The following is a 114,269-nucleotide window of genomic DNA, read 5'->3' on the forward strand; positions in this document are numbered from 1 at the left end:
TCGAAGCATCTAAAGGATGCAAAGCTGTAGAACACATCTGCCTTGCACAGATTCTGTCTGTCACATCTTCCTAAACGCCTGCACGTGCATCTCTTTATGCAAGTCTCAATCAAAAAGATATTCACCTTTAACTTGGTGATGATGTTTTTATACACGATAAATAAAAATGAAACATACCATCTGCACAAAAGAGCTGTAGCTAAAGAAGACAACGACTGGAGATCCAAATGGTAGGATGGTGACCTCGCACTGATCTTTGAACATTTTGTTCTGATACTGTGTGGCCTCAAAGACAGAAATCTGCAATAAAATAACAGAACTTCCCATTGAGAAGCTGAACAGCAGATGGTCTCCAGCCCTGAGTCGGCCTCTGCTGGAGGCTACTTCCAGTTAACAGAATATTCTCTTTCCATTGTTATCTGCGCCAAATGTAATCTTTTCCAGATATTCACAATTATCATGATCAGTAATCCTGGTCATACTACCATAATATTAATACGGTAATGGCTTGTAAAAAATATCTATCCCCATTAATAACGATACAGTAGTTCCAAATGTATGGGTTGCCCCATTTAAAAAAAAAAAAATCTAGAATACAGATCCGATCTGGATGAAACTCAGTGGGGTAATTGAAGAAGCAACCCGACAGTTTCAAATTTACAAATACAAATTTTATAAAAATCAGTCAATTATAAACCAAGATATACATTTTTGAAATTTTGCCAATGACGAGAGAGTGATTTTTTGATTTTTAAAAACTGATCTACAATCACTATATTGATCCGGATCTCCTCCAAAAGAGTCTTCCATGCCGTAAGTTTTGTCTTCGGTTACATTTTTGTCTAAATCTGTAAATACTTTTCATGCAATCCCGTTAACAGAAAATCAAAGGATAAATCAAACGTTAGTGAAAATATTACCTCCGTGGCGGAGATAATAATAATAATAATAATAATAGTAATAATAATAATAATAATAATAATAATAATAATAGTAATAATAATAATAATAATAATAATAATAATAATAATAATAATAATCTCCCCTTACAACTTTTTACAAGTGTTTTCTTATCTATCAAAGGCTCACCACTACTATTTATTAGTAGTGAAGAAAACTCAGACTTTATTGAATTAAAATGATCGAGATTTATATTGTATATCATCATTTTAAGAAAAAATATCGAGATATGAGTTACGGTCGATATCGCCCAGCCCTACATGTTTATGATCAGGGGCGGACTGACCATCTGGCATACCGGGCATTGTCCCGGTGGGCCGTCGGTCCAGTCCGCTGCGTTTTTTTTTTTTTTAACGAGCGAGTGGAGGCAGACATGGTAACATGTTTTTTCTTCCCCACTGTCACTAAATGCTTGTTCATGTCGATGTTGTTGGGATTTCTTTCTTTCTTTCTCACTCTGGACTTCAGCGCTTTGACATGACTTTGTTGTATTTTGCACAAAATTAATAAAATTGAATTGAATTAACAGTTGGCCAAAAATGGTCCAAAAGTGGCAAGAAAAGTGTGTACTAAAACAGGCCAAAAGCAGTGAAAAGTGGCCCAAAAAATAACAAATTAGGAGGAACCAGGTGGTAGGTAATGGCAATGGGTAGCTTTAATTAGGGGTGTCCCAATCCAATATTGATATCGGATATCGGTCCGATATTAGCTTATTTATTTTTTATTTTTTCAATTGTAGAATACTGTAGATATTATGTTGAAGGTTAAAATGTATGTAACCAATTGGTTAATAATAAATAGGTCAGTTCTTCTCATACCTACTGTTGCTGGCTATTGTTGTCTGTTTGAGTAACATCACTTGATCAAGCCTTTTTAACATTCCACACTACAAAATAAGTAATTATTATTTTTTTATTAAAGAAAAAATTATAAAAAATTATAAAAGTATGTATGATTCATGCTGATATCGGATCAATATCGGTATCGGCCGATACGCAAGGCTGCAATGTCAGTATCATATCAGAAATGAAAAAGTTGTATCGGGACATCCCTAGTTTTAATGAGCAAAATGTGGCAAATAATAATGCAAAAGGATAAAAATGTGGAACAAATACAGGCAAAATGTAGGGTAAAAAGGAAACACGTGGTATACATAGGGCAAAAAATAGCTTATTTGAATGAAAAGTGGCCAAAAAATTAAAGATAGGACAAAATAATTAAGGGTAAAAAAAGGGCAAAAAATAGGAAAAAAAAATAGGGTGTTTATAGGCAAGAGGAAGCTAAAGTCTGAAAAAAATGTCAGAACTTTTTGAAAAGGGGTCTGGACAGAAAATGCCATGACAGAATTATTGTTCCAGTCCACACCTGTATATGATTGTTTATTTTATTATTTTAGTTTATTTATCATTAGTGTTAGTTTATTTATTGTTTTCATGAGTAAAGCGCATGCATAGCTTTGGGTGAACATTAGAAATAAACTGGGTTTCACCTGTACAGGACAAATACCAGGGCTTTAGGCCTGTGTGTTTGGGCTCCATGTGGTTGCGTGGGTGACTTTCAATCAGCAGCAGGGAGGGTTAGGAAAGAGAGGAAAGGAGAGGAGAGTGAAAGGAGAGACAACAGAGAGCAGGGCTCAGGACTCTCCTTCAGGCATCCCAACAAGTCTGGACTGTTCCTCTGTAGCTTGGCTTCAGCCCACTCAGCACACAGTGCGTCGGTCTACAGGGATGCAGCGGTAGAAGTGGAGCTTGCCTGTTATTCTGCACTCAATCAGCCTGAGACACTCAGAACCAGGACTTTTGGACTGTACACTGAGCTGGCACGGAGGGGTTGGGCTGGATATGCAACTGGTGGGAAGGCGGGAGAGAGTCCCAGGTAAAGCAACCCTTTGGGGTGGATAGAGGAGCGTGGATAAGTGCCTTGATTCTATCAAATATTATTACACACATTAGGAGTGAATGAAAAGAGACTGTGCTGCTTTTTTATTTTTATTTTTATTTTTTAAAGTTAAGATTTAATGACATGCCATGCCTAAACTCACCTAGAACTGAACATGATAATTACTTGCAACACAAAAATGTTCACACCTCTGTGCATAATAACTCAACAAAGTGACAAAATGTTTTGTACAAAGTTAATAAAATAACTTGTTTCTGCGATGGGAGCAATTGCAATAGCAATCCTTTAATAGCCTATTCTAAAATGAGTAGCAACATCAATAGAGGGTCTTGCGATATTGCAGCAGCAAAAAGCACGAACACAAGCAAATCTCGAATTTCGAGAGCAAATTGTGAATTATTGCTGTGTTTTTTGGCTGTACCAATCGGTCAGGCCATGAAAAATATTTGGAGTTTAATAGACTGCCAAAAGTTATAACAAATCAGGGAGAACAATGTCAAAAATGATCAGAGGAAAGGAGGCAGTTATTTTGTTTCAAAACCAGATAAAAAAAATAGAAAAAACAGATTGTTTTTTGTTTTTTTTTGTTTTATTAATTTAAAACCAGAAACAGGAAAATGGAAAAACCAAGATGGACTTTTATTCTGCTGCGTTTGATAAAAATGATCTTTTATCATGTTGTTCACCTCACACTGATGGCAGAGGTGTAATTTGTGTTGATGACTTTTTGTTAAAGAGTTATTGATGCTGGAAGACTTAATCTGTGAATATCTGCCAACTTTACCGAACAGTGTTACGGTCCAAATAGTGTCCAGATAATCTGGTGACTGGGCGGACTTTTGCTCCCAGTCCGGACATAAAAATAATCAACGCACATAATAATCAAGTCACATTACTGGTGAATTGAAACGTTATTAATACATAAATAAATCAAAACTAAAAAAGGGATGATACGTAAAACATGCTCATGATATGTGGAACCAGAGGTGGTGTAACAAATCTACTGGTGATACTCGTTTCTTATGATCAACTTCCATGTGTGTTGACGGCTGCCGTTAGCGATATTTATAATGTGCAAAATAATTTTTTTTTACTGCCCTCAAAAAAGCTGTAATTTGTTTTGCGAAAGTGTCAAATGGTAGAAGTTCTAACATCTATTGTTCCTCACACCAGCCCCACAGTCGATAGTCAGTCACCAGTTCATTTGGATACTATTTGGATCGTAACATAGCGAAACAAAACATAAACGTGAGCAACTTTTTACAAGCTAAAATATTCACAGACTGCATGAAAACATGAGCAGGACCAGAAAACCTCCAAACTTTTATAAGATTTAAGGTCTTCCGCTGCGTGTAGACTTGCCGAAAACCAGGTAGTTGACGATATCAGGATACATAATAGACGGAAGACTCTCCGGGTCGTCAATGATCCAAGACTAGGGAGCCGACTACATCACCAATATAGCGTAACTTTTCAAAATATCGTGCCCTTTCCTGTGGACCAAGTTCTTCCCTCTATGCCTTTGCATCTATTATGCATTTTGAGGAGCTTTTCTGTGATTTATCCATCGAAATAGTTCACCGTTTGCTCTCAAAATTCTGGATTTGCTTGTGTGCGTGTGGTTTTTTGCGCTGCTGCTTATCGCCAAAATGGCAACTTCTGGGTTGATGACACTATTGATGACGCACGTGAAAATCCTCTATACAACAAGCTTTAAATCCTAAGAAACAAAAGAATGATTAACAATATCTGTTAAGCTTATTGATCTTTAAAGCTTAATGTTATTGGGCTTGAAAGTTATTGAAATGCCTTGTTTAGAGACAGTTAGGCACTGTTGTTTGCTAATGATGGGCAATAATTATCTTAGTAATATAAAACAGGCCGACTTTTACTTATTTACAGATACGTACGGCACTCTTAAACCTTTACCTTTGCCCACAGCCAAAACTTTTGCTTTGAACAAGATGAGGCACATCATCCTTTCCCTTCCTCTGGCTCCTTTTGAAAATCGTTTTCAAGTGTTCTGCTGGAGGAAATTGTAACGGAACAGAAACAAATGCCAGAACATTTACAAAACACCCAAAACAGAGAACTTTATGTATGTTTGCTTCACTGCACCCTTGGCACTGTGCTACTACAGTCACACAGGTGAACTTGGCTTTCCCTGTTGCTTCTCTCCTCCTATAGTCTTTAAGGTCCTTTGGCTTGTACACCACCATAATCATGCCCTGATGTGACTGGTTTTAGAAGGACCTTTTCACCTGATTTTTTTCCCCCATCATTTGTTTTGTGCATAGCCATGTTCGGGCATGGCATGGTGTTATAGACTGGGATTGATCCATTAAAATGTCGTGATGTGATAATACTGCTTGTTGCTGCCCGTGCACTTGTTTTCTTTATCAGAGAGGTCAAATGTGACTTCACCTTGTTTCCTTGTTCCTGCAGCTTTGGGTCACTGTGTACCAGGAACTGTGGTGTGTGAACTTTATTTGCAGCAGACTTGAGTAATTCACAGTGACATCTCACCCTCCCCATCCCCCTTGGCCTTGTGTCACTCTTTGTCACTCCCTGATGTTTTGCAGAGGGAGTCTGGCTCCTGCTCTCTGTCACACTGCAGTGGCTTGTGGTCGTCCGACCCCCCTTGGGAGAATGGCATCTCTGCTAAACCACAGAACTGTGATCTTGCCTGAACTGAGTTTTTAGAAAAGGGTTTTACATTCTCTGCACTGTGCCCACCATAACATGAGAGATTAGTACTATTTTTTTTTCTTTTTGTCCATATAATGCTTGTTGTTCTTTTCTTTTCTTTTTTTGTCTCCGTAACCCCTTTCTCAAATGCTTTTCAAGTGGTTCACACTTGCTACTCTGTGTTTGACTTTTCCACCACACTTGATCAGTTGCAGATGTAGACAAGGCCAAAAGCTAGTGGTACCCCATTAGCCTTAAACCCCATTTGTAAAAAACAAACACACATTTTCTTTTATTTTTGGATCTGCCACTATTCTCAAATAAGGTCAACAGATGCACTTTCAGTCTAGTATAAAAAAAAAAAAAAAACAAAAAAAACTCTTCCTGTGCGTGTCTGCGTCCATCACTAAGCCTTCCTGCCCAAAAGAACAGACTAATCTAAAATCATGAATACAGATTGTAACATCACACTATTGTGAGAGGGAAGGAAACATTAGGTACCAAATGATTGTACATTGGGAAGACATATATTACCATAGGTGTGGTGCAGTTTGTAATCTGTGTCCTCAGACGACAGTGAAATATGCCTTCTTTGTAAAAGCTACAGTGAACCTCAAAGCATCACATTTAAAAAGAAACAGATCGCTCTAGCAGTCAACACAGGGAACTGAGAACAATTACTTCAAAATGAAAGCCAACAGCGTTGCAGGCGCACGCAAACTGTGGTGAAGTCTGAAAATAGAATTGGTTTTGTGGGTTTGTAGTGACAGCAACAGGAAGAAGATTAAAGCTTGTAAAACTTACAAGTCCAAGGGTCATTCTTTTTTTTTTAATAAGATTTAGTGCATGGTTTTAACACTTACGTGAGCTCAAAGAAAATGTTGATTAAAAACCACAATTACAATTAAGGGATGCAGGTTTTTGTGGTTAGTAATTTGTATAATATAGTCATTGTTTGATTATTATTACAAAAACAGTGAGGACAGAAAAGCTAGTGGTTTACATTTGGAAGGCTGCATGCTTACTACAGCAAAATATCAACCAAAGGTAATTTGTTGTTATTTTGCTTCTTTATGAGGGCGCAGTGTTCAGGAATGGTTAAGTGCAGTATTTATCACATAAATTCATGCTCCTGAGGTCATTAACTCTCACTTCAGTAAAACACAGTAACTGACAGCTTCGCTGAGATATGTGGCGACCATATTCTTAGCTTCAGGTATAAACTAGCAAGATATGACATGTTCATTAGATGATTTTTAGAGGTGCAGCAAAGCTTCTTATTTTAAAAAATGTTTTCTTCTTTTTTTGTATACAATCATTTTTCCACACTAAGCTACAGGACAGAGATGATACTAACCTCCCAATGCACTAATTGTATTTATAAGTATTTTGTTTCTTTGTAATTGGTGTGATGGCTAGGACTGGTAAATCTGATTCATTTAATGGACCAGGGTTAATCTGAGGCACACATTAAATTAATCTGGTTCTTTTCTGTCTGCCTTTTCAGTAATTAATTCCAGTGTCCTTAACCCAGTCAGCACTGTTTCCAGTGGATTCTCTCAGTGAATCAGTTAGGAATCCTTTTGGTCCACCATGTTTATAGTGAGTTCTGCTGACTTTACATCCTTGACTTTTAGCATTCGGGTTAGTCTAAACACAAGATCCGGGAGTTCTAATGTGGAACAAAGATTTGGCTCTTCAAGCTGAATTTTTCATTAACCAACCACCTGTAATGATGTAAACGTTTTGGACCCAGTGGTCATGATGTTTCTGTGTTGTGTTTACATCCATGCTAAGTGTCTAGGTTTGATAGCCGTGTTTTGGGGCTCCAGCAATCCCAAAATTGTCAAACAGATTACAAGCAGAGTAAGGAGGATGGGTTGATAATAGTTGAGTACTGGTCCAACAGAATTTGGCCTGAACGCGTTCCAACCAGTATGAAGACGGTGTCTTTCAAAGCAAAACCCAGAAAAAGCCAACATGTCAGACAAATATAGCAAAAACCAACAACAAATTAGCGGCAATAAGCATAAGCCTCACCCACAACTCCAAGCCGAGCCAACAATAGTGTTCTCAAAGTATCAGCACTGGCATGTCTGGAAACGTTCCAAAGTCGTGACTCACGGCTGTACTTGATCTGCGTTATAGAGATCCGAAAATTACTTCATTGTGCAAACAAAGCAGTGCACATAAGAATTAATACACACCGCAATGGATGTGGAAACGTGGAGATGCAGACCCGAGTTTTGAAAAAACACTCAAATATCGCTAACAAGTTTTTACACTTTCACGAGAAGGTATTTCAGATATTTTGATATCAAAATGTGTCATGAAAACGCTAAAGAAACACTTTTTCAGCAACACGTCACAGAACGTGGCATACATCATCACATGACCACTTCTCTCCGAGAAAACATGGCTCGCTACGTGTAAACAGAAGAGGAAAGTTATTAAATAGATATTCTAGTTATTACTGAGACATTAGACAGCAAAGAACAAAGAAATGCAGAGTGTTTAAGTTGCTATAAAATCCACGTTAACAAAATTGCGGACGGAATCACGGAATCGACCAATGAAATGGACTAAATCAGCATGAAACGCCGTCACCACCCTCCCCCACCCGTCCTGGCTGCTTCAAACGCCACCTAAACCACCCGAAACACTGTCTAAAGTACCAAAAGACTATGCAAATCATCACTGACTCCTAAATACGGAGCCACCGTTTAACTTTAATGTGTCTGTGAAGCTCCGTCCGTTTCTCATCAAGCACAGCAGGGCTCCTTGAAAACTTGAGCAGCTTCACCTGCTCAATGTTTAAACATCTCATCAGTGCTACAGAAGATCCGTGGGAAAAGTTGCGTTTTGTTGTGGACGAGACCATCGATGCCAGGGATTGTAGAGTCTGAAACATTGTAGGTTAATTTAAATTAAGTTGATCAAAACTTAATCAATAAACCTGCTCAGATTCAGTCAACCATTTATCCCTGAAGGGAAATTGGGTGACATTAATGCTGCTCTCATACATCTTTATGGCATCTAAATAACTGAAAAGGAGCAGTCAGAATAATCCATTTCAGTAGAACTTATATCTCCCTTTTAATTGTGTCGTACTTGATTTTTGACGTACATTTTTGTTTAATTATGGGTTTTTTATTTATCAGCATTTATTTTGTTTCCTCACAGGTTTCTAAATCTGACCCATTAACATTATTATTATCTTCAGCTCTAATTTGCCCAAGCCAGAGAAATTACACTACTGTCAAAACTTTTAGAATTTAGAACACCACACTTTTTCCATTTTTTTTACTGAAAATTATTCAGTTTATTGTGTCATTTTACTCTGAAATGAAAGCATAGAACAAATAAGCAATTTGAGTTAAAAAAATAAATCATGGAATCCATGAACATTACTGTTCAGCTGATGCTCATGAGGGTCTGGTACCACAGAGTGTTCTGTAGGAATGAGGAGCACCACAGCTTTAAATTGTGGTCTCTTATGGCATCACAGCAATTTGACAGACCAGTTGGTGGAGATTTATGTCTCTTTTCATCTGAACGTTAAACCTATCACAAACTACAGCTGTTTCATATGGTTTCAAGCCCTGCAACAAAAGGTTCTGTTCCCCGTCATTCTCACCACAAAATGTCCAGATGATAGGAATGTTGTTTGTATTCCGACACAAGCTTCTGGTAGTGTAAAACTCTGTCTGTCTTCTTTTTTCTCACAGCTCTCATAATTCACGTCTTTCCCTTAAATGTCCTCTCATTGTTTTGATTTTGTCGTTGAACGTGTGTTTTTGGCCTCACAGTTTTACAAACTGGATTAGTGTTTCTTGCCTTTCATTCAACATCTGGCAGCTATTTTCACAACTGTAATGTGAAGATGGGTCGTAATCAAAAACAAGGTTTTGTATTTCTGATTTACACAAATGATTGTGATGAGTGTTAAATTGATGGGTTGAAAATGTGTTTAATGTGTTACTTTTTTACTGTGATGATTGTACGTAAGGGTTGAGCATCTGTGGTCCAGACACAAAATATCCAAAAACAAATATGGAAAAAAACATACCTAATCAATGTCATGTTGGGAGGGGGAATATTTAAATGTTTAAAACGGGTGGGGTGGGGGCATGTATTTCAAAGTAAGTTTTGTGTTAACTGTGTCACGGTCTGTTCCAGTGCATTTCTTTTTGACAAAGACAATAATAGCATCAGGTGGAGATGACTCAGGTAGAAAAGAAAGGACTAAATGCCTGAAGTCAATTTAATTGAATAGCAAAACCTTCCACAAAAGTACAGAATAAAGGTCCGAAGACAACTGAACTGACCAAATTACTGACATACAACAAATCAGGCTGGAAAAAGCAATGATCTATCCACCGCTCTGTCCAAACACTCCTTTAATTAGTAAGGGAAGGTAATTAGGAGATGAGACGCACCTAAATGAAGACAGAACGGGGTCTAATTATTCTCTCTCTCAAACACACACACACACACACACACACACACACACACACACACACACACACACACACACACACACACACACACAACAAACTAGATCTATATAATCAAAGTTGAATACAACTGAAAGAAAACCTCACCGAGGTTTAAACTCATACTTTAAAGCTGCAGTTTGCAGAATCCTCTCTCCTCTCCATTTTGAGAATGGTCTTAGCGACTTTTTTCGCAATATAGACTAGTGACAAGTGTATGGACTTTATCTTGTGTTATTGGAAATTTTTCTGGTGTTTTAGAAACTCTAATATGAATACACGTATCACTCTATAGTTACTGTTCTGCTGCCGTCGGCTCATCCCCGCCAGAGATCTCACAGACGCAGCTGTGATCCCGGCTGCCTGCCGCTCTGAGCAGATTGACAACCATCACTCCGCATCCAGACTCTAGAATTAATTCACCTTGAATAAGCTTCTCTTGGTTTACATGCGATTCATCCCGTCTGTTCTCACTCTCGCTCTGACACCAATGTGTGTGTGATGCGGACGACCACACACACACTGGGGTCAGGAGAAAGCGGAAGTTGTCCGTTCTTCCTCAGTTTTTGTGGCTTTGAACTGTTGCTTCTCCACCTCGGTCTGCCTTTTCCTGCGTGACTTGCTGTGTAAGTGTTGTGTCTAACACTGTTATGGAGACTTCTGCTTGGACGTCATTTCACTTTTACTACCGAGGGTACCTGAACGCGTCTGACTTCAGATGAGCAGCCAATAGTAACGCCAAAAACAGCTCATGGAGCACACATGTTTGTAGAAAGATCTCTGATTGGCTGACATTCTAGGAGCGTCATGCTCCTGGATTTCTAAATGTCCTTTTACAGAGCCAGAAGAGAAGAAGATGAGATTCACTGTCCACTCAGAACACTATGATTACAATATGCTCAAAGATGATTATTAATTTTTGACCAAATGATGCCAAAAAAAAGTTACATATAGCAGTTTTAACAACACATTACCTATGGACAGGCAACGTTTAGCATCATAACAGCCATTTAAGCCCCGCCCACCCAACAAATGAGAAGCTGAGAGCCATATACATATAAGCAGGTTCACCACATTTTTACTAAGACAGCTACGCACAACTGTTAACCCTGTTTTGTTTCGGGTGTGACTGAGAAGTCTTCAGATTCAGCATTCATTGCTACTCTGTGAACTAGGGATGTAACGATTCACTCAACATACGATTCGATTCACGATACTGGGTTCACGATACGATTCTCTTACGATTTATTTTACAAAATGGGACTGTACTTAAATGACTGAAAAATATTCCTTTATTTTTTTGGGGGAAAAAAATAGAAAATACGGTACTATTTTCCTTTTATTTTTCATTGTAAAAAAAATTCCTTGATGAACTATTCAAAACAATGCAATTTAACTAAAAATAAATCTTGAATGAAATAAATAAAGGAATAATACAAATGAAGAAGCTTATTCATTTAAATTCTGGTTCCATAGTAAACAATACAAAACTGCATAATAGTTATTTTTGTTTTTAAAAGTGCAACTGAAAATGTATTTTGTGCCTTAACAATTGGACCTTAAAAAAAAACAGTCTGCACTGTATTTGCGTCAGATATTTGTTTGAACCAGCAGAGGCCGATGGTAACCCAGTGGTCGGTTGGCATGCAGCTAAGTGCAGTGAAGAAGAGATGCTACGCTAGCAGACAGGGTTAATAGAAAAACGTGACTTTTACAGATATTCACGTAATATTACAGATATTTTTTCAGTGCTGAAGGAATAAGGAATCATTTATGAATATGTTTAAGAGTAGAAGGCGGCCAGAAAGAAAGTATTAGCAGATTTCGCCCGCCACAATGACTTCTGGATAGCGCCATCTGCTGGTTAAAATAAGTACTGCGATTCAGTTTTCACAGCATCGATGTGAACCTTGATACCTATGAATCGATTTTTAACTGCCTTACGATTAATCGTTACATCCCTACTGTGAACTGTTTTATGGAGGCTCTAGCAGCTTTAGTCAGCAGAGTGACTGACGTGCAGCTTCGGTAACCGAGGGGGTGGGGCTTTTACATATTTCACCGGGAGCAGAGATTTCTCCTTTTTTGGTGCTGAGATTTCACAGTTATTGTGCGTCGTTTATGTTGAAACAAATGAGCCTGATGACGTACTTGATGGTCAGAGGGGCACTGTGATTGGTTGCTGAGTCATAGGTTGTCGACCCCTGACCTAGACCACCACAGACCACAATGAATAGATGCAGGAAGGATGTTTGATTACAAGTATTTTGTATTTTAAAACTGACATATTTCATCATTTTACCACATACAATATTGTTTTAGGATTAGCTTAGCAACAATTATTGATGATCTTATAATATATTTATTGCAAAAACTTGTTATTCTGTATCACATCATTTCATTCTTTCATATTTCATATACCTCTTCATAGGGCTGCTCGATTATAGAAAAAAACAATAATCACGATTATTTTAGTGATAATTGATTTTTCAAATGATTATTTGTCAACCAAAAAGTTATGTATTTTTTGTACAAAGAAACAAAATATATTCTTTAAATAAAATAAAATCCTTCAACCACTAAAATCAAGTATATTCACTTTTACACAAAACAAAACACTTCTTGCACGTGATGTGTCTTTGCTCTAGATCTTCATCATCAAACCCAAAATGTTCCCATATAAGAGGATTTGACTTGCCACTTGTTTACCAAGCTTTTTTGCTGCGGTTCTCCTGCCATGTTTCAAGACCACTAGACCACAACTTTCCTCGTGTTGGCCTGCAGACTAGCTTTGGCTTTGAGAGGGGCGGGGCGGAGGGGAGGAGCTTGCAAGTGTGTGAATTAAACAACTCAAAGTTAGTATTAATAACATGTGTTTGCAAAGCTGTCCGAAATAGTGGGTCTGTTTTATTTAGCGAATAAAACATATGTTACAAAAAAGATGGTTTGTTAGGCGAGGTCCCTGTCCTCTCTCACTTCATGATGTGTGTCTTTCCCGATGCTCCACACTCGGTGGAGGATGGACGACCGCTGATCGGTATACAGTCTGTGCTAGAACCTCCAAGCAAGTGGCTGTGTACTCCCAGGACAGGCCACCAGTCCTTTAAATGTCAAACACACTGGGACATGCACATTTACTCAAATAGGAGAGTTGGCTGGACTGTAGGAGAAAACCCATACACAAAAGGAAAGCTTTGCTACAAATGTGTTTTTGTTTGTTTCCTTGTTTGGTGCTGTGCAGTGCTTAGTAATTATCCAGTTCAGAAAGGCTTTCATAAGATTTATCTGGGACGACTAAAATTTAAAATAAATTCTACAGAAAATGACTTTAAACTTTTAGTTTCCCATTCAGGTGTGCTTCTTGTAACATGTGTGTATCACATGAATGTCATGTATATATTCAATGATACAATCTAAAAGTTATTGTTTAATAAAATAGATAAATAAGTGAATAAACAAATATAAAGGAAATTGTCAGAAATAATAATATGGATATTATAATATGTGGATGATATGGTATAATGATAAAAAAACATACATCAGTTCTAAATATTGTGATCATAAATTAGTATTTGTGATTGTGTAAAATTGTATTCCGTGATTATTTTTAGGTTTTCTTTACTATTCAAAAACAAAATGTGATAAAATTAGATTAGAATGTGGTGTATATGTAATGATAGATAAACAGATCTAAAAATATGAGAAAGAACAGGATTACTGGTTATATAATATACCAATTTTGTGTTCAGCTTTTGGAGCAGCATTAAAGTATTTGTGCTGCTCATATTAATATGTAAAGCTTGTATTTGATGAGCAGAGATGGTGATTGAAATGAGAAATGATTGAATGACAGTCAGATTAATTTTGTTGTAATAACATGCAAACAAACTTGGTGATGCAGGGTGTCTATAGTCGATTAAAGTCCACTGACAACTGAAAGAATATGTTGAAAGTAAGGCGGGTGGGACGGGTAGCAAAACGCTAAGTGGGTCAGAACAAGTACAGACATGTAGGGCCTGTAAGTACAGTAACCATCAGCCGAGACATCTGAAAAATCATTTGAGGGTTACAGAAGTTGATGAGCACTGAAATGTTCTGAAAACTTCTATGTCCGCAAAAGCAAAGCAACATATTGTGCACTTGCAAACTGTTACACAGCATAACTGTATATGATCAGAATGAGGGGTGTCTCGATCCGATATTGATATCAGAAATTGGTCTGATATCAGCAAAAATGACAGTGAAAAATAATTGAAATGAAGCTGAATTGTTCATTTCCACTTAAAGAAATAGAATTAGTTTTTATTGAAATTATTAAGGGGATTTTTCAGGGTCTTCTAATTTTTTATTTTATTCAATTGTAAAATATTCCTTTGTTTAAGGTTAACATTTATGTATCCCATAGGGCTGGGACAATACCCCTTTGTCTCCATTAGATTTTAATCCCAATTCTTGGATGCTGATTTCATTTAAATTGTGATTGTATTGCGGTTCTACAATGATGATTATCACAATTTTTTCCTTATCCAAACACATAAGTTGAATCCTAAACTTCTAGAAATGTTACAGTCTCAAAAAAACAATGCACATCACATTTAGTCATTCATTAATTTATCACTATTTATTCAGTGATTTATTATTATTTAGATGAAATAAATCAAATATAACCTCCATCAGAAAGGAGGTAAAAAACATGTACAAAAAAATTAATTTGTACAGAACGTTTTGAAGCGAGTCACCTGAAACTTTTAATGTTCATTAAGCTAGTGCTTTGGGGTGTCTAGTTTTTAGTGTAGGAACAGGATCTGGTCAACATGCTGGTAGTTGGGCTGCTCCATAAGAGAAGTCACAATGTATTACAATGTGAAGATCATTTTTCTGTCTGAGCCACAGTTAAAATATCTCTTTGTCCCCTCATACTAACGACAGAATAATGTTTGTTTGTGTGGAAAGCCTAATTTTATTAACTTCTTACATTCAGAAATGATCAGCGCACATTAGTCGCCATCATCATCATTATCAGAATTTGTCATCAATGTTACACTTGTTATTCACTCTGTAGTGTGATCAAACTGTGGCTTTACGTTGTTAAAATAGTTGACCAGCGTGGACATCGTTTTGACGTCTGTCAGAATTTCATTTCACAAGCTGCAGCTGACATGCACACCGCGGCACACAGCCGATTTTGGATTTGGATTTTGGTCTGGTAATGAAGCCTGACTGGCTTCATTATTCACTGGATAAGTTTATTCAATATCTAGAGCTGAACAATTAATTGCATTTGCGATATTATCGCAATATCATAAAATGCGATTTTCTAATGGCAAAGGCTGCAATTATTATTATTATTATTTTTTTTTTTTCTTGTCCTGTCTTGTACTGTCCTGTTAAGTTCAGAGAGTGTTTAACAAGTGCAGTCCACATGTTTACATGTTTAATGAAACATGAAGTACGTTACATATGTTGAAGAGGTAAAGATACAGATTTGTTTGCTCTATTGTTGTAACCTCTGCTTTAAAATTTATATTTGTTTAAAGTTTAAATAAATCCGAAATTGTTTATTATGAAACAGATTCATTTATTGCTTGTGTTCATTGAAAAATACATGACAAGAGGCCCTTGAAAAAAGAATCGCATATTAAATTGCAATATTGAGGAAAAACAATCACAATTAGATTTTTTTCCAAAATTGTTCAGCCCTATCAATATCCCATTCAGGGTCCGTTGTTCTGCTGCCGGGTGTCTTGTCTTGCATGCTTTAGCTTTATGTCTGGATGGTGACGGACAAGATGAGCATGTTACAGAATGAATGCGCTACTCGTTTAATACAGCTTTGGTCATGTCTAAATCAATTCGCCATGGAATCAATCAAAAGTATGTCCATACTTTTGATCAGATACAGATGCAGGTTCAATCACAGTTGTTGGTTTGTTTGCTCAAGGGAAATCACAGCTGCTGCAATTCTTCTTCGTGCTGCAAGTCTTCCTCGTGTTTGCACTCACTTGTTGGTGCATTACCGCCACCCAGTGGTCGCTTGCGAAAATATGAAAAATACAATTAAAAAAAAAAAAATATCGATAAATCGTACAATCTATTTTATTCCCACCACCCTTAGTATCTCAACGGTTAATAATAATTGGATCAGTTTTTCTTTTGCCTACCGATGCTGACGATTGTTCTCTGTTTGAGTAATATCACTTGATCAAGCCTGGCTAACATTCCACACTACAAAATACGTAATAAAAGTATGTATGCTCCATGCTGGTATTGCATTAATAGCGGTACCCAAAGCTGCAAAACTGGTTTGATTGAGACACCCCTAATCAGAACACACATGGGAGGGAGATGCCTGAACAAAAATGAACATTTTTCCTCCATTTTGCAAATAATGGACTAAGATAAACTTCACCTGAATAAGGAATAAGTCTGTGCTTTCATTAAAACCATTGGATGCCTTTAAACTCATGAAACCAGTTGGAGTTATAGTATATGAATGGAGCCTTTCCTAGAGGAATCACTACTTCACAGTTTGTCAAACATGTCGACCTCCAGCGTGCGTTTAAAGTGTGGAGGAATTCGTCTTAAAGGACATCGCTCTGACTGCATTTCAACAAGAGTAATCAAACATGCCCACAAGGCGTGTGAATATGGATTTGTATTAAGTAACAAGCATAACTTGGCCTTAAGTCATATTTATTGAACTTCAATGTTTTAGGTTAATAGCAACAAACAGTGGATATTACAACACAGATATGCTATTAAGTTACTAAAACAGCATCATTAAGTTGGTTACCTAAGGCTTAATGGATGGTTTAATTTCTGTTGTAATAGAACCAGGTTATTGGTTCTTTGCTTGGTCAGGTTGTGAAGATGTGGTGCTGGGTTTTACCTGTGATCGTCCTGCTCTCCTCCATGAAACAGACTGAAGCTCAAGGTACAACACGTTTTTTTTTTTGTTTTTTTTATCAGCTTTTATGAACCTTCTTGAGTCCGTCAGTGATGCATCCATAGAAACTGTATCCCTGGAAGTTTTTTTCCTTTGTTTGCCCACATGTGTTGGTTCACACTTTGCAGGCAGGTGTAACAATGTGCAAGCAGCAGATATTGTTTTCTTGGTGGATGGATCTTCCAGTATTGGAAAAGAAAACTTCATGCAGGTGAAGCGCTTCATTGCTGGGATTGTGAAGCCATTTGTCAGCTCCGTCAGTGAATCGGGGATTCGGTTCGGGGCAGTTCAGTACAGCGACACCTCAAGGTGAGAGGCATTGAGATTTACTGTTTGAGTTTAATATTGCTAAGGATTTTTTTCTCCCTAGAGTTGAGTTTACCTTCACTACTTACCTGAATGGCACTGAGCTTGTGAACGCAGTGCAGAATCTGGATTACAAAAGTGGAAACACGCGCACGGGGGCTGGCCTCAAGTTTGTCGCAGATAACTTATTCAACCCTGCGTCAAGTCGGGATGTGCCGAAGGTCTAATTTCTGACCGGAAAGTAAATACAGCGGCCGTGTTTAACAGAACCTATGTGGCTAAGTGTTTGTTTGCATTTCCTTATGCGTTTAGATCACCATCCTGATCACAGATGGAAAGTCACAGGACAGTGTGCAGCAAGCAGCACAGAAGCTGCGCAGTCAGGGAGTGCTCGTTTTTGCAGTTGGTAAGGTTTTTCCATTGCCTCTGCACAGATTAAAATGGTACCTGGTGTAATTTTGTGCTAAATTCTTTCATTTCTTGATACATTTTCTGTTTATTAGGTATAAGAAATGCAGACCGCAATGAATTGGCTCAGATCTCATCTGAGCCCACCAGTGATTTCAGCTCCTTTGTTGGAGACTTCAAACTGCTGAGCACGCTACTGCCTATCGTGAGCCCTCATCTGTGCTCAAGGTCTGGAGGAGTCTTTGCTAGTGATGGTAAGAAGTTTGTGGTATAAAGAGACTAGTATTTTTTGAAGACAATGATCTTAAAATGAAGTAATTTTTTCTCCTCTGCTCCTGACACCCAGAACTCGCAAAGACGTTTTCTGGTCCATCCAACATTCAGTTCACAAGCCAGACATCAGACTCTCTCAGGTTTCGCTGGAGTGCAGCAGGGGGACCCGTGAGTGGCTATGCGGTTCAGTATGTTCCTCTCTCTGGCCTTGGTCAGACAGTTACATCAGAACTGCGCCAGGTGAGCCTAGAGACATGTGAAACTGCTTTCATATATTCTACTCAAGTAGAAGTACTGTTACTTGATTGAAATTGTAATCAAGGACAAGTACGCAGTACATCAAATACTCAGGTACAAGTTGCTCAATTAAATTGTACTCACTGTAGACTTTTCTAATTACTTCCACATTTATTGTTGGTAATAAATCTTGCCACAGTTCCCTTGCATACAGTAAGCATCTCATGTATAGACTTAAAAAGGCAGAGACCAAATTAATTTATTTTCCACAAAAACATCTGTATCAAATAAAAGGTTTGTCAAAATGTACAATTCTTTAATAAAATAACACTAATGAATTCAATTTAAAATAAATAAATCCTCAGGCTCTAAGTATTAGACTAAGAAAGTAACCTCCATTCAATACTGTTTTGGTGCCGTGCAATTGATTGTTGTCTGGTCATTTCATTTTTTGTAATTTCACAATGTCCGTTGATCATTTTACAACAAAAAATAATAATTTATTCAGTAACGGTTGGGTGTAGAAATGCAACACATTACTTTACTTATTTTAAAACATACTTAAGTCCAAGTAAAATGACTGATTTAGAAATAAACTAAAAAAGTACAAGCGCCCATAAAAGCAACTCAATTACAGTAATGTAAGTACTTGCAATCCATTACTTTCACCCCTAGTTTCTACTGCTTTGCTAGAGAAACATGTGAACCCAGGCTGAGTAGAAACATGTTTAATCAGTGGATCATTTACGATGTAGACATGGAGGAAATTAGACTGTGGCAGGCACAGTGTGAAATTCCCTTGCCTACCATGGCAGCTATGATGAACAGAAAGATGCCATCGGCAAAGGAAACCTTTCAGTCGCAGATGTTGCAACAACATGTTTTAGATTTAATTTGTTAAACCTTATGAACAACTTTTGCTTCAACCTGCAGGAGACTGTTGCTGCAAATCAGAGGAGCTTTACGGCCCGAGAGCTGAAGTCAGGAACAGACTATCTCGTGACTATCATTGCCCAGTACCCCAACAGTGTTGGAGAGTCCACTTCTGCAAAACATAGGACTAGTGAGTAGAATGTGAAGTCCTTAAGTAATGTTAGCTCAAACACTAATGCTGTCACTTAGATCACCATTCTCTTCTTCTTTCTCCATATTCAGGGTCTTTGCCTGGTGTCTCCAGTCTGCGCTTAAACCAGGCAAGCTTCTTTACTCTGTCTTTGGGGTGGGACCAGCCATCATTGCCTGTCCAGGGCTACAAACTCACGTATGGACCACGAGGTCAGACACACGCATATCTTATCTATTTAGTGTATTGTTTTTGTTATCATACATCATGTAAGTAATCATAAATGGTTCCTACACTGGCAATAAAGACCTACTTTTTTCTATTCAGAAGCAGAGGCACTGAATTGCACATATTTCTACGTGCTGACAGAATAAAATGTTTCTTAAATGAAGTAAGGTGTGTGATTTTGGGAAATTTGGTGAAACCCAAGAAGCCCAACTATTCTTATTTGTAACAAACTATTTTGAATTGCTGCTTTGTTCGATCTCAGATTGCGGCCATAAAAACGCAGCACAAACGAAAAACAGTGCGAAAAAACACATGTAGAATCAATAATATTCTGTAATTTTGTTCGCCTGCTGACAGGTTGGCAGTCAGTATCTGCATAACGGCTTTCCTTCTGTTTTAATTCTTCCATTTACATCTTTGGGCACATTATGTCGACTGTATATGAGCGTTGAAGGCAACGCACTACAGTAACTGGTTTTGTGTTTCATTCTTGATGTGGCGTCGCCTTCCAGTGGAAGTCACACAAGTTTTTTATTTTTTTATTTGAATGAGACAAATTTTACAGGATTGCAGTGAAAAGTCTGTGTTTTGTATTTACGACCTCAAAGGAAATCTGTGGTAGAGTGGGTCGTCCAATAACCGAAGGGTTGGGGGTCCGAGTCCCACTCTAGCCAAGTCACTGTAGTTGTGTCCTTTGGCAAGGCACTTTACTCACATTGCTTAGTATGAAAGTGGTGTGTGAGTGTTGGTGGTGGTCGGAGCAACAGTTGGTGCACTATAGCAGCCTTTCTTCTGTCAGTCTATCCCAGGGCTGCTGTGGCCACAATAGTAGCTTACCACCACCGAGTGTGGAGTAAAATAATGTACATCAATGTAAAGCGCTTTGAGTGTCTATGAATCCAATGCATTATTATTATTATTATTATTATTATTATTATTATTATTATTATTATTATTATTATTATTATTATTAATAACTCTGAAGCAGCTAACACTAGTAGCTTGATTTTCCTGATAGTCATTCTAATCCTAATATGAATTTGATTGGAGATTAATTACTTGTAAATTTGAAATCTGAAAACTACCAATAGGATGCTATATATATATATATATATATATATATATATATATATATATATATATATATAAATTATTCTTTTTCCTAAACTGCTAATTATCAGTATTAGCTGATGTAGTCATGTCATTATGTCTCAATCTTTGAGCTTGCAGTTATGACTGAGGGAAATCAAGAGATCCCTCACGAGTCACAAGTAAATAATATTTAACTTGGTTAAAGCAAGTTCGAACCACACCAAGAATGTGCAGCAGTCTGGGTCGAGTGTGATGAACACAAGCTTCTCCTACAGCCCCCTCAGGCTCTCACTGCCGGGAAGAATGTTTATTGCCATTCATTACTTAAAATATCAAGTACGTCTGATCATCACTGTACGTCAAGCAACACAGACTGGGAAAACCTTTACTTATGTCCTGGATTCTCAGTAATTTTGTCCCCCGTACTTTAAGAGGCAGGGTGTGTCAGGTAGTCTGTGTGTTTATATTATGATTCAGAGGGGAAAAGTGGCCCCTGAGGGTCTATTGTGGAAGCTTTCTCTCTTATTAAATGTATCACAACGGCTTTTCCGAGCTCTTTGATTGTGCATTCTCACATTCACTCCTCCTCTGAAAGGTTTGGCTCTAACATGCTTTAGAGAATTTGAATGAGGACCATGCCTGTCCTGCAGTGAAAGGTGATATGTTTCTACCTGTTGGTTTGCCTTACATCTGGATCCACCTGTAACACCCATGACAGCGATAAATCAAACAGGATATAGACACCCATAGGACTCACAAAAAGTGCACGGCTGTACTTAGAAAGTCTCAGGAGTGATTGAATTTAAAATCATTATGCTTCGCACTGCTGGCACCTGGCCAGATTCAAACACAGTACTTCTTCAAGTGCAGTTGAGGGGAGCCTAATGAGGTCAAGATGGATCCTTTTCTTTTTACACCTTGTCAATATTTCATTTTTTTTTTTTTTTTAACAGGCCGCACAGCGTGACGTGTGTCAGCGTCTGATGCAAAAACCATTTTTCTTTGTGTCTTCTGCTTCTGAAAGAGTAGGCCAACCTGCAACGGCGCTGCAGGAGCAGCAGCTGTCTGCAGACACCACAGCCATCACCTTAGAGTCACTTCAGCCTGACACAGAGTACGTCATCAGCCTCTACCCCTTGTTCCCAAGAAATTCTGGGTCCCCGTCCGTTCTCAACGCACGCACATGTGAGTTTTCTAACACCGGCATATTAATCAATCGCTAAAAATACGAGGTTATATATTGAAGGCACACACCAGGGTTGGGGTTATATTATAATTGTAATCGTGTAATCAATAATGAATTACACTTATGGTCGAATTAAAGTTGTACTTTAAAAAATCTGTTGCTGTTGTAATCGTAATTAGTTTGTAATTGAGTTTAGATCATTAACTTTGTAATTATAATTGCCATGAAATTGCAATTCTATAAAAATTGAACGCAAACCTGTGAGACCATGTTACAGTTCTATGTATAGTTTTACACATATGTAGTGAACAAATATCAAAATATGTTTCATATCAAGCTTTCCCACATTTTGCCAATAAAAAAAATTAAAAAAATTGAGGGGTGTACTGACACAAAAAAAGACTCAGACACCCACACAGTATTTATAAAAAACATATATTTTCATTGATAAGGAAGTCTAACAAGGTAACCAATAAATAGGAAATAAATTAAATGATAGATATTAGTGTTTAGTGTATTTTACAGCTGATTTAGGACACGTTATCATCAAATATGCTAACAGAAAGCTAGCACAAGAAGAAGGTTAACTTTTATTTGGTTATTTATTTCAGGCTCCGTAATTGTGATAAATTTAATTGTAATTGGAAAAAAATGCTGCTCACTGTAATTGTAATTGAACATGGATAATAAAAGATGTAGATGTAACTGAAAAATGTAATTGACCCCAGCCCTGGCACACATTCAGTTAATATAAATTGAATGTATGAAATATATGAATTAATGGTGCTTCCATTGTCTTTGTTCCTGGTCTCTTCTGTGTCAGTGCGTCTCGAGGCAGTGCAGCAGTTGTCGGTGGAGAAAGAATCAGAGGGCAGCGTGCGTCTACGATGGAGGGGCACCAGCGGGGCGCAGGCCTATCGTCTGGTTTGGGGACCGTTTACAGGTCAGGGGTGTTGATGAGTGTTGAGTGTAGATGCTCTTTCATTTAGCTTTACATAGTTTACATAATGTTTTTATTGTTTTTCTCTTTCTTAGGTCGTGATGTGGAAACCATTGAGCTTGCTGGTGACAGTCATTTCCACACTTTGTCTGGGCTGCAGCCAGATACAGAGTACATTGTCACAATCATACCCCTCTATGAGGGCAGCACAGAGGGCCCTCCAGCTACTGCCAGTTTCAAGATAGGTAGGGGTGCTTTCACTCGTTACTGTTTTCTGTCATTATTCTCCCACGTTCAGAGGAGTTTGTGAAACTTTGAAATGTTTTTTCCTCAATTACAAAGGTTATTATGACTATCGAGGTAACATGTATTGCTGTGCTCTGTGTTGTTCCCCCTCTGTAGTGAAAGAAAAAGAGTGTGTTTGTTGTCATTTGTTGTTTCATTCTTTTGCAAATTTTCAAAAGATTTTTACAGGGTTGAAAAACAAACAGATACAGGCAATGTCTGGCTAGTGTTTGGACATTGTACTGAAACACCAAAACAGTTGTACATGATCATACATGGACAACTGTTGGTCCACACACAGGACTCCTATATCATACAAAACAGTAATACACAAAATGAGTTCACAAACACATTAAATGTCAACAAAATACAGAAAATGACAAAAACAAATGTACAAAACTAGAACAAAAATACAAAAAGAAAAGAAAAACTTACAAAATTACAGAAAAAAAATACCCCTAAAGACTAAAACTTTTGGTTATTTACATAACCGGTTCCCTGAGTAATATGAGTGAGATGTCTCACTATGGGATACACGGCCCTGCGTTGTTCCTCAACTCGACGGGAGTTGCCAGGGGCGAGCACGCAGCAGCCGGTATATCTAAGCCAGCCAGTGCATCGCAGGCCAAAACGGAGCCACCAGGATCAAGGTGTGGCCACACTCCCGCATCCTGGAGAAAGTGGGGGGCAGCAGGTCCAATGGGGTAAAGGCGTAGAGCAGCATGCGCTAGTGCATCTAAGCCGAGGGGAGTACCCGAACCATCTTCCTCGGGCAGAGGAACGGTGGCGAGATCCCAGCTCTGACTGGGCCTCACTGCGGCCTTTGCGAAGGTCCCCATCTCTGCTGGAAATTTTATTTTTGCACCGGCAAAGTCTTGCCTCCGAGCCCCCTGGTGTGTGGGGCCTTGGTCTCCATCCCTCTGTGTGCAGGCAGAGAGAGGTGGTTAGCTAGTGCTAACACGTAGCAGCTAGCTGGTATGCTAGCCAGACCGACAACAGCTGGCGCCTGGCAATTGTGGTGTGGCGGCGAGTCCAGTGTTGTAACCGAGCCGTCAACGGGTGCGTTAACCACCGGACTCGACAGCGGTGGTGGGGCATCGAGTGAGTGATGAACCAAGTCGTAAACTGCCATGTTAGTGGTCGGTGCTCGAGGGCAGTGCTAAACCGAGCATGGAGGACAAGGAAGCACAGCACTGGTTGACTTGGTGTGGTTGAGAGCAATAAAAGCATCCACTAGCAATGTCTGGTGACGGAATCTAAAAGAAGGGTCCACCTGCAGACAGTTGAGCAGCCAGTGAACGAGAGATAGCTTCGAGTGAGAAGAGGGGTTTGAATGGCGTAGTATCCTCCGCCCACGCTACTTATAATAAGTGGGACAACCTGCAGCGGACGGATACGTTTCACCAGCCAATCAGGATTGGCGTAATGAGATTAGGCTTCTGAGGAACGATGCAGGGGCGTGTATCCCATAGTGAGACATCGAAACAAGTGCTATGAAAGAGAACCTATGTTCTTTGGTCTATTAATGTTCAGGTTGATATTCTATAATATGACCCTCAGCTCAATTTCTGCTGTACACACTGCAGATATACAGTATATAAACTTAATTCTGGCTGTGCACGTTTCACTTGTAAGATAACACTTAATGTCACACAATAGGGAAATCTCGTTTGTATCTGTGTTATTTGAGTGATTTTGGAATAATGTCTTAGACATGTCACGTTTTGGTATTGCAGTAATCATTAAATTAAGTAATGTCTAATGTTAGATTGCATTAGTTCAGGTAGAGGAGACATTTATGCCTGGCACTTACCACTTGACGTACAATGATGAAGAGTGAGGCTAATGTAACGTTAATTTTAAACATGTGTGTGATCGCATGTTAAACTACACCCAAACACCATCCATGTTTTCATGAGTAAACCATCAGATTGACATGTTTTTTAGATTTATTAATATGAAAGTAATGTAGCAATAAAAGAACTGAGGAGAGCACTGGGAGTCATAAACTCATTCCTCCTTTTTTTCTTCCAAAAACTTATATCCTATTATTAATATTTATTTATACATTGAAGTTCGGCGGGTACATCTCTATTGTGGCTTTGATATCTGCCTACTTTTGTCTTATCAATTACAACAATCACCAAAGGTTACAGTGCACACAGTGCTTTGTTGATTGAGTTGAAATAAGATTCACTGTATCCTTCTAGATTTTGGTTGATTATTTGAATAAAATCAAGGTTTCTTTATGAAATGTTTCCCACTGTGTGTTTCTGTCAGAGCGCCAGGAGCAGCAGGTCCTCAAAGCAACCACCACCAGCCCCACCACCATCCGTCTCATCTGGAGGCTGATTCAGTCTTCTCAAGGGTATCGTCTGGAATGGACGGAGGGCACAGGTCTGATAAACTGTTGTTTTTTTGTCTTCTCAAATATGTAATTGCAGTAAATGATTCCCTTATGGTTTGTAAAATGATGTATGTGTGGAGCTGTAAAAACATCCATAAGCATCACAGTAGTGTTACAGTATATTCTTGGATATTAACTGATACTAGGGTTTGCAAAATTCTACACATGGAGGATAAGATTACATTGAGTTGTTAACAATACTGTGAAGTTAGGGTTATGGTTTCCTGCAGTGTGTATCAACTCTTAAATATAAGACTTATAGAAATCCAACTGACTCTACCGCACATCGGCACATGCCCACCCTTTGTCCCTGATATTCTTTATCCAGGATCATAAACTTGGTATTTTATGTTTAACACATAAAGTTCTTGAAACTCTATGACCCTAATTTACTATTATGAAATGGCTCAATCTTCCAGTATTTTATGGTTGGTTGCATGACATGTCAATCAAAATAATGCTGAGCAGGAAAACTTGTGGAGTCTTTAGCTCCGTTTAAATTAGACTGTATATACTCAGATAGTATGATCAGAGTGGTCATTGACCTGATTGATTAACTGCAAAAAGCAAAAATCTACCACAAGACTGACTTAAGGCTTAAATAAAATTGGATTTCAGGATATTATTCATATAGGAATCAAACATATCTTTGAATCAAGGTAAAAATAGGTATTTTAAGCTTTCAGAGAAGAAGGAACATTTGCCGAAATACAAATATGAAAGCCATAACTTGTATGAATTGTAAGATAATATTTCCTTCTCTTAGGAGGTCCTCTTCAGAGCCGGTCCTTCCCTCAAACCACCACCAGCTACGAACTGACAGGCCTCCGACCAAACACTGAATACATCATCAAGTTGTACACCCTGTTTGAGGGCCGTGAGGAGGCCACGCCCGTCTCCACCATCTCCAGAGGTACAACGTGGCTATGAATATAATCCCAAACCTGATAGCGTTCAATTGTCTCCTCAGTTGTAGGATTAGTTTCTGTGTGGGTTGATATTAGAGTTTTCTTTGGTGTTACAGAAAAACAGCCAGTAGGACAGGTGTCCAACCTGCGGGTGGTGGAGTCCCTGGGCAGCACTGTCAGACTTGGCTGGACAGGAGTAGCGGGGGCCACACAGTACAAATTCACCATCCTGAACACAGAGGGTGAACTGAATGTTTTCATCATCACATTCCTCTTAAAGGATGCTGGGCTCTTATTGTGAATGTTTTGTGTTATGTCAGCGGGAACAGAGGAAATCCGGGTGATTCCTGGAAACCAGACGACCCTTGACCTTCGAGACCTGACAGTGGGGGTATCTTATGGTGTAAGCGTCACTGCGCTGGTGGGTGAAAATGAAGGAGACCCAGTTACTGTCTACATCAAACCAGGTGAGTTGCTGACATTCTTCCGCATGACTTGAAGCAATGACCAATGATGCTACCAAATTGATTTTAGTCTTTGCCCTTTTGGATGCAGCGTTCCTGAATTTCTTTGTATCTTACATGGAAGATTTGATGTTTAATTGTTTTTTTCTCATTGTCATTTCAGAACTAGTCGCTGGAAGAGTGACTAATCTCAGAGTAACAAATGCAAACAGTCGGAGAGTCCGAATTGCCTGGGCAAGACTTTCAGGGATAACAGGGTACAGGGTTACATGGAGACAAGGCAACAGTAAGTCTGTGGCTATATATATATATATATCAGGGTTGGGGTCAATTAATTGATAATTAATTGCAATTATGGTGTAATTATAATTGTAATTTTAAAAATGTGTTGCTTTCGTAATCGTAATTAAATTCTAATTGAGTTCAGATAATTGACTTTGTAATTGTAATTGCCATGAAAATTCTATAAAAATTGTCAGTTATAATTTAATGTAAAACTGGGGAACCATGTTACAGTTCTACATATATGTAGTTATTGATTGTTATTAAAATGTGTTCCATATCAAGCTTTCCCACATTTTACCATTTAAAAATAAATACATTGAAGGGCATAGTGACACAAAACAGGCTCAGACGCCCACACCAAAAATATTAAAATCTATATTTTCATTGATTAGGAAGGCTAACAAGGTAACCAAGAGATAGGAAGAAATTAGATGATAGATGTTTGTTTTTAGTGTATTTTACAGCTGTTTTAGGACCAGTTATTATAAGAGATGCTAACAGGAATCTAACACAAAGAGAAGGTTGTTTGACTATTTATTTCAGGCTCAGTAATTGAACTTTAGTAATTGAGAATTTAATTTTAATCGACTTTCTGAGGATAAAAACTAATTGTAATTTAACTGTAATTGGTAGCTGTAATCATAACTGAATTGTAATTGAACATGGGTAATTGAAAACATATTTGTAACTGAAACATTTATATATATATAGGATGTAGGATGATTTTGAACTCCTTCCTCCCCTGATCCTTTGCTCTGCCTACAGATGCAGAGCAGTCTCGTGTTCTCGGAGCAGAGGCCACGTCTTACACCATTGAAGGCCTGCAGCCAGATGAGGCGCTGGTCATTGGTGTCGCAGCTGTTTTTGATCAACGCACTGGAGAGGTAGTCACACTGTCTGCACGAACCAACCCTCACAGCGGATCACTGTCGGGATTACGAACCACAGACGTCACGGCAGAGAGGATAATCCTGAGCTGGTCCGCTACCCAGAAAGCAACTGGGTATAAGATCACATGGCGTGGGGATGATGGTAAAAGAACATTGTTTAAATAAATCTTACTTTCAACTTATAGACAAACTTATAGAAGCTTTACTCAAAAGTGTTTGCACGTTGACCTCACAGAAAGAAGTATATAAATAGAAATTGAAATAATACCATGAACATGATGCAAACAGCATAAAATAGCATGAATGTGTATTCCTAATTTAATATGTTTGACTTTTGTTTTGCTCGTATTTCTTCTAGCATCTGGTTTATTTCCTCAAATGTTACTTGAATTGATCAGTTGTCTTCAAAAAGATTTTAAATAAATAATAAAGTTTTTTTTTTAATATCAAATCATAGCGTATGCCTCATCAATTAATCAAACATCATTTACTCCAAAAACAAATCACAGCTTTAAAGTTTGCTTTTATCTCCTTCGTAAACACTCAGTTTGTTGATGTCTTATCCCTTTGCATTGTGGGACATGGAGTCCCCTAAACCGGCAATTCTCAACTGGTGGGTCGGGACCCAAAAGTAGGTCGCGGACCCGTACTAAATGGATCGCGGACAGCTAGTCAAAAATAAATAAATTCTTAATGTCTCTCAAGTTGGTCTTATTTTGAAAGAAACTTTTATTTTGACAGGCATGCTGTGAAATGCATGTAGCACAGGAAAATATGTAGATTTATTTTTTAAAAAAAGATTATATATGTGTGTTTTCAACAGCTGTTTTTGAAAAACTAAGTTTGGGTGACTGAATTCTAAAAAAAAGGTGGGTCACGATTTAATGACCTTGGCAAAATGTGGGTTCCAGGGTGAGACCAGTTGAGAACCCCTGCCCTAAATCGATGTACAGAAACGTTTTTACTTTATTCTTAATGTTATTTCTGTTTTTCTCGCCAAAGGAGAACGGTGATTCACTTGACACCATTTTTATTGTAATTTGATCCCGATATTCCCCGTGATATCACAATGAAGTGAAAACACTTCTATGCACCCATCTCCATGACTCCACATCCCACAATGCAATGCGCAAAAAATGTCAACCAGCAGAATTTTTTTACGATGGAGAAGAAGCGGCTATTTCTCTATTTATTTTTAGACTAAATGATGTTGATTCATTGACCTATGAGGCATACATTATGATTTTATCTGCTTAAAAATCACCGTTTGTAGCAGCTTTAATGTTAATGTTAATCACTGCTACTGCTACTGCTTTTTTTTACAGGAGTCGAAAAAGCAGCGAACGTGGGTCCTGATGTCACTTCCTACACCATCGATGGACTGAAACCAAACAGGGTGTACACTGTTCGTGTTTCTGCACTGATCGGCTCACGAGAAGGAAGTCCTTCCACCCTGAATGTCAGAACTGGTATCTCATCAATTCTTTTATGTCGACATGATTCCTCGGAAGGAAAAAATTCTCTCACTCTGTAGAAATCTTTGACATATTCTTTCCATGTTTTTCTGCCCTGATTGGCAGAATCAGATCAGTTTGTTGGGACTGTGACATCTCTGCAAGTCCAGGAGTCTCGTGGAGAGGTGGTCCGAGTCACATGGGTCGGTGTTCAAGGAGCAACAGCTTACCGTGTGTCTTGGTGGAGAACGGATGGTAGGTTTTTTGTTGTCTTACCAGTTGTTTACATTGCATATCACACACACACACACACACACACACACACACACACACACACACACACACACACACACACACACACACACACACACACATGCACACACTAACCAACGTGAGTCTAATTAATGGGCTTCATGGATTTATACTAAGATGTTGTTTACTTAGAGTTGTCTCACTCCTATGTTTTGCTGTAGGTGGAGAAGAGAAGACTCGACTGGTGGATGGAGATATAAATTTTGTGGATCTATACCAGTTAGATGCTGGAGTTCAGTATGAGGTCCAAGTCAAGGCTTTAGTGCAGAATAGAGAGGGAACGCCTGTGTCCGTCAGAGTCACCACACGTGAGTCCCTATTTACTGACTATTTATCTTTTTTTTTTTTTACCAAATAATCACATGAATTTCTTTGGTTAGCTCTTTGGTATCTTGGTGGTGTACAGTATAGCCATGCATGCTGATGAATAGTTGACTTAACTGCCGTACCGTAATTTTGTATGAAGTAAAGATTGACAATGACTCGAGATATATTTGCTAAATGTTTTAATGTTTTAGTGTCATATTAAGTTTTTCTGCAACAAGCAGTGGCTGAAATAATAGGTCATGTCTTTTATACAATTTTAAAAGAAGACGTAACAAAAATGTTTTAAATGACAGCAAATCATAACAACAGGTTACATGTATTCTGTTTTTTTTATTTTGCAGAAATGCTGTACTTGAATTAAGTTAACAGTAGCATAACTTAGCGTCAGCATTGCTTCCCCCCATGGAATTCAATTCAGAGGGTCCAGCTCTTACAGTGGGGTCGCCTAACCCTCTTCCCCTGGTCAGGGGTCTGCAAACTTTACTCTACAAGGAACCATTTTACCTCATCTCACCTGGATTAAAGTCCTCCTGGAGCCGAAAAAAATACCTTCTCAATGAAGACAATACAGTGTATTAAATTCTATACAGATAAAATTATATAGAATAATGTTTGATTTAATTTGATTTATAATGGCAACTTAAAAACAGTTTAAAATAAAATAAAATAAATTGACATCAAGAAATAAAACAGTATCTTGCATCTTCAAATTCTTATGCATCTCAGTTTACATGAACTCAATGTTGTTGTTTTTTTAGTTAATATATTTGAAAGGCTACAAAAAATAACTTGAATTTGATAACACATGATCATGTGGTCAACACATGCTAATTGCTCATTTCTTGCCACTTATAAAGCATGCATATTTAACTGGCATATTAAATGAATCTGTCCCTGCACAATCAAAATCTCAATTTTCTTCCAGAATAGTGTTTTTGTTGGTTTCATTATCTTACCAGGGATTTAAAACTTAAGGTTAGCCACAGGTGCAGGAAAGTTGATGGTCTGTAGATGTTGCAGGAGGTGAAGTAGGAAGGTGATGAGTCATTGCACAATGTGATTTATTTTAGGTTAACAAATTGTTATATCATGATTTTATTTGTCATTAATCATTAATAACCTCTGTAATAAAATAACTCTTTATTTCAATAGTTTTTTTTAAGCTATAGGGAGCCATTGTATAAGAGTCAAAGAGCCACATTAGGCCCCAGAGCCGCAGATTGCAGACCCCTGCCCTGCGAGAACCACATCTGAACATCTGGCCTGACATCATAGTCCAGGGGTGGCCAATCCTGGTCGTCAAGAGCATGTTTTAGATGTTTCCCTCTTCCAACACACCGGATTGAAATGACCAGGATCGTTATCAGGCTTTTGCAGAGCTTGATGATGAGTTAATCATTTGAATCAGGTGTGTTGGAAGAGGGAAACATCGAAAAACATGGATAGTGGCTCTTGAGGACCAGGATTGGCCACCCCTGTCACAGTCCATCAGTTCTGGTCCCTCCATGCTGATTCTGATGAGCGTGTTTGCGCTATCACTGCGCTCGGCACGTTCTTCCTTTTTACTGCTGCCCTCAATGTGAGCGAGCACTCAGTGAAGGGCTTGTTGTGCCTGGCTCCGTTTGTGGACCGCGCGCACTCCAAAGGAGCACATTGGTGTTTATACTCGCATTTATACACGCGCATTTACCGTTGCATTACCCGCAGCCAAGTTGCAGCGTGGAGCGAGAAAGAGAGAGAGATGCACTCTTTGGGACGTGACGAAGCATTCAGCCGCTCCATCCAAAATAAGGTCACCCATATGCACTCGCCCGGATGTGACCAGATAAAATTTTCACTCGCACACACTGAAAAAATAGTCGCATATGCGACCAATTTGCTACAGGTAATATTGTCTTTATGGAGGTGATGATGATGGGAAGGGGGAGGAGTCAGTGGGGGGACCAGGGCTGTGTTTACATACACAGCGGTCAAATCTAAATGACAGTACATTATGTTTATTTGCACCATTGCCATCAAATAGTTGATCGAACAATGAGCAGTGACAATAGTAATTATCTGTTTTAATCAATCAAGTATAAATACTACTGTTCTTTGTGAGTGTTATACTAAACACTATCCAGCAGATGGTGCTGTATTAATTTGAATGTACCCCAATACAACAAACCTAGCTTCATGTTGATCCAGTGACTCAGCAAACATTGATTTATACATCCTTAGACAAACTACACATTGACAACATGATTGTATAATCTGTCGTCTACTCTTGAAACTTCTCTTGTTTTGTTTTTCAGATGCAGGCTGTCGTCCATATAGCTAATAGCTTAGCTACAGGCACATCTTAATAGATAGGCATCCTTTCAAGAGTTCTTGGTCAAATACGACATAGTCAGTGATACGAATATTGATTACATGAATAAAGTAATGAGTTAGCGAGGTAATATAACCGATAAAAAACAAAGGGTGAAATGCCTAAAACTGACTAAAAGTCCTCTTGATTTATTGTTATTGTTATTTTCTGTACTTTGATATTTCATGTTGGAAATGTATTGTTTTGCATTCTAAACTGTATTTAACATTTAAGATCCTTTAATCACAGACATTGGACATTTTTAAAGTTCTTAAAATTGGGCCATTTTCAGCGACAAACACCTCTGAAAGCAGGAGTTAATTTGTACAAACTGATGATAAAAGTTAGATTGAATATATTATTTGATTAATTTATTTAGAATTGTTCCTTATTTTACGTGTCCTTGCTGTGATATTCTGTATTATTTAGCTTCTAAACTGCTCCATTTTTTATTCATTGGTATTTAAATTGATTATTTTCCTCAGCTTGTGTGTGTAACTCATTTTTTTATGGCAATATTGGGTGAGAATCACCATATTGTTATAAAATATATTTGTATTAATGTTGACTATGTCGAGGTAGGCATCACAAAAAACACTATTTTTTACTCACCTCCCCTTCAACCCGAGTCTTGCCCCTCCCCCACCCCTTCCAAAAGATGTTCTTTATTTATATTTCAGAGAGTTGGCTGCCCTTATCTGCTGTAATACATAGCGATGCATCATTTTGATAAATGTATCTGTTTTGTGTCTTTAGCTGGTGATTATGGCCCTGGTCCCCCGACAACAACCACGACTCTACGAGTGGCAGAAGCTTCCCAGAATTCCGTGCGGCTCAATTGGACTCCTCTACCTGGTGCTACAGGATATCTGCTAAGCTGGAGAGACGTGAGAGGTGCTAAAAACACTTAATTCATGTCCATGTTTTGTCTCCCCCCCTTGTTCTTGTTTTATAAATAGAGAAATAAATATTATTGTAACTTATTTTATCTTGTCAATACATTTTGTAAATCGAATGCGGACACTTGGGTCTTTTCTGTTTGGAGTTTGCATGTTGTTTCCGTGCTTGCTCTCCAGAGTGTGCGGAGAAAACTCACTTATTAACTTATTGACTTTGCCATTATAACTTTGTATTTTATTAAATGTATTCAATCATTTTATCCATCAAATCATACATATTTATTTGTTTTCCATCACTAATAAATATATATATATATTTTTTTTTTTTTGCTTAAGCAGTTTATTATTTATTTGTTCTTATTCCTCAGATACTGGGCGTGGCTTGTCTGTCACGCTGGGTCCTTCGCCCAGCTTCTACCAGGTGACTGGGCTGCGCTTAGGCCGTCGATATAGATTTACAATACAACCCATGTTTGATGGTAGACTGGGGACAGAGAGCTCAGCAGAGGAACATACTGGTAACGACAAATTAAAAAGATTTTTCATGCATCTGGTCTATGTTGTTTTGTTGGCATCTAATGTAATTTGTATGAAAACTGCTGTTTTATAGTGTGTGTGGAAGGACGTCTGGATGTGGTTTTTGTGGTACCGGCTTCAACTGACAGGATTATCCTTGCACAGCTTTTGCGTGACCTCCTTATAAGTTCAGCATCATCGTTCAGAAGTATTGGACCCCGAGACTCCCAGGTACAGGAAAAAGGCTGGATAGAACTTTCCTTTTTACACTGACCCTTTTGTAGTTACGTGTGCTGACATTTTTTACTTCCTGTTTCAGGTCGGAGTGGTTTTGTATGGTTATAGACCCAAAATATGGTTCCTTCTCAACCGCCATGCCAGATCTGACACACTTCTTCAAGAGATTGAGGCTACACCTTTTGATGAAAGCCAAGGAAATAACATCGGTCTGTGATCGTTCTCTGCCGCGTGTGACTCTTTGAGTTCTTGATGATAGCTGTGATGATACTGGTCTGCTTTCACAGGTGAGGCAGTGACATTCACCAGGCAGTACCTCCTGACTCCGACAGCCGGACGAAGACCAAGAGTCCCTGGTGCTGTTGTCATCATAGCTGACAGGAAATCTGCCGACAACTTAACTTTGGCAGCCGGCAACCTCAAAGCTACAGGTTTGCTGAAGCAGTCATTTTTGCATTTGTCAAGTAGATGATTGCAAACATTATGCCACAGATAACCTGCTACAAGTTTCAGGTCTTTTTTGTGCAATTTGGCCTGAGTGGGTCATCTTGGGTGTTCAATTCTTGGTGGAGTCCACTCTTGATGGACTTAATGGAAATGCGTTTTCCACTTGTTTTTAAGTAGTTTTTAAACCAGGGGTCACCAACATGGTGCCCGTGGGCACCAGGTAGCCCATATAGACTATGTGAGGTGCCCTCAGGAGCTCTAGTTACCAATGATAAATACACAAAGATAAATACAGATGGCAGATGTAGTTAGTACTTAGTAAAGTTAAATACTGCTGAACCTGATAAAGTTTTAGTATTAAATTAACCATCTTAAAATGTTTATTTTCACTGAAACATTATGACAAATGCTTTTAAATGTTGCGGATTTGGTGTATGGGTTGTGTTATGTTATATATAATAATAATATATAAATAAAATGTATCTTTAAAAAATGCATGGTGGATTTTACAAATTTTAACATGTTTTACGATTGGTTGTTGTTGCTAGTAAAATAGCAACATGAAACAGGAGAATTAAAGTGATGCATGTTGAAACATTTCCAAAGTTTTTAACCGCCTGCTGGCCTTCCTTATTATCTTAGCCTCTGTTTAAAGTGAAACTGTGAAAATGTAGTATTTATAAACCGAACTGGTAGCCCTTTGGACTAAACAGTACCTATGAGGTTCTTCATAGTTTCAGAAAGGTTGGTGACCCCTGTTTTAACCCATTCTCTTGCCTTACTTACTGACTGTAACTTGTGAGTCTAAATTGAATTAATCCCCACACAAACAGACAAAGGACACCCTGCATTGTTAGGTGAAAGATCTGTGTTTCTTTGTTAGGAGTGACAGTGTTAGCCGTGGGTATAAACCAGGCAGATATGGAAGAGCTTCGCTACGCTGTAACAGATGGCAGCACCCAGAACATCCTGTACAGCCGTGATTCCGCACAGTTAGATGTACTGCATACTGATCTCGCTGACTTACTCTGTGGCATCGCCAGAATACCAGAGGTGAGCAGAAACCTTTGCAATAGTAGTTTTGTTCGTATTGTGTGTTAGTGAGAAATGTTTTCAAAAAGAGAGAAGAATGTGTTTTTAATGAAGTGCTCTTCGATGTCCTTTCAGGGATCTGGAGGCACAGAACAGTGTGTTCAGTGTCCTCAGGTGAGAGATTCTACTTTTTACTTGCTCTGCTGTTATTGAGTAATGCAGCTTATTCAAAGCCCTGCTGTATAAAGCATTAACTAGATTACTTCATTTACCAATAACTTATGTATGAGTGACTTATTAAATAGCTACCTTTTATAATATATATTTCAGGGGCCGCGGGGAGAGCGTGGAGAACAGGTATAAATCCATCCACAGTATTCTCCTTTTTTACCCTTCTTTGCTGTTTTAATGTTCCTTTGACCCGACAGGGCGAGAGAGGCAGGGATGGTGCAGATGGACGCAAAGGAGAGCCTGTGAGTCCTCTACCATCAATAACTGCTGCATTCAACGCTTACATACATTCACAGAGTACCGTAATAGGTTGGAAAATGTGTTGTAGGGACGTGATGGGATACCAGGTAGAGAAGGTCCCAGAGGTCCTGAAGGACGCCCGGGTCCTCCAGGCGAAAGAGTCCCTCCGGACCACTCGCAAGCCGTCCAAGGAGAAAAAGGGGAGAGGGTAGGTCCTGCTATTTCAATAATCAAATGATAATAAATGGCAAACAACAATACAACTGTCCACAATGGAAGAGAAACAATACATCATTGGTTTCCGATTTCAGGGTTTTCCTGGTATTGATGGTAATCCAGGGTTGCCAGGACGACCAGGTGCCCCCGGGAATGCAGGGGTGCCCGTGAGTAGAGAAATCAGGGCTTACAGATGAGCTAAAAGTGTTGTTGTTGGTGTTTTAGTAAATAGTTGTTGTTTTGTGCTGCACAGGGCTCACAGGGCTTACCTGGAGTGAGAGGGAACCCAGTGAGTAAATTTTGATGTTCTGTCTGCATCAACGCTCTATGAATCACCTAATACAGGTTATTATCTCGGTTTCTAGGGTGAACCAGGTAGATCGGGGCCACAAGGACCAAAGGGCGACAGAGGTGAAAGGGTGAGACTAATTTTTCACTTTTCAAACATGTACTGTAATTCAGAGGTATGAGATTCACTGTGGTAGTTTAAATGAACCTTTGTTCAAAAATGATGCACAATATCATGATTTATATGACAGGGTGAACCTGGTGAAGTTGTAAGCGGAGGTGGCCTTCCAGGGAGGAAAGGAGAGCCTGGGATACCAGGAATACCAGTAAGAGACAAACTAGTGGCAACCCAACCCAGTCTGCTTCTACAGTTCCACACATCAGACATGACACATAGCACAGTCAACTTGCTGTCTTCCAGCTGCAAACTGCTGTTGTGCTAATGTTGTATATTAGGGTACTCCAGGCCGTCCAGGCATCGATGGGATCAAAGGAGCCCACGGTATTCCCGGGACACCAGGTCAGGATGGTCGACCAGGGATACCAGGAACACCGGGACTTTCCATCAAAGTTTGTTTCCTCCCTTCTTATTTTTACAGTTAGATATAGATTAAATAGACTCAGTGTGAAGGTTATTGCTATTTCCTCAGAATAAAAAGGTGTTGGTTTAGACCCAGTTGGAAACATTCTCTCTGTGCATGGTTGGCTTTGAATGCTCACGCTTCCTTCCCAACATGTATGTTATCTTAGATGTTAACTTTAGATTGCAATATTTATGCTGGGATTACAAAGATATTATTGGCCCAAACAGTGCTTTTTTTCAAGTTTTAACCACTGCTCTCAGAGGAAACTTGTTGTGTTCTGAATTACACACATGGTGGTAGCATTGAGCTACAGTCAGAGGAAGGACTTGCTGTTCACACAAATCTCACGAAAATGAAAATCACATTTTCTGGTGAAAACCAAAAGTGTCCAAAATATTTATTTTAATAATCATTTATCTCTTCTTCCCTGTATCAATGGACCCTGATCAGCATCACAGGGGGTTGGGCCTTACTGGGCTATACCCTGAACAAGTGATTAGTCTCGTTAGGGAGTTAGTTAGACTTTACGCAACATACATGTTTGTCAACTGTTTCAATGTGAACAGTCAGCTTTAGACAACGACAACCTGACTGTCCTTTAAAGGTTTCTCTCAGCCCCTCAGCTAATTAGTAGCAGATGTAATCATCGCAGACGTGTGTGGAAGCAGGGAATCCTTTAAAATGTGCAGGATTGTGGATTTCCCATCGCTGGCTAATCTATTAAATGTTTCTCTGAACATTGGCTTAAGGACCACATGATAAATAATAGGTTTTACATAGTTTTTTTCTGTGCTGTGATATTTGTTTCTGTTGTTGGTTCATTGGGGTGACAAAGGGCTCAGTAGATGTTGGCAGTGGGGTATCTTGGTCAGGTAATTTCAAACTCTTAACTCAGAGTGTCTTCCTGCCTTTTCCCTCTGTGTCTCTACAGGGAGACAAAGGCAGCACAGGAGAACGGGTGAGTCACCCCCCCCCCCCCCCCCCTCCTCTCTTAACTGCACAAACAACCTTAGGAGAGCACAAGGCACAAGCATAATGACTCTCTGCTCTTATCTCTTCCCTCTGACAGGGACCACCAGGAGTAGGCAGCGGGGTGGCCGTGAAGGGTGAAAAGGGTTCCCCTGTAAGCGCTGTCATTCATTGCTGATGCGCTGACGCATTCTAACATGCGGGTGAACTGTATGTGCTCTTGGGGTGTATTTTTCATTTACTAATTAACTTTTTTTTTGAATTAGGGCAATTCGGGACCTCCAGGGCCTCAGGGTCCTCAGGGGCCTGCTGGATCAGATGGCCGCAAAGGAGACAAGGTAACCATTCCTTCTGCGTCACTTTATCAGATAATGAAAAGTGCCACATCCTCATTTGCTTATAACAAAGCAGTAATTGAAGGTTTGGTTTTAGGGAGATGGTGCAGATGGGGCACCTGGACCCCCAGGAAAACAAGGTGACCCTGGGGACAGAGTAAGTGTGATCATTGTAAAAGAGTCCTGAGGGGTATTCCAGAAAGTGGGTTATGTTCAAACTTTTTTGTATGTTCGAGTTCAAATGAGAGAAACTCTGAGTATCCCATTCCTGAAGGCGTGCTACAGTATGTTATTCTCTGAGTATGTCACCATGGTTACATTCTCCATGAACTGAACCTGCTCGCTGCCAGGTTTTGTCTAAGAAACCCTGGGTTTCTGTCAGGTTCCGCCCACCTGAATACCGCTTCTCAAGAAACACTTTAATGTACTTTGACACTCTTCTCTGACACACATTAGTAACATCACACACCACAGACGTGGTCATATCATTACAAATGTTGTGCCGCTTTACGTTTTTTTTTTTGCAAATGGTTTTTTTCTTTATAACATTGTGTATGCAGAGCATTTAGGAAAAGACACCGAGAGGTTGATCTGTATTAAAACGCCTACTGACGTCTGTAGTAAAGTTCCCTGTGTACAAAACATGTGGCAAATGTAAAGGGATGTTGATTTAAAGGAATATACATTCAAGGCTCAACATTAACTTTACATTTTTTTGGACTGTAATACAGGTGGATGTATAGTACTGCTTGTCTGGAAGTTGCGGTGGCGCAGCAGCTAAGGAAGTACGCTTGGGAGTGTGGGGTTGGGAGTTTGAATCCAAGCTCAGTCATATTTTTTATGATGTCTTTTTTGGACGTCCAGACGACTCTTGTGACTACATTACATTAAAGATCAATATAAATGATGCAACGTCAAGGCTGTAAACTGTGGAACACTAAGTTGAGCATTTAAACTGTAAGTACAAGTGGAGCTGTCTATGATAAGTGCTGTAAACCTACGACTGTAGAAGAAGAGATATACCCTTTCTATGCAACAGACCTCTTACCGATCCTGCCCCGACTCCACAGACACATTTTATTCATATTATTCCCAGGTCGTCATGTCGCTGGGGCGATGAAATGATGAAGCGACCAAAAAGCGCGACTCATCATGGGCGATTTAGGCGGCTATCGTTGCTGAAGTGGCGTGTTGTGTGAATGCACCTTTATAACATGCTCATTTTCCACAAACGCCGGCCTATTTCACCCATCGGGGTGGTTGCCATGGTAGTTTGTGTGATCTTTGCTCAATTGATTATGGCTTTTTATCACGCTCGCGTATGTAAGTAACCCAAGGTTTACATACTCAGGATTGATTGACCCACTTCATCAATGGAATGAGTTACCCAGGGTTTTCCATCGCGGGGTATGTTGACCCAGAGTTAATGGATAGACTTGGAGTTTGTTGAAACTCCTTTCTGGAATACACCACTGGTCTAAGTCTAATCTGATCTCAATCAGCATCAGGACCAAACGTATCTACAATGTGCATATAGGCTGTTTAAGAATTTAAACTCATTTTATGGCTGTTATCACATTTGTTACTATCACACTTGAATGTGTGAGCTATTTCAAAGTTACATACTCACAGACAGACTCTTTCATTTGTACATAAATGTTTGAGTTTTCAAGGTCATACTGTATGCCTGTGTGTTATTTTTTACATTGGCTAAAGCTACACAGTGTGACACGAGAAAGCCTTCATTAATAAAGAAAGTTACACAAAGCTAAAAATCTGTAACCTACCTACATTTTTTGAAACATGTTTCTGTTTCACAGGGTCCCCGTGGGCCTCCAGGAGAAAATGGCAACAAGGTAAGATAAAGGTAAGAAAAATGTTTTTTAGGGTGAGCCGTCAACAGGAGAAAGACCTGTTTTACTCTCTGCATCCTGACAGGGCGACAGAGGTCAGCCAGGCGAGCAGGGCTCGCAGGGAGACAGGGTGAGTCACATGATGCTACAGTGCATGTGTTCATGTTTGCATTATGCATCAATTATTTTAAATCATGCATTTATTCCCATGTATGGACATGACTGCACCCCACAAACAGGCAGTCTGTGGCTGTGTTCGAAATGGCATACTCTGTACTATACACTACAAACTCAATGAGTATATGCTGTCTACTATATACTATGAGTATATTGTAAGTATGATATAAGTATGATTAGGATGATAACTGGTCCCACTGAATTTTCCCAAGATGCATTTTGAACCTACAATGTTTTTTTGACAAGAAAGTGACCAAGGAGAATATCAACATGTGGTCATTTGATCCATAAAACTTCCTGGAACACATTTCATACTGACATTTTGGAGATTTCTGGAGACCCGCCATTGTGCTACTAAAAATACTTCCGGTTGTCTTCAAAACAAGAGCCCTATTTACAAACACCTTCAAAAATTAATGGAAGATAAAAATAGATGTTTTGAAAAAGGGATGTTTGATTTGTAGTTTGAAGCCGGTCCCAGGACGATTTTACATCGCAATGCATCATGCGGCGGTTAAGTATAACTAGTCTACCATTAATACTTAAAAAATGTCTCGATATAGTATACATCCAGGTATTTACATACTCAATCTTTTCCTTCTCTCTAATGTGAACGCACTACTTACTAATGTTGACGTCAGACTGAGTATGAGTAGCACATTAGTATGCCATTTCAAAGGGTCACAGGTTGCATTACAGGTCACAGTACAGGTGCAAACAAAGCTAGCCTTCTTTTTATCTTTTATTTATGAAGATACCCTGATGTGAGAGTAGTAGGATTTTCATAATCTTAGCTTGACCCACTTCTTACTGGGTCAGGCCGGGGTGTCTCCTGTGCGGTGGGCCTTGGTGTCCAGTGGGTGGATGATTCATCTTGGCTTCCCTGGTATGGTGGGGAGGGGACTGGTGATGGTGGACTTTTTTTTTTCTGGTCACAATATTGACCTTCAACTGGGGGGATAAAATACAGTATGACAGCCTCTGTATTACCAAACAAAAGACGGACTGGAGCAGGGATGGGCAACACTTATTAAAGTGGTTGGCCACAAAAAATCGCTTGCCTGATCCGTGGGTCACATTTTTTGGAATTTATGTCAGCATTTAGAATAATGACCAATCTGAGCATTAACAAAGGAGGAACAATGGTTTTTGTTTTCTATATTTTTCCATGCTTTGTGTATATTTTGGTTGTTTTGTGTGTGTTTTTGGAGTCTTTCCATTTATTTGGAGTAATTTAGTTTTTTGTGTTTCTGAAGCCAATTTGTGTAGTTTTGTTGTCATTTTGTGCATTTTTGCTGCTGTTTTGGACATTTTTTGAGTGATTTTGTGTATTTTTGTTACAGTTTTGTTGGTTTTTGTAATTTTGTCCATTTTGTGCAGTTGCTTTGGAGTAGTGCTTAATTTGTAAACGGCAGGTGTTGTTCCGGCACTAAGAGAGAGACAAAATTGTCACGGAATATTTTTTAAAGCCCTTTTTGATAACTAAATGGGCCAATAATATCACGTAAACACAAACAACCAATCAGCATTAAAGAAGCACGGACAATCGCCCGTTACAGAGCATCCGTCTCTTACTCTCTGAGTGACAACTGTCAATATCTGCCTTGTTTCAGCAACAAGAACAGCGCAAGATCACCGCTAAAGGTCACTAAACTTTCACAAAAATACAAAACTTTTACACTCACAACAAAATGAAAATTAAAAAAATGCGTGATTTTTTTATTTGCCAAAATAGCCAAAAAAAAAACAGCCATGGAGAACTTTGTAGAGAGAACTTTTCAACATATTAAACGTCTTCAGCGCTGACAGAGATACCATTTTTGCGCGAAATTACCCTTGTAGTGTGCAAACGACACAGCTGTCCAAATATAATACTTTTAATAAATTTTATAAAACACCTAAAAGTGAAAAAGGGGTTGGAATTTAATTTAATTTATTTATTTATTTATTTTAATGAGGTGCTGGATCCAATCCAAAATAAGTGCCGGTTAAAATCTGGGAGGTGCCCGATCCTGCTCCGGCAAGATCTGGCCCAAATTAAGCTCTGCTTTGGGGGCACTACCATACATAGCTGGATTAGACTCTTTAACAGAATGCATTTTTAAGATTATATTCATAATTATTAGTCTTATGATGTCTGTAAAATAAAATGAAAGAAAATGCATTGATTATTTTAAGAATATGAAGTTTGCGCATACATTGATAAAAATACCTGCTGGGTAACGAGTGATTCTTTGTAGGGGGAGAGAGGACCTCCTGGAGAAACTGGGGAGCGAGTGAGTACATAAAGGCTGGACATTTAGTTTTCAGTGGGATACAGCGTTTTCTGAACCTTGCTGTCTTCTCAGGGGGACCCAGGAAAGCTGGGCTCACCAGGACCAGCAGGGCTGAGGGTGAGACACACACACACACACACACACACACACACACACACACACACACACACACACACACACTTTTCAAATACAATTACAGTTATAATTACGTCATAATTGTAATTAATTATCAGTCGCACAATTACAATTATAATTTACCCCAAACCTGGTAATGGCTTCTGGTTTTGCACTGGTCATCCTGTGAATGAGCATTTTTGTTCACGTCAGGGTTTACCTGGAGTCCCTGGACCAGCAGGAGAAAAGGTGAGCTGGGTTATCTTTGAGTAATGATAAGCAGGAGGTCACTTGGAATGTGATTTTTGAGTTCAGCAGTGCATCACTAAATGTACAGTAGTGAGTATATGTTTGTGTTCGCAGGGAAGGGAAGGCACTCAAGGAGAACCTGGCAGAAGTGTGAGCAATCCTCAAATATTTTTGTTCTACCTTTTTGTAGTCGTCATGTGCTCATCAATCACTAGTGATTTTATGTGTGTTAACAAATATAATGTTCAAATCTTACAGATTTCAGGTACACCTGGAAAGAAAGGAGATCAGGTACAGCTAGAAATATATATGCAAATGAATGTTTAATTATAGGCTTTTGTTCAGCGTGTTTTGTTTGACCACAGGGAGAGCGTGGCCCTCCTGGTGTTGATGGTGCAAAGGGAGATCGGGGCGTGCAAGGACTGAAAGGAGAGAGAGTGAGCAACTAATTGGTCATTATTTGGAGAATGTGTTGATATAAATCAGTGCCTCTCAAGGGCAGTGCTCAAGTGCTGGAGGTCAGTTCAAACACAAGGTTTTTCAACATAAAGTGTCATTCCACTAGGGCGATTCAGTTTCAGGAGGGTTGGATGGTGCTGGAGCTAAAGGAGAGCCTGGAGAACGGGTGAGTCACAGTGATCACGGGTCACTTGTATAAAAGCTATGAATGGCTCTCTCACACTGATTACAGCTTGAGTGATAAATTATTAATGAGCTTTTCTCAGAAATACTTGAACTGTAAATGTATGGGGCTTGTGCTCCTCCCTCAGGGACTTCCTGGTGTGAGTGGAAGACCAGGTGCCAAGGTGAGAGGCTTTCCGTGCCCTCTTAATCCTCTCCATTTGTTTGGTTGTTCAGTTGATCTCGTTGAATCATTTGTCAGGGAGATCCAGGGGAACCGGGAGAGAGTGGAGAGAACGGACGCCCAGGAATTCCAGGAAAACCTGGTCTTCCTGGTAAAGAGGTCAGAGCAGCGTAAAGTATTTCAGTTTAGAGCTGCACAGCTTTTCAGATGTTTTTACTCACAATAAAAAAAACACTGTAAACAAGCTGACGAGATTGTGGATGTACAATTGTTATTAAGTGATAAAACAGCATCTCCTATTTCCTTCGACATGCAATTCTTTAAAATGATGACCTTTTAGAGGTAAAGAAAATAACACAACCGCTTTGTTTCAGTAGATGTTTTTGTTTGATGACCCAAACTGTTACCAGTTACATTGAGGATATTTTAAAATTGTTCTTTTAGGGAGAAAGAGGAGAGAAAGGGGACGAAGGAACACCTGTAAGTATAAATCTCATAGTAAAATGTACCGTCTCTATTCTGCATGTTTGTGATGCTACTCTGATACATCGCACATGGAATCTTTGGTAGAGAACGGTAGAGCAAACTGATGATGAAAAAATAACATAAAAAATTAAAGATAACTTGCAAAAAATGAAAAAAAATTTACTCTGAAGATAGACGAAGAAGATTACACAATTACATTATTTCATCAAAAGATGTGTGACTAAAAGGCACTTACACTTTTTATCAGAGATGCCCCGATACAACTTTTTCATTATCGGCATTATTGATATCAGCATGAATCATATATACTTTTATTACTTTTTTTTCTTTAATAAAAAAATAAATAATTACTTATTTTGTAGTGTGGAATGTTAAAAAAGGCTTGATCAAGTGATGTTACTCAAACAGAGAACAATAGCCTGCAACAGTAAATAGGAGAAAAACTGACCCATTTATTAGTAACCAATTGGTTACATGAATTTTAATCTTCAAATTATAATCTACAGTTTTCTACAATTGAATAAAATAAAAAAATAATTGGGAAAAAAATAAATATATCCGATATTCGTTTTCAGGCTGATATCGAACCGATATCGATATCGGATCGGGACACCCCTACTTTTTATTTATCCCCAATTTCCCTTTTTTTTGTTTTGGTCTGTTTTGTTTTCTAATTTTAAAAAAAATGCAGTGTACTTTTGATGACAGTTGTCTGTGGAAATTACACTTTGTTTTGTTAATTAATGCAGTAAGGTATTAAAAAAAATATATTTAGAGGAAGGGGATTTGTGGGAGATGGGGGGCACAGATCTAAAACATGTAGGATAGGAGCTCTCGAGGACCATACTGGAGCACTGCTGATTAAAGTGTGTTTTTATTGTTTAAGTTTGTGATAGAAGACGTCAATACATTTGATGTCTTTCTGTGCTTTTCTAGGGCGAGTCTGGTCTTCCAGGGAAGCCAGGAGAAAGAGGACTGAGGGTACAGGATGCTTTATATTTGTATGGACAACCTTAGCTGTTACAATTTGTTACCCAAATTCATTTTGCTTTGCTTTTAGGGACTTGTGGGTCCTTCAGGGCGTCCAGGAGAAAAAGGAGACATGGGAGATCCTGGAGAGCATGGGAGAAATGTAAGACACACATTCATGGCTCATCAGTTTCTCAATGTTCCTCTGCTATTCCACTGAAGCAGAAAACATGGAAAATGTGAGAAAGGGCAGCATTTGAGCATCTTTATTGATCTGTGTTCAATTGCAGGGCAGCCCTGGACCTGTGGGACCAAGAGGAGAGACAGGAGAAGCGGTGTGTTGTCGGCTTAGTTCCCCCCCCCTCTGGTGATGTGTATGTGTTTGTGAAGATGCACTGTGTTTTTTATTCTAAAAGGGAGCTCAAGGGCCTCCAGGGCCACCAGGAAAAGTGGTAGGTCTACAAACAACTTTGTTGCAAAATATCTATATGTAAAAAGACTTAATTTGTGTAATTTTTCCCATTTGTTTGTTTACAGGCCGACATTCAAGGACAGCTGAAAGGAGAGAGGGTGTGTTCCTCTCATTTTCACAAAAATATATTATTTAGCTGTTGTGTAAGCAGAAAAAATTAAGCAAGATTTAGCATAGAGCTAAAATGACTTCCGTGACTTTTATTCCCAGGGTGAAGCTGGAGACCCAGGAGAGCATGGTGGAAAAGGTCAGAAAGGCGAAGCAGGGATTCCAGGAGCTCCAGGCGTACGAGTAAGAGTGCCTCATCTCTCATTCTGTAAAAGCTCCTGAGAGCATCCGATACACAGCCGTGCATACATCTGTATGCGCGCTGACCCCATGCTCTGTGGATTTGGTATGTATGACCAATGACAGTCAATGATTGCTTCGTATCTGCTTGCCATCTAAAATCAGGGTCCAGAAGGACAGCGAGGGCCAGCCGGCACGAGGGTGAGTTTGTATCATTGCCAGCTCAATGTCTACTCAAGATCTTAAAACGAGGGTCCATATCAGTGAGCCTTGGGATTTGTGTGAATGGGATTGGTAAACATCACCTTCAATGTTTTCAGGGTGACACTGGAGAACGAGGAGCTCCTGGAGAGAAGGTTTGTATCACAACATTGCACGGTCTCAAGACATCTCAAAGATATAAAGACCTTTAACAGCCTCACTCTGCTGTTTAGCCAATAGTTTACAAACTGCAACTTTAAAAACGAAACCATTATTGACTCCTTGGTAAACAGTTAAAGAGGTTTGTTCCATTAAACATTAAAAAGTTTTAATCATTACACGTGTAAATAGACCCAAAGTGTATGTCGGTTAACTCTACAAACTCAAGTCATTTTAAAGAACATTTAAAAAGAATGGATATCCTAATGACGTGGTTCCCAAACTTTTCACAGTCAGACATTTAACCTGAAGCCATGTATCCCCTACAGCTGCACACTTGAAAAACATAATAATGTAATGAATGGTTTTTCAACCGTGGGTTCACCTGGAATTCAAATGAGGTTCCCTGAAATGTCTAATAATTTATAATTTAAAAGAAAGATACTGATTAAAAGTGTAATTTTTAAAATGTTTAAAATATTGTTCTTTTTAAACATCACACAAAACAATCTTAAATAGCTGTATTCTATTCTCTTACTGTTTTAAATATAAATCTACAGTAGTTCAAATAAAATGCAGTATAAAAATATCTGAGCTGGTGCATCTTGTCGCTTTGTGCACTAATCCTGGCATCAACAAACATTATCAAAAGCTAATTCTAGAAAGTTTCTGGAGACGCCAAACATTTGTGATATTAAATGGGGTCACGATCCAAAAAAGTGATGTAATGTCACATACTGTATAATGTAGACCTACAATAAAATATGACTCTCAATTTTACCTATCCTGTTGAGGAATAATGCATAATAATAAAAAGAATAATAATTTGTAAGGAATGTAAATCGGTAAAGCAATGTCGCTCTCGTCATATTTATCACTTTTTTGATTAGATTGTTTCTCTGTCACAGTTTTACATCAACTAATGTATAATTTGTGGCAATACATGGAGGCTCCTGACTGCTGGTCGATTTATATTCTAGTTTCCAATTTTTATTCTTTAATCATGTCCCCCCATGACAATTTGCATACCCCATTTTGAGAACCTAGGTAATTCAGTTATCTATTTACAATGATGTTGAACATGTGATACAAACACATCCCCTAACTCAGAAATTTTGTGCGATCAGGGAGAAAGGGGAGCATCTGGATTAGATGGGCGTCCGGGTCTGGATGGCAAACTGGGTGCTCCTGGGCCACCTGGACAGAGGGTACCATCATTTGTGCCTTTAATTGTTGGACGTGTGTGTGTGAGGCCGGTCAGGATTAAACTAATGCCGGGTTTGTGTGTGTTCCGTTTGTTTCAGGGCGATCCTGGAAAGCTAGGAGACCCTGGGAGAGATGTAAGCTTTCTGTTCATCATCAGGTTATGATCCTGTGTAAGAGCAGTGGCTCTCATTAGTAATAATGACTCGCTAGCAGTCACATGTCTCGTGCACATGAGGTTCAGATACAGCAGAGGGTGCTGTGAAGATGATAAAGTCCCATTTTGTGGCCAGTTGCATAAGTGAACTGTGGGGGAATAATGATGTCCTGAGGCTAGTGCAGCCTGATCAGAGACTGTTATGAAATACTCACACACACACGCACACACACAATAAAGCCCTGAATACCCTTAACCATTTCCGAAAATAAAACACACTTAATCACTCATATGTTTAAGTTGGACACAGCAATCATCCTTTCATACATGATTTTAGACTTTTGGAGAAAATTCAAGTCGGCTAAAAAAAGGAAACCAATCCAAACTCAGGAAGATCAAACAAATCCCACACGGAAGGACCAGGATGTGACCACTTGAAGACCCTCGGAGTGTGAAGCAGAATTTTTTCAATTTATTTTTTTTAATCTATTTCATGCAAGTACATATATGCAATCACAACACCACCTCTACAGTACACTATCCTAGACATGCTCAATGGGAGGGGAAGAAGTACAACCTTATTTAATCCCATCCATTCTCACTCAGAACTCTTCAAATAAATAAAAAAAGACTTCCCTTTTGACAATGTTACATCTTTGTAAAATACAGCAGAACAATCAAATCCTCTGCACAGGAAATCCAACATCCAACAAATCATTATACACTACATTATCATATTTCTTACTAAAGTTCTTCCATGTTGTACCTTGAGAGCACGTTTTTTGTTTTAAATTTCTAAGTGTCTAGACCAGGGGAAATCAACACAGTGTCTGCGGGCACCATGTAACCCCCATGGACCATGTGGGGGGCCCTCAGGAGACCCAGTCACCAATGAGTTTCATCTATAATCTGACTTACTTTCGAGGATTCAAACTCAAAAAGATAAATACAGATGATAGATGTATTTAGTACTTCGTAAAGGTAAATACTGCTGCATGTGATTAAGTTTTAGTTTTAAATTACATGTTTAGAAGTGTTACAGATCTCGTGTATAGTTAGTGGTATGTTATATATAATATAATATAATATATATATATAAGATGTATTTAAATGTAAGGTGGATTTTCATAAATAATGACATAATTGTTAAATTTACAAATGTTACATGTTTTACGATTAGTTAAAAGTTGTTTGTTAGTTGCTAGTAAAATAGGAACATGATGATTTTCTATGAAATTTGCATAAATTAGGAGAAATAAAGTGTTTCATGTTGAAACTTAAACATTTTCTACTTTTTTACGTTACTGCTAGCCTTCTTTATTATCTTAGCCTCTAATTAAAGTGAAACTGTGAACATTTGGTATTTAGGTCGCGCTTTTCTAACTGGTAGCCCGGTAGACTGTATAGTACCTACGAAGTTGCTCACAGTCTCAAAAGGTTGGTGACCCCTGGTCTAGACCTGTGGTTCCCAACCAGGGGTACGTGTACCCTTAGGGGTACTTCAACACACCTCTGGGGGTACACAGAAACAATTGTCAATTTATTTTTCTAAAATTTTTAGACAAATTTCTGATCGCTAACACACATTTTCCTTTTCTATCTATAATCCATTGTGGCACAACTCTTTAAAATACATGAAAAAAGGTGAGAATCAGCACCTAAAATGGTCAAGACATCAGCAAAATATGAGTGAAGCTTTCAGACCAGCCTTCTGACACAAATTAACAAAATAAAAGGGTACTCGCCTTAAGACAGAAAAGTTAAGGGGTACATTGGACAAAAAAGGTTGGGAAACACTGGTCTAGACACTGCCTCAGTTCCTCCTTTACGTAAATCGTTCCATAATCAAACATCACACACATAAGCTGAAACTTTTTATTGTTGTTCTTTTTATTAGGTTTTTTAAAGTTCATCTGCGCTCTGAGATTATAACCGTCATGTTGATAAGTGAAACATTTTTTTTTTAATTTTAACTACCAATAGTTAGCCTGGAACAATTCCAGACTCGACCCCTGTACCAGCGACTAAGATTTAACTGTAACACAGATGGATTTCCACCTGGATATCCATGCTATTAACGAGAAGTACGTTATTGTATGCTTTAAACATAACTTTAATAATCTGAAAATCAACAATATCTTAGAATTTAAGTAGTCTTACTCTTGACTGTTTAAATAACATTTGTATGTACTATATATCCTGCTTTATGAACTAATCTTGTTGCTTTTTTGTAACATGCATATGGGATGTAGTACAGTTTTATAATTGTTTCTCCATATTTTGACAGTATGTTAAATAAGGAAAAAAAATTACGTGAAATACAAAATAAGTAGTGCTGCCTGGTCAAATACCAGTAGATAAGTAGAGCTACTGTATGTGATTTCCAGCTCATCATGATTAAGGGATTCATACAATCAGAATTACAGATTGGATACATTCCAAATATGAAACTTAGTTATAATTGGGTTTCGTCCCATGTGAACATTATCGTTTTGTTTTCATTAGTTGACAAAAATGTCAATACATTTTGAAATAGTTTTTATTCACATTAATTTTTCATTTAGGCAATGAAGTTATTGTCATTATTAAAAAAAAGTAGTTGATAAAATATATGATGAACATTTTTAATCTGCATATAATCACAAACATGCTAATGAGGCTTAAAACTATGATATATTCTACCCCCACTCACCTCTTTAAATGAATCTACCTATGGAGTTTTCTCTTAATACCTGGTGTGTGTTGGATTTGTTTACCAGGGGTTAGCAGGACTAAGAGGAGAGCCGGGTCCAGTGGGACCTGCTGGGCCTACGGGCATTCCTGGAACAGCTGTGAGTACAAAACCTTCACACAAACCTTTGTCACTAAATTGTTTCTTCACTATCCCTCTGAGTGGGTTTATCACCAACGGCTAAAGCGTTGCTGTTGTGTGTTCAGGGTAAAGCTGGAGAGGATGGAAAACCTGGTGCTCCTGGCAAAGCGGTAACTATTCAAGCATTGCACAGAACTGACATATTATTTCATTGTTTTTCACTGATAAATTTAACGCCTCTAACAATAATATTTTCCTTTCCCTGACACACACCGACTCATGTGAATGACATTTTTTTCCAAGTCTGCACCGACTTGCTGTTTTGAGTGTTTCTTAAATGTAATGTTCTCACAGCAGGCCAGCCATTAATCAGTTTTTTCCTGCGGAGTATGTAATGCATTTTGTTTCCCAGGGTGAGGACGGAGAGCCTGGCGAAGACGGGAGAAAGGTCAGTGTTCATTTCATTATATGATCATTAGGCCCTGGCAGAGTAGGAAGCTTCAGATCATTGGAGTGCACCCCAAGCAAGAATATATTTTACGATTAAGATGGACTAATATAATAATAGTATAGTTTACCCATTTTAAAGACAAATTGCCATTTTATCTTGTTGCAATTATAATATTCCGCTGTCCTGTCCTGCCACTGTTTGTGTTAGATGTGCATTCTACTTCTACTTACTGTATATGATAGAGTTGTTTGGTGAATTTACAACAGTGTAAAACCTGACACTGCTGTCTCTTGTCTACAGGGAGACAAAGGAGAAGCTGGAGGCTCAGGAAGAGATGTCAGTCTTTCCACTTTAAATCTTTACAAATCTGTATTTCCTCTTTCTTAGTTCCCAACACTGTTTTTTAATCAGTGCATTTACATGCACACAGCTTTTCTATTTATGCTCACAACTAGGGCTGCCAACTTTGGTCATTTAGTCGACTAATTGGTCGATGCCGTCGTGGTCAAATAAGATTTTCATTGGTCGACCAGCAATGGTATCAGTTTCAATACTGTTTAAAAAAATGCAATGGGCTTGAATAGATGATAAGGATTTAATATCAAATATAATTTATTTAAAGGTAGGGTAGGTGATTTTCAAAAGCTAGCATGATTTTGAATGTAGCCTCCCTGATGGCTCCGCCTTTACCCCCCTCGCCTCACCCCTCTGTGCTCCGTCTCACTCACATGCACGTGCACAGCTGCTGCAGAAGCAGATCTCAGCTCATTGATGTATTGTGTTGAAACTTTGTCTTCTCATGTCTCATTCAGCAGGAAGAGAACACTAAACTTTACCATGATATATGTTAAAAAAAAACCTGACTAAAAACTCTGTTTTAAGCGGTGATGCGCTTTCAATGTGAGCTTGTGCATGTGAGGAATCGAGAACGAGCATGGAGACATGATTGGTTAAAAAAAAAGGTTTTTTTTTTTTCCATTGGTCAAAGTTATTACAGAGTTGCAGCTGCTACAGTTGACAGATTTTCATTGTTCCTTTTTCAGAGCACATAAGATCTTAATTTCTGTCAGGACATAAAGACAATTTCAACCAAAAACTTTAAAAGTGTATCTGGAGGCAGTCGCCTACCCTAGCTTTAATGCCTAAACCTGATTCTATGTCCAGCAACAGCTGTGTGAGTGCGTGCTGTGCAGCAAAACCAAAAAGTGTTGTGCTTCAGCTGTCACTGCACAGTGCGCTGTCATCAGAGCAGATCAGAGCAGAGAGGGAACAAATTAAGAGGGGCTTGAAGCGCAATCATCCACTATTGAATCAATCCTTTTCGGCACAAGAACATGGATTATACTTATATTTGATACGTGGATTATGTAAATAGATCCACTGCTGTCTCTGGCGCCGCGGGGCTCACTACGCACCTGTGTTTGACGTGTGTTTGTTTCCCCGTGCGCTGATCTGATGTTGACATTAACAGTTTATTAATAAAAGCAGGCTTACCACTAAATGAAACGTAAATATATCCTTTGTATGACGGAAAAATAGGTTTTAATTTTCGGTTTTGGGTCCGGCACGTATATAAATACCTAATATCTGCTTGAATAAGATTCATGTCTTAAATGGTCTGTGTTGAAAAGCAAATTGGCATCACAAAATGCCAAAACCAAATATTTGTCTCTCTTTTTCTTTCTCGTCGTCCTCCTCTGCACCTGCTAATTCATTCTTCGTTTTTTCATTTTTCTTTTTTGTTTTGTTTTGTTCGACTAATCGCTGCTTGTGCCATAGTCTTGGTCGACCAAACATTTCCTTGGTTGACTACAGCCCTAGTCACAACAAGTGTTTTTCTTCGTCATCTTCTTTGTGTACATGCAGCCACAGGACAGAAAATCTAACTGACAAAACTCATCTCAATAGGTGGCGCTGTACGAAAAAACATGTCATTTGTGTTTTCAAATCAAGTCCATTTTTATCACGGAGGTTACTAGAATACACCCTGGCAAAGTTCCCTCATCAATATCTAAGCTGTAGGGTGATGTAGTAACCAACTGGTGCCCTGAAGGTGGCAGCACTGCACCTTTGGATGAGAGATCACCCGTGATGGGCAGAGCTCAGAGGGAGAGGAAAGGAGTTTACAAGACAGAAAATGGCGCTACCAGAGTTGATGCTGAAGTTCCCACCAGCTCACAGCAGCATACACTCGACCAGAGCATGTGTGGAACTAAGGGTCATCTCTGCGTGTTGGGAGGAAGTTACGTTTGTGTGATCGACGAGGGGAGCAGATACAAAACATTCCACTGTGAGCAAGATAGCAAAATAATAATAATTTTGCATCTTGTCTGCCATGCTAGAAAACATAAACCCTGTTTTTCCCGGGTTTATACACTCTCCTCTTTCTTTCAAGGAATGATCATAGGGAAAAAGTAGTACATGCGCAGAACGCCGTGTCTGATTCCTAATGAGCCGACCCACTCTCATGAAGTTTGTGACAATGACACGAAATGGACTTTGATTAATTTTGCGTGCCAGTGAACATGATTTGCTATGCAACCATCACGTGTCACACAGTATTCAAACAGGAGAAATCTTTTAGTCAAAACACATTGGCCCTCATTTATCAACCATTCGTACGTTCAGATCTAAGCGTATGACGCAAGCTTCGGTATTTATCAATTGTGATGTGAGCGTAGGCTACGATCAGATCTCACGTCAGGTCTAACCTTGTGTATGTAAATCTGAGTGTGTGGATTTGTGGTTCAGCACAGCCTAATCTTCAGCTGTCATTTAGGCATAAGCAGACACACATTTGGAAGAGATCTGAACAGAGTATTAAACCTAATTAAACAAAGTAAAGCAAATTTTAAAAAGCTCACGTTATTACTTTTTTGATTTTTTTTTCACGGAATACCGTATAACACCGCTGCTAAACTCTGCTACCGAGCAGGAGCGCATTGGTTCACCCAGTGCATACACGTGTCACGCTGCTATGCACTGTGTTGGAGAATGAGGTCCGATTTCCTCCGTGCAGCACATCACTAGGGGCTGTATGGAGGAAATAGGACCTCTTCATGCTTTTAAATAGAAATTGCTTCTTTAGCCTTTACAAATGCAGTACAGTAATCAGTAATGTGATTAAGGATAGGTGAAATTGGCTGAAGGCATAATAAACACAGACAAGGGACAACATATAGTAATTTTAAGGCTTTTTAAAAGTGTTTTGATTGTTAATTTCTTGTAATGTGATATTTATTGTCTAAAGCGTGCAGACTGAGATGAATAAAAATCATATTTCCTTGCATCTCTCCAGGATCTCTGTTTTGAAGTTGCTCTCAGCGCACACAGGGGGGCAGACGTCACCTGCAGGAGCTGATTCTCTTCCACAGAATGTTTAAATGCGTTTCTTAAATTCCAGTTTTTACAAGTTCAAAAAGCTTTGTTTTGCTCCATGCCAATTTTCATCTTGGAAAAGCTTCTTTTCGTGTTTGACCTTTGTGGGCAGGGCCTCCGAAACAGGTTGCCGTGTCATGTTAATGACAATCAAATTCAGCCACCTCATTTATCAACGCCGGATCATTTGTACGTTATTACTGGTCAAATACGAATGTTTCAGGAATCTCACGTTGGTCCTGTTGTACGACCAAATGTGCACTCAAATGTGCACCCGTTTTCATGCAAAGTTGATAAATGAGGGCCTTTGAGTTTTAAAGTTGCGTTCGCAGCAGGAAACAAATGCGGGAGTTGTAGTGGCAAGCACAAAAAGTGAAACTATTATTTTTGTGACAGGATCACGTTTCCCCGTGAGATCGTGTTGATCACGCTGATGTGCCTCCATGCCTGTTTGCATGCATTTGAAAATCCAGTTACTATCCGACTAAGGGAATAAATGGCTCCGTCGGATAAATGGCTTCATTTAAACGCATTGAGTGTTGGTGCAGCAGAGCAGTCACATATCTGCCCTGCTTCACCTTCTTCTCGCGACCCAATTGCACTTTTTCTTCCCACGTTTTTCTCTTGCTTCAGCACGTTCTGCCTCAAATTTTTAGTTATCAGCAGTAGTTTGCTCTGACGTTCACATCACACTCACTCTGTGCTGAATCGATAGGGTTCTGTGAAGCAGCTTTATAAAATCTCTTAATGATCGACCTTAGTCTTGAAAGGAAGAGCCACTTCTGAGCGGTATCCAGAGGAGCACCAAATGTCAGCTCGCTGTTTTCATGTGCAAATTCACATTAATTATCTCAAGAACATCAGTGGAGGCCTGGCGACACCACCTGCTTTCATTCTATAGCTCAGCTTTTGCTGCAGTGCAGGAGGAAGCAACCCTGCGTGAAGTCAACCTCAGCCTTGTATTCACATTGTTTTTCAGGGCCGTGATGGGCCAAAGGGGGACCGTGGTACTGCTGGGTCTGAAGGCCCCTCTGGACCCCCAGGACCCCCTGGACTACCTGGTAGCATTGGCCCTCCCGGACAGGTGTGAATAATGCAGATATTTAAGTCGTCAAATGCCATGTTTGCTATTTTAATCATAAGCTGTTATTCACTGCCCATAGGTTGTTTATATGAAAGGAGTTCCATCTGCACCAATTCCAGGTCCGCCGGGTCCTCCAGGAACACCTGTGAGTGTGAAAGCATGATTGACAGATCAATGTGTCGGCTTCAGTTTTTATTAAACAGACTTTGTTTCTTTAAGAAACATAGTCTCCATGGGTTTTCATCAGAGATGTAGAGTACTAATATACAGTATTCTATTCAAGTAGAAGTACTGTTGCTTGATTGAAATTGTTCTCAAGTACAAGTCAGTGATACATAAAATACTCAAGAAGAGGTAAAAAGTAGCTCAATTAAATAGTACTCAAGGTAATAGTTACTACTAGTTGCTTTATTACACAGTAGTAAATCTTGCCACGGTTCCCTTGCATACAGTAAACATCTCATGTATAAACTATAAAAGAAGATACCAAATCTTAATTTATTTTCCACAAAGGCACCTGTATGAAATAAAAGGTTTGTCAAAATGTACAATTCTTTTTAAGAATAAAATAACAACAATGAATTCAATTCAAAATAAATACATTCTCAGGCTCTAAGTATAGCTAAGTTTATTAACTTTAAAACTGAGAAAATAACCTCCATTCAATGCTGTTTTGTCGCCGTGCATTATGTTTAATCTGGTTGGTTGGCTACGATGTGATGCATTTAATTGTTGTCTGGTCATTTCATTTTTTGTAGTTTCACAATGTCCGTTGATCATTTTAAAACAAAATGTAATAATTTACTCAGTAATGGTTGGGTGTAGAAATGTAACCAATTACTTTATTTCTTTAAACACGTACTTAAAGAGTAACTAAACCCCTGCTTTCTGATGACTTGCCACTCAGGGTGAATTAAAAAAAAATGCCATAGTTATGGGCGGGGCTCCTGACGCAGCAAGACACGCCCACACTCAGGCAGCTGGTCAGTGCTGGCAGTGACAGACGGCTGCATAAGCAGACACACACAGTCACACAGACGCGATATTACTCACAAACAGTCCCTAATCTACTCCCGCCATGAGCCTCAGAACACCACCTCACACACACACACACACAGCAGCGAGAAATACTACATGCACGTTCACGCACACGCAGAGACAGACAGGGATACACACACTATGTGTATGTATATACGTACACACAGAGCTTGATGAACCCTCCAATTAGACTTATGTAGAAGCACAGAGTCAAAAACACTGCAGGGATGCACGTAGCATGGAGTTCCTCATTGAGGCTGTCAATCAATGCTCACTGAGGGCTGTGATTGGAGGAAACCCTCCTCTCAGCTTTTATTAGAGGGGCGGGGCCAACAGTGAAAGTTTACGAAGCATGATAATCCATTTTATAACTATTATTAAAATATTAAAAGTTGGACTAGGATCAATCAACAGCACTACTTAATACCCAAATACATACATATGTATTCAGCAGAAACAAGCGGGTTTGGGGTTTAGTTACTCTTTAAGTACAAGTAAAATGACTGATGTAGAAATATACTCGAAAAAGTACCCATACAAACAACTCCATTACAGTAACGTGAGTACTCCCATTGAGTTAATGTAACCTGGTTTTCTTAAACTTTGTTCTGTTTGTCAGGGTGTCCCGGGAATACCAGGAGCTGTTGGAGTCAGAGTAAGTACAGTAGTATGTTTTTTATTGCCTGTCCATCAGTCAAAATGTAATCTGTTTTTAATTATTCAGGGGGAAAGAGGACCAACTGGCCCAAAAGGTGATGCTGTAAGTCAAACCGTCATCCTGGTTATTTTAAAAATGCAACAATGGCATTTCATTTGTTTTGAAATGATCTCAAGGTTTCCTTTTTTTAATGTTAGGGAGATCCAGGAGAGGACGGGGCACCGGGTAAACCTGGGACAGCAGTGGTATGACATCATCATGATTTTGGATCTTCTCATGTTGGTTTTTTATAGTGTAGTGTTAGACTTTACTTGTTTTCCCTTTTCAGGATGTCCAAAAAGCTCTGGCAGGCTTCGGTATTCAGGTTGGTGCTTTAGTATTTATTCATTGCTTTAGTATTAAAAAATGAGTTTGTCTAGATTATTGATCATGGAGATTCAATTCATATTTGTGTTGAGTTTTTGTTCAGCAGCACATCTAATTTGGAGATAATTATGCGTATTTGCTTGTATTTTATTTCCTGTACAGAATCTTTTTTTTTTTACTCAAAGCTTTTTAGGTCAGACTTCTATAGTAGTGGGTTTACCTTGGGAATGATGATTGATTAAAGTGAGATAACTTGGAGAACAAATCTTTGGAATTAAGGGACTGTTCTTATAACTGCCTGCTGTCTTGCTGCTCATAGTGTTTTTTGGTTTTGTTTAGTTTTTTACCTAACACAATCTCGCGTTAGTTAGCAATTTTACCAATATTTTGCCTCTACCGCATCTGGTTAAATTTTAACTCATGGCTCCTAAACCATTTTTTTCCGTATAATCCAATCCACTTTATTTATAGAGGACAAATTATGAAAAACATCAATAAAACAATGAAATACAACTTACAAGGTAGGACAATATTGTCCAAGTAGGACAATAGATTCACAGAGCAGGCCATTCATAACCAAGTAATAATGAGAGTTAAAACGTTCCAGTGTGGGGGCCATTTTGACGTGGGAGGGGAGCTCGTTCCGTAATTTGGGACGCCCCGGAGCTCATCACTAGATCTCAACACACTTGAATGGGTGTAAAAATGTAAGAGTTCTGTGATGCATTAAAAGCCTTAGGAAAAAATCTTAAAATGAACTGTAGAATGCAGAGTGAGGCACGGACTGGGGTTCTTATGATGATGATTGCGAGTGCTGCTTTGTTAGGGACATATTGTACGTGTGTGAAGGAGGCTTTGTCTCAATGACAACATATAGTGATTTACAGCCATCCACACACATTGAGATAAAATCATTGCAATAACCTTACTTAGTTTTCTCATTTTGTTTGGGATTTGGTGTACATGTATTTTTAGTATTAGTTTCTATTACATACCCTGGAAATTTTTTTGTGGGGGATTAGCCTGAAATATGTAAGTCATATTTCTGCTCTCAGCAGTTGAAAGTAACATTGTTATTATTTATTTATTTATTTATTTATTTATTTATTTATTTATTTATTTGTCATTACTTTTTGCTAGACATGACTTTTTCTTCTTTATTAAGGTGTCTGATCTGAAGGCGGTTGTGGACAGCAAGACCCAAACTCAAATACCAGCTGTGCAAAAGCCAGAGAAAGGTGACAAAGGAGACAGAGGTGAAACTGGGCCACGAGGACCAAGTGGGTTAGATGTAAGTAAGCCCAGTGAACGCCTTCATTAAGACGTTTGCTTTGAAATACTTGCTGAACAAGCAAAACTCTTTTCAGGGAGCCCGTGGGGTTACCGGTGAACGAGGAGCCAAAGGAGATCAAGGAGACCGGGGGCCTTCTGGAACACCTGGGCCCCCAGGACGAGCCATTGGAGAAAGGGGACCTGAAGGACCCCAAGGTCCAGCTGGAGAGCCAGGAAAGCTTGGAAGACCAGGTGTTCCTGGTCGAGCAGGGGAACTGGGCGAGGCTGGGAGACCTGGCGAAAAGGTGAGTAAAAAGTTGGTAAAAGACTTGATGAGACGATGATTGTGTTACTCTTTCCATCATTTCAGGGCGACAGGGGAGAGAAAGGTGACCGAGGAGAATCTGTAAGTCATTTTTTACAATAATGGAATTTCCAAATTGAGAAAATACTTTTTAATCTCTAAGATTGTCTTTGTCTGCTAGGGTCGAGTTGGATTAACGGGACCAGCGGGTCTACCTGGTCTAAAGGTGACCCTGATCTTGTTGTTTATCAACTGTATTTACTCTCAATAAAAAATGAATTGAAGTATATTTGACATTTCTGCTTTTTCTGTTCCTTTTAGGGAGCATCTGCTGATTCAGTTCTTGTTGGTCCCCCGGGCATGAGAGGCCCTCCTGGACTCGCGGGTCCTAAAGGAGACCCTGGGACTCCAGGACCAGCAGGTGCCAAAGGAGACCGAGTATGACCTATGCGCATATTTCACTATTTGATCAACAAAAAGAAGATGAGAATGCAGGATGACAAGAAAAACCTGATCGCTTTTGGGAATGACTTACAGGGTTCAGTGGGAGCACAAGGTTTTAAAGGCGACAGAGGAGAGCCTGGAGACAAAGGACGGGATGGCTCACAGGTGAGTCTCAAAGTCTGATATACCTTAGAAAAGTCAGGCTGGAGGTTTGCATTGAAAACAAGAGCAGTCAGAGAGTCCAGATATTCACAGTTATCTGGATCAATAATCCCAATCAGGTCACATCATCATTCACACTTAAAGGCTTGTAAGAATTAATAACGAACATTTTTTTAGGATGCCCATTTTCTTGAAAAATCTCAATGAAATGCACAATCCTGAACAGATCCTGAAGAAACTCAATAGGGTAGCCGAAGAAAATAACCCAACATAACTGAGTCCAATTTTATGGACAAATTACGAACTCAGATACATTTTTGAACATTTGCCAATGATGAGAGATAGTTTAAAATCATATATTTAATAAGTGTATTGATCCAGTTCCCCTCTGAAATTCAATGGAATCTTCCGTGAGGTCTATCTTTGGTGGAAATTTTGTCAAAATGTGTGTTGGTATTTTTTATAATCCTGCTAACAGATAAACAAACAAATACAAGTGTTATGACCTGACTTGGTGAAGGTTATAACACTTACACATTATAGATGCTTTGTATTTCTTAACGTTAACTTAAAATCTTTCCCATGTACCCCAACACTTATTAACAGCCTTAAAAACGCAAGTGTGATCTCCAGTTTAAAAACAAAAAAATAAAATAGATTTTATAGATGCAAAAATAAAACTATTATCTATTATTAAACTGGGCTTAAGATGAATGGGTTTAAGGATGAACAAACAATTTTACATATGGATGAGGGAAGCAAGATACCACTCAGGTTTGAGTTGATACGAGTATGCAAATAAAGATGCAATGATTATCTAAATGAAACACAGTTTTGATCATAGTGTTCTTTTATTTGACTTTTATTGTCACTCTCATAAACCATTAAGTGTTTCCACACAGTCAAAATTGTTTTTTCACAACCAAACCTCCTCATTGACAACTCAAATGTAATGGGTTTAGTTACAGTTACATCAGTGGTATCATTACCAGTATCAGCCCATTCCTTATACAGTCTACTGGTAAATTATCTGTAATATGCTCTGATAAAGGCTGTGTTTATATTTGTTGACAGGGAATACCTGGAGAACAGGGAAAACCTGGACAAGACGGTAAACCGGTAGGTAGTGTAAGAATATGGATTGATGTAAGAATTACATAGGTTTTGATGAGAACATATTGTTTAAATAATGTGTGTGCATGAATGTAGATTTTTTTTCTTTTAGCAACTTGTGGCAAGTAAGTTTTTATTTTTAATTAAATTTCACACAGGAATCATTGACATTATGTGTATGTAAAAAGCCTGAATTGTCCCTTTCTTCTAATGTTGTTTATTTTTTTTATTTATTTATTAATTTATCCTCACACTTTAAATGTATAAAAGTAAAATGTGCAAACAGAAGAAAGAGAATTGAAGATCTTGTTCACATCCTTTATTTTCCTTCCCTGCACATTGGAGCAGGGCGCAACAGGGCCCGCTGGTCTTCGAGGCCAACCAGTGAGTAACCAGTGGCCCAGCGAGCTTTTAAGCATGACCTGCCGAGACGAAACCCTGGGTGGGCTGCGAACAAAAACCCAGTGGCGCTTTAACTTCCCCTGGGCCGAAGCTTCTGAAATACTTAAACTGCTCACTCTCTAACTTCCGCTCTTTTTTTCCTCTGCTTTTTCCTTTTCTGTTTTGTTGGTTTTCTTCGTTTCAACACTGTTCCCTCACCCAACTGCGAACCCCACCCCCACCCCCACCCTTCTGCCTCCTTCTTTCTTTTGCTGCCTCCCATCCTTTCCAGGGCACGTCTGGGTTCCCTGGAGTGCTGGGAAGACCGGTAGGTTTGCTGCTGCTGTCTGGTACGCTTGAGCTCTGTAGGAGGGAGGGTTGGGAGGAAATGTCCCCATGGTTTCAAAAACCCGTGGGAGTGTATCAAGACTGATGAGTCACCAGCTTAGACATGATTTAGCTCCAAGGATAAGAGAGGAGCAGGATAAGACATCATCACGCACAGAACGAACATTGTGTTTCTGAACAAATGAAAACAAGTTTCCTAAACTCCTGACCTATAGCACTCAACTGCACACAAAGAGTAGGGAACCAGGGGTGGACTGGGACAAAAATTCAACCCTGGCATTTTTTGTCCATACCAGCCCACTACATTATCAGCGACACCATGTAGAAAAGAGGGATACTTTTTAACCCTTTTCTTTTAATCTATTTCCTTTGGCCATTTTGCAACTTCCTTTGTCCCATTTTTTCCACTTTTCAAAAAAGTTCTGACATTTTTTTTAGACTCTAGCTACCTTTGGCCAATAAGTATTCCTTTTTTCTATTTTGTGTCCATTTCTTTTTGACACTTTTATCATATTTTTGTCCTTTCTATAATTCTTTTGGCCACTTTTCATCCAAATAAACTAACTTTCGCCCAATAAATACCACTTGTTTTCTTTTTCCCTACATTTTGCCTCTTTTTGTTCCACTTTTTCACTATTGTTTGCCATATTTTGCCCATTGAAGCTACCCTTTACCATTACATACCACCTGGTTCCTCTTTTTTTTTTGTAAATTTTTTGTCCCCATTTTTCTTGCCACGTTTATGACACTTTTGGACCATTTTTGGCCACTTGTTACCATGTCTGCCTCCACTCTATAAACAAAACCCCCCCAAAAACAAAGTGGACCGGGCCGGCCCACTTTTGGTTGACGGCCCACCGAGACGATGCCAGATGGCCAGTCCACCCCTGATAGGAACATAAAAAGCTGCTGTTGTTGTGAGTCTGCTGGTTGTGCATGCAGCCCTCACCTGCTGTCTACTGCGCTCTCACCCCACGCAAGTGCCTGTTGACAATAATGTCATTGTTATTTTGTACTTATTTCGTCCATTTTTAAAAAGATATCCACACCTGTTATGGCTCTCAGAGGTGAAATATTAGCAGTCTGTCAGTGTAAAAAAGAATGTAGTTTTCTACTCATAATTAATCTATTATTTATGTGAAGACACTAGAACACTTATGTCTTCACAACATTTAAAGAACATTTGAAATTATTTTAAACCGTAAAAAATTTTTTTTTTTAAAATTCATGTATAGGTAAGATTGGGAATATTTTTAACACCTCTGCTTTTAAAATACCTTATGTAGCACAGCATCGTTCAGCTCTGTCCACGCTGCTCTCGCTGAATCTCTCGGTTCAGCAAGTATTTGACAGGCCATCATGGTTTGAGGCCAAGTTTCTATCAAATCTACACATTATCTTCAAGCCGTACCATTCAAATAGCTTTTTCATCTCCGTTAGATTACAATCAGTCAAAGCTCCAAGCAGAAAAGCGCAGGCATTATTGCTGTTCCTGTGTAACACCCTGCAGAGTTATGGATATTAAAACCACTCTGGTGTTATATTAACATACTGTTCATGTGAAGTGTGCAGTGCCTCACGTTATATTGGTTTTGTTTTAGGGGAATCCAGGAGAGCCTGGCGTCAGAGGACCAACAGTGAGTATGATATACTGTACATACACTGACTGGACAAAAAAAATGGCTACCACCTTGATTTAACTAAGCAAAGGAAACAGCCTCTCCACTGGCAACAAGTTATTTAACGCCAACTGATGCAGTTAGTAAGTTCTCATTAATCAACCATAGGGAAAGACACTTCCTGTGGTTGTGGATGAGATGTTAAACTGAAAGGTCAAATTATTGGCACGCGTCAAGCAGAGAAAACATCTGAGGTAATTAGGAGGATTAAGAACTGTCCAATGTAATATTAAAAACTGTAAGGACAGTATGGAAAACATCATCTTAAGAGAGGAATGTGGTCAGAAAAAAATGTTGATTTATTGTGACCGAATAAAGATGACATCAAATGATAGAAAAAAACGCAATAGGAATCAGACTATGCTTTATAGTGACATTAAGAGATATTCCACACCCACATTGTGCAGAGAACTGTGCTGTGTAGTGTGCTCATTAGTAAAAGAACTGACCTTTGGGATGATGTGCTGGAGAAGACTTGCGCAGTGACAACTTTGGACAGGAATAGATGTTGTGACATTGAAGAAGCTTGTGGAAACAATGCAATAGCAAATGAGTGTCGTAACCCAAGCTAAAGGCAATCAAACATTAGTGTGTGACCTTTTTTTTTTGGATGAGCAGTGTGTGTACACATAAATACACATTACTTAAAGCAAATGATGTCTCAGGTAAAATGCTGACATTGTGTACTTTTTTAATAGGGACCCATGGGACCTAATGGGCTGCCAGGTCCGTCCGGTGTAAAGGTGTGGTTGTCAATATACTGTATTAGAAAAATAAAGTACTGAATTAATTAAAAAAAACATGGATTATTCTTAAATTTTGTATTTCTCAGGGTAATCAAGGAGAGGCTGGTGTTGGTGTCCAGGTGAGTTTAGATGACATTTCACATTAATCTTTATGATGGAATAGTGGAGCAATGTGTGAGGTTGGGCTTGTGTCTCTTCAGGGTCCTCCCGGAGCCCAGGGAAGCACAGGTCTGCCAGGACCCCCAGGTCCCCCTGGAGCTGTGGTACATTTTCCCATATATTTGAAAACAACTTTCATGTTTCCCTGTGAAATTCATTTTCTCACTATGTGTTTGTTCTCCTTGCAGGGTCCACAGGGTCCTCCGGGTCTGTCGGGGCAGGTGGTGAGTCAGTGTGGAGTTTGTATTCACCAGCTGCTGGTGCTGCATGGTTGATGTTTAATTCAATAAAAGTAGATATACAGTAGGCTGTAGTTATCTTTAATGGATTCTGTCATAGATGTCCTGTTTTTGCTTAGAAAATTGTTGCAACATGTAAAAAACAAAATATTTGCAGTTGTAAATGTTGTCTTATTACTCATATGCAATGTCATATGAACTTTGGGGAACCAATTTTAAAACCATAATAAATGATATTGTTTTATTGCGAAACACGCCATACGATTGATATACAAAGCAGGATATTATGGCCACACACATCCATTATTTGTTAAATCAAAACTTATGAAGTTTAAAGATATTATAAAATAACACAGATAATGTCCAAAGCAAAACTAAATAGTCTTCCAGAAGGCGTTCAAAAATACTTCTCACTACAGACCTGCAAATACAGCCCAAGAGATCTATTTATATTTATTTTATTTGTTGGAATAATGTTGATAAAGAAATAAAATGAGTGATACACTATTTAATTTCTAAAAGAAAATGTCAATATATTTTAGAAAGTTAGTGCTTTGTAAAATTTTGTATATATATATATATATATAATTTTATTTTTTTATTTTTCTTAGCATTATATTAAAAAAGGAAACTCAAATGTACTTGCTGAATGTGAATGCTTGCATTTCTTATGTGTTTATTATTGGAAAAGGTAACTTGAATGAATAATTTATTCTGGGCATATAAATCATTTTTGCTTCTGCCTGTTTCAGTCTTGTTTTATATTTTTAAATTGTGATTTTTGTTTGAATATTTTTTTTGTAAGATTAACACATACAAATAAACTAAACTAAAACCAAACTAAACGTATCCTCGCAAAAATGCATTTTAACAGAATAAGGTTACTATGTTGTTCCTGTTACCTTTTCTTAAACTAAAGTGAAAACTACCTTCACATCAAACCATCTTCACTGATTAAAAGCAGCAGATAAACTGATGACAGCACTGAGAATAGGTCTGAGGGTTCACACTGTTGTGTTGTTTTTAATAGGGATGTCCCGATACAACTGTTTCATTTCCGATATGATCCAGCCTTGCGTATCGGCCGATACCGATATTGATCCGATATCAGCGTGAATCATACATACTTTTATTATTTCTTCTTTTTTTTTTCCTTTAATAAAAAAATTATAATTACTTATTTTGTAGTGTGGAATATTAGAAAAGGCTTGATCAAGTGATGTTATTCAAACAGAGAACAATAGTCAGTAACAAAAACTGACCCATTTATTATTAACCAATTGGTTACATGAATTTTAACCTTCAACATAATATCTACAATTGAATAAAATAAATAAAAAATGAATTGGAAAAAAAAAATTGGTGATTTTTTAATCCGATATTTGTTTTCAGGCTGATATCGAGATCGGGACACCCCTAGTTTTGAATCACATTTACTAAAACAACACGCTCCTTCTCAGGGTGAGTCAGGTAAACCAGGAGTCCCTGGTAGAGATGGAGTGCCCGGCAAAGATGGAATACCTGGATTAAGTGGGAAGCAGGTCTGTATGTGTGTTTTCAGATGCTCTGGTGTTACGTGTGAGCCTTGTTTAGCTGTGGTTGATTGCTTTTACTGAGTTCACACCAGGGTTAACTGTGTTATTTGCTGGTCAGGGCATCGCTGGACCTCCCGGCCAACTTGGTCTAAAGGGAGAGCAGGGAGACAGCGGTCCTCCAGGGAAGGTAAGGACATCCTGTGGCTTGAGTCTGAAAAGGACAGCAATGCAGTTGATTGGGATGTGATTATATTGGATGCCATTACAGCCACAGGTTGAACTCCCACGGGGAAAATGAAATAGGATGCCATTTCTAGCAAACAGTTCCCTCTGAGCCAAAGCTCTGGGGGTTCCTGTCCCAAATCGTCTTTCAGTGTCAGACCGCTGTTGCTGCAGCAGATAGTTTCTTCAGCAATTTCTGCTCTTTTCAAAGTTTGCTACAAGTCTGCTCATGATTTATTGGGTGCAAGTGGCTGTCACGACAAATTCAGATGCTTCGGCTCTGATAACGTTTACCTGCCTTCAACCGCGGGGCAGGGAACTAACAAAATAGCAAGAAATGCCAACATAAGGAACTCCACTTATCTACATGTGCAGTATGAATATTGGACCTTGCAGTGCAGCTATTTGGGTGATGTAATGTGGAAATGGGATTAGTACATTTGGAAGAATAACAAAACGGATCAGTTTTGTTCCATCCTGTAACTGTAACAATAATAAGGTTGTCTTTTTTAGCAATCTATTATTGAATATCTTCTAAATTTCTAAATAAGCCACACATAATGTGAATTACATAGAAATCTAAAGGAATCAATATCCTGCATGAACTTTGGGGTTAATATTTAGTTGAGGATTTTCTGGTGCCTCTCAACTTCCTGCATCTGTTGTGGTTCTTTAACAGATACGTATCTCTGAGTCAGACGAGGAATATTGATTGTGATTGAAGTGCAGATTTCCTGTCTGTCAAAGAAACCGTCTTGTGCAGTATTTGTTTGCTGCTATAGAAAAAGAACAACCTCCTAGAATGAAAAAAAAAAAAAATCAAACCAGGAATGTGAAATATTGTGAAATCCTTGCACATGAAGCACACAAAGCTTTCGATTTCATTTTTGCGGATGACAGTTTTACCTAAATTGTATCTTCATTTTCACGTATTTTCATTTTGTTTTACGTATTTACTCACGTATATATGTGTATTTTTTTTTATAAATCTTGTTACAGCTGGCTCAACACCAAACATAACAATGGACACAGAACCAGGAAAGAGTTGAAAGTCAGATTACCAGATCAAGAGCAGGATCACCACCGCACTGACAAACACAAAAGCAAAAATACACACAGAGGATGTAGCAATCATTACCTGTGCATGTTGTATCCGTGTCAGCTCTCATGATCAGCACCATGTGAAACTAGTCACATTGGATTGTCGTCATGCACATGTCGGGTGGCATTTTCCCCCTGGGAATCACTAGAATGTGATGATCTCTGTCCTCAAAAGCATTGCCCCTGTCCGGCTCCAACAAATAACCATTCACACCCTTTCCATCAGAGTCACAGCCTTATTTTTAACTTGTAAAGCACTGTCCACCTCCAGACACGTCCACATCACAACCAGCCTTTTGTTTACTGGTAAAAAAAATGGTTGATGTTTTAAACATGACAGCTACACTTTAATGAGGAGCCCTTTAACAGAAACATAGCTGGGCAAAAATGCTAAATCAATGACTGCAGTCCTTAAAAAAAAAAAGCTATTGACTTCTGACTTGTTTCTGGCTGGTGCAGACCAAATATCCCTTTCAGATGGCCCACTTCTCTTGTAGTAGCGATAAATTGTCTGTAATTATAGGAGCTGATATTTAGCATCTTCAGGTTTACATCTTATTTCGATCTGCTCAGCTGCAAAGGGGATAGGTAGCAAAAGTACCTTTTTATTTATAATGATAAATATATAAATTAAATGTACTTATGTGTTTTTTTTTACCTGATTTCTTCTTTTTCATGTGTAAAGTTGCACAGTGTGACAGTTAGTTGTACAATTGTGCAAAAACGTGAGCAAATGTCACTGCATGCACTAATATGAGTTACGGTTAATCATGCAATCAGGATTGGGTCTGTCAAACCTGCAAAATAAGCAAACATTAACAAGTTATTTAACATGTTTGTCTCTAATGAATATGCAATCCTGGTGGATAAGCATTGGCGCACTAAATAAAGGAAATGCAAAAGATTGATTTAAAGGCAACAGAGAGGAAAGATCTTTTCTGCTTCAGTCAACATTTTTAAATGAATGAATTAAAAACAAATTAACAAAACATTTCTTATCAACCACTTTTTCCTTGTTCTTCTTTCTACTGTCTCTTGTTGTTTTCCCTTCATGACTTTATCACAGACAGCCTCTAATATTGTCTCTTCTTATTTTTACATGTTGCCCTTTTGAAATATCCAGGCTTCACTTTCTGTTAGGAAAATGTTATTCTTCCGAGTTCTACCCTGCACCGGCCGAATACACAGAGCGCTGACATCATTACCAACCTCCATCTCAATCAGCATGGACATTTTTTTTTTTGCAAAATCAAAACATAATGGAAGGCATGTTTTCCCTATACCTCCCGTTTAAGGGTGTGCATCTACGATACAATACACATTGCGTTATATCAATAATTACAGTACAAAATGCTATGAAATACAATTGATTTAATTTTTTTTTAACTCGCAAGAACAACTTAATGGTAACTAACTGTAGCTAAAGTGGTTTACTGTTTAATTACATTTTTCAATAAAGTTAAATTTTTGCTTCTACAACAGATTCTGATTCTGTTAAGTTCTTAAATGCTTAAGAAGTCACTGACACCAAGTGACTGTGTGTTTACGTGCTATGTATATGTTAGTGCAATTAAAAAACATTTTGTTAAAAAACATAATTAAAAAAAATACGATAATCGCGGGGAAATATTGTGATATATCGGCGAATTCATTTTTTCTTACACCCTTACCTGCCGTATCTATTTCATGTGACGTTGTAACATTCAATATGTATATTTAAACTCTTCCACTAATACCGCAAATATTTTGTATTGCATGTGTGGTCAATCTCTTCCTACTCCAGTTTACCAGCACAAATCCCTAATATAAACAGGGCGGTTTGCACCACTTTTTAACCTTTTATCAACAATGGCAATCTTATAAGTGCAACATGCAAACAGAGAGCACGTGCATTTTATTAGCATACGCACCCAATTTAGTGCTTTTTATTTGGTCTTTTAGTAAATCATGGCCAAAGTCTGCAAACAAAAAAACCTGCAAAAACCTGCATTTCAAATAGGCCCTAAAGTATAAAGTTGCATTTGAAATTTGCAACAATAACGTATTGCTTCAATGTCAGTGTAAACAAAATTGTCAGTGTGAGCAATATGAATTTAAAATAGTAGTAAATGATGCCATTCAGTCATAGACACATTCTTTGACCATTGTCAGGGGCGTATTTGTGGTTCCCACCTCCGGTAAAATGTCCCTGGAGAAAAGACAGATTTTCCTTCTGGATTACTCAGTATTCCAAAACCACTCCCCCTGTCTGCCATGTTGACGAGTAGTGACAAATGTTGTGACCAGAAAGCTCTCAGCCATTGCTGACAGCTTCAGGTTCAGCACCTCGGACAGAGCTGCAGTGGCTCTGTCACCGTTATCAGCAGTTTGATAAATAACCACACCACGTTTGTCCATCTGCTCAGGCTTTTCCTCACTGCACCGTGTGTTGGTGCAAGCACACACACACACACACACACACAGACAGACATGCTAGTGAATGCTTGATGCATGCAAATACACACACACACACACACACACACACACATGCTAGTGAATGCTTGATGCATGCAAATACACACACGCGCACACACACACGCACGCACGCACGCACGCACGCACACACACACACACACACACACACACACACACACACACACACACACACACACACACACACACACACACACACACACACACACACACACACACACACACACACACACACACACTCCTGCCCAGTTGGTATCATGCTTCTTTAACCCTGTGCAGGTTTTAGGGAGATTTGGGTCCAGATGTTAAAAGTATTTTTCTTGAAAATGTGGAAAAGACTGAAATTCTACATGTTGTGCAAAAAAATTTGGAACAAACATTTAAGTGATCATGTAGACATGAATATGACATTAGTCAAGAACATCATGGATGTAGTTATTGAACCATTTACATATAATTGTAATCCGTCAGGAATAAGAGGGTTACTTCCAGATAACATGAAAACAGCTAAAAAAAAAAAATTACTTTAGTTTAGACCACTTCAAACCTCAGCCAAGGACAAATATCCTATTTTCCAGTTATTGCCAGTTATCCGAACCAGTGATCCTGATCATGATACAATGATCATTCACACAAGCACATAGCTGTTCTGTCTTTTGCTCAAAACAGAAAGTGAAATGGAATTTGTAACTAGTAATGTAATGCCAAAGTCACCAGCAGGAGTTGTAGAACCAGCTCAAAGAGCTGAACATTGGAATTTATTGATTATTCAAACCAAGACCAGAATCAGTAAATTGATCCGGATCCATACATTTTAGAAAAGTTGTTTGTGACCAGGTTGAATAATTTCCTCAGTAGATATAACATTTTAAGCAACAACCAGGATGGAAGAACTCAACTACAACAGGTGCAATAGACAAAAAATAATTCTGAGTCAGAATATTTGTGGACTAACAAAAAGCATTTGATACATTGTAACATGCAATATTACTGGATAATCTGTATAAGTACAGCATCAAAGATTGGCATATCAATGAGTTAACAGTTATTTGAAGGAGAGGAGGAGGTGATTTCATGTAGTAAAGGAAACTTATCAGTTGAAACACGGACATTTCCATGAAACCTAACTTGAGTACGGCAGCCCGCCTACCTGCCCGTTCTGATTGGCAGAGTTGTCTGAAGGGCATCCTCATCAGCCTATGTTAGGCTGCGACATTTGTCTGGATTTTTCTTAGAAAATTGCTAAAATATTGTAAAGCGGCCAATAATTCTGGTAAAACATCTTGTGTTGATGGGAAAATGTTAGACTCCAGTGTAAACAGCTTGGTTTGGCTCAAGTTTTAGGTTTATTTGTTGACGGTTTTTCAACAAAGTATGAACACTAATGCAAGTATAAAGTAATTCAGATTTAAAGGTTTTTAAATTGATGTTACCTTTAGTACAAAATGTTCTTTTTCAAAGTATTTTCCTATTCATATCAATGCTTCTGTCTTTGCTACATGTGGTTATAACTTCTATAACTTCTTTGTCCGATCCCTCCTCTGCAGAGCGTTTGTTTTAGTTGGACCAAAATAGAAAATTATCCACTGTTAGTTCACTTGCCTCAGGCAAGAAATTCTAGGACTGTGAAAAATGCTTGTAATTCCAACTCTGTGAATCAGGGCAATCATTAAGTAGTGAATGCTAAAGACACGAAAGCTCTCGATATTTCAGAGCTGGGAAAGATAATGATTGCAACGTTGTGCCACTCAATGCTGGAGCTTTTAAGTACCCATTTACTGTGTTACATGAACATTATAAGCACTGTGCCTCACTGATAATTAGCTATATGCTTTCCATTTTCTACACTTTCACAGGCTGTAGCTGGACCTCCGGGAGCCAAAGGAGAACGGGTGAGTTACTGAGATCAGCGTTAACGTGGAATGACCTGCTACGATTGAATTTGGTACATATTTAATATTTCCAAATATGGAACGATCGACAGCTAAATTCAGTCCCGAGGCTCATTTGCAGTGTGGTGTTATTCACATCAATACACAAACAATAGGAATAGAAGATAAGAAAACATACAAATGCAATAGAGAACATGTTGCAGACTATACTACATATAACAGGTTAAATATTAGGGAACCATAGGATAGATTAAGTTTATATCTTTGAGTACTGAGTGCTTAAGATGAATTAGTGCTTTGGTGCCAAGCCCAGGAACAAGTCGACATGAAAGAAATTATGAAAAAGGACAAACACCTTTATTTTTTGAGAAAATAGTGATTTTTTTTTGCTAAATATACTAGTTGAAGTTATAAAGAAAGCACTCCATGCTTCAAATAACCATATCATAGGTTGAGGGTGTGGAATTCCAACACCTGATTAACATACTGATTTTCTTTGGCTCTACAAACACATTTGTTGTTGGTTTGGGACAATAAACTTCACGTTGAAGTAAAACATGTGGCTACTTAGACATCTATTCTGATTATGAGTCGGACAAACGTTCATAAATTTCAGTCATCATTTAAAACACTCACCAGAGTCGCTCGCTGAAGACACATTGCTCCCAGGTAGAGAACACTTCAGCTCATTCGATAAAGGCGATACAAGCACCTCCTTAAAGTGAAACTGTTTCTGAAGGCTTGTGCTGCGCTTCAATTCACCTATATACTGAACATAAATACATTAATTGTGGATAAATGGCATTAAAATGGTTCAAACAGCTTTTCACAACCATTGCTGGGGGGTTGGGTTAATGCAAATGTGCAGCCTTTTTTTCTGACGAAAACTTCACAATCTTTAAGCACCGTTTTCTCCGTTGTGCACTTTGGAGAGTGACAACATTTAAACGGCCATAACTTCTTCAAATTACACTATATATGATTTCTATGTGTGTGATACCATTGAAAATTGTAGAATTCACAATTTAAGATTAAAGATTAAGATTAAATCGGGGCTTTCGCCTTTAATTGGCCATGTAATGTTATTACATTAATGGAATTTGTCCTCGGCATTTAACCCATCCCTGAGGAGCAGTGGGCAGCCATTTTGCGGCGCCTGGGGAGCAGTTCGGGGTTAAGGGACTTGCTCAACATCCCACAGTGATGGCCCAGGTGAGGCTTGAACCGGCAACCCTCCGATTACAAGCCCAGTGTCCTTAACCACCATGTAAGAGTATGTAAATGCTCTCATGGCCTGTCACGTTTTTTAGGACTATTGCTTTTTTATTAGTTTCTCTAACTGTCCCTTCAACAGTAGCTGGTGTAGATGGGCGGGATGAGGGGGCGAAAGAACAACCTAAAATGAAAACAAGCCCTTACCTCAGAAACTGTCTAAATGCCTGGTAGTTGGGGACCGTCAGCCAAAGCAAGAATGTGGAATAAAAGTTACTGAGTGACACTCACACACTGACAAGATTATTCTAATGCATCTAATGCAGGGTTTTCCTGGTCAAACACTGCCAGGTGTGGCTGGAGAGCAAGGACTGGCTGGAGAAAAGGTGAGACTTAAATATAGGTCTGGAATTGTTGAGAGCACTAACATGTATATGCCTATGATTTAATAGCATATACTGTATTTAGGGTAACAAAGGAGACAAGGGTGCTCCTGGCATCAAAGGTGAAAGAGTGAGTATCATCAACAAGCAGAGCCACATATATATATACAGTACATACTGGTAAACATGTTACTAATCCCATGCTGGTTTGTCTTGTAACACAAGGGGTTCGCTGGTGAGCCGGGCGAAGCTGGAGAGGATGTAAGTCAGCATCAGTATTCTGTAATCTATTGTCTCAATATAAATTATGTTGTTATGGCTGAGGTTTAACACAAATAAAGCTGAACTTTTAGTTAAACAATAAACTAGTTGCCAGGTTGTGGTGAGGAGGACGCAGTTGCAGAAAAGTGAGGCAGAAGGCAGGATGTGCAAAAAACAAAAATCCATTTGATTGAAAATTAAACTGCAAAAATACTGGCCAACAAAAAGTAATAAACCAAAACCGATAAAGAACTGATTGACAAAGGTTTAAACAGGAGGCTGACAGGACTGAAGGGATAGCAACTCAGGATTGCGCACACTTCATTCAGCTGGATCAAACTTCCTCATTATTTAGGGCCGTGGTTCATTAGGATAAACATGTCCTCAATAAGAGCTCATTCAGCATCTCAAAAAGACAACCACCATGATAACCACCATGGATATTAATCCACTGATCGCTTGTTACCAGGCTGTGTACCTTAGTTACATTAAAGCTGCTATCCGGAGTTTCTGAGAGAATGTCTTGATGTCTCGCCCTCAACAGCTCTACTTCCTACCCTGTCTCTGTCAATCTACCAGAAGCTACACCTCTACGTTTGTGCACACACATTACAAAACATAACATAGTCGCATAACTACAAAAACTACACATTTATTGTTAGAGTGCCATAACTTTTGATTAAAACATGTTTATTACATGTCCATGAGAAATGTTGCCAAATCCTGGTCCGTTCGGAATCCTTTTAAAAGCAGAAAGTCCCTCCACCTTTGAGAAGCAGCTTCGAGATGAATTCTGTTTTTAGTAGAAGCGCTATACTGTGCGTTGGCAATCGAGGAATGGGTAACTGGAGTTTCGGAGCGCTCCTCCATGGCTCAGTGATACCTGTTTTCTGTCGTAACGGTGCACGTGCATTCACTTTGATTGACAGTTGCCCACTCCAGGATGTCAAAGCCTATTGGCTGGGCGAAGCCAGTGCTTTCTTGCATTTGTACAGGGGTCTATGGATGAAGGCGGGACTTATATACATTAAGGTATATGAATGACAACTGGCAGCAGACCATAGTAAAAGACGAGTAAGGTATTTTTTAGCATTTCAAAAGAATGATACATTAACATAGATTTCTCAAAAACTCCAGATATCAGCTTTAAGTTAGAGAGAAATTTACAGATTAAATTTTCTTGCATTTATAGCTCACTAACACACAGTGACAGAAGCTCAATCCACACCTCTCTGTACTCAGTGTAAGATAAAGTACTACAGAGATTTTTTTAATATTAGAGTCTGTCTGCTGAGCCTAAAAGATCCGCTGATGTCAATGAGCAGCGGATCAAAAGCAGAGTGTCCAGGCAGCATCTACAAAGGAGAACATTGAAAATAACTTATGTTGCTCTTTTACGTGAAATGTTTACCAGATTATACCTCAACAGCTATTCTAGATTAAAAAAAATGCCTTCAGGACATCTTAATGAATATTTATGTGTAAATAACTGTCACTATCCTGGTAGGGTGTCTGGCATAAAACAGGTATGGCATAGTCATACAGGGAATGTTTTGCAAATTTCAGTCCTTTTCTCCACATCAATATCCATCCATTTTCTAACCCACTTGCTCCTTTCCAGGGTCTGCTGGCACCAGTCCCTTTTCTCCACATCTAATACCAAAATTTATTTATCCAACTTTAGATGATGTATTTAGTCTTGTTTTATCAGCATTTTCCATTACTCTATTTTAAAGTTTTCATTTTTTTACGTGATAATTTAACATCCTTTAAGTGTAAGTACACCCTAAAACCACTTTTTTTTCCTGATGAATACATATAAGATTAGGTATGAAGTAATGTAGTTTATTGATCTTAGTCCCACTGTTCACATTTTAGTCTAAGTATTTAAATGTAGCGTTTTTAGTTGTAAAATGTCAGAGATGACTGCTCTCTATGGGTTGAATGCAGGCTATTTGCAATTCAATTTTTGTATTGGCTGAGATTAGATCAGTGATGTCTTTTTAGATCAGTGATGTCACTAAGGGTCACTGATGGCCCCGCCCCTCCTATAAAAGATGGGAGGAGGGACTAGGTTTGACAGATCATGTCTTTTCTGGCCTTTAATCTGTCTAATTGAAACTTATAATAAAAATAATTGAATTTTAGGTAGTTTTCTGTAAAAACTAGATAATTGGGGCTTACCCTAGGATTGTGATATATTGTGTTTTTTCATCAAGGGGCCACAGGGAACTTCTGGACCAAAAGGAGACAAGGTGACCTTCCTTGATATCTTTTTCTCAATCTGCATAAATTCAAACCAACCCCACAGTGACAAATATGACAAACTGTTGCAGGGAGAAAAGGGCATTGGGTTTGCAGGTTCTCCTGGTCGAGATGGACCTCAAGGTTTGAAGGTGATTAATAGGCCTCACGGCAGCACACAGAGGCATTATTATCATCACCCAGATTGTTGTTCATGGACATCAGTACATATAAAACTGTGACTGCTTTAGGGGGATTCTGGTCTTCCTGGAGCAGCTGGTCCTCCAGGTCTCCAGGGAAAGGCAGGGGCAGTTGGTCCACCTGGTATAAGAGGTGAAGTTGGACAACCAGGACCTCCTGGACCTCCTGGAGACAGGGTTAGTGAAGCAATTGATAATGACAAAACAGTTTCCTCTGTGTACTTTTTTAAACATCCATTAATTGTTTTCTGTTTTTTTGTTTTTTTAATTATTGTTTTTATTCAGGGACTCCAAGGCTTTGCAGGCCGCGCTGGAAATGTTGGTCCTCCTGGTCCTGCTGGACCACCCGGAGAGAATGTGCGTTCCTCATGATATGTAGCAAGATTATCCAGATAATCTGAACCACAATTTACTATTTTGTTTTACGGACATTTTGAAAAATTCAAGCACCTGAAAGAATAAACAGCGACTACTTTATGGATCTCGACCCATTCTTTGTTATTTAGGGTTCTGCTGGAACGAATGGAGTGAAAGGAGACAAGGTGAATTTTGGCCCACACATGATGCGTTTCTGTCAAGCTGCCAGAATGGTAATGGAGTTTTTGAAGGGCATGGATATGATTTTTTTTGCCAGGGGGAAGTTGGTCTTGGTGTTCCTGGTTCCAGAGGAGAGAGAGGAGAACCAGGAGCCAGAGTGAGACATTGATTACAACATTGTTCAATTGATGTTGTCACCTTGTCTGAATTGGAGTGTGATGAAAGTAACCAACACTAGTGTTTTTGTCCTTTAGGGCGAGGACGGTAGAGCGGGCGCCGATGGAGAGAGAGGGCCAACAGTAAATCTGGATTTTTTTTCATGAATGAATAAGTGACACAGTCGGTCTACCACAATAATCAAATAATTGTCCAGGGCGTTTTGAAATTTCTGTCAGAGGGCACAAAAGAAGTGACACACAGATATTTTGTTGAAAGACAATGTTTTAAATTCTCTGATTTCTCTTCTTTTATTCAGAGATCTGGTTTTGCACTCTGTTTAACTGGAACAAAGAAGACTCATACCATTATAGTTGATACTATTTTTAACTGGTTTGTTAATGAAGGCAGTGCTGTCATGCTTAATGTGGGCTTTTTGTGTGTGTGTGTGTGTGTGTGTGTGTGTGTGTGTGTGTGTGTGTGTGTGTGTGTGTGTGTGTGTGTGTGTGTGTGTGTCTGTGTGTCTGTGTGTCTGTGTGTCTATCAGGGTTCCCCGGGAACTCGTGGTATTCGGGGAGAGAAGGTGAACACCAGAAGTCTTTTTACCATTTTCATGTGACAACATGCTAGCCTGCACCTTTTCAGCTCCTGCAAAGTATTAAATTGAATTGACACGTTTGAGCAAAGTGCTATACTCTCACTTTTCTGTTGTGGTCTAGGGAGACAGTGGGCCACAAGGTGACAAAGGAGAGAAGGTATTTAATAGTGCCATTCACTCTCTGTATATATATATATAATATATATATATTTTTTTTGAAAAACAGCAATGTGGAAATATTATTTTTAGGAATTACTGTATTGTTTTGGCTGTGTGGAGAAAGCAGATGTTTACAGTTGTACCTTCACATGCAGGGTGACACTGTTCTTGTGGGAGGACCTGATGGGGAAAAGGGAAACAAAGGAGAGACAGTGAGCAAAAATGTTTTAAAAACCTGTAGTTTTTGTGATGTTTAGCTTAATATTAATAGTTAATTGTTAATAGTTCTTAATATTATTGGTAATTTCCTCCAGGGCGACAGAGGGCCAAAAGGTGCACAAGGGGAAAAGGGAACCAAAGGTCAAGACGGTCCAGCTGGAGAGCAGGTGAAATGAAACAAGTTATTTTCATTTCACACAAACTACCACCCTCAGTGTAACCCCCATCCTGTCACCCCCCCTTCCCCATGGACCATCTTCACCAATATCATGATCTGGTGAAATAGGAGCCTACGAAGCCATCCACATCAAGCGATGTCATGGATAGACCCCACATATGTGCAGCAGCTCGCTATGTTAGCATTTGTGTTTAGAAACAAAAGAAACATCCAGACCTTTAACTTTTTGAGGAAAAGCAAATAACCTATTTTCAAAACCAATGCGAAAACATTCAAGTTGTGCCTTTAACCCACAATCTCCTTCCTCAGGCAAGCGTTGAACCTATTGGGCTACTCATACAGGACGTATATTTACAACTAGCTTGCCCTCTTTACTCTCTTTAAACATTTACTTTTTTCTTGTTACAATAAGATCAATGCAAGCCTTTGCTTTTGTGTTTCCCTTGGTTTCATTTTTACTTGTGTATGTTTCCTTTAAAATCATCAGGGTCTGAGAGGAGAACTGGGAGAAAAGGGGTCAACTGGGTTCCCGGGAGCTCGTGGCCCCGGTGGGCAGAAGGCAAGTGTTCATGAAACCTATTTAAAATGAGTCACAGTCCCTGCTTGTCATCAATGCATTAAATGTCTTTACTGGAGTAGTAATACAGTTATTATCACTGCAGGGAGAAGCAGGCGACCCTGGAGTACCTGGTGAAATGGTACGTGCAACAGAGGATCTGATTTTTCATCTTTTGTTTGAAAATGTCTTTATGGGAATTTGTTTCTGTATTTTTCTTTTAGGGTTTGTCTGGAAAAGATGGACTGGCTGGCCGTAAAGGAGAGAAGGGGGAGCTCGGTATAGTGGGAATGAGGGGAATAAAGGTATTTTACTGTTCACGCAGGAGGAAAACTGTGTTACATGTAGTGATAAAGATTGTTTCCCTTTAATGCTTAAACAATACTATCAGCACAAGAGACAATTTGGCTGCTTGTTAGAATGTAGTTTTAAACGTTTTTGCGTATATTTTGACATCTGCACCAATCAGAGAAACAAAGGCAAAAGTTACCTTAGATTCAACTTTCTGTGGACTGAAGGAGCAGAACAGAACAGAGTATAACAAGCTGGTTGAACCACTAACCACAGACCAGGAACAGGCAGCTGTAACGTCAGAATACCTGATGTTAGCCGCTTACCAACCCACAGTTCTAGGTATTCATTGGCCTGGGGGAAAATGTAGGCCACATCCTGCTTGTGACTACCTTCTGACCTGGCGCTGAGGACCCTGCGTTACTGTGTACACATTAGCCGTCACCAGGGGCGTAGCACCATATTTTGGGTCCTTCCTGTAAGTTTTTATATGTATTTTAATGTTTTTTTTACTATCCAAAAGTATTTTTTATTTAAGCTTTCTTTTTTCTAAAATTAGTTTTAGATCATGATTATTAAAGTGTGTTACAAATACAGAGTAGCCAGGATTAGTGACAAGTGCGCCACCTCAGATATTTTTATAGTGTATTTTATTTGAACTAGATTTATATTTGTGAAAGTTAAAGTATAGGATACAGTTATTTGATATTTATTGTGTGTGATGTGTATTTGAAAAACAATAATTCAAAAAATGGCAAAAATAGAATTTTAATTTTACTCCCCCTCCAGTCCGACGCCCCTGGCCGTCACGTACTAAGAAGCAGTGGGAGAAAACTGCTAATAAAGCATCAAATTCTTAAAAAAAATTACTACTAGGCAATGAATGAATGAATTGTTTCTCTGCAATCTGCTTTGAACATGAGTCATGACAGAGGCTTTTGTTCTGTTCTTTGATTTTTGTCTGTTACTTGTTTTGTTGTGTGGTGAATTTTCACGTAGCGGATCACAGAAGCACGCTCACATTAGACCTCATTCTCTGCCAAAATGGCGACAAGCGCCTCAAGCTCATTGTCAGTTCAACTGTAAAACTTTGTATATGAATGCACCGAGACCAAGACCGAGACCAAGACCATAAACATTGTTTTTTAAATTTAAAAAAATATATAAATAAATAAAATTATGACAAGGTTCAGCAGTTAAATAACATTCTCTCTTTAGTTTTAGTTTCTTTTAAATTCATTTGACGGACAAAAAAGGTGCCTGCAAAAAAATTAACTAAAATGTTAAAACTACGACTGCTACTGATAAAATCACAATTATTCTACATATTTGAAAACAAGATTTTTATGTCAGCTGAATGTACAGCAAGTGTTTAAAAGTATTTCTGCCAAGAAATAACATGGCTGGTCACCTACACACCGCAGAGTTTTTCCTCTTTGCTGTGCTTTTACAAATGTAGTATTTGTGATTCGTGAAACCAAATTTCACAACCAACAAGTTAGCGAACATGTTTAGCTCCCGCCTCTCTCTCCTGCTTGTGTGTGTGTGTGTGTCACACACGTCACTCAGTCACATTAAGGAAGGTTGCGGTCATTATACGGGGCGGATTAAAGAATGAATAAAGGATTGTTTTATCCCGTTCTTCTCCTTGTTATTATCACATTATAAAAAAGTTTAAAAATTAGCAGGAATTAGTGCCGGTCTCGAACTTTCTTGACAGAAAATCCCGAGTCCGGGCAGCCCGAGTCCGAGACAAGACCGAGTCAAAATGCTTCCTTGTCCGAGACGAGACCGAGACCTTTAAAATGTGGTCTTGAGAGCGGTTTCGACTACTATAACACTAGCAGCGAAAGCTGTTTTTTTTTTTTAACGTCCCCCTTGAAACATATCTGTTGCTACAAAGAATGTCTTTACTGTCTTCTCCTTAGTGCGATTGTTGGATGTTATATAAAAGAAGGCTCAGATCACATGACTACATCACTGTATACTGAATTGTATTTCAAAAGTGATGGGTGAAAAGTAGTTTTGAACATGGTGTTTCACCTTATAAGGTTGTTTTCAAGACCTCGTTGGGTGCTTTAATGCTTTTATGTCATTATCATCAAAATGTCATTGGATGTCATGTGTCATATTTGCCATTTTGTATCTAAGTGCACATTTGAGTGTTGCAGGAAATAGCCTTAATGGAAAAAGATCTTTATTCTCATTTTATTGTGAAAGCTCTTTTGTATGTGTTTGCGTGTGTCACTCACAAACTTCTGTGTTTCAAGGGTGAACGAGGACCCAAGGGGGCTTGTGGATCTGATGGACCCAGAGGAGAAAAGGTCAGTAAGATGCCATGAGTGTATCTGTCCATCCATTTATCTGTTGATTATCTTTAGTCAATTTGTTTAAGGTAATCATTTAACTTAAGTGTGTGTTTGTGTGTGCGTGTGTGTGGTCAGGGGGATGCAGGTATCCATGGACGATCCGGTTTACCAGGGAGAAAAGGTGATCAGGTATGTGAGTGGGTGTGATCACCATAAACCAGGTCACCTGTGCATGTAAGCAATAATCAAAATGTGGGACATTCTTTGTATTTTCCAGGGAGACGTAGGTCCTCCAGGGGCTTCTGGGAGTCCTGGAAAAGAGGGAATAGTTGGCCCTAAGGTATGTCATGAGTTTGTTTGTTAGCTGCGCAAAAGCTGCAAACATTGTGTGTTCTTTTTCTCTTTGTGTGTAGGGCGATCGTGGTTTTGACGGGGTACCTGGACCAAATGGCTCTCAGGGAGAGAAAGGTGAACGGGTGGGTTTTAAACCTCTACAAATATAAAAGTGCACTTTGTGTTATTCATGTTCATGTTGCACAACATTGATGCAACGTTTGTCATGGTGACTGCATGAAACCAGATATTCACAATCAATACTGTGCGCGCTTCAGGGTCCGTCTGGTGTACCTGGTCCTCCTGGCCCCAGAGGAGCAGATGGAGCCCCTGGCTTGACTGGCTCACAAGGCCCAGCAGGTGCTAAAGGACCTGAAGGACTCCAGGGCCAAAAGGTGGGATGATTTGACACATTATTTACTTTTTGCCTATAGTGGTAGATTGCTTGTACAGAGAAACCTGGATAATGAGCTAATGAGAAGAGCCATTTGTCATTCAGTTAAACTGGAGCAACATCAGTTCAGTGTGCAATGATTTCATGGTGAGCAACGATCGATTATTGCACTTTGTGGAAAACATTGCAGTCATTGGTGGTCTCAACAACATCCTGTACAGTAGTATATAATTTCTGATGGATTTGAGATTAAATGATTTACGATTGAGTCGCTTCTGTTTCATCTGCTTGCCCCTTAATTTTATCTTCAGCAGAGAGTTTACTCTGTAGCGACTGACAGCTTGTAAACAAAGAAGCTTGGTGAAAAAAGAACCAAGCCTGGATCAATTTAGTTGACCTTTGACACATGTGATCAAGTGGCTTAATAGTATTTATTTATAATATTGGGGTTACGGTTTTCATTTTTCCTTAGCCTTACCGATCAGGGTACACCTAGTGCACATCACAAAGCTTAGACAATCACAGGCGTACACATGCAGCGCAGTGGTCTCTCATGTTGTAACCAGCAAGTGATGGCTTTTGCGGGAACCTCTTCAGCCAAAACAGACCTGCCCGCGGGGGCGTTGGGACACCTCCAGCCTCTGTGACTCTCACCGGTCTAAATGTTTTAAAGAATGAATAAAATCACACATTCTATATCTCTCCGTAATCCTAAGAAAGTCAGCTAAAATTGTTGCCAGCCCAAAGTCCAAACAAAAGACCATAGCACAACTCCGCAAACTCATATTTTTTCAGTCCTCTGCTTCACAAAATAAACTATTTGACCGACATATTACAGTTTCACACTTGTTTCCAAGCTTTTACAAAACTTTGGCACAGTTGTGGTAAAGTGGGATTTTGCCTGAACTTGTTTGTACAAAAACATGTGTATCTGTGGCCTATTGATCATTATAATCATCAAACTTGCTGCATTCGATGTCCATACATTAGTTTGATTATTTCTGCTTTTGTAGCCTTCCCTATAGAGAATTTACTTTATATTTTATGTAAATCTCTTTTGTAATGTATTGTATTGTATTTCTGTATTGAATAGATGACTCATTGTCAGTCAGTATCATATATTATGTATAATTCCAAGCTTTCACATTATCTGTTGCCACTAAGGGGCATACTTCAATCTGAACAAAAATTTGCCATGTAGGTCATGTAGAATCTGAGAAAAACGTTATTTGTTATGGGTATTATGTTATGGGCTTAAGAGGTTAAAGCAAGTTTAAAAAGACTTGTAGGTATAAAAAGTGTTAACTCCTTGAAGAACTTGGAAGCAATGACGTTTCTATTGTCACGGGTTTGTTGTTTTGCCCATGTGACAGGGTGAGAGAGGCCCCATTGGTCCAGCCATGATTGGTCCGCGTGGTATCCCAGGAATCCCAGGGGAGCGTGGAGAGCCGGTTAGTCTGTTGATTGTTTTAAAAGCCTTCTTGGAATTCAATGTGTCCTGGAAATAAATGCACAGTAATCCTGTAGAACAGGAAAAAATAGTCATTTGAAAAATTACTCCTAAAAATATAGTAATCCCTTTTTTTATGTCAAATGACAGATGTTGAAGCTGTGCAGTTTAGGAAACCACTGTTACATTGCTTCAGGGATTTGTTCCAAGCTAATGTTTTGAAATGCTTCAATGAATGAATCACTGTCTCTATTGCTGATTTAAACTTGCACTCTGTGAAATTAATTCATGTGCTGCACCTGGCCATGTGCTAATAAATTCATGAACTGCAGGAAATCAACACCCCCCCAACCACCACCACACACCCCCAACCCCCAGCATCACCACCACAAACACACACAGGCGCACACACATACACACACCACTCACACACCCCTGCCCAGTTGGTATCATGCTTCTTTAACCCTGTCCATGTTTTAGGGAGATTTGGGTCCAGATGGAGTCAAAGGAGATAGAGGAGAGCCAGGCATGACGGTCAGTGTTTGATTTTGACTTGGGGGATTTTTCTGGTTGGAGTCCAGACATTTAGGTCCCTTCAGACATTATCATAGATCTACTTGTACATTTATTGCCATGTTTGTTTTTATATTTTGGGTTTAGGAGGTAGAGATCAGAGACTACGTCCGCACTGAGATGAGTCAGCACTGTGGTGAGTGTCGTATGCAGCTTGCATTTCTAATTTGTGAGTGTTGTCCTCAAGTTCAACTTCAGACGTGTATCTCAGCTCATGAGTCATTGCGTCAGCTAAACTTGTGTTGATGCATAATTTAGGAGAAACTATTGAGATCCACAGTGTGCAAACAACTCTTTAAAAGTGACCTTTACTTTCCTTTCCCTCTCTTTTTCTCTCCGGTCCCACTGGCTGATCTCCAGCTTGTGGAGGTGAGTGAGCTGCTGCTTTGAACAGAAAAAAAGGGGCACTGAATTAGCATAACAACCATACAGTGTCTCATTATTTTTAGTTTCATCTGGATGAAAGTGAATCTAGGTTTTAGTAAATGCATGCTTTATTGATAGTTGTTTTTCTTGGCCACACCTAAAAATGAAGTGTTAAGTGTCATCAACCAATTTATGAAGAACTGTCCTGAAATAGCCTTTTTTTCAAGCTCTGTGAAGCCTTTCAGCTGGTGTCTATGTTACATATAATGGGCTGAATTTTGCAGTTCTTTGGGTTTCTGTGCGACGGCTCTAATGTTTTTCCACTCTCGGCCTCCATCCCTCCATAACCTTCATCCCCCTTTCTTTCCTCCTGTGTGACACTCCTCTGGCCTCCCTTCACTCTTGGAATCCTGTCTTTGCTCGTTCGGTGTCTGTCTTTGCTCCCCGTCCCTTCTGGATGTCTCACATTCAGGCCCAGCCAATCGGCCCCAGCCTGCACCACAGAATCAACTGGGGGATCAGGGTGAGTGTTTCTTTCCGTCTGTCTGTTTGTATGCCTGTCTCAAAGAGTCACCTGCTGGTGCGACATTTGGAGATCTCTGAACACTGGGTGGTTTTCTCTTCAAGAACATGGGGAGCTCCGTTTGTGTCTCACTGTCGTTCCACATGAATATTTCAACACGATTAGCTTCAGTATGAGTGTGCTGAGGAAGACATGTGTGACAGTGATAGCCTTGAATGATGTAGATGCACTGTGTGGAAAAAAGTTTTTAGTCAGCCACCAATTGTGCAAGTTTTTCCACTTAAAAAGGTGAGAGAAGCCTGTAATTTTCATCATAGGTATACCTCAACTATGAGAGACAAAATGAGAAAAAAAAAGAAAATCACATTGTAGGATTTTTAATGAATTTATTTGCAAATTATGGTGGAAAATAAGTATTTTTTCAATAACAAAAGTTCATTTCAATACTTTGTAATGTACCCTTTGTTGGCAATAACAGGTCACATGTTTTCTGTAAGTCTTCACACACTGTTGATGGTATTTTGGCCCATTTCTCCATGCAGATCTCCTCTAGAGCATTGATGTTTTGGGGCTGTCACTGGGCAACACGGAGTTAAAACTCCCTCCAAAGATTTTTTATGAGGTTGAGATCTGGAGACTGGCTAGGCCACTCCAGGACCTTGAAATGCTTCTTACGAAGCCAATCCGTTGCCCGGGGTGTGTTTGGGATCATTGTCGTGCTGAAAGACCCAGCCACATTTAATCTCCAATGCCCTTGCTAATGGAAGGAGGTTTTCACTCAAAATCTCACGATAAATGGCCACATTCATTCTTCCCTTTACATGGATCAGTCTTTCTGGTCCCTTTGCAGAGAAACAGCCCCAAAGCATGATGTTACCACCCTCATACTTAACAGTAGGTATGGTGTTCTTTCTCCTCCAAACACGACGTGTTGAGTTTTTAACCAAAAAGTTCTATTTTGGTTCTATCTTACCACATGACATTTGCCCAATCCTCCTCTGGATCATCCAAATCCTCTCTAGTAAACTTCAGACGGGCCTGGACATGTACTGTCTTAAGCAGGGGGACACGTCTGGTACTGCAGGATTTGAGTCCCAGGCAGCATAGTGTGTTACTGATGGTAGCCTTTGTTACTTTGGTCCCAGATCTCTACAGGTCATTCACTAGGTCCCACTGTGTTTGTTCTGGGATTTTTGCTTGTGATCATTTTGACCCCACGGGGTGAGATCTTGCGTGGAGCCCCAGATCGAGGGAGATTATCAGTGGTCTTGTATGTCTTCCATTTTCTAATAATTTCTCCCACAGTTGATTTCTTCACACCATGCTGCTTACCTACTGCAGATTCAGTCTTCCCAGCCTGGTGCAGGTTTACAATTTTGTTTCTAGTGTCCTTTGACAGCTCTTTGGTCTTGGCCATAGTGGAGTTTGGAGTGTGACTGAAGTTGTGGACAGGTGACTTTTATACTAATAACGAGTTCAAACAGGTGCCATTAATACAGGTAACGAGTGGAGGACAGAGGAGCCTCTTAAAGAAGAAGTTACAGGTCTGCGAGAGCCAGAGATCTTGCTTGTTTGTAGGTGAACAAATACTTATTTTACCGAGGGATTTACCAATAAATTCATTATAAATCCTACAATGTGAATTTCTGGATTTTTTTGCTCATTTTGTCTCTCATAGTTGAAGTATACCTATGATGAAAATTACAGGCCTCTCTCATCTTTTTAAGTGGGAGAACTTGCACAATTGGTGGCTGACTAAATACTTTTTTGCCCCACTGTATATGTGTCTCGTGTGATCCCTTCTGTTGTTCAGGTCGTGAGCTGCGTGTGGTGATGAACACCAACGACCCGGACTATGAGCATGTTTACTCCATCGAGGCCTATGATGAACCAGTGGATGAGCTGCTGTATTTAAATCCTCCGGTCAACATAAGTAATGGTACTTCATCTATCATATTTACTGTCTCTCTGGCTTTCATGTTGTTAAATTGTTTAGAAGCAGAGACAGATAGGAAAACAGTAGTTAGAGCTATAAAAAAAAGTGATTTGGTTGGAGCTTGTATGTCTTACACATTTTGGGCATTATTTTGTCCATCGAAACTTAAATCTGCTACCCACAATAGTTCATGAGATACAATCATGTATGCCTCATTGATTAATTAATTGAACATCATTTACTCCAAGAAGAAAGGAAAAAGGTCAAAATGGCCGTTCAAAGGTTTGTTTTTGTCTCCATCTTAAATATTCTTTTATTAACATATTAGGAAAAGTTTTGCGCTTTGCATTTTGGGATATAGGTCGATACATAGAATTGTTTTTACTTCTTGTGTTCTTTGCCAGACTAGGAGAAACATGAAACACTTGATACCATATTTGTTCTAGTTTTTTCCCCGGTATTCCTTGTGATATCATAATGAAGTAAAAACACTTTCATGCAGCCGTCTATGGGACCCTAAATCCCACAATGCAATGTGCGAAAATGTCAACAAACAGACTTCACGGTGGAGATGAAAACAAAGTTCAAGCAAATTACCTTTGATTTATTGATCCATGAGGCCTGTCCTATGGATTTATCACATTCAATGTTTTCATGTTCAGCAGCTTTAAAGAGATCCTTTACTGTTTTTACAAGTTTGGCCTAAAATCTTGGAAATATACTTATTAGTAGATCTATGCCTCACAAAATGCATTTTAATGCACCATATTCATTTAATTGCTTTTTTTAAAAATGGGACTACTTTACAGTTTAAGCCTGTGTTCCGCCTTCTTGAAATCACATGACTGATGATGTCACACGGCCCCACTGCCTGTAAACATCCCATTGTTTTCTATTGGAGTGAAGCATTTAGCCTGCTTTTTAGGTCAATTAGTCAAAATTACAACTTGTGTTGCCTTTTTTCAAGTCAAAAAGACCTCCAGATAAATGTGCATTCATGAACTTTTAGATTGAATTGTGGATCTAATTTTACTGTAATCAAAACTAATATTGCAGTGTCAGTGAGCAAACTGCTAACAGCCAAAGTTACCAAACGTTACTCTGCGGCATTGTGCCGTGAGCTCAGCACAAAAACAAATAAAGAAAGAATTAAGGCTTGTGCAGCATTCAGACCAGCATTTAGGCCTGGATAAACTGAAGGCAGGGAAATTTGATCACTTTGGCACCAACAGGCCAGGATCACTGTATCCTGCAGCTGCAGGTGAAAATACAGAGTGGACATGTTAGTGCTCTCTGCTCAGCAACACTATAGGCAGAGGTGTAAAGATATCCTACTCAAGTAGAAGTACTGTTACTTGATTGAAATTGTACTCAAGTACAAGTAAGTCGTACATGAAATACTCAAGTACAAGTAAAAAGTTGCTTAGATAAATAGCACTCAAAATAAACGTTACTAGTTAATTTCACCCCCCACATTTATTTTTGGTAATAAATCTTACCACTGTACCCTTGCATAGAGTAAACATCTCATGTATAAACTTAAAAAGGAGGAGATGAAATCTTGCACAATTGGAACTTAATTTACTTTCAAAAGCATCTGTACAAAATAAAAGGTTTGTCAAAATATACAAGTATTTTTCAAAGAGACTTTTGTGTGTGTCTGTTTTGATGCGGTGGATTACATTTAATCTGTTTGGTCGGCAATGATGTGATTCATTTGATTGTTATCTGGACATTTCATTTCATTTTTTGTGGTTTCACAATGTCCGATGATCATTTTAAAACAAAAAATAAAAATTATTCAGTAACGGCTCGGTGTAGAAATGTAAGAAATTACTTTACTTCTTTTAAAACATATTTAAGTACAAGAAAAAATACTGATTTAGAAATAATGTCCAAAAAGTACAAGTACCCATAAAAGCCACTACATTACAATAACGTGAGTACTCGTAATCCGTTACTTTCACCTCTGACTATTGCTACATTAGTTATGCTTAACACAACAAGAAGGCTGTGAATTTGTGCCAAGTGTGGTCACACACCCTCAGGTTTCCTCTTTGTCATATTTGATGCCAGTTTTGTGATGCAAAGATGTATTCTCTGTGTAAGTTTTTTTTTTTTTTTTTTTTTTTCAATTTAGCATCTGTGAATCTCCATTTAGTTTCTCCACAAACATCCTTTAGTAATTGTTACTAAATCCGCCACTTTACGCTGGCATAGTATCCGACTAATGAGCTTTTTAAATCAGATTTCCTTTGTGATGCATCTGTGCTATGTTTTCCTATGCTTGTGTGTGATATCAGACAATCTGTTTCTTTGTGCATCAACAGGAAAAGGAGACAAAAAACCAACAGTGAAAGCTGTCAAAGCTGCACAAAATAAATCAGCGAGTATTGCCAATGCCAAAAAAATAAAAATGGCCAGTGCTAAGAAACAAGTGAAAGTAACACCTGTGAAAAAAGAGAAGATGGTTTCGATCAGGTCAAAGAGGATGGTCACAGGGGAAGGTATAATACTACCTACCATCCTCCTGCATGTGGGCATTGTGCTGTGCTGTTTTGTACTTCACTCTGGCTTCATGTGCATCAGCCTGCGCTGGTTGTACGCATGGTTTTAGAAGGCGCGAAGACAGAAAGAGGTGTATTATTATCATGTTTTTTAGAGCTGATAATGCGTTAAGTTCCACCAACCCTCCTTAATGAAAACCCATTACCCAAACATTGTTCAAATTCAAGTAACTAGTACAGTGCCCGTCGGAAGTATGTATTCATATAGTGGCCTCTTAAGTAAAGTTGTCCATTATGGGCATAATAATAACAACATAATCTGTAGCATTAAAAAGGGGTATATTTGCGGGTGCAAAGCAAAATAGCATATGCAATTTCCCTGGTTTAATTCTATGAGACATGGGCATAATGAATGTGTTGGGTTTTTTATATATTTTTTTTTGGTGTATTTTTCTGTTATGTATGTTTTTTGGAGTCATTATGTGCATTTTTGTATCTTTCTGTTGTCTTTTTGTGCATTTTTTGTATAATTATTATTAATTGTTGCCATTGTAATGTGATTCTGGAGTCATTTTGTGTAGTTTTGTGCATATTTAGTTTAGTGTATTTTGAGTCATTTTCATATTTTTGTTGTTGTTTGGTGTATTTTTCTGTAATATATGTTTTTTGGAGTCATTTTGTGTGTTTTTGGAGCATTTTTGTATATTTTTGTGCATTTCCGTTGTCGTTTTGTGTACTTCATGTATAAATGTTTAGTTTTTTTTTACGTCAATTGTGCATTTTTTTTGTATAATTATTGTTTTTTGTTGCATTTGTAGTGTGATTCTGGAGTCATTTTGTATCTTTTTTGTGTAGTTTTTTGCTTTTCTATTGTCTTTTGTGTATTTTTTGTATAAATATTTAGTTTTGTGTATTTTGAGTTATTTTCATGTTTTTGTTGTCGTGTTTGTTACGTGTGTGGTGATGGTGGGGGGGGTGAATTCATTCTAAATTTATGCGCACCAGTCCATCCACGTGTACCTGCCTGCCTAACTTTCACTAAATAGCTCGGTGTAGTGGCAGGTGTGTCGTGAGTGCAGCTGCAGTAATCAGGTGACCTTCACTATGTAGCACCGTCTACGTAACATGTAAACACTTAGATCTGACTCAGAGCGTAACACTACAGTCACTAATCACGCTATGAACGGGTGTCATGACACAGACTGTAACGGACTAAATGGTGGTTCGTTACACACTCACACTTACATACCTGTACACGCCTGCACGCATATCATGTAGACGGTGATCGATAGTGAAGCGCACCTGATTGGCGTGTGTGTGTGTGTGACTCTCTACCTGGACTCTAATCTCCTCCATTGGTTCTCTCACACACGCGCTGCTGAGAAATGTGCAGCTTTCAACACAGCAACCATTGCCCTTCAATCACTTCCGGGTGAGGTCCGTCCAGTCTAAATAGCGGTCAAACTAACGTTTTGAAACAACGTCATCACCAAATAAGTATTTTTCCTCAAAAGAGAAGTCCACAGGAGCAAGATCAGGACCAAACTCAGCTGGCATGCACCGGAAGTGAGCTGTGCAGTGTAATAGATATACAGTAGATGGTGCGTTAGCGCCCCCTCACACTCTGAGATCAGAAGCTGAACAGGTTTCACTTGCCGTGGTGTCCAGAAGTGAAATAAAATTAAAATAAACATTTGGAAATAACCAAATTACTCCAAAATAACAGATGCACACCGCACCGGGGAGATATTTGCTCCACACACACACACACACACACACACACACACACACACACACACACACACACACACACACACACACACACACACACACACACAGACCATCCTTGAATTACAGTATAGATAAAACAATGCAGCTCTTTAAAGGTGCAGTCCGCAACTCTCAGGAGCCACACGGAGGCTGCGGCGCGCACATGAACAACACATTCACTACAGAGTTCTAGTGTAACAATTACAAATGAAACATAATGTAAATCAAGCAGCAGTAATTACCTTTCAAGCAGAAAAGTTACTAATTTCATCTTCTACTCCTCCAGAACATACACTGTAAAAAAGACAATGCTACAGCCCTGGGAAAGGGGTGGGGACTGTGAGCAACAGCTGTCAGACAGTCCATCATACACAATCCTGGCTCTGATTGGTTCTTTTTGCTCGGTCGCGGTGCATTCTGCCAATCTGCTCAATGAGCCTGTTTTTTTCACACAAACTACTAGTTTCATGTAAAGCTGTCCTTACATAGTGACAGCTTTAGCAAATATGATAAAAAGTCACTTTTATGAGAGTTGCAGACTGCACCTTTAACTCTGAAATAAAATAACGTATTTTACTTCTGATAATCTAGTTTAGTATTAATCAAACTGAGGTCTCAGGAGATATCAGGTGGCATTGAAGTTCTCAAAGTTATATTTTAGCTTTTGGATTGGTGTAATCATGAATATGTACACGTAGCATTTATTTCATCCTCAACAGTCAATATGAAGCTCCTTAGTGAGCCACTAAAACTAGAATGAGTGAGGATGTACACTGTTTTCTGTGTTTTTTATTATTATTATTATGGAACGGATTCTTGTCAAATAACATGTCCCCCCTAAAGAGTCAGATTTTACCAAGCAAGGTACCCCAGTGTAGAAAATACAAAGGACAGTCCTGCAATCTTCTGGTGTTTTTGTAAATTTGACGTTTTTGATGATTCGGCAAAATGAAAATTAAATGTTCCCATTCAAACGTATTGGAACAGCAAAGAGAGCACCACCTGGTTAGTCATTATAATACACTCTGCAGGGTTATACTGACTCTGAGGAGTTGAGTTCATGCATCCTCACATGCATTTAATTTGTATAGTTTACTTCAGTGTTTCTCAAATGGGGTACTAGGGTGTCATTGTGTACAGAGGGTACTTGAGAGCGAGAGAGGAAAATTAACACATTTTTATTTTTATTTTTCACACAACAATAACGGAGAAACATACAAAATGACTTAAGAAACAACAGACAAAAACAACAACAAAAACACAAAATAAGATAAAAAATATACTGAATAGTAGTAAGAACAGACTGACAACCACAAAATTACATCAAAAACACACAAAATGATGAGAAATGATCTTGATTAGAGGGAAATGATAAAAACTACAGAAATAAATCTATTCAGGATGCACTAAATACAACATCATTCCACTTATTTACAAAATGAGATTCATAAAATGTGTTATCACTAAATTCATTCCATCATTATGGTTGTTTTTCACAGAATACTGAGCAAAATGTATTTGTCCGACATAAGGGGCAACTTGAGCCTAAATAGTTTGAGAACCACTGAGGGGTATTTCATCAAACCCAGCTCAGGGTTAAGACCAGGTTTAACCTGAGTGTTAAAACAGGTTCTAACTGGAACGGCGGTTTCATCAAAGAGAAAACACCTTAGTTACCATAGTAACACAGTCCGTGGCACCAACCTGCTCCCGACCAGGTTTAAGCAGCAGGCTTGGCTTAAAATGCAGATCATCATTTTGAAAGAAGTCGTTTAGCGATGCTTTAAAACACAAATATCTACTAAAGGAAAAAGGAGTCAACCTTTCAAAATCAATGTCCTGTTTCTTTGGAGGGGTTTGCTTAATCACACTCTAAAACACTTGGGTTCCGACATGTTGAGAAATTCTGTTTTCAAGCATGCTTTCATCCAGTATCAAACAAAAAGGAAAGTAACACAGCAGGACCTAAATGTTGCTTTGAATAAAGACCCAAAGGGCTTTGGGTCTTGATGAATGCTGTTCTGGGCTCGTCGTCTGCTTCTTCTTCTTCTTGCTGCCGTGCTTTTCTCCCTGTGTGTCTCTGCTTGCATACTGATGCTTACATTTGTGAATGTGTCCTACAGTCCCAGCAGACCACTGCCTGCTGCCCATGGAGGAGGGAAGCTGTGGACACTACACACTGCGCTGGTACTTTAATCAGCAGGTGCAGGCTTGCCGGCCCTTCATCTACAGCGGTTGTGAGGGAAATGGCAACCGTTTCCTCCAGTTGGAAGAGTGTGAGGAGGTCTGCCTCAGAGAGGTCAGAGGTAAAGCAACTGAAAAACACACTTCATCACTGAAGCCAGATGTTACATTGAACACTCTATTGTGCAGGTCGACCTCCTTTGATGACAGCTCGATGATTGTGATCCACTCATCCTCTGCAAAGGGAACACATTTTATATGTTAAGTATATTGTTAAAATTAAGGGGTTTTTGTTTGTTTCTGTTTATTTATTCTTCCTTAAACCTAAACAAACTTTATTTCACTTCAAATGAAACATTATATCTTCTTGTTAATTCATTTTGTCTTGCAAGCAAAAAAACGGATAAATTGATGTCAATGAGGTCAGAAATCTGTATTTTTGTGCATTAAGGATATTAAGAAGATTGCGATTAAGCGTCTTAGTCAGGTATGAGGTTAATGAACGCATATTGAGATGGAGTGGGCAGATGTTCTAAGTCACTTTACGATGAAAGGAAATATTTCTATGATCATTGCTCATTTGGTTCAATGTACATCAAGGGAGTCTTATCTCGGGATGAGTTCCAAAAACCCTTAAGAAACTGAATAATTGTAACTTTCTTATGCAACATTAGCGTGGGTGCTACTTATTTTAATGCTAAAGGATCTTTTTGTTGACACTCACATACAAACATCATCATGATTGTATTTTTCTGGTAAACCTGTTTTTAGAAACTGTAAAACGAAACTTGAAAGTGGAAAGACAAAGAATGTTAATGTTAAAAACGGCCTTCAGAGCGTTACTTGCTTTGTTTGGGGTTCAAGACAAGCTGCTGTTTGGAGGCCCTCAGTTTACTAAACAACGTGGAGAAATTGCTTATCCATTAAATGATCCACAAACTGCTACAGACTATTACACTACAGTCAGAAATGACTCTGATGGCCTTCAATAGCAGCTTTCTATCATCTCATGTAGAACAAAACACAGACAACACCTAATGACGAAACAAGTTCAACAGCTGATTATTAGGCTTGGTTATCTATCACTCCTGCTATAGAAAAACAGGGATCTTCCCAGTTGGTAGAGCATTCATGAGGTCAGGCACTGATGTTGGAAAAAAAGGTTGGGCAAATAATCTCCATTCCAGTTCATTCCAAAGGCGCTAGATAGGGTTGAGGTCAGAACTTTATGCTCTTCCTCCAATGAGCCTTCCTCATACTATTCCCACAATAGGTGGAATTATAGAATTGTCCAAAATATCTCAATATGCAGAAGCATTAAGATTGTTCTTCACTGGAGAGAAAAATGCTCTGAACAAACACTGTATAACATGCGGCCATATACTTTTGTCCATATCCTGTATCTGGAATAGGATGCGTGTCAACATAAACAATAACTGATATGTTCTTACTATCACCACATGCAGCAACAAACAATAACAATAATCAACTTTTCAACAGTACAGTTATCATAAAGTCTTATCTTGCAACAATGGCTTCTAATGGCTTTCAGGATCTTACGCTCCAACATTTTATGTGCACATTGTTTAGCTGAAAAAGATCAAAGATTTCAATCTATTTTTCTGACTTTATAAAGATTATCTCGCCGTTTTTTAATCAGTGTGTGTTGCAAAATTAAATAAAATACCCATTGATCACTGGAACCCTAGTTTCCTTAAATTAATCTTCATGCTTAAGAAGATAGTTTGACCATTTGCGATACAAATGAAGAAACAAGCACAATGTTCTGGCAATATTTTGTACATATTGTTTTGATTATTTGGGGTTTAATAATGTGTCATAAAGGCATGTTGACCGACCAGAGAAAAGGTGCTATTTCTAAAGGTATTTATATTCATTTTTTTGATGAAAACTGAAGAAGTGTTTATTTCCTGATACCCGCTCTGTTTATGTTTGGACCATTTCAATAAATCATCTATCTGCGTATTCTTTGTTTAGTTCGTCTTTCACACATTGCAAAAGCAGACCAAACGTGACAATGATCTGTCTGTAAACACGCAACAAGGAATGGTGTTTAATTATTTTTTTGATTAAAGATGAATCATAAGTTAATGTGTTTGTGTGTGTAGGTTGGAGGTGTGTGCGTGTTGCACTGATTAGATGCTCTAATTTCATCAGCAGATGTATTAATGAGATGTTCTGCTTGTTGGCTATGCTCTGCCCTGGATTGCTTTTTCCATGCTCTGTGCGCTCTGTTGATTTCCCATGATTTACGACACACTGATTCAGAGCTGCCTCATCAGACTTGGGTTGAGCTCACTGGGCCCCTTTCACTTCCTGCTCTCCTGCCATTGTTACGTGGAAGTTACCTTAGTCTGTGTGTTATTAGGCTGTCTAAGGTGTGACACGTGTGACACACTTGACAGTGATTGTTGATGGAAAACCTAGGCTTCAAACTGTCAAAGACAGTCAGAAGCATCTGTCAAAGAACAGCCCCATTATCCTGAGTAATACTGGAGATTGCTAGTATTAAACGTAGATAATATAGAGGTGTCAGAGCTTCAAATCAGCCTCTTCAAGCTGAGAAGTGGGTTGATTTTTTCATTGAGGTCAATCGAAATGTTGGAATATGTGCAAATGTGGCTCCCCAAGTATCATTTCAATCTAAAGACGCACCACAAAATGTTGCAAAACTGAAGCTTTTCCTACATTCTGTGCTGCTGTCATGTCAGAAAAAGTCTCTGCAGAGAGAGGTGAAGGCTACACCGGAGACTGAGAGGCAGCCTACCCACCACCATGGACATTTACTCCTCCACATGCATGAAAGACGGCCTCCTGCATCATGAAGGACCTCTTACCCACCCTGCATAAAACCCATTACCGCCCTCCCCTCAGAAGACGACTGCAGAGCATCAAAGGCAGCACCAGCAGAATGAGAAACAGCTTTTTTTTTCAGCTTCTGCTATTATGCAGTTGAACTCTGGTGGAGCTTTCATTTGCACTCCTCCCACCATCTGCTGCTGCAAAACTTGATTTGTGCATACAGGTTTTTTTCACTATCATATATGTATATATCTTTAAAAGCTAGTTTGAGGACTCGAGTACACAATTTCGTTCTGTCATGTACTAATGAACACGAACGACAGCTAAAGATCCTTGAATCCAGTAAGTGGAGCCCTACCAGTGTGGGATTTTTGGGGCCAATACCGATATTAGTTTTTTTTTTATATATATATATATATATATATATATTAATAAAAAGCAGATTTTAGATGTATCCACTGATAACCGATATATGAAACAAGAACATTGACATACAATATATATATACTATGTACACAAACACAAACTCAAAATACCCAAAATATGATTCAAGAAACAGAAGCAAAACACTAGGACAACTTTAAGTTCTAACACTGTCAACAAAGGCTGTCAAAAATATGGCCATACCAGCCTGTCATTGCCTAAGCAGGTCTGGGCCTGGTTAGTTGGATGGGAGACCACTAAGAATTCCAGGTACCACAATGGGGTGGCAGCCACTCCAGTGGTATCTGTCATTGTGTCCTTGGGCAAGACACTTCACCCACATTGCCTAGTATGAATGTAGTGTGTGAGTGAGTGTTGGTGGTGGTCGGAGGGGCCAATGGCGCACTATGGAAGCCTCACTTCCATCAATCTGCCCCAGGGCAGCTGTGGCTACAATAGTAACTTACCACCACTCAGTGTGGAGTGAAAGAATAATGCCTTAATTCTGTAAAGCGCTTTGAGTGTCCACGATAAAGCGCTATATAAAAATCCAATGCATTATTATATATATATATATATATATATATATATATATCAATAAATATATATATATATTCTTTTTTTTAAAGTAAAATGTAACTGTAAACAATACACTCTTGCACTTCTCCCAGGGTTGTAATTTTGTAATAATTACTGCCAATATAAATGTGGCAGCTTATAATCGAGAAATAACAGAGCGACAGAATTTCCACACAGCAAAAAAGTTAATACAGCAGTTACATGTTATATTATAGTCCGGGCCAATTGACTGAGCTAAAATCGGCTCCATTTATTGGACGTACCGATTGATTGGTCGAACTCTAACGTAGATGCAACATGATGTTAACATGCAAAGGGCATTAGCCTATGAAATGTTTGGTCAGTTGAAACTCCTCTGGAAGTTTAATACCAGTTATAACTCCACCATAACCTTATTCTACACTCTAATCAAGCCTCTATACGTGTAGCAAGTTTCCAAGCCCAGATAAAAGGTGAGGGTTGCATTTGAAGCAGCATCCATATAGGCTTATAGTGTATTATAAACCTTTTTGCACATGTACTGTAGTTACACTGGATACAATTTGTGCATGTTTTTTGTGTGAAATGATAAAATTAACACATTTGTCAACTTGTAATGGTTTTATGAATCCACACCAGCAGCAGGCGTAATGTGATGGAGTGAGAGCGATAGCTCAAGGTCATTGGTCCCGGTACTATGGACTGTAGACCATTTGGTACTTAGCTGCAAGGAAAGAATCGATTAGAAAAAAAAAAAAAAATCTTATGACATAGTTTATTTTGAAAAAATTGTACTTCCACTTTAACGCTCAATACTCCTACGCTTGATGGCTGCACCTCAAACGACCTTGATGTACGCAGACGCACACAACCAGACCACAATGAGTGTGGCACGTGCTGCCACACACACATATATATGTATACAGACACACCCATTTAACAAATCCAACAGTGTGTGATAGTCTCGATGTCTGAATTCACACACACAGATACTCATATACAGTCTAAATGTTAGTGCTCTGTTTGCTCACTCTGCATATTGTCACACAAGGATATTTCATTATAATTTCTGTGCCACAAAAACAGTTCACATATAAAAATAGCTGCCATCACTTATTTTAGTTGAACGCAACCAGTCTTTACACGAGACACCAAAGCTCTCCAAGTCGTCTCTACAGATTTATGAAGGACAAAAAAACGTTAAGATTATGAGGCGCTGTGTCTCGTCCCTCTCTCTCTCTCTCTCTCTCTCTCCCCTGCACGTGTGTAAAAGGAGATGTGTATGTAAGATTTACAGCTAAGTTGTGTGACTGTGAAACAGTGCAAGCATTATTAACCAAAGCTAATTTCATATTCACTCAGCTACCTCTCTGGGTCCTGAGGGCTCCTATTCTGAACACACACCAACACACTCTTGTTTGTGTGATTTAAGATTGCCCTTCACAGACTTATGCTAATCTGTGTGTGAATGTTCGATACAGTGAACTGTAATTTATCACGGTGTCCGCCAGTCTGGAGCTTTGTGCTGTGTTTTGATGATGTTGTTATTCTCATCAATTTACCAGATGATTAAAATACTGCTGTAATGATGAGTGAATGCGCTCAGAACTTATCCAGCATGTGTTTGGATACTGTCAAATGAAATTAATTCACCTCATGCAGGTTGTTCCGTTTAAACGTGTGTACAAGAAAAACATATAAACCCCCAAATTCCACTAAATCCGTAACTGCTCTTAAACTGCTGCGGAACTGCAACGCAGCTGATAGGTTTATGCTGCGTTCACAACGAATGTGTCTTCTGCGGCACCGGACACATCTGCTACATGAAACGTTCTGCAGGTACCGCAGGATCACAAAATTTATCCATTACCTTCATATGCGCGTTTGAAGCGAAGCCCCGCCCACCAGCGACACATCCAACTCGGTGAGTTTCACTGCCTGCTGAAGCGAGGAGCTGCGCTCCTTTTTCCTACTCTCATAAACATAAACCACCAGTGAAAAAAGCCGGTGTGATTAGCGGCTAATGCTATCCTAGCTCAGTGCCGACTTTCAAAGATGAAAACTACAGAGACAACTTTTACCTGCTACTACCACCTCCTCGCTGATTCTCCTTCACGCCTAATCCTTCCTGGTCCTGGTGTCATACAGCTCCAGGTGGTCACACACAGCTTCTACTCCATGGATGAATGGGTGAACAGACCAGTGTCCGTGTTGACGACCTGATGTCATCGTCAACAAAGACTCTGGTTGGCTTTCCTCATGCGAAACAGTCACAGGAGATCAATCTTTTCAACTCTTGCGAATGTGTGAATATGACAAAAAGTCGGAAGCGTGCTTGCACGGCCAACACTCTTGACGTGCGGATCGGACTTCACCTTTTTTTGTTTTTACTGTGTTGAGGAAAAATAACAAAGACAAAAACAATTTGTCATTAAAAACATTGACAGTCTCTTGAAGAACACAATGAACTGTTTGTATGGCATTGTGGTTCTCTTTGTATCAACTACAACTTGCTATATTGCGTGATTACACATGAATTAGCGGGATCTCCTGAGTCCTTGCTGCAACAGACGGAGGCAGTGGAGATTGCCGGACTGCAGTTACGGACCATATACGCATCCAGTGGAAATTTGGTGCACCACTTTGTTGCATATCGATACCATTCAAGGGTTTTGTCCAACCCCTGTCATCATTGGGAGGATTTGTTGTGGATCAACATCTACAGCACACACGCCGTGTATACAATGGTAGCTCCTTCAGCCTGTGTGAGAAGGAACGTCTCGCCACCGCCGCTCTTAGAGCAGAAGTATACTGAAGCAAAGTTAAAGTGTTTTTCTTCCTTTTTCCTCTTCAGTGACCTTGACTGATCAAAGCCCTGCAGAGAGGAGAGGACTGTGGTATGGGAGCCTGTGGTAGGGGAGAGGACTGTGGTAGGGGAGCCCCCTCCGACACAGTCCTCTCACTCTTACTCTTTTCCTGCCACCCACTCCCCTCCACAAGTACAAAGGCTGTTGCTATAGCAATGAAACATTGCAGAGATGTGTTGCATCTCACATTTACCCTCGGCCATATTTGCATATGATCCACACCACTTGTCTTTACATCCAAGCAAATTTCATGCACATACGTTAAACCTAACCATGATTATGTCACTCGTGTACAACTTAGAAAGAAATAAAGCAAAACACATTGTACAGTAGGATGTAGTTAACTGACCTGTACACATAATTGTTCCATAGGATCCATCACTGTTTTGAGTCCAATGTTTGGGGATTTGAGGAGGGAGGAATAAGAATCAGAAGTTTTTATGTCCTTTTTGCATTCAGTCCTTTGATCTTTAGGTTGACCTTCCTGTTCAGTCTCACAGAAAGCAGGTGTCGTTCATAAACATTTCCATTTTTTTCTTCAACAGATTTTTTAGTTTTTGAAGGGAGGGAAACATTTAAATAATTAATTAATGAATGCATACGTTCTCCTTAGAAACTACTCTGTCCTCAGATCCACTCCCCTCTCTTTAATCAAGCCAATTTGCAATCTGTCACTAGAAAAATGTCAATGAAACAATCTAAAAATAAAAAAAGCACTGTGATGCTTGAGGATAATATAAAATCTATGCACAAATCACACTCTGCATTTTAGGCTGTCTTCATTGACTTCCTCTTAAACTGAAAATATTGAACTACTTGCACATAACTCAAACAAGATATAGAGCTGTGTGAAACCCTTCTGTCAGAGAAGAGAGAAAGTGAGGGAAAGTTGAAATGCTGTTGTTTTTGTCATTTAATGAATGGTTGTTATTTTTATCCACGCTTTTCTTTTTCAAGTGTAATAATACCATTTTAAATATTTGCTGAATTAAAGATCATAAAGAGAACATGAATGCTAAGCATCGTTAAATGACTAGTTATCACCATAAGTGATGAGAAGGATCATTGGGATGTGACTAGGGCAGATACTGTGGGAAAATTATTCATTTCATTTCAAGAAAACATTAATATACAACTTTTTATTATCATATTAAAGTTATAACCTGAGCGAAATGGATTAAGTGTAGCATAAAAGATGGAAAAACAGGTCTACAAATAATCTCTTCCATCAAAAGCTGATGGTGACCTGAGGGTTCACTGAAGGATTGGCTTAGTTGTGAAAATGAAACAATGACCACTAGGTTTTATACCGTCAATACATAAAAGTAGGGCATAAAAGATTCAGCTCTATAAGTATAATTGAGTTAAATCAAAAGTAATAAAATTGACAAGGAATGAGGAACCGTGTGATGGAGACAGGCGGGTCAGAGGCTGAACAGGGAGAGTAGATAGCAAAGACAGCGGTCAGGAAATGAGTGGAAGTGCAAAGGATTGGTTGGTGGCCAGAGACTTGACAGGTCAGTGCATGTCTCATCTTCAATCCATCACACAGTCCTTTTGTGGTTCAATCAAAGCAGAAAAATCCTGAGTGAGTTTGACTGCAGGGGCACAGGTGAATGTGTACTCATGCATCCTCCTTCACCCACGTGTATACCTGACTAAAAATATCCTCCAGTTAAATAATTGCCCACATTTTAGTTATTGTATGCTCATCACATACCGGTACTTAACTGAAACATTTTTACAGTTATGCAATCCTGAGTCTAAAATGATCTCTATTAGGAGTCCTGAATTGTTCCGCAGACATCCCATTAGATCCGTTTGTATGAACGCTGCCAGTGGACTCACGGCATCAGGAAATTCATTATTTCCATCGCTACCAAATACTAGTTAAACATAATTAGTCAACTGCATCATGTCACACAGTCAATATCGCACCCACAGGGACGATCAGCGGCTACTTCCTTGATACACTAATGAGTGGGTAAAAAAAATGAAGCTCAAGCACACACAGCTCAGAGATGGCATTTAGTAAACTGCTTACTTTCTTCTCTTAATGTCTGCTAAAGAAAAAGTGTTTAATAATGTACGAAGGCAGAGGCTTTCAACTCATAGGTCAGGACAGTGAAACTGTGTTGCTCACTAATTTTTAGAAGGTGTCTGGGCATTTACAAAGAATCCAAAAATATATTTTGCTCTAAATGTCAAGATGCTGTATGGGTAGACTTTGGTTTCTTTTTTGTTAAAGGGTAACTGTAGTAAATTTAATTGCAAGTTATATCAAAAGATCAAATACAATGCTAGAGGTTTAGTCGGGTTATTTTCTTTAAAAGTCATAGTAGAGTAGCCAGAAGGAGAAAAAAAACAGCCTGTTCTTGAGAGACTGTGGCTGCCTTTCATACAGCAAGTCGTAGGCACTGACAGTAATATGTGCTCTGATAAAAAAACTGTGACCCTACAAATTGTTGGCTTTGTGTCATACATTTCTTTTGATGTTCAAGCTTTACTCCTAAAAAGACCAGGAACATTACAGGGCACAGATTTTGAAAGCTCATTCACCCCTTCACACTTACATTCACACAATGAATATACAGCTGCTAAATAAATTATCTCAACTCTGTATTTGTAAAGTTAGAGGCTGGGTTTCCATTACAGATTTTTGCAAAATAAAAGCGATGTTTCTAAATGATGACAAAGTATAATTGCGCTTTGAACTTGTTTCCATTTGAACATTGTTTTGGGCAGAAGCCTCATAACTCCTGTGAAATCTCATCCTGTGAGACTTTGCTGCAGGAAGACGGACCATCAGAACATGTTTATAAAACTCTGTATTCCTTTGTTGTTTCATGTCTAATGTGGCAGTAATGATTTTTACTTATAATAGAAAGAAAGGTCCCAGTCTTCTCTTCTGTTTACATGTACCGCGCCATGTTTTCGTGAAGAAGTGGTCAGGTGACCAGGTACCTCACGTCACGTGACCATGTGCATCATGCTGTGTGACGCGTAGTTGCTGAAAAAGTGTTTCAATTGCACTTTTGCGACACATCTCAATATCGAAACATCTGAAATTCCTCCTCATGAAAGCACAAAAACTGTTTTGCGATATTTGAGTGTTTCTTCGAAACTCAGGTATTTCCATTACTATTTTTTATTACGCTATTTAGATTTTGTGCATTTCCAAGGCTAATGGAAACCCAGCTTTTATCATTTGAGTTGAGTGTCCCTTTAAGAGTATAAGTTTTAAAGGTCTTACGTCATGCTAAATTAGCTTTTTTTAGCTTTTAACCTTGCAACAATTGTAATTCCTTAGCAAAAACACCCCCAAAGTATTATTGAGCTTCCTTCCTGCATCTCTGACCGTTCCTCAATAATCCTGCTCTCTGAGCTGCTGCTCTGCCCTCTTCTGAAAAACGAGTGGTCCCTCCAGTTCAGACTTTTGTGATGTCACAAAAGTCTGAACTGGAGGGACCGAATCCTTATTCGGTTTGTGAAAAGAGGTAGTGACAGCTTCAACACGACAGCAAAAGTCACAACGGAAGGGCGCAGCGGTCGTTCAAAGGCCACAACGGAAGGGCGCAGGAATTAAATGGTTGTTTACCATTACATGACATGTTGACGATAAAGTGAGTTTTTTATCTAATTGAGGAAACTGAAGCACCTGCTATGTTACATTTGTCACCAAAATGACCTATATAACATTGTTACTTTGAAAGCTAGTCGTCAAAAGGCTACATATTTTGTGTTGTAGCTTTTGATTTCTGTTTTAATAACCCTTGTCTCTCTGTGCTTAGAGGAGGGTGTTTCAAAAAGCAGGTTCAACAAACTCTCAGTCAATCCCTGAACTCTGAGTTGACTTACACTGAGTTTGGAAACTGAGTATCTGGTTCCAAAACAGGTGATCTGAATTAGTTCAATCAACTCTGAGTATGTTCACCTGGAGTTATGCACTTGCACAACCACAATAACAAGCTGTCATCAACAGCCCCGATACCTCGAGTCACCGTCGCAACTGAAAGGAAAAAGTTATTTCACGGCATTTGCATTGGAGGTGTTGTTGCAGACATATGGTGACCGTGAACATATTTTTCAGAAAAGAAGTCACTGCTGTAGCAGCGAAAGAGTGAGAAAGGTCATGGGAGAACATTGTTGACCAAGTGCGAGTGTAAATTTGAATACAGTATAGCATACAGGCAAGCCGATAAATAATAGATCAAAAATTCTATTTAATTTACGTATAGGTGCAATCCAACAGGAGAAAGGCGCAATGCATTCCAAAATTCCACTAAGACTACAATCTTGACTCATTCTTACCATATTGGAGTCATCAAATGAAATGTGACAATGTGTACAACACTCAATAAAATACTACTGTTAAAGAAACTGTATGACTTCTTCACAGCCAACACAAAGTATATAGTTCTAAAACATATATATAACACCCACCCCTCTCCCCCAAAACAGTTGCGGATGAAGTCCTCAGACTTCTGAAGACAGAAACATTTGAACACCATGCAACAGTGAATATTCCATACTTGAATTTTGCCTCAGCTGGTAGTTTAAAGTGTATTGAAACAGTATCGGTAAAGTCCGCTTTAGTGTGAGGGTGACTTTTCTCACAGCTTGACACACTGTGGCCTTACTGAAATGTTCAGCGTCATGGTATCCTGTTTGTGTCTCCACCTCCCGGTCTTGTCAGTGTGCTTATGCTGTTGAGTGATTGGGCTCCCTTCTTTTGGCACCCAGGTGCACTGCATTCCCTGATTGGCATCCCTCAATATTTAGCTGAGTGTTTGGACACATGCTTCGTTGTTGTTGTGGTTGTGTTCCCGCCTCTGTTTTTTTTTTTTTTTTTTTTTTACAGTAAACTGACCAACCTCAACACTGCTCCTGCCTGCCTCTCACTCTGCATTTGGCTGCATCAAAATCCCTCATCTGTGACAAAACCTCCACCAAGCACTTTATTAGCCGGATAATGGAAGCTATCTGGATCAGTGATCCTGATCATGGTACTATTGTCTTTCACACTTTAAAGACTTGTAAGACATTTCTATCCCCATTAGAAATTATACAGTAGAGGTCAAAATATATGGGGACCCCAATTTTTTTTTTTAGAAAAATTGCATTAAAATGTGCAACCCTGATAATGAGACATAGGGATTTTTGTGATTTCTTTTTTTTTTTTTTTTTTTTTTTTTAACTGATCCAGAATCAGTTAATTGATCCAGATCCCTTCTAAACTTTAATGGCGTCTTCCATGGTGTAAGGTCTATCTTTAGTAAAATTTTTGTCAAAACCGGTAGTTTTGACTCTTCTAATAGACAAACAAAAAACCAAACAAATGAATAAACACTGGTGAAAATATCAGTCAAAACCACTTCCTAAAAAAGAAGCAAAGGGCTTATAGTGTGTCAGGCCAGTCCAGTACTGAACCACTGCCACGTCATTAAAGAATACCTGTAGTAAAAATGTATATAACAAATAATATGTGTTACTAATAAACAAAATATATGCACCTTTTTATTAAAAAAAAACAATAAAGAAACTTTTTAGAATGATTTCATATCTATAGCCAATGGTTGAAACAAGAGAAAAACCCAGCAGAAAAAAATATTTTGCGTTTCTAGGCCAAATAACGACACTAAGTCAGAATTAGCCAGAAGTTGGCTAATTATCGGTACGGGATACACACTTAAAACGTTTCTGTTTGGATAAAATTCTGTGATATGCATGGGCCGTTTCAAGCCGAGTTGCTATGAGAGGGCTAAGCTAAGCTAATGAGCTAAGCTAATGGGCACAAAGCCGGACCAGACCCGGTCCCAACAGAATTCACAGAAAGTCTCAATGCAGCTTGTAAATGTAATGGTACCGAGAAGGTTTTATAAATACTAAATTGATTAAACCAATAAAATATTAAACCCCAATGTAGTGAGAGCAACTGGCCCAATAAAAAGAAGACAGTGGATGCACGTTAACCATTTTAATATTTGCAAATCTAAAAGAGTCGCACCACACTATTAAAACAACCATAGAATACCAATCTAAAATATTATCCAGAGAGGGCAATATAGACCAGTCCGGGCGCCGTGCGTAAATACCGCAGCTCATCCTCTCAGGCACTGTAGTTTTGCGTCGGGGTACGGTCTCCGTCTCGCTCCGCTTGCACGTCCGGGCCGCTCTGGTGGACAACCGCAGCTCCTGGGTCTCGATCCTCCCTGTCACAGAATGACACAGCCAGCACACAGCGCCACGTCCCCCCAAACCCACAGCCGACACGCCCCTAGGGCATCTGTATACTTACAGGCAAGGCAGGGTCTCCCCTGCCTCTACTGTAGATTCGCGTCGGTAGCTCGCGGGGTCTGCTGTATGCTCCAGGGCTTCCAATCAGGTGTGCGTCCGCTCTCTCCCTCGGCAAGGCTCGTCGGTCGTCCGTGTTCCAACGAACCCACAGCCGACACGCCCCTAGGGCGTCCGCTCTCTCCCTCGGCAAGGCTCGTCTGTCGTCCGCTCTCTCCCTCGGCAAGGCTCGTCTGTCGTCCGCGTTTTCCCTCGGCAAGGCTCGTCTGTCGTCCGCTCTCTCCCTCGGCAAGGCTCGTCTGTCGTCCGCGTCTCTCGTCGTCCCGTTGTCTTCTGTGCCCTCCTCTTTATGGTCAGGTCTGATGCGTCGCAGGTGTGTTCGATTGCAGGGGGCCATTGATTAGCCAAAAGTGACAGCTGTTGGGGTTGCTAGGGGCAACAGGCTAAAAGGGACGGTGTCCAAAATATGCAACCAAAAAAACCACAATAAAAGCACACAACATGCAATCAAAAGCCACACCACAATAAACCCAAACAAAAATAAAATCCCCTACTTGTTCCCCATCACAGTAAACATACTTGTTCAGAACACTACTACATTTCTGCTTACAGCTGTCATGGCACTAACCGTATCTCCACCAGATTGTTCCCTCTTATTTCCTTGTGGCTAAATGATGAGCTGCCAGGAGAACTTGTTGCTGTCCATGAACAGATATTCACACAGCTTTCATTGCAGTTGCCATATTTGTCTACTTCCAACACCTAATTACTCAGACATCTCTTATTTCTGATGCTAACAACAGCTCTGTCTGTAGTTGCTGAGAAAGGTGATATTTAATCCTCTCCTAACATACAACCTGGATGCTGCACTTTATTGCTGAGGGAGAGGTTACACATGCCTGCTTAAGAGCCAACAGAAAACCTACTCTTACCACGATGTAAACAGACCTGTTATGCATCAACCTCCCACAATGCAACAATTGAACGGAAGTGCATCTTGTCCAAAATGGCGGCTCTCCATAGCTTATGCTCGAAGGCATAACATCATTCTAAAAAGTCCTTTTGTGTGTGTGTGTTTTTTTTTTTTTTAGTAAAAGTTGCACATATTTTGTTTGATTGGTAACACATTAAAAACTATTTTGTTTAATGTTTTCACTACAGGTACCGTTTGAATTATGCTTGTAGATGTTTTCTTCCTATTTCCTGTCTTGCCATTTATGTATCTATTGTGTTTCCTCTTGGGTTCCTCCCAGGTTGTTTTAGTTGAACTGTCTTCTTTTATGTCTTTTCACTCTATAGGCCATGTTTCTCGCTTCACCTCACTCATGATCCTCTCCGTCAGCCCCATGCCCCTAGCTTGGCCGTCATCTCTCTCAAACAGCTCAATGTCATTTTGTCAAACCACTGTAGCTCTGAAAAGATATTTTTAAAATGTCCCTTTCTTTTCCTCCCCAAAGGCCCTCATGAGAACAGGTCATGTTGATGTTTCATGACTCACGTCTTTTTATTGTGTAATAATATAACCTCACATTCTCTTCTTATTAACTTCACTTCATCAAAGCTCCCTGGTTCTTCTCTCAGTTGTAATTTGTTGAATGCAACCTTTGATCTTCACATTTTTTTAATACTTCCTCTACTCTCAGGTTTATCTGATCTGATCCACTCTATTAATGCCTTTAATTTGAGCGAGAAGTGGAGCCAAGTGGGTGGGTGACACTGTGCCATTTCAATCTTCATTTTATGTGACGCTCCAAATACTCATCTTTTCTGTCGACTGTAATGCAGTCAGCGATAAGGTTGTTTCCTCGGCATGTTTTCGTCACGCTCAAGGTCACATGTTCTGCTTTGTGTACATCAGATAGACTTGTTTCAACATATCTTACTAATAATTCCAGCGCTAACGTTTTTAACCATTTGAAATAAATGACTATCACCAGGAATGATAGTCATTCATCAGGTTGTCTTGCACCTTCCTTCAAATGTATGGAGTTGGTTTTAGCCTTCCTGGTAAAGTATAGCTGACAGTGTCCTTCCACCATTGTTAGAGGAGATTAATTTATTCTAGCTTGATTAAACTGCCAGCTTCTGAACCACTTTTTGGCATGTTAGTGATTGTCCAAGGGGAGTCTGGGGTCAATGCAATAATCATGCTAATAAAAGGTTATGTAAAAATACAGAACAGGTACAAACATTGCTGCCAGCATTAGTACAGTATTTAAAAAGGGGGCTAGAGGCATAGTGTACTTTACCAAGTCATATTTAAATCAAATGAAACAAGCACAGGCACAATTATCTCTTCTGGTCAAAGGGAGAGTATAAAGCTGTTTATATGTATAACAACATAGGCAAAAATATATCAGACTCAGAGATTGACTGACATGTTTTCCATGGGATATTTTATTAAGATACATAAATCATGAAGAATTATTAATACAAATCCCTTTAAAAGCATACACTGCCTTACTCCCTAGGTCTGCTGGGATAGGCTCCAGCAACTCCTGCAACCCTGTACAGGAAATAGCAGGTATAGAAAGCGTGACGAGACTTCAAAAGCACGTACAAAAAACATATATTCAAAGAGGAAGATAATTTTCATTAACAATGGATGAATAGTGAACATATTATTATTACTTATCTGTAATATATGCCTCTATAACTTTATTTGTTTGTAATTGATTATTAGATGAAATCACATATTGTAATGAGGTTGACTAATTATTGTTATATACTGTATATTATATTATTGTATATCATTAGTAAATCCATTAGTTATTAGTATGTATGTTGATATGTACAGTATATACATTTGTAGTGAACTAATGTAATATTTATAGTGGTAAAAACAATTATTTATGAGAAATTAGTATTATATTTATTGTAATGAAGTTGATGATGTATATGATATAATTATATACTGTTTACTGTTTTACTGCCACTTCCACATTGGTCTTAATAGCCACCAACAATGTTGTTCCTTAGTCGCAACACCATGAACAGTAATATTGCAATGAATCATAGGGTGATGCGGAGGTGGCACCTAACAAGTTTATCTTACAAATTCAAAAAACTATTTTTCTCTCTGCGCTGTTTGAATTTTGCAACACATTTTGCGAGACGTCTGTTGCAAAAGAGATATGTACCTGAATAAATTGATTTTGTTTTTCTCATTGACGCAGGATCTCTAGTGTTTCTTTATTTTTATGAGACAGATTCATTTCATTGTTTTATTGCTTGGTCACATTTTACAGATTGTAGATTTTGTAAAAATATATTAACAGCTTGGACACATCAGCTGTCAGCTCTCGATACATAATCTCCACATAGCGTTTACCTAAATGTAATCAAAGAGAAGCAATCACCATGACTTTTTGTTCAGAAATGACTCTAACAACCTTTTTCAACCAATCTGTGGAGGCAAACTTCACCATGCTGCCTTTACAGTCCAGAACAATGACTTTGTCTGCGTTTCATGCTGCGTTCACACCGAATGGTCTTCTGTGGCACTGGACGCGTCTGCTGCTTGAAATGTTCCGCAGGTTTTGCAGGATCAAAAACTATTCTCATTTGCTTCATATGTGCATTTGAAGCAAAGCACCGCCCACCAGCAACACATCCAACTCGGTGAGTTTCACTTCCTGCTGAAGCAAGGAGCTGTGCTCCTTTTTCTAATCTCATAAACATAAACCACCAGTGAAAAAAGATGGTGTGATTAGTGGCTAATGCTATCCTAGCTCAGTGCCTACTTTCAAAGATGAAAACTACAGAGAGAACTTTTATCTGCTACTACCACCTCCTCGCGGATTCTGCTCCACGCCAAATCCTTGCTAGTCCGGTCCCGGTTCTAAAGGCCGTGTCATACAGCTCCAGGTGGTCACACACAGCTTCTACTCCATGGTTGAATGGACACTGATTGGCTTTTGTCATGCAAAACAGTCACAGGAGTTCAATATTTTCAACTTGCGAATATAACAAAAAATTGGGAGCGCGCTCGCACGGCCAACGCTCTTGACGCACGGATTGGACCGCACCGCTGCACAGTAAAGATTTTGCATCTGGGACGCATTTATCCATTGATTTTGTATGTAATCTGGTCACACAAACATTTTGTGACGCATTCGGTGGGAACGCAGCATAATACCAGCTTGGTGTGCTAAAGCGACACTCAGTGCTCCGTCTCCAATACGGCCTTCTGATTGGTCAATCCCCCATCCACACTCACGGGAGAGCAGGGAGGGGGGGAACCCATTTCTTCAGGTACGTCATTGTGTAATCACACATGAATGATCTAATATTATGAATTATTTAACATTTGTGATTTTTATTAGCATACATTTTACTGGCATTGTTATTTTTTTTTAACACTGAACGTCAAGGGCCCCCATTGGCTCTCGGGCCCCAGGCACGTGCCCATCTTGCTACATTTAAAACATCATTTCTCCCTTTCCTCTCTGCCTGATTGCTGATCTGATTCAGGTGTTCAGCTGAGAGAGGAAGGGGAACAGGCAGGCTAAGAGGCCATGAAGGCACAAGCCGAAACCATTTAATGACTTCAAATGCTGCAGTAAATGCTAACACGTGCCACACAATGTGCCGTCATATGTGTATTACTGTGGGTTTCTGTTTCAGAGCTGTAAGTTTGACATAAGAGTTCTAGCTTCTGGTATTAAATGTACGGTTGCACGATTTTCTGTATTTTTCAGCAGCTGAGTGACACAGACATATGGTGCGTGGGTGTTTGGCAGATGCTCCTAATCACTGGCTAGCTTTGCATTGGCACATGACAGTTTTCATATTAAATTCAGATAGGTAGTAGTAAGGGTCGCTGACTGTTTTGACGCCTGCTGAAAGCTGAAATTGCAGCTGTTTGCTCACGGGGGCACTTTGACAGTCCTACAATATGGGTGATGCATAAAGAAAAAGGTTAAGCTACAGATAAAACAAGTTGACAAAACAGCAGGGACACTAGAGTATCTTACTGCAACCAATGCGAGAGTGTGAAAGTTTTTCAGCTGAGGTGTTTGGTACAATCTGGGAAGAATCACAGTCATTATGTTCAGCAGTTATTTCAACCTCCATCCTAAGCCTTTTTCGCTCTGCAATTACCACCCATTTACACACTTTTCACTCACTAAAGACGATGTTTTGATGCTCAGTGGTTGGCCAGGGCAATTTTTGTGCTAAACTAAGCCCACCAGCTGCAGGCTGCAGCATGATGACCTTGTCATTCGGAGGTAAATTATGCTATGACAAGGAAATATGACACAAGCAATAACCACACTGACAGCACCAATGTTTAAAATAATAATTATTAAACATATTGTGTTTCTATTATTAACATTACACACCACAAGGTTAGACCTCAAATCTATTTTGTTTTTGTGACTTTTTTTTCACATGAATGTGTGAATTAGATGGAGGGAGTACTATGAGAAAATTGTAATGAGTGGAGGACAGATGGTAGTTAATGTGAAGGCATTTGAAGAGGAGCAAGAGTGGAAAGGTGATCAGTCCAGAATACAAGAGAGAAAAAGGATGCTTGACAAACTGAGAGGGAATGTAACTAAATTAAGTAAATAAAGAGGAACAAAGTTGATGAGCCACACCAAGAAAATATAGAAATGACTTGTTGAAGCCAAGCAAGGGCAAAAGCTTAAAGGGGACATATCATGCTAAATCCACTTTTTTAGCCCTTAAATGCATTTTGTTGTATATTTAGAGTGTTTAGAAGGACAGAAAAGTTCAAATTAGTCTCTTCAGGTGCTCCGTTGATATCTTTATTTTCTGTTTTGGTCATATTTTTCAATCTGTTTCGATTTTTCTATTCTCTATTACGTTTTTTGAACAATAATGTCACAGTATTTGCAGCGGAACTGCCAAATTAGGACATCGACTCCAGGCCCAACACTTCGAGCAATCCGCCATTTTTATTTCTCGCTTTTGTTTTGTAGTCCAAGCTCAAGGATGCCAAAGTTACGAGAGGATAAGTCAAAATGTTCGTTGTGTTGTTGGATGTAGTAACCCACACGCTTCATTACACCGTCTCCCAGCATCAGAAACTTTTGAAGTGCCTGGTTGAGTTTTATTTTTCATGGAAATGTACCCACATCTGTGGGTAAAGTCATTTTTGTGCGTGTGAAGCACTTCAAGGATGACGCTAGCGCCAAGCTAACGTCACGAAATGCATTTTAATACAGTCTTTTCGGAGACAAAAACGGCAAAATGAAATGACTAATGAAAACTTTAGACTAAAATTAAATCACGTAGGCCATATCATCAAGGATCTAAAATGAGCACACAGCGCTAACATATGAAGACGGTGCAACTGCTAATGCTAACAAAACAATGACAGGGACATCTTATCATCACACTTTTTAGCGTTATTTACAGCTTACCGAAGTGCTCTGATCGTCGTCTCCAAAGATAGAAGGAATTGAACCCTCAATCAGACAAAGTCTTTCGGCAAATCCTTCTTTATACTGGCAGAGGTTGCTGAAGCAGCGTTAGCTCGGCGCTTGTGTTAGCTCACTTGTTAACATCCATATGAAGACGTTGTTCTGCAGGTTCATCATCTTCATTTTCATCTCGCTCCGCTGGGTCAGACTCTGGCTCAAACATGTAAGGCTGGATGGACAAGTCTTCTGTTGTTGACATTTTGTAAATAACGTGTGAATAAAAAGTTTCTGCGCCGCTACATAATCGTATCTTTTCTATCAAACTACAAAAATGGCCGAACAGGGTGGAGTTGAACCGAGTGTCATCTCTGCAACCTGGAAAGGGGGCGGGGTATGAAGTGTCTCATTTGCATTTAAAGAGACCGCACAAAAACGAGTTGCTCTGAGAAGCACATCAGAAAAGGGGCAGAAAAAAGGCCTGTGGAGCTATAATAATGAGGAATTCAGACCCAAGTATTGCAGTTCAGCTTTATATAGACCACAACTGTATGATTTATATGTAAAAAGGAAGGATTTAAAAGCATGATATGTCTCCTTTATGAACATTGATGAACACTTTAACACACAATTAGCCTCAAGACTCCTAACACTCTTTTAGAAGTCTGTAGTTGGATATAAATTCATAAATGAGGAGAATACTTTTTAAAACCTAAAATGTATGAATATGGTTAATTTACTAATCTAATTTACATGACATGATTTCAGAGACCCAAGCAGATGGCCATAGGATCACATAATGTTTTAATTAAACTAAACTTTTTATATAATTGGTGAAAGTACAAATCTTATTTGTCTATTATGGTGTCACTACATTGACCTGAAACTAAAAATGATTAAGTGTTTTTTGGTCATTATTTTCAAAACAAACGACAAGTGTAACAAAGTGTCTGATCCACAAAGAGTTACCACCAGACAGACTGAAAATGACCTTTAACTGTATTTCAGTGCAGGAACTGTGATAATGCGTAAGGAAGTCATGCAGGAGAGAAGTATGTGGTGGTGTGTGAGGACAATGAGTTGGGAGGTGTGTGGCGTAGCTACAAGCTAAGAGGGAGATTACGTCAAGAATCGGCTCCGGGCCCTTTCCTGTTTGCATTGGTGATGGACCTGTTGACAGATGATGTCAGACAGCAGTCCATGTGGACAGTAATGTTTGATCATCTGCAGTTAGAACAGGAACCTGGAAACATGGAGGTGTGCAGTGACGAGTAGAAAAAGGATCAGTGGCAGAGAGAAGACAGAATAAATGGAAAGTGCTGATGTTGACATTGATTATGCAAAAGAGAGAAGGATGATGGAGATGGAAAAGGAAGATTAACACAAACAGCAGAAAGGATTTAGCAGATTGTGGCCTAATGTTAAAGAACCGGTATTGTTACTGGAGGGTCACAGGTTTGAATCAACTGTGGCCCAATAAGCAAGGCCTTAACCTTATATACCCGCTCCCCGGCCACTACTGCTTCTCACAGATGGATTAAACGCATTGAACAAACACAATTTGGTACTATGGAAAAAAACAACCAACCTTCACAACCAAAAACTATCTCTTCTCAATAAGTAAAAAAAAATCAGATTGCCCAGCCTCCCGTGGGCAGAGACCCGGCCACCAGGCGCTCGCTCTCAAGCCCCAACCCCAGGCCTGGCTACAGGGTGGGGCCCCGGTAGCGCCAATCTGGGCAACATGAACTTCCGTCAATGCTTTTTTTCATTAGTAGATTTGAACCGTTCTCGATCGGATCCGTCACCTGGGACCTGTTTGCCTTGGGAGACCCTACCGGGGACATTAAGTCCCCAGCAATATAATGTGCAGCATGTGCAGACAAGTAAAAAAAAAATAAATAAAAAGTCCC

At 39.1% G+C, this 114,269-nt stretch overlaps 1 protein-coding gene across 3 annotated transcripts; it reads left to right on the forward strand.

The window, feature by feature from the left end:
- Nucleotides 1-2,536: 2,536 nt before the first annotated feature.
- col7a1 (collagen, type VII, alpha 1) lies at nt 2,537-94,988 on the forward strand. 3 transcript variants are annotated; one of them, XM_028447796.1, is made up of 119 exons: nt 2,537-2,835; nt 16,905-16,977; nt 17,118-17,298; nt 17,360-17,516; nt 17,608-17,701; nt 17,799-17,957; nt 18,050-18,216; nt 19,147-19,276; nt 19,369-19,488; nt 21,626-21,781; nt 22,606-22,725; nt 22,818-22,967; nt 25,288-25,404; nt 26,181-26,327; nt 26,439-26,564; nt 26,643-26,789; nt 26,950-27,072; nt 27,837-28,103; nt 29,287-29,430; nt 29,542-29,670; nt 29,889-30,035; nt 33,161-33,298; nt 33,672-33,821; nt 33,914-34,050; nt 34,139-34,265; nt 34,344-34,487; nt 35,387-35,556; nt 35,671-35,709; nt 35,866-35,892; nt 35,964-36,008; nt 36,095-36,214; nt 36,318-36,389; nt 36,476-36,511; nt 36,588-36,641; nt 36,762-36,836; nt 36,967-37,080; nt 38,026-38,052; nt 38,164-38,217; nt 38,330-38,401; nt 38,496-38,555; nt 40,219-40,254; nt 40,337-40,381; nt 42,669-42,704; nt 42,777-42,821; nt 43,032-43,067; nt 43,182-43,217; nt 43,326-43,358; nt 43,433-43,504; nt 43,633-43,692; nt 43,838-43,873; nt 43,951-44,031; nt 44,317-44,352; nt 45,295-45,339; nt 45,419-45,490; nt 45,618-45,662; nt 45,744-45,779; nt 45,865-45,897; nt 46,010-46,090; nt 46,253-46,288; nt 46,408-46,443; nt 47,575-47,655; nt 47,752-47,787; nt 50,567-50,638; nt 50,745-50,789; nt 51,032-51,067; nt 51,371-51,406; nt 55,428-55,532; nt 55,612-55,677; nt 57,190-57,225; nt 57,295-57,330; nt 57,426-57,473; nt 57,557-57,592; nt 58,760-58,885; nt 58,962-59,171; nt 59,237-59,272; nt 59,352-59,396; nt 59,492-59,608; nt 59,708-59,779; nt 60,851-60,895; nt 61,238-61,273; nt 63,220-63,255; nt 63,996-64,040; nt 64,130-64,162; nt 64,244-64,306; nt 64,391-64,426; nt 65,902-65,982; nt 66,095-66,163; nt 71,628-71,663; nt 73,202-73,261; nt 73,344-73,388; nt 73,484-73,519; nt 75,739-75,774; nt 75,856-75,915; nt 76,015-76,140; nt 76,249-76,320; nt 76,470-76,505; nt 76,598-76,657; nt 76,755-76,799; nt 77,204-77,239; nt 77,376-77,411; nt 77,569-77,625; nt 77,728-77,799; nt 78,298-78,369; nt 78,473-78,508; nt 78,591-78,671; nt 80,928-80,981; nt 81,102-81,155; nt 81,244-81,306; nt 81,380-81,442; nt 81,578-81,694; nt 83,067-83,144; nt 83,624-83,677; nt 83,804-83,852; nt 84,077-84,085; nt 84,555-84,605; nt 86,419-86,544; nt 88,872-89,048; nt 92,942-93,124; nt 93,192-94,988. In XM_028447796.1, the coding sequence occupies exons 2-119, from the start codon at nt 16,914-16,916 to the stop codon at nt 93,218-93,220; spliced, it is 9,234 nt and encodes a 3,077-aa protein (XP_028303597.1). In that variant the 5' UTR covers nt 2,537-2,835; nt 16,905-16,913; the 3' UTR covers nt 93,221-94,988. The 3 variants fall into 3 exon arrangements, with proteins under 3 accessions (XP_028303597.1, XP_028303598.1, XP_028303599.1); XM_028447797.1 differs by lacking the exon at nt 61,238-61,273 and adding an exon at nt 61,563-61,598; XM_028447798.1 differs by lacking the exon at nt 84,555-84,605.
- Nucleotides 94,989-114,269: the final 19,281 nt, after the last annotated feature.

This window comes from Gouania willdenowi, chromosome 5, assembly GCF_900634775.1.
Source record: "Gouania willdenowi chromosome 5, fGouWil2.1, whole genome shotgun sequence".
NCBI classification, from domain to species: domain Eukaryota; kingdom Metazoa; phylum Chordata; class Actinopteri; order Blenniiformes; family Gobiesocidae; genus Gouania; species Gouania willdenowi.

Coding starts and splice junctions, on each gene's coding strand:
- col7a1 (XM_028447796.1), top strand. CDS start 16,914: ATGTGGTGCTGGGTTTTACCTGTGATCGTCCTGCTCTCCTCCATGAAA. Junction 17,958..18,049: donor AGGAGTCTTTGCTAGTGATG/GTAAGAAGTTTG, acceptor CCTGACACCCAG/AACTCGCAAAGACGTTTTCT. Junction 64,427..65,901: donor CGGGTCTGTCGGGGCAGGTG/GTGAGTCAGTGT, acceptor GCTCCTTCTCAG/GGTGAGTCAGGTAAACCAGG.